The sequence below is a fragment of the Meleagris gallopavo genome, chromosome 5, assembly GCF_905368555.1.
Source record: "Meleagris gallopavo chromosome 5, MGAL_WU_HG_1.1, whole genome shotgun sequence".
In the NCBI taxonomy this organism is placed as follows: domain Eukaryota; kingdom Metazoa; phylum Chordata; class Aves; order Galliformes; family Phasianidae; genus Meleagris; species Meleagris gallopavo.
In genome coordinates this window covers 52,195,623-52,339,801 of record NC_139408.1, presented here as the reverse complement: position 1 = coordinate 52,339,801, position 144,179 = coordinate 52,195,623, and the positions used below count along the sequence as shown (strand labels likewise).

The following is a 144,179-nucleotide window of genomic DNA, read 5'->3' as shown; positions in this document are numbered from 1 at the left end:
GTCCAAACACTGCACATCCTAATTCTGTTGACTGGAGACAGCTTTGCAAACAGAATAATAAAACATGAAACCCCAAAGGTTTTATCAGGGGAGTACTTTAGAGGAGTAAAGAGATGTTGTCTTCTTTTGTTTCCGAGGGCACCCTCCAGTCACTGTTATGAAGTAGGGCTTATTAGCTCAATAATTAATTCATTGACTTACAAATAAAGGGTGTAACACACCAGGGTGCGCTTTTTAAATGAGAAAATGCTACATTACAGCTTCCAGATTATTAATGAATTAAATCTATAGAGTCAAGATAGCTTCAGTTTAGTGGGTCAGTAAATAACTTCAAGTAAAGGATGTGGGCAGAAGAAAGGAAAAAGCCCTGAAAGAAAACTTCCTACTGCTTGATCCTCTGCAGATGAGTTGCACTTACAAAAGCCAGAGGAAAACAGTCTGCTCATGGCAGGAGCATCTACCAGGGCTGCTGACAGCCAGGATCGTGAGAAAATAGCAACAGGTTGTTTTAATCAATAGAGAAGGAGGGGTGATTGATTCTGATGGTAGCAAGGGGTTACTCAGCCAATGATTAGCCACCTTATCAAAGTTATCTGATAAAACCCTGGATTATGCTTGACTCAGAGTCCTGGCTCTTTGAGGAGAGCTCAGATCTGGATTTTCCTCTTCCCCCAGTGCTCATTGCTGTTGAAATGCTGTTGCAGTTGGTTCTCTTTGTTTTTCAGAGGGAAACAAACTCTTCTCTGCTGTAGCGTTGGTGCAGAGACTGTGAGAAGAGACACCATCTCAGTGTGGAATGGGGACAGAGCCAGAACTGATCAGGACAATTATTTGCTAGGTTTATTTTATACTCAGCTTCTCCATGTCAAAAGTGAATGGGAGACTACAAGGTAAATGTAGGAAAATTATCAAATGGTTTTAAACTTCGCTATCCTCACCATCTTTATCTGTCTGCAGAGCTCCCAATCCTTCAGGAATGTGTATTGTTAAAAGTGCTGGCACCCCTTCTTCAGGGCAAAAACACCGCGTGGTGCAATGGATGCTGAGGTGCTCAGTGAAATAAAGCAGGTGGGAATACTCCAGCCATCGTTCTGCAGTTCTGGAGCTCTGCCGTTTCTCCTGTGCCTGAATTGAGCTTTTTCTTTAATGACTTAGCCAACTAGCTCCAAGTACAAATAATTTGTGGGATACACTTTCTTTTGAATTTCTGGCCACAGCCATTTGTAGCTTATTAGTGTGTCTAAGCATGAGATTGTCTTTAGAAGTATTGCATGTGTCTTAAGGTAATGAGCCTATTCCATTGATGCTCTGAATGAGATTACTCTGTGCTGTACCAGGATTACAATTTGTTTGTGCTACAGCATTGTGCAGACACCACAGAAAAGACCAAGACCCTTTCACACTTTGATAAACCCACATAATGAGGAAGTTCCTTCTCTGTTTAGGGCTGGCTGAACATTTTTGAGCTGTATCTTTTCAGCAGAAAGTATTTTTGCCAAAATGAATACGTATGTGGAAAAATCTACTGAAGCGACAGAAAGATGCTTTGCATTTGCAAGAAATAAAACGTATTTAATCTTGTTTTACAGCTGGTGACCTCAAATATGATAGGGCTAAATGAACCATTCAGTATCTTTTAGTGAGCCTGTGGCACAGCTAGAATCTCAGTTTTGCTGCTTTAAGCCCTATTTCAGGAGGTTTGGACACAGAATCGTCTTGTTCCTCCTTTATGCCTTTTAAACTTGGAGCTGTGTTTTTTGTGGCCCCTGTGACAAAGGAATGGGCAGGAGAGGAAGTGAGCAGTCACAAAAACGGCAGGTGCATCCCTGCCTTTCTTGTTATTGATGAAGATCACTCAAACTTCGTGCCTTGATTTCTTTAAGGTAATGTTGCTGTTTCAGTTTTTGTATGGTTCTGAATGTGCAACCCGCTGTTTTTTTTACTTGCTGAACAGTCCGGGCCAAACCAGTGCTTGTTACTTGTCACCACTGAGAGCAGTGGGTGGTTTGCATGCTAATGCATTACACTTGGGGGTTTAAGGCAGTGCTATCTGTAAATACCTCCAGGAGATGTGGACAGGTCCTGACCTAGCACAGTCCTTACACACTGCTCCTGCTGCCTTCATTAGCGACATTGAGCAACTCATTAGTTACCTTCTATTTGGCACGCACCAAAGTATCTAGATGAATTGGAAGATAAGAACACTGGCTGACATGCCAACTCTTTGCTGCATGAAGGTTGCTTGAGAAATCATGGGCAACTGCATGAAAATACAGGGAAGATCTGTTTTGAATTCTAATTTTCCTGTTTATGCTCAGACAAGTCAAACTATTCTCAAGGTATTTCAGAGTGTAGCATAAAAACTGCTAATTAAATAGATAAATTGAGCACGTACTGAAGTATTTTCTGCTGCTTGATGCAAAGAGTATTTATGTGAGGTATCAAAAAGCAAAAGGTCTTGTAGAAGTCTCAGGTGCTGCAGATCACAATTGAAATGCTGAAAGTTTACAGGGCAGTTGATGAAAATAAACTTGTACGTGTTTTTCTTTTTATGATAAGAGTGGTGAGGCACTGGCACAGATTGCCCAGATAGGTGATGGATGACCCATCCCTGGAGAAATTCAAGGTCAGGCTGGATGGGGCTCTGAGCATCTGGTGGAGCTGTGGATGTCCCTGTTCACTAGCGGGGAGCTGGACTAGATATCTTTTAGAATACCTTTCAGGTCAAACAATTCTGTGATTCAATTGGTGATTCTGGTCACAGATGCATCTTTACATAGTGCTTACATACGTGTGTCTTAGCATAATATAAGGAAGAGCACCTTTATATCAGGTAGCTCCTTAATTATTAGGTATTCTTTTGGTTGAAAGAAAAACACATCAAACTGATATCTAGAAGTAACCGATGTCAATCAAACAAAGGAGGAGGAGGAATCGGACTAAACTATCTCAGTGTGAGTGTAATCCCCGACTGTCTTCCTTGACTCAGCCTGAAATACAGGCTGTCAGTTCTGTTATACTGTATTAAAACATTTTCTTGGAGATCAGACTAGAAGCCGAGCAGGGACTAAGCAGTCCTTGTGGATGGAGCATAAGCCTGTTACTATCAGTTCTATTTTGCATTTGAAAGAGACGACACTGCAGCCAGGTCTGGCTGTATTTCCCTGAGCGGTTCCTTATAGCACTAATTACTGTCCCCGGAGCCCATGTCCAACATGCCCAGAAGGATCAGACCAATATCTTATGTTCAATTAATGTATTTTTTCTTTTTTCTTTCTTTCTTTTTTTTTTTTTTTTTTTTTAAATATAAACCAAGGCATTTGACCTGCTGGTTTGTGGGTCCTGTTGCTAGGAGTAAATCTGACCTTCGGTAATTAGTGCTGGACAGCTGCTTTTGGCCTCAGCTCTGGGATGAAAGGTTAAAGCGCGCTGCAGTGCTGTTCCAAATCCATTAACCAACAGAGTCTTAAGGAGCCTTTGGACTCCACGACCTTACCCAATCTCTAGTAAACAAATTCTTTAAGCTAATCAATGCAATGGAATAACTTTGAGGCCTTTACGTCTACTACTCTGTAGTGCTTTTAATCCAGTGCTGTACGGGGAGTGATGTTCTCCTGCTCTTAACTGATAACGCTCCGAGCTGTGTTTCCTGCTTCTTGCTAGGAGGCAGCTCTCCCACAACGTTGTTTTTCAGACTGCAGCGATGTGCAGTTCTGCTATTAGGCACCTCTCGAGCTGACAAACACACTCAGCCCTTTGAAGCCTAAAAGTACGTGACTAGCCCTGTGCAGGAGGTGAGATTTTTGCACGCACAGCTGCAGCAATGTGAAAACGCTCTGTGAGCAGCCTGCGCCATCTTCCTGTCAATGCAAAAGCAAAAGGGATGGGAGCAATGTGTAAACACGGAGAGATGTGAAGCCCAAGAGAATGGATGACTGAGTCACATCTCTGTGATAGATGCAGACATAATGAAAAATCTCAGGTTTCTTGGGGACACGCAGAAGATCCCACTGGTCCCAGCATTACGAGAGGCCCATCAAACAGCATTAGCAGCCTAATTAAGTGTGCAGCTTAAACTTAATTTTCCTGGTGGCATTAAGGCGGATTAAACATGATTCATTTTGTGATGTCCTTGGTTCTTATTTGGTGTTTTTCATTCGCCTTCCCACCTTGTCATTTTGTCTCAATCAGTGATATTACTGTTTTTAAGTCTAAAAAATGCACCTGAGTAGTATTTAAAAATAGGGTTTTCTGAGCGAATCTTTGAAATTTACAGCACCTGGGTTCCTGTCTCTCAAGGAAGCACTCCTTCTTTTAATGAATAGGTTAATTATGTAAAGCATGAACATGGCAGGTAAATGGTGGAAGATTTGCTGATCTCTAAATGAGGAGGAGGATCTGTTTTATGAGAACATTCTGTATCGTTCTGCTTCTTTTTCTGCCATGCAAGCCAGGTGAGGCTGTGCACCAGCACCAATATGAAACCATAGGTATCCAAGTATGTTAATTCCCATTTCTGTTTTGTTTTCTTATCTATGCGTCCATTTCTAGTGCAGTCATATAGTACAGTCTTATATAGAAGGAGAGCGACAAAACAGTACCCTAGGCGTGAGTGCTTCTCTTTGTGGCTCTCTACAGAAATCTGGAAATAAGTGAAAGATTCAGATTCCTGAGGGTAAGAGGTTAATCTTTCCTGTTTTTTTCTTTTTTCTTCCTTTTTTTTTTTTTTTTTCCTCTTCCCCTGGGAAGATATCATCTGCTTTTTATAATTATTTAAGTAGTTTTGAAGTGCTAAATCTTGCTCTGGAGGTAAACCCCAATTCAGTGATGCCCAGAGGTTGATTGTACACGTGGCAGGATTTTGATTGGCATGCAAATTAGTAGGCTGTATGGGAGCTGTTCTTTAGGGCTGAAATATTTGGTCGTCTCTTCAGTCTGTTAGGAGTTAAAACTCATGGAAATGACACTAAAACTTGTGTTTGGTGGCAGAAATAGTGGCTATTGAAAATTGACTTTCAGGGATCTGCATGCTGATGTGATTTTTAATTAGGTGATCACACTCTGCTTTTCTGTCTGAGTCTCTAGGTAGATTAACAACCATAGAGTGTCTGAAAGGGAAGAAACTACAGGATGACTTGAAATAAACCACAACCCTCTTTTTCATTTTGTGAAAGGAATGCTCTGAAAGGCAGTCAGGTCCTCCAACCTAAACAAACAGGCTACCTCTTAATTCCTTGGATGTGTCCTTGAGATCCGCAATTAGCCCTTACTGTACTGGGAACCTCCAAATATGTCATTCTCAGACAGAATTGAATATAACCAGAAAAACCTTCTGAAGTAGGATGCTATCATAGGATTTTTTTCATTGCTTGTGTTTTTTTTTTTTTATGCCTGCTGTTAAATTATTTTTTCCAAGTGGATGCTTATTTTATTTTCAATATCCCACTGGGCTTACAGAGCCTGGAAGGTTGCTCTCTTGCTTCTGCTGCTTCTTTATTGCTGTAATCTCACTGTAATGCAGAGGGATTTGGTCAAGAGAAGCGTCAGAATTTCTGTGATGAATGCTTTTCCCTGATGCATTGAATTATGATTTCTTAGTAGGAGTGCTCAGTAGTGCTTTTTGATTTCTAATTGTAGCATAAAGGACAGTTTCTGCTTGAAGAAGCACGCGTCCTGTAAGCTGAGCCAGGGAAAGGGAACAACCTGAATGATTTCTCTTTCTAAATCAGCAAAATTCATAAAGGCCATCAGAACACGTCAGGGGCGTGTTAAGAGGTGCTTCAGCACAGAGAAGGCGCGATCTCATGGTTGAGGTCACACAAGAAGGAGGGAGTAATTAGAGATGGTTATCTAAGGCCTTCTCCTTCAGGTCTGGTTACAGCAGACTCTTTGGCCACCTTATTCCTGCATTCATTTGATATTTTACTCTGTAACTCAAGGACCAGGAAAACGAGCTTAATGCTTACAAAGCGGTGATGACTGATGCTGGGGTGGGGCTGGGCCCACATTGGTCACCTGGAGCCTATGGACTGCTTTTACCTTTAAAATGTTGTTCCTGTAATGACAGCGTGAAAAATGAAAGCTGCCCCAGTCCCCCTGCTTCTTAATGTTCACAGATGCTATTCACAAGCCTGAAAGTAGTAAGGTAATATATCTGATTTCAAAGAGACAGACAACTTAATTGGTGTATAAATTTAGAGCTAATAACACATACTTTTTTTTTTTTTTTTTTTGGTAATATATTCTGTATACTTTGTATGTTAGCTGGGTAATTTGTTTTTGCTTGCTACCTTAGGAAGCTGTGGGATGGTGCTATTTATCTTATTTCTTGTTGGAGATTTTTGTGAAGTGTATGCTGTGTTGCTGGAAGAGTACATAACAAAACAACCATTGCAATTTTTACTAATCTGAAGCCATTTTCTATAAGAAGCACAGAATGAGCCTTGAGCAGAAAAAGTGCATTTAGTTTGGGGCTGGTGCATGAATTTTCCAAACAGAATACCTAATCAGAGAGTGAAGTTTATGTAATAACAATGTGGTCGGAAGTGGCTCCTTTATTAACTGATATAAGTCATGTGGAAAACAGAATGTTGAGAAGCAAATTGTCTGCCAGTGACATTCCCTCTCAGCAGTGCCAGAGTATTAACTTATATACCGAGTAGTCTCTGTTTTATGGGCTCTTGAGGGTTGGATATTCGGAAAAACTTCTCTGGAGGAGTGGTGATGCAGTGGCACAGCTGCATAGGGAGGTGGTGGAGTCACTGTCCCTGGAGGTGTTCAGGAACTGTGGAGATGTGGCACTGAGAGATGTGGTAGGTGGACAGTCAGACTAGATCATCCTGTTGGTCTTTTCCAACCTTAATGCTTCTATGGCTTATCAGGTGAAAAACCTCCTGGGTGGCTCTTCAGATGGAGAAGATTGTGCTCCCTCCCACAGTCCTATCTCTACTCCCTCCCTGTAGGGGCTGCTGGGAGGTTGTGGTTTGTGCCACTCTCCTTTCCTCTAAAACAAAGGGACCACTGTGAAACACTTCCTTCCCATTCCAAGTGCCAAGCATGTTTCTTTGGTTTTGCCTCCTCAAGCATACACATGCACTTGCATATGTAAGTGTAAATAAAAGCAAAATGCCTATCACTGAAAGACTCCCTGCTCTGCCTGCTGAGAGAACAGATTATGAGCATGACAGCTGTGATCATGTCACTTGAAGTACTGCTGGAACATGCTTGTTTCCTTCAACATGAAGCAAGGTATAAAAGATGCTTATTTATTTATTTATTTTAAAAAAGGAACAAAAACTTCATGCTTTCTCAGAGAGATGACTTTCCCTGCTATGCTAGTTGCTAAGTTAAGTAGCAGCCAGATTCTGTCTCCCCGAGTGCCTCCAGTTCAGCAGAGGACCACAGATGCCTGATGGAAGACAGGATTGTGTCTGACCCAGCTTTGCTGCTTCTAAACAGTAGTGTGCTTTTTTTTTATTATTTTTATTTTTTCCTTCAGAAACAAAAACAAAATGAGGGAAGCAATAGAATAGTCTAATTCTGCTTTTGCTGAGCCATGGTTCTGTGAAGAAAACTCATGGTCTGTAAAACATGGCCAAAAAATATGCAAGCAAGGCAATCCTCCTCCCGTTTTTTTTCTTCTTTTTAATGCAAAACATCACTGTGGCACATAGTTCAGTTCCCTCTTACACTCCATAGTAACTCTGGGGGTGGTGACCATCACTATAGGGTGGAACTGTGAGCCTAACTTCAACGCTCCTCAAGAGCAATCCAGTCTCTTGAAGGTCTGATACCAATTGATGCTGAGGTTTGCACTGAAGCACAGTGCTTTGTACCCACAGTAATTCACCGTGTCCAGCACCATCACCTCTCTACTTGGAGTAACAGAGTTCCTCAAAGCTCTTTATAAAGAAGGGAGAGACTCTTCTGATCATAGAGTAGCTTAGATTGCAGAGGACCTTAAGGATCACTGAGTTCCATCCCCTGCTGTGGGCAGGGCTGCCATCTGCTAGGTCAAGTGGCCCAGAGCCCCATCCAACCTGGTCTTGATGCCTCCAGGGTTGTGGCATCCACAACTTCTCTGAGCAACCTGTTGGCAGCCTCAATCCTGCTTTGTAATATCCATCTGATATATGTTCCATTTTTGTGCCCCAGCTGTGACAGGAGATCAGCCTTAAGGGAAGCCTGTCTTTGGTTTGCATGACTACTTCCTGTAGTACGTATGCATCGTGACTTGGGACTTCTGTTACACAAGTTTCTCTCTGGATAGCATTTATCCATGGTTGACTTTCTCCTAAATGCTGAGAATGTGACCAGCCTTAGAAACTGGAGGTCAATGCAGTGTGAAATGAGGGCTGTGAGAAAACTGGCTGTAGAGCCTTGGGCATCCAAGCAATTCCTGTACCAAGAGCTCAGACAAAGCTTAAAGTAGTTTTAGAGACTATAATGTTTCACACTTATAATGGTAGAGTCTTAAGAAAATACATGGCATAGATAAAGCACTGTTCTCTGCTCAACCTGCCTGACACTTTGACAGAGCTGGAGCACCCCCTTGTTTGTGAGAATCTGCAGGATTTACTCCATGTTTGATAGCAGAGGCTGGATGCAGCCGAACTGTTCATATACAAAGTGTGTGCACTTTAGGTTGCTGAACAAAGAAAAAGTTGTGGTATTGTTATGATTGCATTTTACTTCATTTAGCGGATTCCTGCCATCTTCCTCTGTGCATCATAGCCTATCTGTGTCAGCACATTAAACTATTACTTGTTGTTTATTATTTGTTATGCGCTAAATGCTGACAATGTGACACAGAAAGGATATAGGCTGAAAGAGAAGCATTTATGCAGATGTGATTTATGCTTCTTGCAAGCTGTCTTTGTAAGAATTTTGAGCTTTCATATTTGCACATTTCAGGTTGGGGGGTTTTACAGGCTATTCAACTAATTCAGTCCCATCTTTCAAACATCTGTCGCCTCTGAAAAGTTCTGAGTGTAAAGAGGAAACTGTTATTTATAAGAAGAAGCTGTCAAAGATCAGCTCTGCTCAACAATCTAAAGCATTGCTTACGTACATCAGCACTAAACTATGCTCATTTGGATAGCATGAATGGCTAATTTTAGCTTAGAATTGGAAGCAATTATGGGTTCAGGAAAAAAAGTAGGGCTGTATGTCATTAGTAATTGATTTCTTTTGTGGAAGAGCTTGGAATGAGCAGTTAAGAAAAACATTGTTAAGTGATGCAACCTGTCGCATGCAATATGCAGATGTTTCCCAGATTTCTGTGTATGTGCCTCAGGTGGATGGATACTTCTGGTGCTGTTCCCCCTCCTTTTTCTGATTCCTTAAAAACCTCTATTGTTTTTCCTTATGTCTTTCAACTTCTTCTGTAAAGCTTACAAGCCAAAGATTGATCACATTGGCAGCATTGTGCTATTCCTGCACAACGTGGACAATGGTATGTCATAGTGTAGGAAGCCGTGAGTCACCTGGTAAGACGCTGTTGCCAGCTTTAAACATTTCAGTGTCTTACAAATGAATAAATGTCCTACCTGTGCATCTCATGGTGAGCTACGGTGGACTAACCCAACAAAACAAAGATGTCCTGTGTAGTGATAAAAAATACTTGGAAGTGCATATGCAACATCAGACCTCTGTTTCTTCTTCCCTTTCTACTTCTTGGAAGAATTTGTGATCTTTCAAGGGACCATTTCTTGATCATGTAGGGAACAGCTACTGGGTTGGTTGGGGATCCTGACTTCTCACAACCATAGAATGACTGGGGATGGAAGGGACCTTAGAGACCTTCCAGCTCAAACCCTCAAATGTGTCAGGTTAAAGAAATTACCTTGCATTCATTTTCACTGACACTCACATACACAAGGAGTTACCAGAAATAACAGACAAGTTGCTGGGACTGAGATGTCATCCTTTCTGCTGCCAGTACTATATACTGTCCTTAGGGTATTTAGGGTCCAGCAAAAGGAGGAAGAACTGCTGCTTACGAGGATCATGATATAAAGGATCAGTTCACTATAACCACTGGCTCTGGGAATGCTTTGAACTAAGAGAATACATTAGTCTCAGTGAAGATAGCAAGTAGGGAGAGAAATGATGAAATGATTGTTCTGTGTCTGGAAACCAGAATTTCAAGACTGTATTGGAGAAGCATTTCTTTTCTGGGAAGGGTTATGTTTACGAGGTCTTTTGCAAGCAGACACGAACTGTGAATCTGGGTTGATTAGCTTAAGCTCAGTTATACTAATATGATGATGTGGCTTTTGGATGAGAGCTAGCTTGAGTCTAGTTAGTTCAGCGTGTGGGCAGGGTGAGTGCGCATCTGTCTACACAAGATCCTCTTGACCTGCCAGGTGGGATCCAGTTCTACAGCATTGTGTAAGGTCATGTGAGACATGAGAGAATATCTGATGTGTCCTGTAAGGGGCTGGCAATGACTCCTACAATAGGACCTACATCTGACTTATGCTTTTCTGGAAAGGTAGCTAGCAGCCAAACTGGATTCCCAGCAGCATCTAAAAACAGCTGAACACCTATGTGAACCATATGTTTGCTTTGCAGATCTACGACGCGTGCCTGTTTTTTACACAGATGTCTGGCAGAGATGGCCTCCTCTGCATGGGAGTAGGCTGAAATGGGATTTGATATCACTTTTGATATGAGAAGTACATTTAGGAAATGTTGGTTTTACCAGGCTAGGAAGCTTGAAGATTGAGAAATTCTGATTTACAAAGACAAATACGTGCTGAAAAGTTGGCTGAAGAATAAATATTTCCAGTTTGCTAAGGACATTTTTAATTTGATTTGGGTTCGAAGATGATGAGATCGCTAATTTCATGAGCAACTGTGGGGTCAAAGGGCTCTTACTTCAGGTCTTGGAGAATATCTGCCAAGTACCTCTGCTCTGGGAGTAGCACACCTTGCTAGCCAAGGCAGCAGAGCTGTAAGGAATCCAGGGTTCACTCAGGAGCCTGTTGTGGATTAGGTCAACTTTTGTCATGACTTTTTTTTTCCCCAATAACATTTTCCAGCTCAGTAAACCATTTTTGATGCTCTTGTTTCAGCCAAAAATTTCCAAGAATCTCTACTCGCAGTGTCTGAACCACACACTGGAGATATTTGGCATGAGTACTTTCTTTCCTTAAGACTCTTTATAGTGAGAAATATTGCACAAAGCCTTCATTTATTTCATTTTTGAAATTCATATGTAAGGTTTATGTATACATAATCTCTGACAGATTGTAGGCTGCGCTCCCATCACTAATCCTCCTGTGTTCCAAAAGACAGAAAAAATCTGTGCAAAATTTGTATGCGAGAGCAAAATATACATTTGTATTTTTGCACTCAATAACTTTCTCTTACTATGTTAAAACTGAGTCTTAACATTCAGTTATATCAAACTTTATTGAGTTTGTCTCAGTTTCTCTCAACTTTCTTTCTTAGATTCCTACACAGTATTCAGTGTGCTTTTGTAGAGTTTAACTTCTGACTATGTCTTATTAGGCCAAAGTTTTAGATTTAGTTTAATAAGTAATATTTTAAATATCAAAGATATCATTGCAAAATACTGAATGTCCTATAAAGTTGAAAAATCTGAGAAATAACATTTCTGCTCTGATTGTTTTTACCCGGAACCTTGTGGTTCCGGGTGGTCTCACAGTTGAATAGTAGATGTTTCTTGTTTTCATTGTATCTGGATTAAAGAAAACAAACAAACAAAATCATTCTCTTTTATTCTGATTTCCTAAGGGATGAGGCTTAAGATTATTTTCTGCCTGCCAGTTGGTCTCTTAATAACTTCTGAATCCACTGGCTGGCTGCAGCCACCTTTGACATAGGATAGCCTGCTCTCATATATTGCAATCCTGCCTGTTTTGTGCAAATCAACAGCTGGGTCAAGGGGAAAGGCTTTATTAGAATTCCCCCTGAGGGAATGGCAGGGATTCCTGCACACTACCAGTCAGCGCAGCATGTTGGTATGGGGTTCAGTTCCCAGTTGGTCTCTGCATGGGGATATGGGGGCACCTGGAAAATGATGAGACCAGAGTGGGTATAGGTAAATCTGGAGATGTGGAAAGGAGAGAGGGATATGTGAGGGTTAGGAAACATGGGGAAGGATGGTATGTTGCAATGTGTGTGAAGAAGGGGACACAGTGAGGAAGATGGGCTTGTTGATGTGCATGAGATGGGAATGTTAAAGAAAAATCAGTAAGGAATGGAGACATATCCAGTGCCTAGGAAATATGTTTTTAGGCTTGATTTCAACAGATACACTGTATTTCAGCATTTTTCTTTTTGAACTCCAGTCCTATGTAGTCCTCAAGGCAGAGAGAGAAAGGTGAGATATATTTGCAGTTCTGTTTGTGCGTTTGTATCCCAGCTACTGCTGGGTGACAATGAGGAGTTAGACAACTGATTATTGAGTGTTTGCTGATGATCTGTCTAATCTGAGTCCAGAGTGAATGTATTTAGCGTCTTGATTTCTCTATTGAATAATATTGTGGCATTAGTTGCACACAGTACTTTCTAACATCTTATTAACTAAACAAAATCACAGAGTACTTTTAACAATAAGTGGTTTGTTTGTCTGCATCAGTGTGAATTCAAACCATTTTTACTGTCACTGCATACATATAAACTGAAAATGAGATTTGTTCTATGTGAGAAAAATCTTAATAGAAGCTCCCATTACCCAGCATGTCCCTGTACATGGGAGTTCTTCTAAATTTCACCAAGTTTTGCAGTAAACAAATGCAGCTCTTGGAGGATTTCATCGTATGCTATGGAACGAACTTGTCAGATTTTCAAACCCTCTGCAACGATACAAAGAAATGATTCAGTGTTTTGCTTCCGTTCTTAGTGCTTCAGGAAAGGAATATTTGCAAAGATGTACTGTAAGAGAGCACCAAACTGGGTGTCGTTTTCGTTTGGAAGATGATATCATTATGCTCTGTGCATTTCTGTTTTGCAGCGTGATGTGTTTTGATCAAGAGGAGATCAATGTAGGCAGAATAAAATGGGCAATGTGAGACCAGCAGCTGCTTTTTGACATGCTCTGTCCACTGTTCCATTTTATTAAACCTATGGGGAAAGATCTTGAGCATTAGTGATGAATGTGAGCTCTTGGGTTTTGCTTGGTAGTCACTATTGTTTTTCGTATGAAATTGGTGGAGTAGCTCATTAAACAAAAGGCATTTTATATGTATTAGCAATAATGATAGAATCATATGGGGAAAAAAAATCACAACACATAACATTCCCCTTCCTCCCTCCCCCACTCCCAATGTAATTTTAGAAGCATATTATGCAAGGGGTTAATTTGAGAGCTGTTTTTTTCTTTCACGTTTTGAAAGCTTTGCTGTAATTTTCTATGAAATTTGAGATCAGTGAGTCTATAATATCTTATGAATAATTTACAACACCAACAGTCTTTCTGTGGAAGAATACTAAATTAATTAAGGCCTGGAGGAATTTCCATGTGTTTAAGCCACATTATATCTTCAAGGTTTTACTGCTTCAAAGACACTGAGATGAACTTCTGGATTTTCAGGTGTTAACAGTCTCAGGAAAACAAGATTGGTGCCCTTGTTTTAGCCTAGAAGAACTAAAGGGCTTGAGAGCGTGTTTTCTGTGAATCTATTAAAATGGTAGTAACTTACACTCCATTTGTTCCTTCACTTACCTTTCTGGGATGTTGCATTCAAAGGCATTGCCATACTGTCTCCCACATCACAGGTGGCTCAAGGAGTGGCACACTCTGCAGTCCCAGAGCCACTTGTTAGGGTGACTCATTTCTCAGGGTTGAAGGAGATGGGAGCCATCTTCTGATGATAGGATCAGGCCATAACTTAGCTATCCCTGCTCTGAAAAGCACAAAGTGTACTTTTAACTGCACCACCCTGTGCAGGAAAGCGTTTTTTGGACCTGTTGGTCAATGTGCAGGTTGATTGATCAGTCAGAAACCAAAATTTCACAAGTACTGAGCCACAAGTACTGAGCCACAAGCATCTCCCACAGCTGGTATTACAGCAAAGGCTGAATATGGGGCGATTCTTCTATACACATGCTGTTCATTTAAACAGAACAAAATAGCTGCTCTCCAGCTGCTCTCGATGCCCTTGAGTTGAAATGCAAATACAGAAAAAGCATGCACCACTGTAACCAGCTGACAGCCGTTCCCCTTCCCTGAAAGCCATTCAAGTAAAGCGAAGAGGAAGTAAATCCCTCTCTCCCACTGTCAGCATCCTCTTCCTTCCCACTGCTGACCAACCACCATGAGCAGAGTGAATTTGGTCTTGAGGAGAACCCCTTCATTTAAGTTCCCATTCAGTAGTACATTTATTGAACCAACCTAGTACATTCCTCCAGCTAGGGACTCAGAGTCTCTGAGTACCTCACTGCCACTATATCCTTCTCCTTACAACATTTCTATACTATACCCACTTCAAGGAGAGTGAAATTACTTTGATGAAGCTTCACAGGGGCATTTGTGACAAATGAGAGCGCTGAATTTATGTGGTCATTTTGGTATATTCCCCATTTCACACCCCTTCTACTTTTCATTCTGTTTGCATTACATTGTGCCTGTTTCCTGTGCTGGGGCAAAGTAAATAGTTTTCCAGCTGGGAAAACCTAGTTCTGGGTTTTTTTATGATTTAGGATAGCTCACACTAAAATGTAGTCCCATCAGCCAGCAGTAGCTGTTGCCTTAACCAGTTTCTTTGCACTTTTTCTCGATTTATTTGAGTCCTACCTTGTCTATGTTATAGAGCGTGGATGGTTTAAAGACAGCTCTCTGTAGTTAGGACTTCCTGAAGTTTCTGGCAGAGCAGGAATATGTAGAAGATGTGGATGAAAGGAGACTGTGTCATTATGGCTTCCAGGACATCAGAGATTCAGCTTTTGCACAGTATATGTGGGTAGAGGAGTTGGAGACGGTAAAGCCAATGCTGTCAAGGCTTACCATGGAGATTTCATGTTATGGAATGAACTTGATCAGACGCTGTTACACACGATGTGCCTGTCCCATGAGCTACAGCCCAAAGGTCTCCCAGCATTGTCTCCCAGCCACAGATCTACAAGGTACTTGGGAAGTCTGGTCCTTCCTCAGCGTAGAGCTCTGCTCCTTGCAGGCATGCGCTCAAACACTTTGCTGAAAGAGGCTTGCTCTGGCACCACAACCAATCTGTATGTACACTAACTCAGAAAGGAACCAAGGCACAGGCATAGGGTACAGAAAGCCGCAGTGTCCTGCTATAGTCAAATTAGTGACTGTACATGTTCAGGCTATTGAACAAATTAAAAGTGAGGGTGGAGGAAAGACGGTCAATGAAGCCTGTATGACTGTAGACGTTGGGGGGAAGTCAGGCTAGGGGCCCTGAGCAATACCCAAATTGTCCTGTTTGCCAACATCCATGGAGAATTTACACATCAAAAGGAGGGAGCGGAAATGGACATGAAAAGTGACTGCAGTTGCCAAGTTAAATAAAAGCCCCTCAGTGAACATGAAGAGCAGTAAGAGCTGTTTGGAAAGTTGGCTGCAGAAGAAGAGGTTATGTGAGAGCTTATACCCCACCGCCTTCTTGGCCCCTTGGGAACCAATACAGACATGGAATTCATTTGACCCGCAGGGCTGCACAAAATATGGCCACACATCAGTAAAGCCTGCTGCTGAAGTCATAGGAAACAAAAGCAGGACTGTGCCAGATGCCAGACAAGTGGGATCAGGTAGCAGGAACCACAGCCTGACTTCAAAACGCTGGAGTAATTCAGGGCTGCTGAATTTCCACTGGACTGAATCTGAAGAAAATAAAGTGGGAGAAAGGGGCTCCTTTTTTTCCTTTTATGTTTTGTTTTTTTTCCTCCTAGTGGCTGAATGTAGGTTGAGTTTGAATAAGCAAGAAGCAATATTTCTAAGAAAGGTTTCTTTTTAAAATATGAGATTTCATAGCCTTGATATTAAAGCAATTTCTTGTTGTGAATGAGTGAAGGTCAGGGAGTGTGTTTAGGTTGGTTACAAACATCCAAATCTTTCCTTGCCACTTTGCTTAGAGCAAATTTATAGATAATCTTGATTTTCTCCGTCCCATTCCAGTCTCCCTTCTGCTACTGATTAAGACACATTGTCAAACAATGTCATTCCTGCTTGAGTGTGTAAGATGTCTTGAAAATGATCTGGGGTTTCCAATGCAAGCACTGAGAGCAAAACTAATTGTCGCCTTGAGCAAGAAGCTTCCGATGAGATGCTGATCCCTTTTTTTTCACAAGCTCAAACCTGAAAGACTTCTATGGACACCAGTGCAATCTCTATGGATGTGCAGGAGAGGTGAATCTGCCCTCAAGTCTTCCCTCTCATGTCCCAGGGCTCAGAGAAGGAGGTTGAGTGGAGGATCTGCAAGAATTGCTGCCTCTTTATGCAGTCAGCCTCAACTTTGTGATCAAAGGCTGCAAGTGACCGGAACGAGCAGAGTCCTGGGCTTTCCCATTCACTAGGCACAGCAGGCTTAACCCAACACCGCAGTTGTGAACTTTGATGCCCGTCATGTCTGTGTCTACCTTTGTTCCAGCTCCAGGAGGCATGCAGTGGTGTGCATATGTAGTTGGGTGGTGCTGAGGGGAGCAGAGGGTGCTTAAAGACTCTTTGGATCAATTAGGGCTCAAGTCAGGGAGAGACGAGCCAAATACCTCGGGGGTGGCTCTATCTTTGGATGCAGTATGGTGCGGATGAGATTACAAGCAGCTTCCTGCTGGCAAAGCTTTGGAGGAATAATAATAACTATGGAATACTATGGAATTTGGGAATAATAATATTGGGGGGGGGGGGATAATAACACCCTCTAGGGAATAAGGCTGTCTCTCTATTTCATACGACCATGACACAGAGCAGCTGTAGCTTCTTATACGTAGCAGGAATCAGCAGCTTCTTCAAGGTCTACGTGCCAGTTCCAGTTGAAATGTTCTCAGCATGTGTTCTGGCACTGCAGATGGGAAGGGGATCTCCCTGCAAAATAAAACAAGGGGAGCTTCCAGATCTGCTGGAAATCTCTCTCTTTCCTGTGCCTGGGAGTAAATAGCACTCAGAGATTTCACCTTGCCATCTGCTCTTCCTCGTTCCAATCACTTAAGGGCAGGTAGGGTTTTGCTGCATTATTTTCTCTTTAAGAGCCAGATTTCTGTTTACTGTGCATGTGCATAGCTTCATCACTTCAGAGAGGCTTTGCTACTTTAATTAAGCCGAGACTATAATACTCCTAAAAGATGGTTTAGGATAGTGAACCCTGAATTCAGGACAATGTTGCTAGAAATAAATAACCTGATCTACATTTTTCTACGAGAATATGAGCCAGTTGTGATGTAATTGATTTACTTTGCCACCACAAAACCTCTTTGCTGGATTTAATACCTGAGGCTAAAGGGGCTAACCTTTTGGTTAGTTTTAATAGTGAGAGGACATTGCAGGAACATGCCTGGGGGGTGTAGTTTTCTAAGACTGTCTCACTAGATGAGGAAAGTCCCCAGGATGAAAATCTTGTTTTGTACAGAAAAAGTACGTGTGTGTTTCAGTGTTGTTTCCTGGCTGGCAAACCCTCCAGGATGAGGGAGAGTTGACCAGTGTGCCAGCCCTTCGGCAGCATGAGAACAGTGACTGCATTCGTGCTGTGCAGCCAAAGAGCTGCGTCCCGGTGGGGCTGAGCCCTGGGATGTGTTGCTGTTACTGATCTGCTGTTTGTCCGCCGGCTGCTGACCTTGCCTGCCAGCTGCAGACATGGAGATGGCATCGATTCCAAAGGGACAAAACTGGGCGAAGCATAACACGGCTCTTCCTTGGCTGGCCCTGCACAACAGCAGGGGGATTTGCTCCTTAATTTAAAGGGATCAGCAGGCTCAGAGAGCTCAGGGCTAGCTAAAGGAAGAGCAGAACAGACAGGCAGAGCGCGTCTGAGCTCTTAGCAGCAGCATGCAGGCTGCTTTGCTGTTTCAGCACTGCTTTCTGGAGTCTCCTCCATTGGAGCCAGCAGTGCCACAGAAGCAGCTGCCTGCCTCCTCCTCTGATACCCAGCAAGGTGCCATGGTGGCAGCTGCGCCCGTAAGGAGAGCTGCTGAGGATGAGTGACTGAATCCAGGGGGATTTGCTGCAGGTAGGGCTGGCCTTGGGCTGTGTGCATGCTGGTCTGCACAGGCAAAGCACCATCTGGTGAGAGGTGAGTGCTGCAGGAGGCAGCAAGGGCAGGGAGTGCTTTTCCGAGCCAGCCATGCAGAGGCACTCACGTGTATGTGTGTGTATTTATATACACATTGCAGCAGGAGTGCTAGGAAAATAAGAAAGGTTGGTGTGAAATCACATCTCTATCAAGCACAGATGTGATCACCTAATACATAAAGCAGACAGCAATGATGGCTAAAGTTGCTAGAAAACCCTCTGAGCTGTAGAAAAAGAAACAATCCCTAGAGTGAGGAATCAAGCTGCACTGCCTGGATCTGTTTGCTGTGAGGCTCAGAAAAGGGGAGAGAAATCAAGTCAAACTTGGTGGGTTTTTGATTGGAAGAAGTTCCACCTAGTGCAAGAGCCACAGCCATGGCAGGTGCTCAGAGATGCCCTTAAGATGATAACAGTGGTTGTGGCATCAGGTGTGCAAAGGAGACATCTGACAATTATGCCTTTCATTTTCTTTCCCATGCTTGACAGCAAGGTGCCTTTTTGATTTGCAGTGCACACAAGTGCATGCATTTGTATTTATACACACTCCTAGCTCTATCGCTTCAGTACAGCCACGAATGGCTTAGCTGAGCATTTAAACAAACGTGGGGCTGATGTACACACTCCAGCATCCAATGCAACTGTTCCATTTTGGCATTTGTAGTTCCCTGCAGCTGTACAAAACATGTTCTTTCTTGTGGCACTGTGGAATTATAAAGCTGCCATGTGGATTTTGCTTAAGAAAAGCCATTCCTGTGGTTTATTTCCCAAACATTGATGAGTTATGTGGCAAAGCAGCTGGGTTGAGGGGTTTGGCACCTCACAGGACCCAGGGTGGCTGGATGCGTGTGATGCATGATGCCTGCCCAGAAATGAGCCCTGGTTCTGGAGCTGAGTGATGGAAAAATAAAAGACCCAGCAAAGTTATAGAGGTGGATATCCTTCTGATGCTTGATGCAGAGCTTGGACAAGCCAAGAAATTCCTACTAACACTGTGTTACAGCCAGAGCCAGAATTGTAAATAAAATGGTTGCATTAGTTCAGATATGAAGAATGTTATTTCCTGCCAGTGAAGAGTTAAAAAATCAGAAACCCCATGCTTTCTCTTCCCTGCGTGTTTACTACTGGCCACTGCGGGAGATGGAGTATTGGCTTGGAAGGCCTCTTATTGACCTTATTACATTCTTATAAAAAGCAAGCTGTTTTCTGGTTTAGAGCAGAAATTTTCTGCTCACAGAAAAATCTTTCCTGGTTATTTCTGGCGCTGGAGCCAACCTCGCTGCAGGAGCTCCGAGGCCTCCCAGGTAATGGCACGGTCTGCAGGAGACCATTAAGTGGTATTCTGTGAGATGAAGAGGGCACTTCCAGGCTTGAGTTATGTGAGAGTAGTTTAAAACCATCGTGCTCGCTGTAGTACTCACAGCCTGCCATCAGAACTGCTTGAGAATAAGGCAGCAAAAGCATTTGAGCAACCAGTTGTTGAGATCAAGAGAAACTCTGACCTAAGAGAGGGATTGGACTCGTTATTGTGTGACCTTATGGCTCAAGGAAAGAGCAAAACTTGCACAAGCTGCAAGATTGTGGTCTGTCATTATATGCACCAGGACTTGTTCCAGCAATTCCTTCTCTTTCCAGAGCCTTCTGGCTGGAAAATAAGGGCCTGGAGTGAAAAACACATTTTTTTCTTGGACTGATATGGGGGGAGGAATGCAAAAAGGATCATTATTACTATTTTTTTTTTTTTTTTACTACTGTAGATTTGATGTGTTGGAGGGAAAAATTTGTAATGTGCTGTCTCTGACAATGATTTTTAAGTCCTAGATGCTTTTGAGAGTGCATTGGTACCAAGCTCTTCTGGTAAGAAAACGTGTGAGGAGACCTGATTTTATTGAGGAGCCAAAGAGAAAGGCAGGAGGACTGTATTTCTTGATGCTCTTTAGAACTGAACTACACAAGGAGGAAAATAAGGCTGGCAGGACTCTCCAAAGGCCCAGGGTGCAATCCATCCCTGCTCACAGTCATGAGTCTGCCTCTGCAGCTTGTATAGTATGTGATCTGGGAGATAATATATATCTTGTTTAATATGTGATCTGGGAGATAACGTGGCAGAAAGTTGTGGGTACAGGACTTGTGCTCTCCAACGAAGAGCTGTCTGATGTTCCTTGCTACCTGTACTGTGATTGTACAAAGTTTCTCCTCGCATATTTATTACAGTCACAATTCATAGCAGATCAGTGCAGGTTGTAACTCTAACAGTAACTGACTCTGTAAACCATCTGATCAAATCTTGGGTTAAGATGATACGGCATATGCAAATCACATGCAATGCTCATGCACAGTTCACATACAAAGATCACACTGTACCACAAGCTGGCCTTCCCTGACTTCAATTAAAGCTTTGCAACTTGAGCTTTGTACACATAGTTCTGTGTGGGCTTTGCACATGATTTGCATATGTCATGTAATGTGGTATTGTATACTAGCTGTCTCTTCCTAATTAATACATGATAAAAAACTCGTAGAGAATAATTATTAAGAAAAATTTGTGCATAAGGAAATTGCTTGCAAATGACCACACTGGCAAAATAACAACCCAGTAATATTGCAGTCCCATTTATTTTCTGTTAGGTTTAATCACCACTAATAATTCAGTCGAGGGTAATTAATCTTTGCTGATCAAAGTACAGGAAAGGGCTGAAGTACTGTAGCTGCATCATAATGACATGTAATGCTGATGGTGCACAATTGCCTATTTGCAGAGAGATGTGAAGATGTCCTCATCGGCATACAATCAATGAGCGTGAGTTCATTATCTCTCAGTAGTGGATAGAGGCTCAAATAATGAAGTAAAAGAGCCCCCAAATACATAGGCAGATGCTTGCAACTAATTCTGAGCTCATTCCCTGAATTGTAGGGAAACGGAGGTAGAAACCATTGATGAAAAGGACATTTAATATTTTTATTACTCTTTTTTCTTTCTTATTGGGCTTTCAGGATGAAGCTCAGCTTATGCCAAACAGAAGAAGCAGAAACCTTAACTCCCAGACCGCTGAGATTCCATAGCAGAGTCATGTTCCCAGGTTCCTTGTATTCCTTGGGTCAGTATCAAGATGGAAGTTTGTTGCCTACTTGGGATCAGTGAGTACTCTGTTGAAAAAGATTGTTTCTCTGGATGTCTCGATGCCTTATAGCTGTTGGCTCGGCCATCTTCCCCTGGGACAGGTGGTTTGGTGAACCATGGACTGCGGGCAAGAGACTGTGCAGTCAGAGCAGAGTGTGGCTGAGAGCTCAAGATAGTAAGCAAGTGATGTGTCCATTTTAGCTCCTCCTCTATCATTTTGTGAAGGGAAGTTTCAGAGCCTGACGTCTGGAACTAGGCACAAACCCAGCTGGATCATTTCCATCCCTATGGCCAGGGAAATGGACAGGGATGTGTTTCCTTCTGATTTACTTCAGCTAAGTATTAGATAGATAATATGCTTGAACTTACAAGGCTTGAAGTCAATGCTGTGCTGCTCTGTTTTGCAGATGACATTAAAAAAAAAATCTCAACACCTAATTTATTTAGTCAGAGTTCACTTATTTTAATCTTTCAGCTAAGTCCTTGTTTGGGAACTTTGATCTGAAAGTGATGTTTGTTTTCAAAGGACCAAGAAACATTCTTTCCATGTCTGAATAATTTGATTAAAATTCTTCTGATATTCCCTTCTACTGATAATGCCACCAAGTATCAGTGGTATTAAAAACCAGCAACACCTACTACTAAAAGACAGACAGTATTTAGAGCTATAATGGTTCCGGTGAATCAGGACTGGAAATCCATCGGTTTTTTGGCTGCTAAATCATTTCCATGCTGGGCAGGCATTTATCTTCCAGAATAGAGAAGCCTTTCAGAGAACAGCAAATATCTGGCAGGAGGCCAGAGGCCTTGGATATAAGACAATTAGCACAACAGGGGGATAGATGGGCTTCCGGAATTAGACATGAATAAGAAATATTTGTAACGTGCACTTTAAATTATTGGTTTGATCACAGTAAATGTTTGTCACATTTCTCTTGATGGGAAGCATGGTGCTGTATTAGTTATCTGGTTTTGCTTTCTTCTGCAATTAGTTTCACCACTGAATGGTAGGACTGGTACATACCGCACTTGTTGTCCTGCTCTTCATCTTTAAAAGGCGACTGTATTTGGTTCAAAACAGATAAAATGGCAACTCGCTGGTTGTTGCAAAGACAGACTAATCCCCCTTAATCTGCTGCCTCTCTCTTCATACATAGCTTTAATTAGACATGAGGATTTAAGCCTTTGCATTCTGAGGCATGTTACAGTCAAACTAATAATTAAGAGGATATATTTAGATGGTTTAAAAAACCCACTGTACTTCTAAGTAAATCTTGATGTTTCAAAGTGCCAAAGGGTTTCAGGCTCCTCACAGCGTCACAAGCTGTAAATTTGCTCTTATAACTCTCAAAAGGAAATATCCCAATCCTAGAACATAAACAATCTGTCAAGTCTTGAATATTAAAAGGTTTCAACCGTCTTGTGGTACTCTGTTAGGAAGACAAGGCACAGTTTCATTGATTAGGATCGCACGAGCAGAATTCTGGAATATCTTTAAGATTTACCTTATGAAGAATTAATGAGGGCTCATAGTTTTGGCTAATGTTAGGGAATGAAACTAACAGAGTCGAGATATGTGGAAGCATCCTTCTGCTTTATGTGGCTGTGTTTAAACCCCAGCAGGGACATAATTTCTGCTTTTGGACACTGCCTTCCATGAAAAACATAGGTAAAATGAGAGGCAGCAGTTCAGGAGGGAACTGAAAACATGAATCTGAAAAACAGTAGGTTTTATTTGTCTAGAGAAGAGCAGACTGTGTGATTTGGTGATCTTCAGATGTGCAACAAGCAGCTGCAGAGCAGAAGAAGCAATCTGGTCTCCACAGTGGATAGAAGAAGTAGTAATGGGCTTAAAGTTCAGAAAGGGAAATTCCATTAAATCATTAAGGAATTTCCTGATGAAAAGGTAGTTAAAAACTGGGTGATACTGTCTGGGTCAGTTGTGGAAGCTCACTGAAGGTTTCCTATAACAGGCTAAAGCAGTATCTGTTAAAGGTTGTTTAAAACAATGACTTCATTGGCTTGAATAGTTTCTTGAAGTTGTTTTCAGCCTCATTTCTACAGTTTTCCCTAAGCATTCTCTCCTTTCACACATGATCATCATTTATGGCTTGGACAGTTGACAAATAGCCTCCAGAAGGATGCAATATATTCAGGTATATGGACAACCTTGAGGAATTCTCCCCTAAGCTGTAGTTCCCATGGGATGCAGCAATTGTTTGAGATGGGCTATTCACTTTTCTGAACTACAAAATATTTCACTTTTAAATGCCAGAATATATTGAAAGTTACCCTTTTCATCCAAAGTCTACCTCTCTTTACTGGTTTTTGGGAGATTGTTTTGGAGGTAAAAGTAGTTATCTTCATTGAGAAGTGTCATTTTTTACTTGTTCTAGAAAATGCATGGAAAGAGAATGTTCCACAGAAGATTTAACTTACAGGGAAAACAAGGAAACAAACAATCCTTCCTTGCTCTTTCGATCTCATTCTTACATGGTGAATTCTTAGAACTGACAATGGTATACACTGCAAAATGAAGCAAGGAAGCCAGGAGCTGCAATGACATTCACTTCTTTATGATTTCACCCTTGAGAGACATATTCCAAACTTATGAGTGTACAGTGCTAGCAAGAAAAAACCCTGTTTTATGATCTATAACATCTGGTTATGATCACTTCACCTCTGGTAACGTTGGGGAGAACAGGGCAAAGGCAAAAGACTTTCCTGAAAGCAACTGCACCACAGCAAACCTAAGAGGGAGGTCTCTCAGCTTGCCTTGGTTGAGATATTATCAGGTATTCCTGAATTGTTCCACAAGGTGAGTGAGTCAGGTTTCCCTCCATCAGGGTCCACCTTCTCCATGGTAATCATGTCCCTTATTTCTTGCAGTTTTTCTAATCTGTTCCAAGGGCAGAGTTCCTAGAGCAGGCTACCTCCTTGGGCTTCATTCCTAGCTGCATTACTTTTGCACCATTTAACTTCAATCCTAGCTCTCTCTCTCTCCCTCTGTCTTCAGTCTAGCCTGTTTCAATTGTTCAAATGACATCCAAGGTATTTTGAAACTGGCTTAAAAGGTATTCATACCTGCACTGACAGTAGTCCAGAATAACTTCACCATAGGAATCTCAATCTCTCCATCTTCCATGTCAGGAAAAATAAAATGGCTCAAAACTTTGCAGGAAACATCTTCCTCCTTTTACCACGTTAGTATTTCTCTTGGCTATTTCCAGCCACCTTACAGTTGCCACATGGGAATTATCTGCAGTGCCAGAGTTCCAGTCCCTGGATTTGCATTGTAATAAAGCCTTCTAAACATCAACACAGAAGCTAAAGCGTAAGTGCAGCCTTTTAACTGCAGTTTCCTTTGTACAGGGTCAGGTATTTAGGAGGGCCAACTATCTGATTATTAGTAAATGTAAAGCTACATGTACAGAAACCAGCTCTATGTGTACAAATGTATAAAAAACTTCATGAGGAAGACAAGCTGGCTTTGGAATTGTCTTTCCTTGAGTGAGCAGACATCCTGTCCCAGAGCCTTGAGGTGACCATGGTAATGGGCCACAGTTCCCAGAGACTCATTCAGATCTTTCAAGACTTGCTTCTTTCCGCTTTGCCTAATTTCACTGAAAGCTGCTGGAGAGAAGGGACAACTTCATGGTTAACTTCAGTGAGCCTTGTATTCTGAATGCAGTTAAACCAACCCTGTGTTTTAGTGCAGACTGTGCCTGGCTCCATGAGAGCTACCTGATAAATTAACAATCACCAGGATGTTCTTTAGCAATGTTGGGTTTGTTAGGTGAGGCCAACCAGCCCAGCATATGGGGTAATTTCAGTGAGTTGCACTCTCAGGCATGACTCAGTCTGTTGCTCTGTGTTGCAGTTCTGGGGAAGTTTTGTCATGTCAGAACCTGCAGGGTAGTGACATCCTTGTAATTCCTCTGGAAAAACAACAAATACAAGTCAGAGGCTTTAACATACCTTCATACTGATTGCGCTGTGTATAAGCACAATTTCAAGTTAAGCAACTGAGAAAAGAATGACTCGAACTCAATTAATGACAAAATAAAAATAGTTTCATGCCAGGAAGTAGGAGGAATATTTTTGTAGCTGTAAGCCTTCATCAACCAGAGTGCCTGTAAGTCCCCTTGTTGAGTACAACTCCATCCATGTGCCCTCCTCCTGCTCCTTCTCCTCCCTCCACTCCTTAGCTCTGGTATTAGAATTACACTCTGATGCCACAATTCAGTATGGGAAAAGGGTTTTGAGAAATTGACTTTGTACCTTTGATCTTGGGCACACTGCATGCATGTTCTGGCTGCCAGCATTTGTGTAACAGGTTCTCTGCAGACATGGCACCTGGGGGTCTGTAGTGCCCCTTGCACTGGGCATGGCACCGCACTGTTCCTATACAACATAGGCAGAGCTCCAAAGAAGATATCTACTTGGATTAGGAGTTTCCCAGTGACAGTCTTAGTAATATGCAGTCCTGCCATTCTTGTGCTTCTTGTCATTCAAACCAGTTGACTGTGTTTCAGCAGTGGAATACTTTACTTACTGCAGATGATCAGACCTGCTGCTGAAATCATACTTCAGTGACTGTAAATCAAATGTTCTCCATCTCTCAATATCATTTTAACTATGTGTGGGATATTAATTATAGGTTGTCTTTTTCAGATCTATACTTCTGAATTACTTGTTGCTTTAGGAGCTGAAAAAACACCCACAGGAAGACAAAGGCTCAGCAGTGGCTTTTAGCCTCCCAGGACAAATCCCTGAGCTGACATCATCTACAATTATGGTGCAGAAATCCAACCACTCTGACATAAAGGTGGTAAATTATTCATGGTTTGGCAGCCACCATAAATGAAGAGCGTGCTTTAAGAAACCTCAGAATTGCAAGACTTGTTTTGTCACCACAGACCTATTCGGCCAGTAGCCTATCTCTGAAAACAGTGCTTTGAATTACAGTGACAGAGCTCTAGGGTAGATGTATGTGGAATAAATTATTTCCCCTTGATTTCATGGGATTTTCTTGGCTGATATCTGTAGGCTCAAGGATTAAAATCCTTCTCAGATGGGACTGTGTAGTTTCTGTACCAAAGACCTTACATTTCATACTGAACCAAAGCTAAATGCCAGGTGATTGCAGCAGAAGATTTGGTGGATCAGTGCAATATGGGAGGAAGGTGAACTAATACCTTGGACAAAGAAATTTCCTGTCTTGCTCTAACAAACCAGTGCTTGCTTCAGTGTGGGCCAGTGTTGGACTGAGTGGGGCAATAACATGATAAATACAAGTCAGGATTGTAATTGAGATTTGTGAGCTATTGAGTTTTTAGGAGCCCAGGTGAGCAGTGCAAGTATATATAATTCCAGCGTCAGTTATATTTGGTGTCAAGAGAAAAGGAACAATTCTTTTTCACCTGTTGGCTGATTACATGAGAGGCCCAGTATGAGTTAGAAAGTCAAAGTTACCGTAAACAAGCAGCACAACGCATGTTGGTGATCCTGGGTTGCTTCACAGATAAGGGGGCTTCAGATTGGACTGAGACATTCCTGGGAGACAGAAGATGAAGAAATATTCTTTGTCATCATTGCTTTGTCCTTATGAGGATGAGAGATAAGCTGAGGCTGACAGAAAGGTGACAGAGTCATCAGTCTGGCTGGTTGTTAGGATATGATTATGAGTGGTGAGGAAATCCAGCACTGCGGCCTGCTGTAGCTCTTGTTGGTCATGATTTCTTCCAGGAAACATCAGTTTCTGCCTCACTATTGCACATCCCTAGTGCAAACTGGATATAATTGTTCAATCCTAAAAGGCAATATCAGTTGCGTGTTAAAATGAATTTTCTTCTTGCTGTTGGTCCTATTTCTTATACATCTTTGCCATATACCATTATCGTTACTGTAATGAAAACATATTTATTAACTGAGGAGCCCTGGGGAAAACTGGCCAGGCTATTGTCTCCTTTGTGGGAGGTGTATCTTGTTACTTAGAAAAAAACCCTTTTGCATCAATTACTCTATTGATTTACTTTGTTATTAAAGGTCTTTTTTACTCACAATCAGCTATGTTATCTAGACATAAAGTAGAGTCTGGAATAAATTTTTCAGAAAGTGTGAAATTGCAAATGAACAAATACTCATGGATCTTCACAGCCAGTAGGGACCATTATGAGCTTCTGGCTTGACCTCTTGTGTGGCTGAGGGCAGGGAATATGACCAACTAACTCATCTATATGGTATTAAAGAAATGTGCTCTTTGGAAACTGCATTTTAACTAGTCATTGCTCAGGGGCTATGTGTTTATTAGATTGCCCTTATGCAAGCTGAAAATTTAGTTTCTCTTCCTCTTTTCCAGTTTCAGCCCTTAAATTTATTCCAGATCCATTTACCTGGCTGTGCTGATGGCTCTGGGTAATGCCAGAGAGACTCCAGCAAGACGTGATGGTGTGTGCTCAGGCATCTGTTTGGATTGAACCCAACTTCTTGTCATGAGGAAGCTGGGGAACAGAGGAAGGAATTGCATGGTAAAGAATTAAATGGCCCTTGCTGAAATGAATACTGACAAAAGAGTTCGTTGAAATTATTTCTTCCTGCTAGTGAAGATGATGAAGTGTGCAGTGATTGCCCACAAAAAATATCATTTGATATTTCAGAGGCGATGTTGAGTCCTGTTCCTAATCCAAAGGGGATAATGGAGGGTCTGTTAGTGTTTGCAAGACATCATCCGGACTGAGATGAGTGTGGTCTGCCCAGGATCCTTGTCACTGAAGCCATATGAATGTGATGCTGAGCTGGAACTAATAGGCTTCACTGGGAGGACAGGATATATCAGCACTAGCCAAATTTGCCAACGCTGTCCACATAGCTTCCCTTGGCTCTGAGCAGAGCCTCAGTCTGCTTGCAAACTACTGAACACTGCATTGCCAAAAATTCTTCTTGAGACTGGAATGTTCTTCTTCCATCTGTGACCTGCCTACCTAGTAGCATATTTTAAGATTTTGCACAATGGCTGAGTACAATGGGGAAACTTTTCAAGGAAGAGGGCAATGCTTCTAAAGCAGAAGGGGTCTTGGAAAGGGCTGAGAAAGGATCAATGAAGCCATTTTCATTAATGCACCCTGGCACTTTTTTTTGAAACTCTTTTCCATAGATAATCAGCCTAATGAATCCTAGGAACAAGTTTTTTTTAGGAGTTCCAGAAGTTCTAGAAGTGAAAACTAACCAGGTAAGATTTAACTTTTCTGTTTGGCACCATGAAATGCCCCCCGCAGCTATTCTTGAAATGCAATAGACTGACTTCAAAAGGAATCATACAATAATCAATATTTTCTGAGAGGAGTATCCACCAAAGGATAGATATTGACTTGAGAGAATGAGATTTATGCATATTAAAATACATCTGGGTGATGTATATTAGGAGTTGGCTTAAAAAGGCCAAATATTAGTTTTTCTTCCAATTAAACAGTGAACCTATGTAAATGAGATGCATCTGCAAACTGAAAAGAAAGCTCTTTTCAGAGAGGTTTTTAAAATTTCTGCACCTTCACAAAAATGTCATGCAAAGAATGATAAGTACATTGCCTCCTAGCAGCTGTCCAGGAGACCCAAAGCACGAAAGCACCACCAGCTACAGCCTGGCAATTCCAACTTCCCCTGCAGAACAAAATCCCAATAAAACACTGAATTACAGGAAGTCAATAATTTTATCCAATTAGCCAGGATAAGTGGGCTGGTGCCAATCTGGTATCTCACACTCGAGTGGGATAGACACAGCTGCAGTGGGATGCCGATGACAATTTTTTCTCTAGCAATCTGGGATAAACATAAATCAGCTCATAAGCATCATGTTTCCAGGGAAATTGGTAGTCCCTTCCCATGCAATTCAAAAGAAATGATTTTGAATCTTTCTCCATCTGCTCGTATTTGAGTTGGAGTGATTGTTCAAAGGTGGAAAGCTTGGAGATGAAGCACTCAGATTCCTCTTCACTTTCTGGAGCTGTCAGTCAGCATTAGCACATTGCTAGCATAACCCTGTGGCCCAGAGTCTGTACTTTGCCTCCATCTTCATCATCAGTGGATGTGGGAGGAAGGCCTGCAGTTGGGGTAGTTTTCCTCCAGGACTTTGTCACCAGCATGCTGCCGGAAGACGGCCATCAAAGGAGCCCCGCTTCCTGCAGTTCACAGCCTCTCTTGGAGAGCAGAAATGTGTTCAGTCCTGAACACTGCGGGAGGGAAACACATTTTCTGAACGTGCTGGTGAGCTGATGGAAATGCATACATGAATACTTCATCTGAGGTAGGACTGGAGGGATTCACCCCTGCATGCCTACGGATTGTTTCAATGGTGCTTGCACTTCTGTGGGCTATTTTGCATTAAAACATAACAAAACACTCCAGAATTCTAAAAAGAAAAGACTAAGTCAGATGTTCAGTAGATATTACTACTATATTTATAGCTACCCAGTGCCATGGACTGCCAGCTATTGAGGGAGAAATTGTACCTGTAGAAAAAAAATTGTGAAGAGGCATTTGCAGTGATGCCCATCACTGTTAAATGGTCTGAATTAAAGGAGAGGGGCACAAGTTTTTGTGGAGGGAACTGTGTGGTAAGGCAAACAGAGGAGATGTGGAGAATCCAGCAATGCTTAGCAGTGCATCTTTAAAGACAAAAATACCTAACAGCATCAATAAATGTGAAAAAATTGATAACCCCCATCACTTTTTTCACCTTGCTCCTAGTGTGTCCAACAGCCAGCACACCCTGCAGTATCTGCTGTAAGGGGCACAAGAGTGGGCCTTGGTGAGCATTGGAGTGGTGATGGCAGTAATGTGTGCTGCTGGAATGACATCTGCTTCTTGGCCTTACTTACAGTAAGAGGGATGCCTGAATCAGTTTATATCCCAGATTATTTTAAGCCTGACATTCTTGCCCTGTGTCTTACTATCTGCAAAAGGTTTGGCAAGCTCAACATACTGTGAAAAAGACACGTCACTGAACCGTAATCACTGCAGCAGTTGTTGCGTATTAAGCATGTATATAAAAGAAAAACATGTATCATGTTAGTGCTGTCATTACATAGATGCATATGCTACAAACATAGCAGCTTCAAAGCTTTTGGTATTTGTTTTCAGCACCTAAAATTCAGCTTCGAAACATGGAAGGATAACGTGGATAAGACAAGGTGCCTTAGAGCGCTGAAAGTTGGATCTGGGAGGTATTGTGGGCACATGATGTAAAGTAAGGTGATTTTTTTTGTTCTCAATAGTTTTATGTTGTGCATGGATAGAGTAAGTCAGTTCCTAGTACAGCTACTGCTTCTCCTTCGCTTCCAAGAAATCCAATTTTTGTTTTAAAAATGTACATCTAATTAAAGGACATGTAATTCAGCAGAAAGTCTTTTAAATGCATAACTGATTATCTACTTCCTGTAATTGCTGGTTTGTATATTGAAACTTAGATTGAGTTGGCAGACAATAAAAGATTATTTTTTAATTAGATATACTCATCCCTATCATTTGGGAATAGAGGATATTTTCCACCACTGCTATTCTTCCTATCCAGCAACACACGCTAATCTCTTGCTTGCTATCAATGTCATTTTTTCCAAATGAGAGAGAAACAGAAGCCTGCCTCTCTTGCAGCATGGCTGGGCTGTATTTGTCATTTCCATAATGTGTTGATAGCAGAATGTATATGCATGCATTCAATGGTGCAGAGTAAGCCTAAGTACCAGGGCTAGTTTAAAGTACTGAGATTCACTTGCAATCCCGAAGTATTTTTCTTGTTCATTCTTCATTAGAAATTCTGCTTTTACATCACCAGAATGTAAACACAGAATTATGACCCCCAAACTATTTTTTTATGAACTCTCTAAATCATTTTTCTTTCCTTGTGACAAATGAAGCAACTTTTCTCTGTCTTAAAAGGCATCTCCTGCAACCTCTTGCCCTGCAAACTCCATCTGAAATGACAGCATCTCTGGAGAGCTTTCTCTGCGTGATGAACTGAGTTGCAGCCTACGTTTGGTTTAACACACGCTGTCACAGGTATCAGAGTGTTTGGAACTCTCTGGTAGTACCATGGCTGCAAAATAGGGCATCTAACTAGTGGCTTGGGAGTAAGCTGTATCCAGAGCAAGGGCTCTCAATTTGCAATTCCTTTCTCATGTGGGGACCACATTTCAAAGCCAGAGATAGGGTCCCCACATCTCTCTAACTCAGTTTGTTCTCTTCCACCCACAGCTGCTCTGCGGTCATGTGGGAGCCAGAGCAGCTCATTTCATGGCAGCATAAGGGGTGATTCTATGTGTATTTTTAGCTGTACTTTTCAAGTCATTCAGAAGAGGAGGTGGCAGAAGCACTGGCCTCCCTTATCAGGTCCTCTTAAGAAACTGGTGTGACCCCGTGTGTGTTAGCATCACCATTCTTGCTTCACATCTCTAGTCAGAAATGGAAGCCTTGAGATCCGAGGCAAGGCTGTATCCAACTAGAACTACATTGAATTTTGTTTGCCCCTTATTCTACTTTGCCTTCTCCTTCCACCACCTGCAGTCTCTTCAGCTTCCTCCTTCAGACTCCGCTGGTTCAGTGCCTGCTTATATCATCCATCATTGCTTTCCTCTTGACTATTGTAAATCTCCTTCTATTGCATTTTTTCCCCATGGGTCCCTCTCTAAACAAAAGGGATGTGATTCTTCTCTCCGTCCCACTGGCTTTGACCTGTTGTAGTTTGCCATGACATTATTCATGATTTAAACGAGGCTAAGCAAGAGAATAGTGCACTGAGATTTTCATTATGCTGAAGTTGTGCTATTCTCTTCATGCAGTCTATGGTATTATATCACCCTGTCCCTTCACCGCTTTCAAAGGCTTCCTTTCTTCACCGTCAAGCTCAGCAGAATATGACGGACTTTCAGAGCTTGTTTTTGAACTCTCCTCACCCTGCTTCTCTGATCTCACGCCCACTCCCACACACATTTATTTGCCTGTTCTAATCTGGATATCTCCTGTGGCTGCCCAGCTCTGAGCATCTGGGTGTCTGTTCTCATTTATGCCTCCCATTCCTAATGCATCGAGCTCCTGAGTCATTTCCCCTCTCCTAGTCTCACCTTTGTGGCTCCCTTCATCCCCCCAGCTGGTGAGCAGGCTGTCCCACCGCAATGCCTTCCTCCTCTTCAGGACAGGGATGGTGGGGGTGGGTCCATGTCTCTCTTGCTCTGTGTTAAGTAGAAGCCTCTTTTTCTTATGATTGGAGGTTTTACTTTTTTCTTTTTTTTTTCTTCTTCTTTTTTTTTTTTTTTGGTAGACTAGCTCTGTGAAATGGGATTTGGGTGTTCTGGTTGACAGCAAGTTGTATCTGAGTCAGCAGTGTGCCCTGACAGCCAAAAGGGCCAATGGTACTGAGCTGCTGGAGCTCAGGGAGTGTTGGGACACTGCTCTCAGACATAGGATTTGGATTTTGGATGGTGCTGTTTGGAGCCAGGGATCGAACTTGATCCTTGCAAGTTCCTTTCCAACAGTCCTGTGATGTCCTGTGATTCTGTGATTTTCTGACTGTGTGTGTGGGTGAGCCCAGCCCTGGTCTCCTCCATTGGTCTCTTTCTTCAGAACTGCTGCTGTGCTGCTGCATTATGTAGGCTCTGTAGCAGGACTCCCCACTCCAGTATCCTCTATCCAGGGCTGCTTTCCTCCTTCTTGCAACTTGGCAGGGTGCCTGAAGGTGGTTATGAGGTGTCTGCTGAAGGCTATCTATGTGTGGCTATCTGCTCCTGGACATGTCGTGACCTTGGGGTGCCTCTGCTGGCAGGTTTTGCTCTACCTGCTGTGCCCCGTGGAGTAGTTTAGCTATTGCTGGCAGCACGTGGGTATTCCAGGATCAGCTGGCAACTAGGGACCCTTCTGTGATTAAACACTGCTAATAAAGCTTTGTCAAAGCTGATGTTTTTCAGGCTGCATTTTAATGCCATTGATTTGGGATTTATGCTCCTGTGACGTGATCCTCACGTGTGCAGGCGGAGGCGGCTCGTTTCTTTCCTTCAGTAATTGCTCAGCTGCCCTTTATGTGGAGAAGGGAAAGTGAGAGGTGGTGAGCAGCTGAGTAACCTCTAGCTGCTACTGCATCTTCAGGAGGCCTTCCCATCTGGCAGGTGTAACCTTTGGAGAAGACTTATGCTATCATCACTCTTCCTTTCCACCCACCAAGCTACAACTGAGATGGTGTGTGATTGGATGGTTTGCAGAGGAACCTCAGGGCAGGGCTGCTTGAAATATCTGGGTATCAGATATACCGATCAGCTGTATAAAGCTTCCTTTCTATCAGGGAACATATACATCCCTAATGCTGGAGTAGATTCTGTGCAACGTTTTGCCTTTGCAATTGGTCCTTGTAATGCCTTGCAGCTTGACATGATACTCGTAAGTTTATGATTACCTAGATAGTAAGACTAATTTTATTTTTTTTTAGAGATGTGCCATCCTTCCAGAAGTTTGGATAGTGCTTACTTAGAATGACCTGAGAGAAGCTGTGCCTTATTCTGAACTTTGATAGTTTGTGTGAGGCTGATAGGTGAGGGGAGAGCACACTCTGACCACATACCACTCACTTGTCCCTGGTGTGCTCTTTACAACACCTTTGTGGGAAGGTTTGTCTGCAGAACATGATCAGAGGGGAAATGGTCAGAGCTTTATGCCCATTTAGACAAAGAATACTGACTTTGGGATACGTGTGACTGCAGACCCAGTTGTCTTCTATGGGAGTGAGTGTGGCTATTGTACACTGTGGACAAGCACACTCTTCCACCAAAGAGTTTGAAATTAAGAAATTTGTTATCTCTCTCTGGGATTTCAGAGGCTCTGTCTGCTCAGACAGAGTAAAAATTTCAGGCACATTCCCTGCATATGCTTGTTTAAGCTGCAGAACACAAGGTATGCCCAGCACTTCCAGAAGCCGTGAGCCTTTGGTCTGTACACTGGACAGATTGTCTGTATGTGCACAATAAATGCCACGTGTTTCCATCCACAGACCATCTGTGAAACGTAGGCACAGCATGTCAGATGCTTCCGGAAAACCTGGGACAGAAATATGGCATCCCTATGGCTGATGCTCTGCTATGTATCAGAGACCAGAAATTCCAAAGGACTTTGGGCTTTCAGCTGCTGCTGATTTCAGCACATCTTCCAGAGAAGCTGCTGTGCAGCACTTGGCCTCTGTGACTGGGACATTTGGTAAGACAGATGTTGCATGTGAAGGTCATAAGGTGACAAAGTTCTTCATAGGGAGGCTCTTTGAAGACAGGGGTGCAACTTGGAAGTCTACACAGCGCAGCTGGGGTCAGGGGGAAATTTTATTATGATTTCAATGTGATGAAAGGGCTGTGTGATGCTTAATGGGACTCTCCAGAGGAAAAAAAAAATGCACTTACTGGCATTGATGGCTGTTTTATTTTCTCACTTATTAACCACCCTTGAAATAACAGACTATTGTAAAAGTATCACTATTTTCCTCTCCGATGAATACCTGATTCATATTTTGTAAGCTGTGCATGCCCTGCCAAATGAGAGTGATGTGTTTCCCAGCTGATAGCTAAATAACTCTTCAAGTGACTTACTGTCTCGCTTAGTAACTCTGGTAGACTAGATCTCCACCCAATGAGTGCTCCCCATGCGGAACAAAATTTACTTAATTTTGCTCTAATTTAGAAAGGTATTTGCATAGAACTTCAGCAATGAGAAATTGCCCAGAGGCTTTTCTCTTGCATTTTCCCTATGGGAAGATTCACATTTTAAGCTCTCCCAAACTAAAAGGTCATCCCATTTATTCCAGGCCTTTCTGGAGACTAACCTATAGCCAATATTTATACAGGAGAACATTCTCATTAGCTGTTTCTCAAGACTATTCGGAAGATTTTTCAAATGTGCAATTCTCCCATATGAAAGAATGAATTGAAGGGAGATTTTTGGAGAGGAGCTAAGCACAGGTATAAAAAGGTGACAGTGTCCATTGTCCCACTTTACTGCCTCTGGAATTGGGATAGGTGTGTGGGAACAATTCAATAGTACTTCATATCTAGTTCACCTTAAACTCCTTTCTTAGTTTGCCTAATTCTCCTCATCTCCCTTTCTGTTTCCTTTTCTCTGGACTCTCCTACCTGCCAACTCTGATCGTTACGCTGGCTCACAGTAGTTGCAATCCCAAGAATCCAGAGACACTACTGAAGGCATTAAGCTATCCGTGCTTAGCTTCCTCTCTCAGATGTGGTCCTTCTCATCCTTTTGTTATCATCAGCCATCCTGCCATTCCTTGTCACTGATATCTTTGCTGAAAAATCATTGTAAGATGTCAATTTAATTTTGAGGCAGGAATCTTTGTGTGTCTTTAAGCTCTTGCTTACCTGCCCCACATTTTTCCCTACTGTTTATTTTATTCATAGGTCTTAACTGCACGTTTCTGTTTAAATTTGTATCCCTTGCAAGACCTCACTCTGTTCTGGCATTTCTCATTTTGGTCTCGAGCCTCTTGACCTCTAAAGTACTGTTCCCTTTGCTGAGCTGTCTTTTTTTCCATTCTTTGCTGGCTCTTGGTTGATTGCTATTATCCTTTGTTGAGGTAGCTTACTCACTCTATAAAATTTAGAGTAATTTTTACAGGCTTTGGTTTTCCCGCCTTGGGAGTTGTGCTGGAGGTAGTTTCTATACTTTTGGCTGAAATCTCAGGTTTTTCCCACATTCAGGACTTGCTGTTCTTTAGTCCAGTGGAGTTCACTAATTATTTCCCTTAATTTCTCAAATTTTGCCCATTTGAAATGTAGAACTTTAATTACAGACCTCTTTTTGTTTACTGTTCCATTTAAATTAAACTGAATTAAACTTGTGATCGCTCAGTCAAAGGTTATTTTCTTTGATCACTTCTCCTGTAATGTGCTTGCTATTTACCAAAATGAAACCTTAAATAGCCTTGGTGGTTCAGCGCACTTTGGTGGATTAATTTGTTGGCAATTACATCTAAGACTGTCTGGGTCATGCTGCAAATGGTAGCTTCTGTATCTGTGTGAAACTGTATTTATTTATCTCAAATTTAGTTCCTTAATGACGTGGTACATCATCTGTGATGTTGATAAAGAAGCAAATCAGATGTTAAAAAGCCTGGAGAGGAACAGAGAACAGAATATAGAGCGTTTTTTATGTGACTTTGTAACTCTTTAGTGTTATGGGCATTTCTGGTACACCTCATCTCTTAAAAGATACAGCATAAGTGGAAAATGATCAGAGATGGGCAGCAGGAATGGAATGTGGAAGAGCTCTTTTTTGAGGAAAAACCGGTGAGAATAAAAGTTGTCAAGCTGTAGAAGGGATAAATGAAGGTGGGCAGGATAACATAAAGATGGTAAATAAGGAAGAGTCGTTCACAGGAAGAACGGATTATGGTGTTTCCAAAATGCTTCCCACGTCACAAGCAGAGATAACACAGGAAGATTAATAGCAATTTATATTTGGTTTTCCTTTCTTTGGATACTTGTCCAGGCCAGGGCAGCATTCAGCTCTGCATGCTATGTGCGTGCCATTTTGCTTAATTTCCAGGCACCTTTTCAGATGGAAGCTTTTCAGTGCTTTCTCTATGCTCTGGTAAGCAGCAGGTCGTGATGAAATGCCATAGAAGCATACACCTCTGCCAGTGTTGTCTAAGAAATAAAGGTAGGTAAGGTCAACCAATTAAGGAAGGAAGTGTGACTGGCTCATAAATATGTCCGAAGTAATGGTCTCGCATATGGTATAGCTGTGCAACTGTGTTCTTAGGGGGCAGAAATTCTGTGACAAGACCACTGGGCTCTGCTACCAAACTTCATCCAGTTCTGTCTACCTCTCTGTTCACAGAAGGTGCTGCCAAAGCTGAGTTCACAACATGCAAACCTCCAACAGCTGCCTGATGTTCTTTTAATCTTTCACATATGCTGCATTCAACCTCCTCACAGTTACAAAAAATACACACTACAGTTTTTTAAATCCTGAAGCTTCCCACGAGGTCTCTGTTTTGATTTATGTACCCCCTCCCCCCAAAAGAAAGGTAACAGGCACTTTGCCACTGCCAGATGTGTTCAAGCAATGGGTGTGAGTTTGAATGACTGGAGTCTTCTACCCTGCTCTTGGTAGCTAGATGGTAAAAGATACAGATCTGTACTGGTGCATGTGGGGAGAACACTCCATTTTCCCTGGGTTGTTTCATTCCTCAACCTTTTGTCTTTTCTGCTAAAGTTCTGAGTTCCTCAGGCAAACTTTCTCTTCACTGTTTGTTCTGAGCCAACAAGAATGAGATCATAGTTTGGCCCCTAAGCACCGCCGTAAGGCTGGGATGAATGATCCTATTTTTAACTGCACAGGTCATGCTGGTGCACTCTCACTTTGACGCTTCCAGACCAGTCACATGCGCATCATTCTGATGATCGATTTTCTTGTGGTTGATGTGAAAGGCATCAGTTTACTATGAGTTTAATATGAAGAGGAATATAAAGAAGCAGTGTTCCTATTTTGTCTCTCATGCAATATTCTCCTTTGGATATTTTCCAAGCTTCCTTCTTCCCTAGGATTTGGTATTGGAGTTTTTGTCCCTAGAAATCTTTGATTGTTGCCCCTCCATTAGTCTGCCTTCAGAGCATCTTCAGTTAAAGCTCATCAAAAGTTAATACTTTTTTTTTTTTTTTAAACTCGTGGATACATTTACTTTAACAAATACTTTTAAGTTTCTTTGTGTTTCTTCACTACTCAGACTTCATATTATTTCATTAATACATTCTATATTAAATCTTTATAATCTTCTGATACTGTCTCCCACGACATCCTTATAACAAAGCTGAGGAAGTGTGGGATAGACGAGTGGACAGTGAGGTGGGTTGAGAACTGGCTGACTGGCAGAGCGCAGAGGGTCGTCGTTGGTGGTGCAGAGTCTGGCTGGAGACCTGTAACCAGTGGTGTCCCCCAGGGGTCTGTGCTGGGTCCGGTCTTGTTCAACATCTTCATCAATGACCTTGATGAGGGGATAGTGGCCACCCTCAGCAAGTTTGCTGATGATACGAAGTTGGGAGGATTGGCTGACACGCCTGAAGGCTGTGCTGCCATTCAGCGAGACCTGGACAGGCTGGAGAGCTGGGCAGTAAGAAACCGGATGAGGTTCAACAAAAGCAAGTGTAGGGTCTTACACCTAAGGAGGAATAATTGCATGCACCAATACAGGCTGGGGGATGAGCTGCTGGAGAGGAGCTCTGCAGAGAGGGACCTGGGCGTCCTGGTGGACGACAGGTTGGCCATGAGCCAGCAGTGTGCCCTCGTGGCCAAAAAGGTCAATGGCATTCTGGGGTGCATTAAGAAGAGCGTGTCCAGCAGGTCGAGGGAGGTGATCCTCCCTCTCTACTCTGCCCTGGTAAGGCCCCATCTGGAGTACTGTGTCCAGTTCTGGGCTCCCCAGTACAAAAAAGACAGGGATCTCTTGGAAAGCGTCCAGCGGAGGGCCACAAAGATGGTGAAGGGCCTGGAGCATCTCCCCTATGAAGAAAGGCTAAGTGAACTGGGTCTGTTTAGCCTTGAGAAAAGACAACTGAGAGGGGACCTGATCCAGGTTTATAAATATCTGAGGTGTGGCGGCCATAGTGGTGAGGCCAGTCTCTTTTCAGTGATACGTGGAGACAGGACGAGGGGAAACGGACATCAGCTGCAGCATAGGAAGTTTCGCACGAATGTGCGTAAGAACTTCTTCATGGTGAGGTGACGGAGCACTGGAACAGGCTGCCCAGGGAGGTTGTGGAGTCTCCTTCTCTGGAGATATTCAAGTCTCGCCTGGACGCCTACCTGTGCGACCTGGTGTAGGGAACCTGCTTTGGCAGGGGAGTTGGTCTCGATGATCTCTAGAGCTCCCTTCCAACCCCTACGATTCTGTGATTCTGTGATTCTTCACCTTCATTCTGTGCCAGTTTATGACTGATTGTTTCAAAGCCAGAACTGGAATTCTTCATGTTTTCTCCAGCATGTCAGACTACTTTTCATGGGCTGCCATCTTTGTCCTTTTCTTTGTCCTTGCAATCTCAGGAAATAGTCCCTTGATTTTTCCCCATGAGAGAGTCACCAGCAGCTTGTTGTCTCCTTGCAGCTTACCAATTCCTGACTCATTTAATGATCCTGAGCCTGGTTAATAGAGTGACTCACCAAAATATTTCACATCTCTTTGTATCGGTTGAAAGCGCTCTTTTGCATCAGCATGCATTTATACATAAATATGTATGTGCCATCCTGCTAACTTAGGGCTCTATTTACCTGCTCATGTGTCTGTCTGTCACTGTTCTCAATGGAAATTACATCAATGTCTTTCCTTTACTTTGAAGCGATTTCTAGACAGCTACTTATCAAAGAATATTAACATTGATAGCAGATCTATTTCTCCATTCCTGCAATCAGCAATTCTACCCATTGAAGCTGTTTTAATAGACCCGTGACTGATGCAACAAAAAGAGAAAACTGTATCTGGGAATGTGGTCATACTTCATGTAACATAGGGCAGTAGAACCAAGTACAAGGGACTAAACAGCTGTGGTATTCCACTATGCATGCAGGGAGAGAAGAATTTAACTCCATCAAATTTAGTTAGCTATTAACTTCAGCAAGGCAGAGAGCCTTGCAGGATTCTCCCGTAAGCAGATATCCTGAGAGCTGATCCTGACAAAAACTGCTATGTAAGCTGCGGTAGTTTTAAATGCAGAGCTTTTTTCTTTCTGTTTCCCTCTTTACTTTGGCATGTCTTTGCTTTATACCTTCTGAAATTTAGCATCTGTCAGAATTTTTGGACTGGACGTTTTTATCGTTGTTGATCAGCAGAATTATTGTGCACTGTAAGTTACAATTATTTCACAAGTGCTACTTGTGCTATCTGGTTTTGGGCATCTAACACAGATGGCTAAAGTGTCTAGGATCCCTGTTCCTTCACAGAGATTAATCTGTCATGTTCCATGAAAAAGCTCACCCAAATATCATTCTTGAGATATTGTAGGAAAGCTCTGTGCTGAGCCTCCTGGAAAACGGGATTGAGTTTGTGTGGGGGAAATAGTACTGTATTCTTGCCTTCTCTCATGGTCCTGGAATGGGCAGGCACTAAATCAAGCTCAGCAGCAGAGGTGCTCCGCACTCCAGTGCTCAGTGCTGCAGTTGCTATCAGTACAACCGTCACTGTGCTCTCCCTATAGCAATCCTTTCGTATGATACATGAGATGTTCCTGGCCTGGATTCAAAGGGCAAAGGGGAGAAGGATAACAGTACACACTCTGGCTTTTGAGCATTTTGTTTACTGGAAGATCCTTTTAACCATTCAGCAGTGTATGCTGCTGGGTTAAGGGAAAGTCATTAGTGTTGTCCTTGGTAAGTGGATCAAGTAATAGTGCCATATGTTCTGATGCAGTGAAATGCAGTCACTGTCTAGAAGCCTTTTCTTATGGAAAATCCTGAAGTGGGGTCAAATTTATGTGCTTTGCTTTACCCTGGGGATATGCACCATTGCTTCTTTGTCAATATCACTAAAGTACCTAAGTTTACCGTTTGCATCTGTACATATCAGAGACATAGGAGATCACACTTCCTACTAAAATAAGTATCTTCACTGCCTGAGTTTGTTTTAAAGCAAAGTCTGTATATTCCCTTCCTCGTGGAGTCAGAGCTGTGTGCCACCTCTCCTTGTTCTGAGGATTTCCTTATTGTGACTTCACCTCCACAGCCTCAGATATCCCCCAAAGAGCACTGCTGTGCCCCCACATCCAGCTGGTGAGGCACAGAGCTCACTGAGAGGTGTGAAGCCCTGCCAGCTCTGTGAAGCCATCATCAAGACAGCAAAAATTAAACAAATGGCAAATTAGTAGCATTGGACCCTGGTGTGTTCTTCAGAAGAGGCTCAATTCTGTGTTGGCTCACATCTTAATCCACCCCAGCTGACACGCATCAAGCATAAATCAGCAGAGGGCCTGGCCCCTGTACTGTGCAAACATTAACTAATTAATCCGCCTTATAGCCATTGGAGGCTGCAAAGGAGTTATTATTGTACTTCTCTTCACAGACTGTGCAACTGAAGCAGAGAGGATAAATGATTAAAGGACACAGATATGATTATCTAAACTTGGGTGCAGAAGGACTGTTGGATATTTATAGAGCACACTTAACCTGTATTTTTTCTTTCTTTTTTTTTTTTTTTTCTTTTTTAAAGCAGTCTCAACTGAGGAATAAGCAGGAAGAGCTTGGAGACAAGATCCGGGCCTGTCCTCATCTCTGTCACACTTATAAATTTGGAGAAATTCCACTTGTTCCTTGAGGACATGCAAGGATTTTATTACAGCAGTGTTGAAAACTGGAATCCGGCACATCAGATTAACATAAAATGCAAGGGAAAAGTACCCAGCAACAAGCAAAGGGCAATACAGAAAATAGGTTTGTTACAAGCAAATTGGATGTGTTTGTTTTCTTCTTTTTTTCCCTCTACATTAATGCCATCCAGGCCTCTCTCGTATATTCTTGAGAAAATGACTTCGTTATATCAGAGAAATATATTGAAAATGAAATCAGTGGAAGCACCAAATGTGCCCAGACATGACAAGACTTCTAAGTAACAACAGCAGAATTCTATCTCCTTTCCTGTTTGTTCCATGTTAACTTATGGAGATTGGTGCTGACTTTCTGGAATGGCTGCAGCAAGCTGTAAATGATGTATGAAAATGAAATGAAAATTCTCTGCCCAAGCCACTGTGCACAGCAATTGCTGCTGAGCCGAATTAATAGCTATTTGCTCCTGTGTGCTCTGACACGGGACGGAGCCAGAGAAGCCAGTAGTAAAGAAATTGGAATATCTATCCACAGGTATCCTGGACAGAACTCCTGCAGATCCTTTACTGCTTCTTCAGCGGTGGAGTCCCATCAGAGAGGTGAAAAGGAGGAGGCTTAAATGTTTTCAGCCCTTCCTGGAAAAGACCCAGGGGTTCGCTTCCAGAATCAGAGAATATCCCCAGTTGGAAGAGACCCCTAAGGATCATCAAGTCCAACTCCTGGCTCCACACAGGACCACCCAAAAATCAGGCTGTACGTCTGAGAGCTTTGTTCACATGCTTCTTGAACTTTGGCAAGATTGGTGCCATGACTGCTGCCCTGGGGAGCCTGTTCCAGTGCCTGACCACCTGAAGTAACAGTTAGGTAGCAGAGACACATACTCAGGCCCTCCTTTTCCAATCTGTGTTTCCTGTCTTTGTTTACTTACCTCTTCCCCATTTTTATCCAACTGTATCTGTGTTGCAACATCACCACCCCTGGGCATTAGGGCTGTGCAGGTGGAAGAGGGTAATGGGTGTAATTAAGGGAGCACATGTGTGTGGGTACAATTAGCACCTGGTGATTATCTCGGTAAGGTGATGGGCATGGTGACGAAGGACATTTCTGGTGACCTAGTTACTAAATGCTCTCATGCTACAGTGCAAAACTGCAAACAGTGATTATTAATACCATTAAAAATTCATGCAAGCTCAGGTTCTGCAAATGCTTTGCCATGTGAGTGCTCTCTGTGGAGGTAAAGAGGGCACTACAGCAAGCATGGGAAACCACTGTCCAGGTTAACAGTGCACTTGCTGCAAGGTGCCCCTCGGAGTTTTGGGCTTGACCCACCCCTGTGCTGAATCCAGCAGCATTCCATCTCAGCATCCCTGGATATTCTCTATGTAGCTAGCCCTCTGATCCTTCCCATGTTCATTTTTGCATGGGTAACGTGTGCAAGTGCAAACTAAACCCAACAGAAATTAAAAAATAATACAAATTAAGCAAATGCCCCTTTGTGTGATACTCCTTCACAGTGAGAAGCAAAGGGAGATGGGATTTAATTTAGGCCAGTCCTCTGCTGCATTTCAGATAAAGCATTTTAATCTAGTTGTAGGTTGATAAAAATACCCCTCTCTGATCCTGCAGGCAACTTTTTCTGCCAATTTTCTTTCCAGGGAGGAAGAGAGGAGGAAATATAATTGAAAGAACACTGCAGCATAGAAAATGACACTGATGGAGTAATGCACTTTGGAACGGTGTGCTCTGCCAGCTCCTTGTTTTCTACTATTTTTTTCCCCTCTTTTTACTTCAGAAATTTCAAGCTATTGGTAATCATCAGTATGATTAGCTCCCCCCCCCCCCCCTTTTTTTTTTCTCCTTTCCCCGGAGCTTCAGCCAGGTAGAAGTCTTTTAAATACAGAATGATGTCTCTTTTCGAGAGTCTCATTCCAACTTTCACAGTACAGCTTGTTCTCTTTCACCCCAAGCTGAGATTTTTCAGGGTTAATTTATTCATCTAATTGTTGGATGCACACGTGGTATTGCAGTCCACAGTGATTTTATGGACTTAAGGCTATGGTAATGACTTAATAAACATGCGTGTGTACATGATTTGAAGGCAATTTATTCTCTTGAATGTAATATTTCAGAAAAGACAGAATGAAAAATAAAAGGGTGGCCAGAGGCATATCTCAGTAGAGGTGTGAAATGCTGAGCTTTTAGTATTTTTTCCAAATTAAGGACTCTGTTTAGAAAAGGCACTACCTGTCCAGTTTCCTGACAATCTGTGAACATTTGAATAATCAAACAGCAGCAGCAACAAGACTTTTTGGGGTCCCTTTGCCTCCATGCTCTTCTTTTGAGCCCTTCTCTAGCTTCTTAGTGTTGGCATGTGCATATCCACAGGAAAGCATGGCTGAACTGAATGAAGAAAAGGAATGGGATAAGTTTGATGGACAGAGTTCAGAAGATGCATGTTAAAAATCTCTGATGCTGCCTCTGAGAGAGTGAAGGGGGTGGGGTGGAAAGGACAAGTTTCCGGGGCTGGTGAACTAAGCTACACCAGCTTAAACAAAACCCAACACAAAAGCAGCTCTGTTGACATGCACTCATTTAACACTAAGAGGAGGGCAGATTGGACTTTGTACCTGATGGGCAAGCTGTTACTCTTGAAAGTTAAAATGATTTTTCATTGTCCCTTTGACAGTTGTTAAGTCTGATGGTCTGGATGCAACTTCCCCTTTGGGAAATGCTCAAATGGCACTGCCCCTATATTTTTGTATTTTTCCTGCAGCTGGATGGGAGGCAAAGTTTTTGAACTTAGACATTTAGAATTAGATTTTCATCTCAATTTGGAAAAAAACTTGGCTCAGGTTTGAAGCAGGACCTCAGTCTGGATATGGGAGGCAGAGCTGCACACTGAGGGTTCACCTGTGCTTTGTGTCTCTTCTTCCTTCAAGCTGTAACCTGAAAATGGTACACTGCATAATCCGGCCATCACTTGAGATGTAAAAATCCTCTTTGATCAGCCATGGTTAAGCAAGCTTCTGCCCAGAGGCTGTTTTTGGCCTTTCCTAGACATGTCCCCCAGTGGGATGCCTGTGAATCCCTCAACAGGCTTTGGGTTTGATGTTTATTGCTCCTCAGCCCGCTCAGGGGCTGTTCTGGGAGATAGGCCAGTGTGGGCTGTGAAGTAGATGTGAGGAAGTCTTGGGATGTTCAGGAAAACTCATGGTTCATGGGAAGGACCATCCCAGGGTCCTGCTGCCCTTGACTTTGCTGTATGCATTTCTCCACCCAACTCCATCCTTGAAAGTTCACTGTGCTGAAGGAGCAGGTTTTGTCTTTGTTCTTCCTTCTGCCCAAACGATGCCATTTTCTCTCCAAAAAGATGATGCTTTTTAAAGGAAGGGCTGATGAAAGACAGCTCATGAATTTTTCTCTTATTCTGCCACGACTTTGAAGCACTGATGAGATATTCCTCACTGCCCCATTCACTTCCATTTACTGTTAGCAAAATAAGCCAAGTTTAACAAATCTTTCCTTTAAAACAAGGAGCTAGAATTGAAAGTTCAGATGCCAAGTTGTGACCCCTTTGAAACCTGTGTAGGTTATGGCTGTTGGCTGCCTTAGCAAGGGCAGCACCACTCTCCCAGCTGCTTGATCCAGAGGCAGTAGTGATGTTATCATGGCTTTCAGTTGGTTTTATTTGGTCTGTCAGAAGGTGTGATGTAGTAGTCTCCCACTTTTGCATTTGCTGCCCTGCATACTTAATGAGCAGGAGCAGTGTCTGTGCTGTCCCTGCAGACCAGCCATAAGTCTTACTTAAAAGGTGCTCAGCAGTGCTGGCAGCTTAAGGGTAATATCCAACAGGCATTGCCCTTGGCGTGCAGCACCATGCCTTCATTCAGACTGTAGTGCCTGTGCTTCCTGCTGCTTCCTAGCCTCATTATTTTTCATTTTGCTGCTGCTAGTTTTGCTAGTAAGATCCCATTTGTCAAAACTGCTTTATCGAAACAGGGAAAAGATTAGGTTAGGGGATTGTGGTGCACAGTTTCTCGAAGGATGAAGTTACTTCCATAGCACAAGATCACATCAGCAAAGAACTGAAGGTGACTGCAAGCACATTCAGGTGAATGCCATTCATTATTTGTACGTACAAACAAGATGAAGCTATTGCCCTCTTGGGAGGTGCTATTTAAATGAGGAAAAGGCAGATCTTTCTTCAAAGAGCGTACAAGCTAACCAAACAAGGCAAGGACAGGAGAAAATAAATATTGCCCTGACTCCTGAGATCAAATGAAGGCTGGAAGATGCTTAGTGATTTGCCGGAGGTGATGTAAGTAGTCCACAGAAGAGTGGAGGTAGGAACTGAACCTGGAGCCTCTTACCTGATGAGCAATGTCCTCTGAGATGGTGTGTGGTCAGGAAAATGGCAACATCAGCAAACTGGAGCTTTTGCCTATGATACTTGAGAAAAAGTGACAGCATAAAAAAATCTTTTTCCTGACAATATTTTCCTCATGTTACCTCTATTATTCCCCCTCTCCCCCCCCCACACACAATTTCTTGTATTTGTTATTGTTACTGTATTTAATAGCTAATCTAATGGCTATCTTTGATAGCAAAATATCTCAAAATATCACTTCCTCTCTCTAAAACTTCCTGAGGAGGGTGAATGGAGAGGAGATGCAGGGCTCCTCTTTTTGGTAACTGATGATAGGACACATGGGAACGGCACAGAGCTGTGCCAGGGCAGGTTCAGACTGGACGTAAGGAAAACATTCTTTACTGCAGAGCTGGTCAAACACTGGAACAGGCTTCTGAACGAGGATGTTGGTGCTTACTGCCTCTCAGTGTTCAAGAGGCATTTGCTCAGTGCCTTCAGTCATATGCTTTAACTTCTGATTAGCAATGAAGTGGTCAGGTACTTGGACAAGATGATCTTTGAAAGTCCTTTCCAGCTAAACTATTCTTCCTACCCTGTCCTGTCCTATCCTATTCTGAATTTTAGGAGGAAGTTTTCCACACAGAGGGTGGTGACACACTGGAACAGGTTGCCCAAGGAGGTTGTGGATGCCCCATCCCTGCAGGCATTCAAGGCCAGGCTGGATGTGGCTCTGGGCAGCCTGGTCTGGTGGTTGGCAACCCTGCACATAGCAGGGGAGTTGAAACTGGATGATCGTTGTGGTCCTTTTCAACCCAGGCCATTCTATGATTCTATGATGATTTTATAACTCTATGAATTTCCTCAGTGTTCCAGAATTCTGGATCTCAGAAACATCTTCAAGTTAAGAAATGGGAATATGCTGGCATTTTTTACAGGACATTCTTCTGGTGAAGAATGAGGAGCTTTGTGCTTTGTACAATATTTTTAAGATTGCCCCTTCCTTCATTATCATACTTTATAGAGTTAAAAATAGGAATTATATTCATTGCATTGGAATATAAGCTTGCAATACACTGTGTAGTTATCAGAAAGACTGTTCTTAATTACCTGCAAAAAACATTTATTGTCTGATGTACTCCATGGATATTATCCCTTAATTAGCTGCCTTATTTCAGCTAAATTAAGGAAAGAAAGAACATTCACCACAAACACTTTTTTTTTTTTTCTTCTCAATTATTATTATTAGCACCAACTCTATCCTCTGCAATGGAAAAGAGAAATGAAAGTACTTTATTCTTTCACTGAATTGAAGTGTAAAGTTTTGTTTTTTGATGAGCGAAGAGAACTTTGCTCTTAACTCTCTGCTTTTCTAGGAGCCACTCAAAGTGGAGCACAGGCTGTATTTTTTCCCCATGGTTGTGAAGGCAGCTCCATTTCGAAGAAGGAAGTTCAGTAATTGCTGCCTGACAGACCTCCCTGTCAACTCTCTGGGATATCAGTGCTGGATTGTTTGCTGGGAAACTGTCTAAAGTCAAGAGAAGGAGGTACTGGAAATAGCATTCAGATGGGCAGGGGAAATCTAGTGGGTCAGATGGAAGCACATGAAAAAGTCGTGCTGAAGTTGGGTAAGGAACCATTTAACAGCTGTGTAACTGTGCCTCTTTTTTGGCTATCAGAGTTTCCCTGGAGCTTTGGCCTTCTAGCCAGCAGTCAGCATGCCTGCTGCTGGTAGAAGCAAAGGTTTTTCTATTGACTTACCCTTGGCTTAGGCGTGAAAACCTTGCCTTGAGGTTGAGGGTAATTACTACTGCGTAGCAGAGACATGTGGGGCTGATTAGTTTCGGGCTACATAGGGAGAGAGGGTAGATGGTTCTCAGTTGGAAATGAAAATAGGAGGGATGCTTTGTTCTGGGAAAGTGGGTGCTTAGGCTGAGGCTTTTTCCAGACAAGGATTTTGGTACCCAGAGCACAACAGAGGTAAAATTAGATCCTGTAGGCCAAAACTGTAACGCCAACCTGCTGCGACCTAACTCTGTGGGTGTCTGGGTTCAGTATCTGTCTTTGATCTCTCGGGTCTCTAAATATTTGGTTCAGTGCTTCTGTGTACCCTGTGCTGCCCTGCCTCAGTGATAAGTAGGATTGCTAGTTCCCTAGCAATGCTAAGTGCTGGACAGCAGCTCACATGTATGAATGAAACACTAGCCAAGTTGAAACTGAATCTCGCCCCATAAGAAGTGACTAAATACATTTTTTTGTCATTGTCCTCTTTTTTCTTTTTCATTTTGGTTTAAAGAGCTTTGTTTTTATACTTCCCCGTAACACTTTATTTTTACCTTTTTTTTCCTCAGTAATCCTATGAGAATGGCCATGGCTGTCTTCACTGATGTGGAAGGAGGGCAGAAGGAATGACTTCTGCGCTGCTTTAATTACAGATCTCCCTAACTGCCCTCCAAACCAGCAGGGTTTTGCTCGGAGCTGTTTCTATAAGCCAGAATGCCCTTATGTAACTGATTTACACCTGAAAGGGTAATTGCTTCCTGACTCTGCGCTTAAGTATTTCTAAAACCCAACGGCATCTCATGCAGTTTCACCACACACCTCTTCCTCACTACAAAGCTGGGCTTTCCCCACTTAGGAAAGTTCCTTCATTAGCTCTGTCTTAAAACACCTCCCTGATAGCAACACAGGCACAGCCTTTAGCTGGAATTGCTTGCCAACCTGATCTAATCAGAACCAGAATGTCCATCCTTCTTGAAATAACTGGCAAAATCCATGCAAGCAGGCTTAAAATGGCAGGACTGCATGAGCAAACACTCACATGGGAGTTGCTCCTGTTGAACTGGTTAGTGCTGTTATGACCCACATTTACATGGTGTGGTGCCAAAGAAACAATCATAAAAGAAAAAAAAAAACAAACAACTAATGCACCAGAAAGCCACTTTCCTCTGGCGGTCTCCAAGCAAATTTGGCTCTGGCAAGGATAGAAGATAAAAACGAACCCCTGTTTGTGGGTGCACTATTGCGGAGGTGCTGGTGCTCTATAGGCACTTTATGAGTGATGTGACAGCTTCCCTGACTGAAGTAATTCCGAGTATTGTAACATGAGGTGTCAAGGCAGACAGCAGAAAACATTTCAATCCTTTTCATTAGAACAAAGTGCTATTCTCTTGACGGTTTTCAAATGCATATTGTTTAGCCATTATGTGCTAACCTTGACTACTATATTCCAAGCACAATAGCAGTGGGAGCTTTTTGCTTTTTTGTTTGGCTAGTGATCACGCTAAGAGGATTTCTCTTTTGCAGGGTCAGTAAAATATTCTGTTACAAAGGAAAAAAAAAAAAAAAGAAAATTGAAAGGATGTATTTATGTTACAGTAGGAGTGTCTGAGGTCTCCCCTTGTGTTTCATATGTCAGGTGGCTCTGATGGTTCCCCAGTATGGATTTTTACCCCAGTGGAACTTGTACTTCTGGTAACAGAAATCAAAGACTGTAAGTGTATCCTGCCTGGACTGCTCATATTGCTGGTGACAAGTGATGCTAAAGTGACTGCACTGTCAGCTACTGGAAGCCGCAGGCAACATGCAGCAGGTAAATGGTTAATTAAAACAGTCCTTTGAGGATACCTTGAAGGGAACCTCGGTGGGAAGTTACTGATGGAAATGGCTGCTTCCTGTTTTCTCTCAGGGCTACATACAGGGCTGCTAACGGCTTTTGACATTTCTTCTCTCGGACCATGAGGTTGCTGAGATGGGAAGATTAAGTTGCTCGTGGAAGAATGAGACCTGACACAGGTGAAAACCACAGGTAAAGATTCAGAAGTGTGTGAGCAATGCTTGAAATTTGACAAAGCTTGGGCTCTTTTTTAGAATCAGCCACATATCCTGGAGGACAGACATTGTCACCTTTCTAAGCCTATGCTTGCACAAAGGCCCGATTGACTTTTTTCCCCGTTCTCCTGAGCTGTCGATTTCCATATCTCATCTTTTCCTCATCTTTTTTTTTTTCTTCCCATCATTTAATTCTGCATTTTTGATTAGCAACCTCACTGTGTTTCTCTTAATAAGTAGCAATTCCCATCCCCTTCCAAACCATTCTTCATGACCTATCTTTTCCCATCCATTCATATATTTTCCCTTGCCCAGCTCCCACTCCCATTTCTTCCTGTCACAAACTCCAGCTCTGAGATTACCCTCACCCTCTGCCATCCCTTCCTCTCCAGTGCCTTCAGCTTTTCTCTCTCCACAGTTTGATTTTCCTTCTTCCTCAGTGCCAGCACCTGACAGAGAAGGAGTTGCTGATTATATGTCTTCATTGTAATTAAACTGGGCCAGAGCCCATTCTCTGGCACTAAGAGCAAGTGGCACAACCTGGCTCATGTCCATACAGCTAAACTCTCTTCCTCCCATAACAGGATGACTTTATCCTTTCTGCCTATTGGGAACAGCCCTTGGCAAGTGCTGCTCCCTGAACCCTGCCCAAACACAGTCTCTGAGAGTACTCCCTAAGACAAGCCAAAACTGTGCCAGGGAGCATGCTAATAATTAAACACTATACACTGTGCTACAGGACTTGGTGCTGCTTTAATTTACTCATAAAAATGCAGCTGAAAGATTGAGGGGGAAATGTCCTTGCTTTCAGCCCATGCCACAGCTATGGGGGTCAGGGAAAAGCTGACTCACACCCATTTTGCAAGGAGGGCAGGCTCTGAAATGTGAATGTGAGCCTCTTGAGCTGGTTATCTTTCAAGCATAAACTTGGCTAAATATGGGCAAAGTTTTTTAATCTGGTGGGGGTGTGAGAAGCATGTCTTTGATTAAATTCCTGCCCTCCGGCTGCTGCTGCCAAGCTCCTGCCCCCAAATATGAGCTTCCAAACAAGGGTTTCCTAAGGATTTTTAAATCTGAGTGAAAAACAAACATCTTTTTTCCTGCCTTTCCCCCCTCCCCCCCCCAGGTGTGGATTGCAGAATTCAGCTGAAAGAGAACACCCACGTGGGAAACTTTGGCTCCTTCAGTTAGCATTTAACAGAATCTCAAGCAGTTGAGAGCAGGGTCATCCTGCATGTGGGCAGTGTAAAGAGTTTCAGCAGTAAGTGGTAACACCTCTTTCTGTCACATGTATGTGTGGGTACATGTGCAGACCTGAGGACTGATATTTGGCATAGCTCCATTGGCAAATAGTATTTATCTGAGGCCAAACCTCCATCCAAAGAAAGGTTCTAAGCTTCTGGGATGTGTTTGGGAATGATGCTTTGAACTGGATTACGATGTATGAAAGGAGGATTAGTGCTGGTCCACTGGCTGGGTAAATGCAAGGTGAGAATCCTGTGTAACCAGTGACTCTGATATACACACCCCCTCCCATTTTTCTTTAATATCCTGAATGGATTTGGGATGAAAAGTGCATATACATCCTGGTGTGCAGCACACCTAGCAGTGTATATATAGCTTCCCAAATCCCAGCAGCACTATGTATTGAAATGATCAAAGTAGTAAAGTTTGTTTCCACAACTTTGGAATTGCTGTATACAGCCAACAATAAAACTAATAAAGACTGTATTACTTAATTCTTACGTTATTTCTAAAATAAACATATGTATTTTCTGAAGATTTTGCTTGTCATTTAAGCATGAAATAATGGGGAACCTCTATTTCTAAATCATTCGTTGAGGGATTGTATTTTTTTGTTTGTTTGTTTTTTGGATACATAAATCTGTAGATTGGCGCATTGGCTCTCTGCCAAGAAAAGTCTTGAAAGCTTTTTGATCAGTGAGTGTTACCTGGAACTTGTCTTGGACGAAGGTTTCAGATTTGACCCTGCAGATGGTGGTTTGTTCATCCTACTTTATGTAACCATTCCTTATGCATATTGTGAGCAAGGATTATTTAAACATGGAGATGGCCATAGTCTTCCACATTACATTTTGTTCCTTATTCCCCTTACTTCCTTAACTCAAGCTGCTGCTCTGGGATTTTGTCCTTGGGCAGTAATCGCTGTGTAGGAGGCCGGAGTTGGTTTCCTCAACCCCTTGTCCGGCTCTGTGATCCGCAGACATCTGCTGCAATACAGCTGCACACCTTAGCCTGGAGTGAAGGTTGTCCTCAGTCATTCTGGTGAGTGCAAGGATGCTTGCTTCTGTGGTTTCCTTTTTGTCCTCCAATCAAAATCCTATTGTCTTTGTGTGAAGTCAAAGCAGATGTTCAAATTACTTGTGTATTAGCACACAGTAAGCCCATCCAAGGCAATGGAAAAATCTGGATGGCCCTATCTTGTGTTAGAGGCATAAGTAATTGTGCCTTTGTGCACTCTGTGGGGACTGACAAGGCTGTTTCACTGGGGAGAGATTGGCAGCAGAAGACCATTAATGTGCAGATAAAGGAAGAGCGTTATCTCCTGATGTTGTTTAAATCATTGGCAAACTTCTCTTTGACTCCAGCAGAGATGGAAGCTGAGCTGAGATGTTTGTCTTTTTATGGACAGATTTTTCATTGCAGCTCAGAGATAAAGATTTTTTTGGAGAAGGAAGTCAGTGACTGTCAAGACAGAAAATGGCTGTGAGACCAGCAATTGCATTGGCAGATCTGAGTGCTGTGGGACCCATACATAAAGGCTTGAGCAGGCAAGAAGAGATTTTCAAGTGGGGAAAACAAATAGTACAGAGCGATGGGAGTGAAAGCTAGACCACTTGAGGAGAGGTGGTTGGTGTTAGGAGTGGTCCACAGGGCTCAGCACAGTGCAGAGAGCACACAGATCTCAATGTCTGAACTCTGCTTGATGTGTCACTTATGTGGCTCAGCAGGCTCATAGTGGAAAGGTTATCAAAAGAGTGCCAGCCTCTGTGAGAGAGGATGAAAACAGCAGAATCTATAAACAAATACAGACTCAACTGCAGTCTAAAACTTGTTCAAATAAATCTAATGCCTGCTGTTGATTTGCTACCCTTCACATCTTTCCAAGTTCCCCACACAAATTCTACAGCAGTTTGCTCTGAGAGGCTGTTTTCTTCAGCCTGTGAACTGCTCCGGGCTTTGCAGCTTTGCAGTTTTTGGCACAAATATTCCCACTTTCTTTCTCCTCCTGCCCTGTGTAGGTGGAAGCCCTGTAGAGAGAACAGCAAGGTAAATAGAGCCGAGCGGAAGATGTTCAGGGCAGCTTTCCACTGGGGAAATCAAGGCCTTGTGCTGAAAGCCAAGTGTCCTCGGCTAGACCTCATTTCAGTTCAGTCTGCCCTCATCCACAATCAGGAGGGATTTCAACCTTTCCAGAGCAAGCCTGGAGTAATAGCTGAAAGAGCTTTTGGATTTTTATGGATTTTGGCTCAGAACAGGCTTCTTTCCACTCCACAAGGAAAGTACACTGATAGCCTGATTTATGCACCTTCATTTTTTGGTAGGGCTTTATGAAGAATTTCATGAGAGAGTGTTGGCCTCCCTGCCTGGCTGATGTGTACGGCCATGGGCCATACTGCTGATGACAAAAGGTGTGATGACAGGAGTGACTCTGTGTTTCTCTCTCTTTTGCTCTTCCTCCCAGCTTCTCCCAGCTACACGGTGCTTCTGGTACTGGCATGGTGCTGATGTAGATCTTCTGTGAATTAGAGCTTTTACTGACTGAGCATTGTTCTTACATTTTAGCGAGGTATGTCAATCACAAGAGGATCTCATAGAGGAGTTAACACAAAGCTAGGACCACAGTGGGTGAAGGTGGAGAGTGTACATGGAGGAACACCTCAATTTGGTCGCTGTTAAATCAGTTTACAATGTCTCATGTGACTGCAATGTCCCCAAGGCTTCTGTCTAACACGTAAACAAAGTAAGAGAGTGAAAAAATGCAGCATTTTCTCTTTCTTCCCCTTTTCAAGTACTTTTCTCAAGTGTTTGCCAAGAACTGGGTTCTGTGTGTTTATGTAAATAACCACAGTACAGCACCACGGTTAGAAAGCCTTTAATACAGTTCTTAATCTTACTAGCTTCTTCATGTAAGCTTTGCTAGTGCTGGTGAATCTGCTCTCTGCTGTGCCCTGCTGAAAGGCTTTAAGAGATATTTATTGCCTGTGTGACTGCTTCTACCTGAGGGAGATGCTATTCCGGTGGGAGCACCAGGGAGGCGTGACGCACTGTGCCTGGCACTGCTGATCTTCCTGGCGTACTGCTGGCTTGAAGCCCCTCTCTGTGCAAAGGATTGTTGGGCCAGAATCTATCACAGGTCTCGGAAGTAATTTGTGAACTGATCTAATTAAGGGATGGGACTGTTGTATAGGGAAGGGCTTTGCTGCGGCGGGGAACACTTTATCTTGGATACACTCTTGCAGCCAGTCCCAGCTAATCAAGTGGAAATCCCCATTGGTTTTTAATAATTTGTCTGTCAAATTCTGCATTTTAAAGAAGGCACAAACTGAAATAATTTTCTGAAGAGTTATTTCTCTTCCAACCAAGGATTGCCTCAGCCTGGGACATGGTGGGCTGAGCTGGATGGTGGCAACAGCATCAACAGTCCCAGATTGGGTGAGAGGTAAACTGAATCCAGGGTCCAGGCACGGTGCCCAACCACAGGAGCAAACTGAGACTAAGTGAGAGCTGGAGGCAAGGCCAAGCATAGATCCAAAGTCTATTTAGAAGACATAGCCAAAGACAGGATAGGAGATGATCTACAAGGTAGTGCTACGCCTAGACCAGCCAAGAATTTGCTGTTGCTTCTTTATTAATCAAGATGCTGTGTAATTATGATACTTCCAAGTCTCTGCTTTATATCCAGAAAGTTTTAGATTCTAGATGTCAGGAAAACAATGTGAACCAATAAGAACAGTGCTGTATAGTCCCTAAAAATCAGTTATGACAAAAATATTTGTTACTTTCAGTGAAATATTTCTTGGATTGTCTTCTTTTCAAATGGAATTTCACAGGGCTTTTTGGATATCTCTGACCTAATTTAGAATAATCAATAAGCATGCTAGAAATAGTGGCTTTTGAAATTTATAGGCTTTATGACTATAGATTGTATGATTTTTTTTAATGAATGATGTTAAGAGAGCAAATTTGCTATCTGTCTAGAGGTGAACTGTTTGAAATATTCTCCAATATTTATGAGAGAAAAGCTGATCTTTTTGTTGCCACGTGTATTTTCCCAAGAACTCAGACTTGTCCAGTATAAGAGGTCAACTTGCAATAAATTGTGGTCTGATTTCTGGATGGTCCTGTGTAGAGCCAAGAGTTGGACTCAATGATCCCTATGGGTCCCTTCCAACTCGGACTATTCTGTGATTCTATGAAATTGTCTCAAGACCGAAGCAAGTACATTTTGTTTTTATAGTGTCATCGTCATGATGTCAGATAGTTGTCTGGTGTTCAGAAGAACATGTGCCATGTAGAATTTGAGGGTGCTGTTGGGTACAGCAAGATCAGAATCAAAAAGCAGCTATTCACAAAGCTCAGCAGATTACCATTATTACAGGTAGCTTTCTTCTTTTTGTAAAGCACTTAAAAGGCCAGCTTTGTAAAAGCAAGGCATGGTTATTACTGTTTATTCCTGCGTTATTATCTCTGTTCCACACCACTGATTTTGTTTCATTTATCAGTCAAATTTTACATTATTAATGGAGAATAAAATTCAAGGCTTAATTTCAGAAGAACAAAGCCTCTGCTCTTAGCATGACCATTAGATTATCCCTATAACTGTCTCAGACACCTTTCTCCTTTGCATGGTACATCACCTCTTCTAATGTGGTAAGGCAGGAATTTTCCTCATAAATGTATGTGTTTTTTGTTTTTGAAGGGACAAAATGACCTCAGAATGGACTTACTGTCATCTTTCTAGCTTCTGTGAGAGCAGTGAGAATGGTTAACTCCTGGAGTCAGCAATAGAGAGGGATGGAGTCCCATTGGTGCAAGACACATAAGGAACTTAGCTGCAAATCCAAGAGGACCTGAGAGTGGAAAGTGGGACAGTCCAGTGGGTGCAAATCGGGATCCCTGAGGAGAATCCTGTGAGTTAATTACTAAGAAGCTTTGGGCTTTGCCTTCCGACTCTGGGACCTTCTGACCATCACTTCCTTGCCTTCCCTCTTCTCTTGCACACACCTACCCATATCAGCTTCCTTGTCCTCCCTAAGCTTTGATCTACAGCTTTTCACCCGCATCTCTTCTGCTTTGCTGGGTCTTACACAGAATTAAATTGCTTGCTCCCCACTTCCTCATCTCTTCATTGTACAGACTTCCCATGCAGACAAGGCAGAGATCTCTGGAAGACATCCTTGGAGAAAGAGTAAAAAAAAAAAAAAAAAAAAAAAAAAAAAAGGAAAATGTAAGTAGTTATATCCTCTACAGTGCTATGCAGATTCCCTGTCGACTTTGGGAGTTCAGGCTTGAGAAATTAGGACGTTTAACCAGATGTCAGGGATGGATCGATGACTTCAAATGTCTTAATATTGCAGTGCCTAAAATTGCTGTAAAAGGGAATAGGAGAGATTAGATACAGCACTGAATGGAAATCAAACAGCTTTGACATGTCTTTGGGCACCTGACATGGGAGCAGCCAAAACCTCTAATTACCTGGAATTTTGGCTTCACTTAGTACACTGGAAAGCTGAGCACCAGGCTTTCCTTTAAAAGGGAGTTAAACATGCAGTATTTCAACTGTATTTATATTAAAAAAGAAAGAGAGAAAAAATCCATCTGCTTTTTTGTTTTGCACACAGAGAAACTTCAAAGACTTCCTCATTGTTTATTTTTATAAATGGAGTTATAAAAACATATATACAACTGTACAAATACACAGCATTGAACAACAGAGGGGCGTGTGTATGTGTACATATACACTCACACTAAATTATAGATTCATGGTGGATCCCAAACCGCTTATTTATGTAAACAAGCCCTGAGTGCAGGGCATGATCCCTCAGAAAGTACCGCCCTGATAAGAAATCGCGCTTTTGGATGAGCAGGTTGGGGAGCTGCACGTTGGAAAGGACAGGAAGGGTCACCTCCTGCTGGACGCATGGTGATGGAACATCCCTGGTCTTGCTGGGGCTGCAGCTCTGGTCCTGCAAACCTCGCTATTTGAATCTGATGGCAGCAGCTTTCCCCTTCCAAGTGCCATATCACTCCCTGGCACACTGTGTGCCTTGGCTGAATCCTTCAGTGCCCTGGTGGCTGTGTGTGAAGCTGTGCAAAGCTTGGCTGAGCATGGCAGCGGCTGCATCTTGTACCTCTTGTGTGCAGGATGAACCAAGGCAAATCCTAAGTCGTCGCGTTGCATTTGGAGTAGTGACAACTCTTCAACATATGGAAAGGGGCCAGCTACCAGACCAGCTCAGTTTTCCTTGTTTAATCTCTTAAGCACATTTTCAGGCTTAACTGCTTGAGTGGCAGAACCCCCATCAGCAATTTAAAAAAGCAATTATTGTGAATCTGTTCAGAAAATACTTTTATCTGCGAGATCCTGCCCAGCTGCCGCATAATGGAAATGGTATGTATCACCCTGAAATATTAATTGATAAGATTTATGACCTTAAAAATATTATGAAGAACAGAGTATAAGACATGCGCAGTTTGGCTCTGTCCAGGGGGGACACAGCATTTTAATGAAAGAGTGCTAATTATCACAAAAAAATGGTGGAAAATTCTTTAGTGGAGAAGAAAAGTTCTGCGTGTGATCAGTTGCGCATTATGCCCTTCGTGTAACACAAAAGAAAACACACCAGATAGGTTACAGCTCTGCAAATCCCTACTGGAAAAGCTGCACTTGCAGAGCATTTTTCAGAGCTGTGTGCTCTTCTGAGCCTCCATTGCAGAGGCGTGCACGGCAGCTCTGCTCCCTCTCATCTTCCTGCTGCTAGCTGCTCAGTTTTCATAAGAACGAGCTATTGTCTGTAGTTATTGAATGACATTTCAGAGAATTTCCATCTGTATTTTATTGTGCATGCCGTGAAACTTCCACCACCCTCCACCGGTTATCGCGGTGTCGGAGATTAAAGAGAGCCACTGGCTCGCCTAATTCACCACCTCGCTCCTGCTCAAGCTTGTCCTATTTTCAGAAGTGTTTACCTGATTAGCACATGCAATTACTGATGTGTGCATAAGGCTCAGCTTGGGTTTTGAATGTTCCCTGAACCTTTCCTTCTAGATCAAAGCTCCCACGTCCTCCCGCGCTCCATCAGCCTCCCGCTGCAGTCAGTGCGACTTTGGCTGTTAACTTTGGCCCGTGAGCACATTCCTGCAGCGCAGGATTAGGTGTGGGCTCCAGCACTGTGCTGCACCACGACCTTTGTTAGACACGGCATCTGAGCCGCGGTGTTTTTACATTATCAGTCAGTGGTGAATTCCTTACCCGTTTTTTTAATGACTTTTGCAGAGAGCGGTCAGATGCTATTAAAGTTTTACTGAATTAAATTGAAGAAACTAATTTTGCTCTTAGTATTTTATTTCAGTGTGTAACTTGATTTTTAAGAAGCACTTTGTATGGCGTGGCCATTTGCATTTGCTTTATAAGCATAACATAAAGGTTTCCCTGGAGTCATGGATAAATTGCCTTCTACGTCCCCATCCTAATTAACACCATGTATGTTGCCTATCTCCTTATAATTCACCCCCGTGCACAGTATATAGAACATGATTGGAAAAATAATTTGAAGCAATGAGAAAAAAAAAAAACTTTTGTCATATGTAGGATACAGCCAAGTACATTCCCAATCAAATTAGATTAAAAAAGAAAGGACAGCGGCACCGAGACATCCGGCATTGAAAATAGACACCGAAGGCTTAATTAAAATGTGTGGCTGTGTTTTTAAAGGAGACTGCAGCAAAGGGCAGACACAAAACCCTTCCTACTGAACAGTGCGGGGACCTGGCCATGTCTCTCTGACCAGGTTGAGGCTGCTCCAGTCCTGGGGAGAGTTCCCAACCCTACAGCTCATTCTGCAGCTCCAGTAATTGCAGGGCTGGGGTCTGCCATGCAGACTGATGAGCTGCTGCAGCTGAGTAAGTCCACATCTTGCCTTGCAGCAGAGGGGGGCAAGTCTCTGAATGCTTCTAACTAGATTGTAAGTGCTGTCTGAGCAGGCTGTGGGGATTTCTCATTCTTCTTCCTTTTTTCCCCTCCTTTTTCCCTGTGGAGCCTGGAAGACTAATGCGATTTGGAGAGAGAGCAAGTGTCAGAGGGCTCAGTTCTCTAGTGCACCAGCAGTGGGACCAAACTCCAACTGGAGAGGTTAACCCCTTACCCCCTGCTCGTTCACACAAGTTAATCAGATCATGTGTGTGTGATCCAGGACATTGCTGCAGGACATTGCTGCACCCTGCATCAATTACACACAGAGGCAGGCAAAGAACTGAAGCAGCCCAAAGCCACTCGACAGCAGCACTTGTCACCTCAGCCAAAACAGCTGTCACATTGTCTGGGAACTGTCCCACCCCTGGAGGTGTCCAAGGCTAGGTTGGATGGGGCCCTGGGCAGCCTGGGCTGGTGCCTGATGTTGTGGCTGGCAACCCTACCTATGGCAGGGGGGTGGAACTAGATGGTCTTTGAGGTCCCTTCCAACCCAAACCAGTCTATGATTCTGTGATCCACCACCCTTGTGCTCCTTTCAAGCAACTCTCCATCTTTTCCATGGGATCAGCAAGCTTGGGACCCCATGAACCTTCAGACTCTTCCTGCTGCTGGGCTCTCCTCTGTAGGAATTGTCATGAGAGACTTTTAAAGTCGTGTTGCACTTACCAGAGGAAGAAAAGAGAAAAATATAAATATACGGTCATTGTTTCTACCCTTGCACTGAAAAAATAAACATTGCCTTTTGATGCTTCAGAGAAGAGGTGGTGTCATTTCCTGAAGGAGAAGGAGGGGGCAAGAGGACTGAGAAGAAAGGCAAGTGGGAAAACAAATGCTTTTGATTTAAAATAAAATAAATAAATGTATGTGTTTGTATTGTCCAGGAAGAGAAAAAAAGAAAGAAAGAAAACCGTCCACCCTTTTCAAAAACCACTGATTTTCCATTGTAAAGAAAGAATTAAAAAACAAACACAAGTTCCTTACTTGCTGATTGATTTGGGTAAGTAAATGCAATACAAATTTTCCTCCCTGTGTTGTTTGGTAACAGCCAGCCCTCTGTCCTTGTGCAGGTGTTCAGGGAACAGGGTTCACCCTGAGCCTCCTCAAGCTCAGAGTGGAGACCAGAAGACACCTCTTTGCCCTGAGTGAGAGCTGGGGCTCCATGTCCCAGCATCACCCATATGCGTGTGTTTATGCTCATCCTTCCACTGACACTGAAGCAGGACCTGGTACAAATCCACATCTTGCTGACCTCAGCTTGCATCAGCTTGCTCGGCCCGACCTGGGGAAAGGGATGCTCCCACACATTGAAATGGGTGGGATTGCTCCACACTGATCCTTGTGTGGAACAGGTTGGGATTGCTCCACACTGATCCTCATTGGAACAGGTTGCCCAAGGAGGTTGTGGATGCCCCATCCCTGGAGGCATTCAAGGCCAGGCTGGATGTGGCTCTGGGCAGCCTGGTCTGCTGGTTGGCGACCCTGCACTCAAGAGGGGGGTTGAAACTAGATTATTGTTGTGGTCCTTTTCAACCCAGGCCATTCTGGCTGTGATGATTCTATGTACCAGAGACTGGGAAAGAACACTAGTCTGTTCAGCTTCTAATTTTACTTGGAGAGAGGACTGTGTCTAATATAGGCTAAAGGAAGAAGACAGTATCAACTAATTGGTTACAGCTTCACAAAACAGCGCAAAAGATACATTGGTGGCATAGCCATGGTGGTATAAGGGATGAAACTAAAGCATTCAAAAGCATTTTGTACCAGAAATGACTAAATTAGCTTCAGCTAAAGGCAGCTGAAAGAAATGTGCCTATCTGAGCAAAGCCTGCCAAAATGAGCGAGCTGGATCAACCCCATACACATAGAGGCAATCTTCTCTGCAGCCCCACATATTTTACAGGTATGGTTTAGTGTGACTTGAGAGCAAACTTAATGTACTTCTGCCTTCTCATGAATTCTGACTTTTCTTCCCTTCCCTTCCCTTCCCTTCCCTTCCCTTCCCTTCCCTCTTCCCTTCCCTTCCCTTCCCTTCCCTTCCCTTCCCTTCCCTTCCCTTCCCTTCCCTTCCCTTCCCTTCCCTTCCCTTCCCTTCCCTTCCCTTCCCTTCCTTCCTTCCCTTCCCTTCCCTTCCCTTCCCTTCCCTTCCCTTCCCTTCTTTCCTTTCCTTTCCTTTCCCTTTTCTCCTTTTCTTTTTTTCCCTTCAGAAGGAAGAAAATCTGCCCTGAGCATCCATTGCTCCTGCGTGGGTAATGAAGCATTTGCTCTGGGAGCTTTGGTCACTCTGCTACTCACTTGCAAGGTGCTGGGAAGCTGCTCTGCATTCAGCAATGCTGCAGGTATTTGAAATGCCAAAAAAGTCAAGCATGAGATGTTTACTAATTGGGAAATGCATATCTTGTAGGCTGAAATGGAGCATAGAGAGGAACTGATTCAGGGTGCTGAAACACAAGCTGAAGCTTATTCGCCTCTTATGAAGGGAAAGGATAGTCACAAACCAAATTCTTCCCTGCATTAACCAAACTGCCAATTGCTGGGTACAGCTCTCGTTAAATCAAATCTTTCCTGCTCTAAACTGCAGCTGTCAGTTCTTTAACTGAATATATTGACTATGAAACCTATCACTGGAGAAATCACATCCATATTCTATTCCAAACATACAGTGGTTGTTTACCAATCTGTGAACTCATAAATAAGGTACAAAAGAAGAGTACGATTTGGAATTACATAAAATGCTCCAAAAACTCCCCTAGGAAATTGAGATCTGCTTTCCTGGTCACTGCAGATGAAGCTTTGTGCCTTCCAGCTTTGTGCTTTTCCTTCCAGCTTCTCCTTTAGGATACAAAATCATGTAGTATGGTACTAACACTTTTTAAATAAGCTTTGCTCATCAATACAGTACTAATGGGCTGATGGGCAAAGCTAGCTAGAAATGCAGATGAGATTATGTAAGGAAGAATACGTATTATTATGAAATGCAACAAAGTCATATTTCAGGATTTCCCACAGATTGGGAGTGGGAAGTAAATGAGTGGAATTGGTCAGCGTGAAAATCAGACAACTTTAGATTTTCATCTTTTGAATATTTTTTTGAGACCTGTGCAGTCTGTGACTGCATTTATTATATTCTGAGAGTATCCCACAGTGCTGGTTTTCTAATTTTCTAGCTCAGGTATGCATCATGGCCTTGGACACCTACAAGGATGGGGCACCCACAGCTCTGGGCAGCAGTGCCAGGGCTTCACCACCAGTGAAGGTTTTCCCCTCACATCTTATCTGTATCTTCCCTCTTTTAGTTTAAAGCCATTTTCCCATGTCCTATCACCATCTACCCATGTAAAAAGTTGATTTTCCTCTGTTTATAATCTCCCTTTAAATACTGAAAGGCCACGGTGGGGTTTCCCTGAGTCTTCTCCAGCCATCCTGCTTTTTAGCACCCTGAGCTTCAGTGGGAAAGCTCTGCTTTTTGAAAATAGCTTTTCAAAGCTCCTCTCTTTGTCTCTGGAAGGGTTAAAAACCAAAAGCCCACATTCAGATAACCAAGAGAGTGGTTCCAAATATTTTGTCTCGAGCCCCTTTCTGGTAAGGATCCGCAGACAGCTTTTGAGCTGTGCACGCTTAGCACGAAGCAGTGCTGCGGTCACAGTCAGGAGCTGGGCTCAAGCACACTGTCGGGCTGGGGCTCAGCAGAGTGGGGCTTAATTCCTGGAGCTGACATGGCTTTCCTGTGTGATTTTTGGCCAGTCACCAAATCTCTCTGGGCCTCGTTCCCTGTCTGCAAAATCACACCTCTCCGACCTGCTGCCCCTCAAGGGAGTGAGGAGAGGCCGCCTGTGAGCATGTGTGTGCAAGTGGGGGGCTTGCCTCTCGGACAGGGCCCCCAGACAATCTCACAACTCCAATCATGAGATAAAGCAAGGAGATTATCCTAAACGGTCTGGCAGATGTTGGAGAGACTCCAGGCCTGGTGCGGTCGGGAGGTGCTGTGAAGGCTGCTTGTGCAACGCTGAGGAGCCGTGCTGTCCTTTTGCAGCTCGCTCCGGTGAACAATCCGTGATTTATTTATTGCGGAGCAGTTTCTGAGTCACCTTTTTCTCCATGTAAAACAGTGAGAAAGTGAGTCATTTGGAGAAACACAGCCTGCAGCACTCGGCTCTCACCCTGCTTCCAGGGGAGGGGAGAGCCCTGCAGGTGGGCTTGGAGGGAAAGCAGGAGAAGCAGCTTGCTTCTCCCCGAGGATTTTCGTCTGACCTTGGAAAAGTCACGTAGCCTCGTTAGGATTTAGGCCATGAACTGGGAATAGAAACCTGGCCTTGCATGGAAGGGTGTTTTTTTATAGGATGACACTGTAAGAGCTGTGAGACTGTTGGCTTCCGTGCTAACAGGGTCTTTCCAGGAGCCTTGGGCAGGGAGGGTGATGAAAGCACAGATGTAATAATTGGCTGGAAATATGTAAAAGGTGGATGCAAAGATAGAAAGGGCATGGCATTCCCCATGGATAGAGGATAGGAAAAGAAGTACTATCCTGAAATTACAGAAAGGAAAGAAATAGGGTAATTGTTAGGAAAAACCTTCTGAAAGTGCAGTACTGCATGCTGGAATGGATTGTCTGGGGAGAGGGAGGACTCCTCGGCCTTGGGATTTTAACCCTGGTTAGATGCACATCTGCTTGGGGTGTCCAGGTGGGGCTGCTTCAGTCTGGTTTTTTTGTTTTTTTTGCTTTTTGGCTGCATGCAGAGAGGAGCTAACTGCATTCCTTGAGCAGGGTGGCTTTTAGCAGGTCCCTCTATGACTAATAGTTTCAGCATATCTGAGTGCAAAGATGACAAATATTTAACTTGCCTAATTATTTGCTTCACTCAGTCTGTCCTAATGTTCTTTGATATTTTTCCTTCTCCCAGTGGCACGGATAAGTAAACTCAGTGCTTTCTTTTGTCTGTGTAAAATTTACCTCTCTGTTCATCAAACCCCTCCTTTCATACTGCCATCATTCCTTGCTGCCTTCTGGTCCATCTCCATTTGTGAGACTACCTCCATCCTGCAGGCATCATATACCTGTTTCTGGCTGCACACATTTGCTAATCAAGGCATTTTATAATGGTTGGCCTTTGGTCTCCTTCTCCTGCTGGTTCATTGAAGTGTTCAAGCTTTCTGGATGCTGCTGCCCAGAGTTCAGAAGGAACATCAGCAAGGCTGGAACTGTAGAGCCTTCCTGAGGTGTTCATCTAAGAAATGGGAGAGTGGATGAAACTCAGGGATGCATAAAGATTGGGATAGGAAGAACTTGGTGTATAACCTCCAGAATGTTTCATTATTTCACAAATCATTGCTAGTGACATTTCTATCTGAACAAGGGGATGAAGGAAGGTGTCTTTCGGGAAGAGAGGAGAAAAGCATCTCCTTCAGCTCAAGTAGAATCATAAAATCACAGAGTGGTTTGGGTTGGAAAGGACCATTAAGATTACCTAGTTCCAACCCCCTGCTATTGGCAGGGACACCTCCCTCTAGACCACGTTGCTCACAGCCCCATCCAACCAGGCCTTGAATGCTTCCAGGGAGGAGACATCCACACCCTCTCTGGGCAACCTGTTCCAGTGTCTCACCACCCTCACAGTAAAGAATTTCTTCTTAATATCTAATCTAAACCTGCCTTCTTTCAGTTTAAAGCCCCTCATCCTGATGTAGATGCCTTTATAAAAAGTCCCTCCCCAAGTAGACAATGTGAGGGATGTTGGGTGCCCTCTACAACAGCCATAGATGGAAATGGTGGGTAAGAAAACTCAAGTGACAAGGACAAAAAGCTGTGAGCTGGGCCAAGTGAATGGTCTCTGCATCAGCATGTGGGCGTTTACAGCCATCAGAGCTGTGAGCTTCTACGGAAATGAATCAGGTTGAATATTAACAACTTCTCAGAAAGAGTGGTGATGCAGTGGCACAGCTGCCCAGGGAGGTGGTGGAGTCACTGTCTCTGGAAGTGTTCAAGAACCATGGAGATGTAGCACTGGGGGACGTGGTCAGTGGACATGGTGGGGTTGTGTTGATGGTTAGACTTGATGATCTTAGAGATCTTTTCCAACTTAATGATTCTAATGAGAGGTCAAGAATCTCGGAATAGTTTTAAGAAGGAGCTTGACAGATTTTCAACAGTCTCCTGAGTCCTTCCAGTCCTACGTTTCTAAAAAGATGCTGGAGAAAAAGAAGAGCTAGAGATAGGATAGCAGAAACATCAAGACAGCTCTCTGAAAAGAGACAGCAACGAATTAGAAATGTGTGAAGGGAGAAGTGGAAGCCGATGAGATAAAAGTTGAAAAAAAAGAGCAAAAAATTCTGAAAAGCACACCCACCCTCTATCAAACAGTGCAGGGAATGCAAATCAAGCTTTGCACCACCCCCTCCTCATCAGATAGGGACTTCCAGTAACACTGAAAGGCACATCTATCCCTCGTTGATGCAGTGTGCAGGGAACCTGTGGGAAGCAGCTGCCATTAGGCATCACTGAGCCAGGGCATCTAGCAGGAAGGATTAGAGCTGGAGAGGGGTAGTGAGAGCATCTGTGGTTATGTATGTATGGATAAAAATAAGTATTATAAATGCACAGGCTTCCAGGCACAGACAACCTCAAACTCCTCAGGGCTAAGAAACCTCCCTTACAAGTAGGTTATTCCATAACTCTCCATGGCATTAGCTACTGTCAGAGACAGGATACCGGACTAGATGGGCCCCTGGCAATTCCTCTACAGAAACTGTATTTCCAAAATAAAGATCCTGAAAAAAAAAAATCCCTGTAACAAAGAAGAAATTATTGAGTTGTTTATTAAATAAATTCATTTGAATAGGGAGAACAGCAGATCCTTTGTTCTCCCTCTCAGTTTGAACTGTGGGGCTCGGAAGGGAAAATGAAACCACTGCTCCAGGAAGCAGAATAAGGTCCTCAGTGCTTGCTTCTAGTAGAATAAAAGGCCTATATTTAGAGGATTCCAAGTATTTGAGATATACTGAGCTGGTGGCTGTTTTGGGCAAATTTCCAAACCCATCTGATTTTCCACATAAGTGAAACATTTCAGTAACATAAGAAGTTGCAAAAAAGAGCTGAAAATGGTGGTTTGCTATCTTTGCAAGGGCTGAAAATGGTGTTTTGCTATCTTTACAACCCAATCTGCCATATTTAATGCAGTTTTGAGAGAACGCGTATGATGGAATTTGATGCAATTGATATTAAACTGCATCTGATTTTAGAACGCTCTGAATGAGCATGTATAGATATACACTGGGTAACGTATCCAGGCTTTTCTCCTGTTCATTGCTTGCTTAATTATTCATTCACCCATTGTCTTGAGACACCTGTCTGTCTATCTAGCCATATATCTACCTATCTATCATGGGATGGCTTGGGTGTATTACAGCATAAGATCTCTAACTTTGTGCAGAATGTAGTGCCTTTGGTTTAATAGCTCTAATAACTCTATTTTAAAGGAGAAATACAGATGCATGAGACTCTGATAAAGGATGGCAATCGCAGTGCCTCAGTGAATCACTGTAACAGGTACGGAGTCCTCTTGTCAGTAGTTTGCAGATACCTTAGGCTGATACAACAACCATGCCAGATACAAATTGCATCTTACTTTAAGAGAAGTAAGTGGTTTTTATAGCTACCTTTGGAGTATCACAGTGGAAATAACAGCAATTTCTGTTGTGAGCCTTCCATCACCCCATGCAGATCTCGCTTCCTTCCCTCCTTTTTTGATTGATCATACATTTTGCATAGACCATTTGGATTTGTGATTCCTATGCTTGTTCTCTATCTCACAGTAAATCTTCACACAGAGGAAAATTACAGTGTGAGTCTTTGATTTCTGCATCAGTTTTGTGTGGCCCAAAGGCACTTGTCCTAGCTCTTCAGCTCTTTTAGTGCTGCCTTTATTATGACGTGATCTTTCAAGTGAGAGCTGAAGACAGCTTCACGCTTCAGATTTGCCTCTGTGCCTCGAGTTTTGTAATAGCTGGCCACAACTAAAGGCTTCAAATCAGCAGTGGACAACTTTAAAGTTTTTTCTATAAACAGAAACTTAAGTGGAGTTTAGATGGTGTGACATAAGGATAAGTCAGACAGACTGTCATCAGATGCAATGTCATGAATGCCTGCAAGTCACTCACTCCTGAGAGGCAGGATGTGCTGTCAGTCCTTGCTGCTCTGACTGCTCACAGCCTTGCATACACGGCGTGTTTCCGCACAGGTGCCTCAAACACTCATCTGCTCTAGGAGCTGCTTAGAGAAGACCCAGCTTGTGAAACTCAAGGAAATTCAGAAAATTCTGTGATGCTAACAAACCCAGGCATCACAGAGCTAAAAGAGAGAGAGTGGGAACACATCTGAGATAAATGGGTTTCTCCTGTGTGACCCATGAGCACCAGCGAACATCATGGAACGACTTCTAAGGGATTGTGAAAAGGAAATGCCCAGGAAAGGAAATCTGCTAACAGTGGTACATATGTCATGGAGTTATTTTTATTAATGCACATGTGACAAAGATTTTATCCTCTCCTTAGTTAGGAACTGTTATGGGGTCACCACTAGCTAAATATTATCCTTATTTTATAATCCTCCAGGATTGACATTTCCAAAATATTCATTACTTTTGGTGCAGTGAAAAAACCTAGCATAGGAAAGGAAGAAATGTTTCTTTTCTCCAAGCATTACTAAAATGACTTGTTTCAACCTATTTTTAAATGTTTTGGTAGTGCTTTTTTCAATATTATATAAATAGAAAACCCGACAAATTGCTACAAACAGCAGCTTAGATCAAATCTGTATTGCTGACTGATTTGAGGAAAAATATACATGGAAGCTCTCTATTTTAGACACATTGGAGAGATTAAGATGTGACCTCCAGTGCTGTTCAGTGGCAACCAGTTCTGCAGATTCAGAGCGTTTAAGCTAAGCAATTACCTGTACGTTAACTTCTACTGAAAAGAGATGGATAGAAGTCAGGATAACTCCACCTCCTGGAAATCACTTCTTTGTGAATTCCTTGCCCTATTCATCCTTGTCAAGGTTTGTTCCATTGAGCATGTTCTTCTGAAGTTTGGCCTTTTAGACTCAGGAGAGGACCCCCCTGATAGACCCATCTGCAACATGTAATGCTTTTAGAGCCTTTCATGCTGCTCCATTTTCCTAATGTTGCCTTCATTATCTTCTATTTCTTGTCCTATTATTTTTCTTAGGAAGGATGTTCTGATTCTAATACTTCACAACCTTTTAAAAGCCATGAACATCTATTTGAAGGCCTGACTCTGTCCTCTGATGCCACTTTGTGATGATGATTTTGCATGGCCTGCTTGCCATTGAATCATATCTGAAACAAATCTCACTGGCAGGCACTATGCTCAAGCCTAAAATGGCACCTTCCAGAAAGCACTCTGGTGCTGCTCTCATCCAGCAGCCACTTTGCAGCCATTTCTCACAGAAAGAGAGGTGTCAGCATTGACCTTGTACTGATGAAATCCTTGGCTGATCTCGACAAGGTTCACCTCCCTCAATATTAGTGCTGAAGCTGACATCCTCTGGACTCCACAGAGCATGACTGGGAACAGCACGACCTGCGGAGCCCAGCAGAAGGAAACACATCAAAATAAATACCCTTTTTCTCGTGTGCAAGGGCAGAATTGATACCCTGGTCAAAAAGCCAAGTGCTGCCACAGCAGTTCTTGTTGTAGGCATGTGTTTATTGGCTTTAACAAGGTGTCGGAGAGTATGCCTATCCAGACTTGTGGAACAGATATTAAAACATCCCTTAAAAAGATTCGTTATGTGTGGTCAATGTGGTGTGAAGAGTCCAGGGTCTTAACTACTAGATGGGAGCAAAGATACAGAATGCCTTGCGTTGAGGTTTCATATCACACCTGATAAATTCGCTTCCTGAAAAGGAGGGTGTAATCACTGGGCAGATCTGAAAGATCCTGATGAGGCACTGTAGGCTGCATCCTTACAGGAGGCAAGCTGTTCCACCTGGGTACATCCAACCCTTTAATTTGACAAGTGCTCCAAACTTTGCCTGTGTGCATCTCAGATCTCCAAAGGAAACTATTGGATCTGGTTGATGAATGAGTCTACACAGCACAAGCCTAGAGTGAACCCAACTAGTGTAAGTTATCTTGGGACCTGCTTCATCTGGCTTTCTCCTGCCCACTGCAGGAATAGCCTTCTTGTGACAAAGTGAGAGCCCTTGTGACTGCAACACGAGACCGTGTGCTTGAACTCAGAGTGAAAAAGGGAAGGAAGGAGTGATGGAAAGCATCACCTGTGCTGCCCTTATGGAAGTGTATTTGATGGAGCCATACTGTACTCTTTGTACAGTACTGCTTTGTAGAGCTGCTACAAAGATTTAGTGGAAACAGCAAGTGTGGAAAATATTTTCTATTGACAGAACAGCTAAGCTAACTTTACAGTGGAGACCTTACCTCTCGCATTATCTGGCTGCTGGGATTTAAGCCCTAATCCTTTTCATTTTTTTTACTTCCAGTACCTTGTGGCTCGAGGTGTGCTTGATGAACAGAGTTGAACTGGAATCTTTGAGCAGGAATCCTCCTAAGTCTGAACACTGGAAAACTGGTGAAGAGTGAAGTGGGAAATACATACTTGTGGGCTCCCAGGCTCCTGTGCCTGGCGGACACTGCAACAAGATCCAGCACAGGTGAGATCTCTCCTGGCTGGTTGAATCTGGTCTAAATCTGCACAACTGCTGAAGGTCTACTCCTACTCCATACCCTTACACTCATCTCCGCTTCAGCATGATTTCATGCCACCTAACAAACCCTACAGAAACAATAGAGTGGTTTCTTTTCAGGTGGCTTAGGTCTGCAAGCTAGGCAAGATAGCTGAGTGCAGGGAGGAGGCAGTGATGTCTAGTGAAGGTAGCTCGTATCTCTCAGCACAAGTCCACTGCTCTGCAGCTTGGGACGAAGAGCTGCTGCTTGTTCCTGAGCCAACAGATTCTGACTAGCTTCACTCACTGCTAAAGAGCAGCATTTTGCTGCACAAGCCATCATGTCAGCTTTACAGTCATGGTAATTTCTCCACGGCAGGCAGAGGAGCTAGCCCTCACTGAGGCATGCAGTCATGTTATGCTTTGAACATAAGCTGATTTTGCTTTGGAAGTAAGATACCACATTTCCTGGCACCCACACACTGAGCATTCTCTCCTCTCACACACATGCAGCCAGTTTTCGGCTTTGAATCCTCTGTGTTGAGAATAGTGATAGCCCGTTTCCACCCCCCCCCAGATTTGTTCACCGTGGGTGATCAGCCATTTCCAGCTTCTTCAGAGACAAAACCTTTCTTTGCTTTAATCTTTGAGGGCTGCAGAAGTGACAGAGCAATGAAAGATGGGAATGAAATTCTCTGCCAGCCTTCATGCAATTATTAAGCACTACATTCAGAAGCTTTACTTCTACAATATATGAATAAAGGCAGAAACAGCATTTCACTGCAGATTATCCATCCCACCTGGGTCAGGACAGGATGCCACGATGTACAGTGCCAAAAAGAGCATGGTCTGACTTTGAGCCAGGCTGGAGTTTCAGAGTTGGCAGCTGAAATCTCATTTCATCACAGGTGGGAGAAAGTTTCATGGGAAGAGAGGAGACCTGATGCACACTGAATGTGAGTGTTCACCTCACAGCCGTGTGGCAGCTCTGCCCACAGCAGGGAGTTGCAGCTCAATGATCTTTAAGGTCCCTTCCAGCCTAAGCCATTCCATCTATGATTCTGTCGAGAATATTTATTTGCATTGCCTGAGCAGGTAACACTTGCAGAATAGAGGCCCTTTTTACAATGGTGGATGTAGGCTAGCAAGGTGACTGCTTCAGGAAGATGCTGTTGCTGGACCATTTTGCAGTTATAGACTGATTTGGGCTGGTATTTGACTTAGAAGGCAGGAGAATGGTGGAAAGTAGGGGCACCTCTTTGATGCTTATGCTGAACTGAAGGGATCCCTGTGTCATATCCTTCACAGTGTATGTATAATAGTGGTGGCTATTCTTATTCAGCTCTATAGGAGCAGTTCTCTTCTGGCTAATTCACCAGCTGTGTGCTAACTGGCAGCTTCTGGGGCTCACATAAACAATGGTACATAGTGCACATATACCATAGGATTAAAAAAAAATAATAATCCTGCTTTGTCTTAGGCATAACTAGTAATTTGACCTTGTTTTTCTTCCGTATTGTAGTACTATACAGTATCTGAATACTATTCTAAAACTCTGCTCTTTATTGGAAACTTGTAGAGATGTCCCTGCCTATAGCAGGGGGTTGAAACTAAAAGATGTTAAAGGTCCCTTCCAACCCAAACCAGTCTATGATTCTATGATTCTAAGCTAAATGTTTAAAGGCATCCCCTGCCCAGCCATCATCCTGAGTCAGTATTGAAAGACAGAAGTAATTCAATGAAATACTGTTCATTAATTAGACTGTGGCCTGGATCAGAACAGTGTGGGTTCTGAACACAGAAGCTTATTTCTGTTTGGTTACTGAAGGATTTGTGAAAAGGCTAGAGACAAGTTTAGAAGATGGTTCAAGAGGAAAGCTGCTTGCTGGTGTAAATGCATTAATTATTGAGACAAATTTAGCTGGGTGGAACACTGCATAAATCAGCACATGGTCTGAAACTTTTATGGAAATAATTGCATGTGCCTTTGCAGATGTCGAATTTCTAAGCGCCAGAGCTTTGGAGCTTGCAAACACGAAGGCAGACGTAAGAGGACCCGGCTGCTTTCAGGTTCCTGCTCAGCCAGACAGCCGAAAGAGATCTAATTTCTCCTGCAAAAAGTGAGACTGAGTGTCACTGTTGAAATTCCATACACTTCCCATTTATTACTCTTATGTGAAGATGTATTGTAGATAGTCACAGAACCAGAACAGACAAGTTTACACTAACTCAGACTATATGACAAGCTTGCCAAAAACTTGAAATCATTGTGGGATATCTGATAACACATTATTAGCACTGCAAAGTAGCTGAATATCCCATGATCTTTCCTTCCTTGCCTTTCTCAGAATCTAAGTAGAGCGCTCCTGTTTCAGGAGATTTTCAGAGGCTCCTTCACATTGTTATAGATGAAATCTACCTTTTTTTAGAAAAACTTTTTTTTTTTTTTTTTTTTTTTTTTGTGATGGACTTTCTTGCAAAATAGTAGGCAGTGGTAGCAAAATGATGGTTCATATATATGGTCTGACTCTGAAATGGAAGATGTAGCAAAATGCCTGATGAGAAAGGCCCATCCTTTTGTATTGGTGTGAAGATGACATTAGGTAATGCTGTATGTGTGCTTACCCCCACACTGATGTAGGAAATCAAGTACAGGGATCAACTTACCATGACTGATTGCTATCCCATTTAAGGTTTCCTTGCTGTCCAAATTCCTTAACCAATATTGCTTCAGCTGCTTAAGGAAAAGAAACATGAACGTTTGGTCTTGATTCAGCAAAGTACTTTAGCATTCATCTAACACCAAGCACACAGGAAAACTGATTTTCAGGGGTCACGACCAAAAAGCCACACGAATAGGAGAAGGATAGCTCTGTTTTCATCTGAATAGCTACCTCCTTCATAGACAGTTTTTAAGTCAGACTCTTGCTCAGAGTTTCCTTATTCACAGAATTCCTGAGAGTTCTGCTAAAGAGGTACCCACATAACCCATGGGGGAATATGCTTGCCTGGCAGGAGATGTGGGTTAGGCTGCCTCAGCCAGTGGAGCCCTTTAGCAGAAGCAAGCAGCTAATGCTTTGGTTGAGAAAGTGCTCAATTACATCGAGATTGCCTGGGGAGGACAGGGAGTCTGCCATTGGAGGTCCGTAAGGATGATCTCCAGGAACAGTGCAGTCAAGCTGATCCTTTGTGAGAGCAGGATGATGGAGCAGATGACTGCCAGAGGTCCCTGGGGGACTTCATGGTCCCAACAGAACTGTAATAACATGAATAAAAGGTCAGATGTTTTACACCTCTTTTGTGTGCCCTGTAATGGAAGAGTGATAGGTAACTGTTAAATCAGTTTTTATTGATAAAATGCCAACTATCACTTAATATTTTAATCTGTAGGTATGGATTTCACCATAAGATGGAAACCACTAGATCCTAAATCACTATTTTTTTCAAGCATGTTTTCATTTTTATTTGTTCATAACCTGAACAATTTGATCTTTAGGATATGATTGTAAAACACAGTTTCCTGTAACCGTAAATTTTGTGAAAAACACAGATCTGATAAAACAGCTTTTATTTCTTTGTTGGATTGACAGCATGTTCCCTCACACTAGCTGATATTTTCAAATTGCTAGGAGCAAGTTATACATTAAAGGAAGAAAAAAGAAAGAAAAGAACCTGGAGAGACTGATACCACATGTCACGTCACTGATACACAATATGGCATTGCCAGGATAGACTGACTGAGCAAATCACCAATTTAATTTGGAATTAAATGCACCAAGGTGGATATTTTTTACAATTAGTGATGATGTGGCTCAAGAAATAATTTATTCCTTCTTTCTGGGATAACTGATGAATTATGTGCTTGTGATGCATGCTGACACGGTGTAGTCATACTTCTCAGAACAGATGAATGGCTGAGAAAACCCTCCCTGCTACACAGTTATTACTCAGCTTGCATCACATGGGAAATAGGTCTGAGAAGAGTGACTACAGCTTTACTGCATGGAGAGAGCTTGAAAGCCTGCTGCTGGCTGCAAAAGAAGCAAAACTCCCTAAAACTCCTCACTGTCTTTTGGAAGCATTGAGCTACCAGCATAAAATTTGTCTGGTATAGGAAGCAGTGAGTTTAGTCTTAACTCTGGGAAGAGGCACTGCAACCACAAAGAGTGGTTTCTCCCCTCCCAGCATCCTGGGTGGATCTTGCACCCAGGTAGGCTGGGCCCAGAAAACCTGTTGAGTCTTTTAGCATGTCCTGGAAGGCACAAAGGGACACGAAGGGCAGAAAATTTGTCTCTGAGGATGAGGAAGATGCCTCAGCTCAGCTTGCTTGCTGAACTATTGTGACATATCACCAACAGACACATGGAGTTTATCTCAGTTGCATGCCTGCCATCTTCCTAGTTATTTCGGAACACATCTTGATAGGTGAGGTCATTTGGTGAGTCAGGGAAAGGCTATGATTGAGTGTATGCAATGTGTGAACATCACTGTCTGTGACTGGCCAGCTTCCTTTTTTCCTTAGAATAGCATCTGGGAGCTGAATGAACCTCCTCACTTCTGGTGGGCTGACCTTTGGAGGAAGCGGTAGAAAATCAGCTGGGAGTAACCAGCTATTCAAAACAGATCAGAATTCTAACCAAAAAACTTCCTGAAAGGGTGGCAGGGGAGAGGATGTGGAAACACCCAGGACATTCAGAACCTCCTAGCCAGCAAACTTTTGAAAAGAAACAACAAAGCAAGGCGGCCTCTCCTCCACTAATTGAGAGAAATAAAGAGTTGAAATACCCCCTGGAACTGATGGAAAATCAGGTCAGAAACAGAAATACTCATGCATTCACTCTACTGGAGGGTAAAGAATTTCCAAACCCAATTTCTTTTGTGGAAACCTGGCTTCCCCAGGCTCGGAACGAGATGCTGAGAATGTTCCACTGCATGTGGTGTGCTGGTTCAGGATCCCTGCCAGGGCCATCTCTCCCAATAAGAAGCAAAACAAAATCGAGCTGCCAAGTTTCAAATGTTCATGGGAAAGGCAGGCTCATGACTGTAGAGAGTGCAATGAGGAAGCACAGGTTCATTTACTTCCAATTCAATCTGACTGTCCTCACTTGTTTTGCCGTGGCCTCAAATAACATGGTTTCTTGTACTGACAGAGCCCAGTGAAAGCACATCCGCAATTTAAGATAAGAGATGAAACTCATGGAAACAAGAAACCATCTGGGGCATCGTGTGCTGTGATGCCTCTGCTTGAGAAGTCCAGAAGCAGATGTGAGACCCTTCTGTGGAGGACAGCCTTCAAGTCTATGCAGTGCATGTCCTTTCCCTTATACTAAATGCTCTCTCTTATTCCTCCCGGGGCTTTCTTCCCCTATCCTTTCTTTTTCATGATTGTAGTTTTCCTGCCAGTATGCTGACTGATGATCTCTTGTGGGCTATTGCCCTGGTTCAAGTGTGTGGTTGCTCTTGAGACTTCCAGTCACTGCCAGGAAGCATCAGTGTGATACGGGGCAGCTCCCAGGTCTGCACAGCCCCAAAGCTGCCCCATAGAGGCGTGATCTTATGATTTCAGTGATTTTCTTCAGTGACACCTCACTGCCATTAACCAGCTCACTGCAACACTTTGAGCACCCAGACAGCCTCTTTCGAAATATTTTTGATGCTGTCTTGATATAATGTTGTCTCTTCCTCAGCATTTTAACTTTTGATACTATGTCAAGTACATGGAAAGAAAAGAGAAGAAAACTCTCGTAATTGTCTGGACAGGTGAGTCTAGGACCATTTATAAAATTGTAAAAGGTACTCCAAAAATATTGAGGTTAATCATCTGTATTTTAATTTAAAAATATTTTTAAAACAATACCTAACAAAAATAAAACAAAGGATAAAGAAAAAAATATACTTGTTGTTCAGTTATTTGCAGGCTTTCTTCTAAAGATACTCTGTGTGAGGGACCCCTGAGCTGCTAGGGCAGCTGGAGAGGTGTCTATATTTTGACAGAATGGAAATATACTAGTGCTCATTAAACCTGATTGGGTTTTTATTTTATCAGCCAAGCCCCTTCAGATTTTGCCGCATCAACAACTGTTCGAGTTCCCCCTCCAACACAAGCCTCTCTTTGTCTTAATGTCTTCCTCCTGATGTGATGAATCACTCTGTGAAGCTGCTGGCCTCTCTCCATTGCGTATAGGGTGCTCAGGCCATCTCGGAGGTTGTGAACTGGGAGGGGAGAATTTAGGAGTGCATATGCACATGATCTTCTGTGCCCCAGGAAATGAAAAAAGGGCTGGCAGCAAACCCTGAGCAGCACTGCTGTCACCAGCACCTGGCAAAACCCTTGTTTTCAGCTCAGGAGCTCACGTACTGCATGTTCCAAGGCGGCAGGTCCAGGCAGGAGCAGGGAGAGGTCTCACGGCCCCAATGCACTTAGGGCAGACCAAGCTGTGACTCAGTGAGCAAACACAGATGAGCAGTAAAGCATCGGCTGGCCTTGCTGCTGATCTCTGATGTCTCTGTTTGCTTCCCAAAGGATTGAGCAGTGAGGGAATAACCAGATAAGGCAAAAGAAAGGCAGAAAATATTTGCTTCCTTTTGATATAAATGTATTTCCAGAACAACATCCCTCAGTGATGACATTCTTATAAGAAAGAAATAGTAAACAGAAATAGTAAACAAACCAAATTCATATAAGTCACTAAATAACAACAGTAATAATATGAGTATTTTCAACTAATACTTCATATTCTTTTGCAAACAAGAGGAGAGTATGCACTAGGGAATGGTGCTGCATCATCTAAGAAATAGGAACTCCTCTGTTTCCCTAATTCTTCCTAAGTTGTGCCGGGGGATGTTCAGGTTGGATACTAGGAAAAATTTCTTCTCAGAAAGACTGGTGATGCATTGGAACAGACTGCCCACGAAGGTGGTGGACTCAGTCTCTGGAGGTATTTAAGAGAAGAGAAGATGTTGCCAAGGCATGCTTAGTGATACAGGGGGGATGGGATGATCATTGGACTAGATGATCTTAGTGCTCTTTCCAACCTTAATGATCCTATGATTCTTTCTCTCTGGTGTCCCATCAGTATCTTATTAGGCCATCACACATGGGAGAGAGGCTCTGAAGAAATCCCACTGATCTCATGGTACAACTTATCATTTTGCAAGTAAATCCAGCCCTTGGGAACTGAGGGTGCTTTCTTGAAAAACAGTTCTTCCTACTTTGTTGTTTGGGACATGCTGTATAAACTTTGGTAGAGGCTGCATAACGTGTTGGTAAAGGCACACAGAACTGACACTGTGCTCCAGCTTACATCAGCATTGCCATGCAGTAGAAAATACTTCCTCACCTCCAAAAAGGTTGTTCACAGACATTCTGCTGACCCAAGGAGAATGTTCTTTGGCATCTTTCATGTCTACCAGCAGCGAGGTTGTTGTGAAAATTACCTCAGCTGAAACAGTTTACAAGCAAGAGATTAGCTGGAAATAAGGTCACCTGGGAAGAACACCCCACCTCCAAGTTTTCTATGAGACTTCAAACCTGTGGCTGTAAGGGAGGCCCTAGTGGTGGGTGCAAACAGGAAAAGGTTCAGAAGACAAAGTTCATGTTTCTGTTAGCAATATTGTACCAAATCATTCCCAAATGGTATAGACTGCTGAGGATTGCTTTTCTTCAAGCTGAGCTTGGTGTTTCCTCTTTGTGTCCCCAGGATGATGGGCTCATGTTGAAGGTGAGTGAAGGGTAGAATCTGTGGGGCTGTTTTCTCCTCCTTGCTAGTCAGTGGGATGTAGTGCTTTGTAGGAGAGGTATTTCTGAAGAGCTGAGAGGAAGGTAAGGGCTACAAGTGGTGTTCATATAGGCAAAGCAGTTCCCCATCTCGCAACGCTCAATGCACAATCTGCCTTTTGTGGTGAGAGAGCTAGAGGAAGGCTGGTGAGAATAAAAGTCATAGGGTTGTTAAACTGGAAAGAAGACAATCTTTTTTTACTGCTTGTGTCACTGTTCTTCTAATGATAACAAGAGAGAAAGCTAGAGGAAGCCTTATCTTTTGGTCACAAAAGAAGTATTGACAGAGCCTCAAATAAGCCTAGAGAAAATCTCTTCTGGTAAGAGTTAGCATGGTAGAGAGCAGTGAAAATTAAAGAATTCATAGAGTCTCTAATTCAGTCAGGAGCTAGTGTTCCCTGAGAGCCCAGAGCCTATCTGAATTAGCCTAACAAAGGATGTGCTGTTGGCATCTATCATCCACCTGTGTATGAGCCCAGCATCTTTCCAGGAGAGTGAGCTCGGAGCACCAAGCAGTTAACAGAAAACCCTGTTACAAGTGATCAGGGTTCTGCCCAGAGCTCCTACTAGTGGATGCATGATCAGTCTTCATAAAACCAAGATCTATACTATAAAAAAAAAAAAAAAAAAAAAAAAAAAAAAAAGCTAGCTGCTTTAGCCCATTAACAATTTCATAAATGCACGTGTCTGAGTAATGATTCCCTGTGTTATGCCTTCCTCCCACTTGTATTAAGCCATCATGCATGGCTAATCTAAAACTTTGCATTAAGTCCTCCTGGTTTACCCATTCTGTGCCGAGAAATTGTGCTGGTGTTCAGCAAATCACTGACCCCTATCAAGTCCTTACAAGTACGAAATCATTCATTTTATTTATATAAGTCATCCCACAGGCTAGATTTATAGGCCAGAGAAAGTAAGTGCACCTGTACTGGTCCAGTGGTAATTTCATCGTGTTATGTCCGGGGGGAGTCTGCTTATGGGCAGCTTTGAATGAAGTTTGGCTGGAATGACACAGCTGGCCAGCAAGAAGGGGTGAGCAGGAACAAGGCTCCAAATGAAATTGGCTTTTGTGGCTCTTCTATTTCTAATAACCTATATTAAAGAAAAAATAATAATCCTTCTTGAACAAGAGGGGAGGAAAAAAAGCACTCATTGGCTGCATGAGGATTAACAAGGCAGTTTACTTTAATGGAAGGGAGGAAGCCTATTTTTTGAAAGTACAGTGGAGGAGGTGACTGTTTTTTTTTTTTTTTTCTTCTTGCAGTTGTTTGCCTTGCCTCCCTGTTGTTCTTTTCTTCATTTCTCTGAAACAGACTTAGAAAGTGGTACAAATCATGTCATTTAGTGATATGCCAGCCTGGTGAGGGGAGAAGTTTAGAGGCCTGTGAAGAGAATGAGCACAAATCCTGTGATTTGTTAATTGCTTCTGCGTGCGTAACTTTCAATGACTGTTTTAAATATTTACCTTATTCTCCAAGGATTTCTGTTTGTTACTTTTAATTCCTTCCTGAGCCCAAACCTAGAGGGGTGGAGGGGGGGGGGGAGGGGTATATAGGAGATAACACTCACAAGGAATGATTTATAGTCTTCAACTTTCCACTTGGAATCTGGAAAAGCATCTCAAGTTCTCCATCATGGTGAAAGAAATAGTTTTGTTTGAGTAAGAAGCTTCAAACAGCCTCACGTCTTTGCATTACTTTGAGGAAGTGTCACTCCGTGGCAAGTTACAACAGTGCTATCTGCAAGAGAATGGATCAGTCATAGAATTAGCCCTGGCTTGTCACAAACTTCTGATGAACCAATAAATGGCCAGTCACAGTACACTTTTTTGCAGTTATTATGCAAATTTATCAATAAATAGACCATTCAGCTTACTTGACTTTTAGTCACCTTGTGTGTCTGCCCAGGAAATAGGAAACGACTTAATGAAGTTAACTACAGTCAGACTTTAATTTCTTTTTTCTTTTTCTTTCCTTCTTGATATTAACTATGCTTGCTTGTGATATCGTAGAGTTCCTTTCAGTTTTTATGTGGTGCGATGGACCATTAATTGAGACATTCTGTGTAGGTCTTACACAGCACTGTGTCAGAGATTTCGGGTCCCATTGGACCCCAAGTAGAAATGCCTGGGTGGGGTACCATTACATGGAGATGTTTCTGTGTGGTGTGAATCATAAGAAAACGTTCAAATATCAGAACAATTCTTTGTTTTTCAGTGAAAGTACTTCTTTCAGCTTGATTAAATTGGAGTTGTAAATTAGTTACTCTTCTCTGTTTAAACTGCTTTGGTTATTTGCGGTGATATTTGAGTGTCCTCGGTGTCCCACAGGTGTTATCTGGGAGTAGAAGCTTTCATTTATCATTTGGGAAAGCATCATTTTAAAAATGCCTATCATCCAGTCAGGAAGGATAAGCCTTCTGAGTGAAGACACCAATTATAAAATCTGTATACTGAATGCCTAAAGGTTACAACTTGCAAACAGCCAGATGATGAGAAAATATTGTGCAATGCTAGTCACTAATCATATCTGCTTAACAACGACATTTCCAGGAATCAAGATCAATTTGCCAATGATTCATGAACCATAGAAAGCATGAAATTTGTAACATAAGTTATTTGAAGTGAGTGTTTTGATCAGTTCAGTAAGTGTCAAGAGCTGCTTCTCACTAGTTGCAGGGGAGGAAGAAATCCACGCCAGATATGTTTTTCATGTAACTTTTTTTTTTTCTTTTTTTTTTCTTTTTTTTTTCCAGTTAAATACTGACATCAAAAGTTTGTCAGGCTAAGATGGAGTCTTTCTTCTTCAAAACTAAAACAAGTCAGTCTGTATCATCCCTATCCACGTTATGTACAGCAAAATGCTGGCCCCACTGAAACCAGTGACAAAATTCTAATTCATTTAGCCTCATGTCCAAGGATGGATTTTTACTGACACTCTTTGGAGCAGTTATTTACTCATTGTCCTGAGAGAGCATTTCAAAAGGATCTATTTAAGGTGCTCTTCTGTAAGAATTAACTTGTGGCATGTGATACCTTATATAGTCCACTGTGTTTAAATACTTTCTTCAATAGCTCATGTTTTTATTCAAGAGAGGAGATGGATAGGTCTCTTCTGCTGGCAGTGCTTTCAGAGTGTGTCAGGGCAAAGGGAACCTAATTAGAGAGAAGAAAGAAAAATGTGGAAATGACTGTTTGCAGAGGGCACTGTGGAGAGGAAGCTTCATCGTGTCTCTCTCCCATTACACATGCTGAGGCTGTATTCCTCTGACCATAAGATTAATGATGCCAAGCCAGACATTATACTCATGTCTCAAGGGTCACAAGCAAACTTCTTCTTTTATCATCTGTTTCTCATTTTACTGGCCACTATGGTATTTACTTAGGAATTAATATATATCCAGGTTAAAGTAGATTAAACTGAAAACATGCCACTGTTTACTGGATACATCTGCTCTCATTAGTGTAACTTGCTGTTGGCATGAAATAGTTTAATTAAAACAGCACCATAGGAATCAGAGCCTGGTCCCAGTGAGACTCCTCAGGCAGATATGAAGAACTGGTACGCATCATGCAGGCTGTAGAGAGAAGCCAGGGCTCTCCTTCCCTGTCACCCCTTCAGGTGGTCCCTCCTGGGAAGGAGAAAGAAGTGGAAGTGCTGAATTTTGAGATCTCTCTTTTCTATTTCCCCCAGTTATACCTTATGTAGTCTGGTCCAGCTTGTATCATTAATGCCCGTGAATGCTACGTATTTATTGGTGACTTAGTTGTGGGGTGCATTGGTTTGTGAGTTAGCTAAAGAAAGTAGAAGCCCTGGAATAACGATGCAGCAACCAACTACGTAAGCACTAAAGTAGCACCTGCTTAATGTTGAAGTGTGGAGGCACCATCTTCCCTGTTGCCCTGGTGACTGTCTCAAAGCAGTTTCCCAGTACTGGTGGTGCCTCAGAACTGAAATGGGTTCCAGAAAATCCAGTGATTCCCTTGGAAGTAATGAAAAAAGTGAATCAGCAGTTTCATTTGCTGCCTTTTTCCTGAGTTTTGAGGCGATACCTGGCAACTGCATTTAGAGACTTTTTTTTTTCAATTATGTAGGTTAGAAATTGGGCTCAGTTGGGAAACTGTGCTGACTTGTGAAAGACACAGAAATTTTCAAAGTGTGTTATTAGTGCATATTCTTCCTTAAATATGTTAAAATCTGGTAGCCAGGGAACTTCTTTGGGATTTTGAGCAGAGAACCAGATTTCAGACATGCCTATCTTAAGCAGCTTCCCTGTCCTTGGAAACAGTTTTCCTATTTTTCAGGGATAATTCACCCCAATACCTAAACATAAGCACCTGAATGCCTCTATTAAAGCATAGAGGCCCAAAGCTCTATGAGACAGTAGAGGAGGGAAAGGCTTAATCAGAGAGTGGCTGAAAAAGAATCATAGGATCGTTAAGGTTGGAAATGACCAATAACATCATCTAGTCCAAACACTCTACCATCACCACCATACCCATAAAGCACATCCCTCAGAGAAGGCCTTGGTAATTGCCCCTATGACATATTTTCTTGTTATAGTAATACTAAGCAATACTGATATTTCACCTTAAAGAAAAGGTGACTCAGTTTTCTGGTGGTGTGGGAGGCAGTAGACAATCTGAGTCCCACCACATCTGACTGACAGTGAAGTTTCTGTACCTTTCTCAGTTCTATCTTGTCTAATCACTTGGTGAAATGGCTGTGTTTTTGAGGAAAAGATGACATCACCTACTTCCTCATACAGCAAGCAGAGTAGTGGGTTAAGTCATTTGATAACAGAAGGCTTGTGCAATCTGAGACCCCTGCTGTCCATTCTTTCTGCAGCAATAAGTGCAATGAGTGCTTTCTGAGGCAGTTCCAGAAAAATGTCCATCCTGCCAGGACTCACCAGTACCTGGTGTATGAGGACTGAGACTGTATGCACAGGTTTTTTCCCCATGGTACTGCACATCTGAGATGGAGAAACTATTGCATTCATGGTGGCCAGGCAGCTTTTGAAGGACTTTTGGCTAGCTGGACATGACAGTGCCGTAGGGGTTGACCTTGAAAGAGCAGAAATATGTCTCAATGGTGATGGGGTATATGAAGAAGTGGGTTGCAGGTGCCTTCTTCCCATCTAAACAGGCAAAAAGCCAGAAAAGAGAGATGATGGCAGACAAATGGACCTCAGAATGGAGTCTCAGAGTAAACCACTAGACATCTAGGGGAAAAATTAATAGCTCCTAATGGTCTCAGAGGTTTGGAGGTCATAGGACCCCACGTTGCCTGTTTGAGCCAAAGCTTTGTTTTACCTACTCTTTTCTTCCTAAGAATCTTATTATTTTCCCCTTGGCTAGCTGCAAGGATAAGCTGCAATGTGGAGCCAGGGAGCAGAACCTGGAATGAGGATGTGCTTGTTTGGATGAACACAGTTTCCACGTATAAATGCAATAAAGGGAAAACACTACATAAGTTCACTTGCTGACTGTTTTGTTCCAGTGTCAAGGCCCAAGAACAATCACCCAAACTCATCCATGTGTGGAAATTGTAATATTGGAAAAGGTCTCTATGTTTGCTCTCCGTGGTATTTCTTTACAATGACATTCCTCTGTAAGTGGATACAGAAATAACTTCAGATTACAAATCAGAGCAGGCAGTTGTATTTGTTTAGTGGTGTAGCTGCACTGATTGGCATTCTCCCATTCAGGAGAGATGTTTTTAACCAGCCAGAACAACAAATACCACTGCAAAATCTACATGGGTTACACTGAGAACATTCAAATATAAAAGCATCTAGGTGTTTCAGGAGCCAAAATAGGACTATTTTTAAATGGCAGTGGTTAAGAATAGTTATTTATTGTTTGAACATAGCAGCACCTACTGGTTCCAGCTAGAAATCAAGACTTCATCATAATAGGTGTAAAATGTAGGAAAAAGAGGTTTCCTCCCTCCTTGGTGGTTTTAGTTTGGTTAGGAGGCAACAGGTAAAGTGTTTGGACACCTCCAAGAAAAGGAAGGAGCAGGAAGGAGTGGTAAGACTGGTCTAGCCATGATATGATGGCTGTTTTGTGTTGGGCAGGCTGAGGAGCTAGGAAGGTGGTGTTTCCCTAGGTAGCTTTCTGTAAAAACAAAAGCTAAGCTATTTGGCTTGGAAGCTACCAGGCTGATATGGCTGTACTCATTTTACATCCTATCTGAAGGAAACAAGATACCTTGGAAGTGTCCTTTTCCACCCAGCCCCATCAACCAGCAAAAGCCACGCAGCGAACTTACGAATTAGTGTTCCTCCTCTTCCTTCCCTAGCCTTGCTCCCCAAAATCCAGGCCTCTACTTCTGTGTCTGTGCTACCAACTTTTGAGCAGATATCTGGACTGAAAGGTAAATAGAAAACATCTATGTTTTCTCCTGAATCTGTTTGCAAATCCTTTCTATTTTTTTTTTTTTTGAAACTAGTGACCAGTCATCTTCTCTCCTCCTAGTGAATAACATCAAAAATTTCAGAGTACTTTAATGTATTTTTTTCATGATAGAGAATGCTTTCTGCACAAATTTTAATTTTTTTCCATTATTCTCATGGATAACTTTCTTGTCTCAGTGGTAAAAGCGAAGTCAAGAAAATGTTTGTTTTTCTTTTTTTCCACCAATAGTTTAAATAGATAAGATCAAGAAGAGTTTTGCCTAGGCCAGGAATCATAGAAAACAAAGAATAGTTAAAATCTGAATTCAGTTCCATTTTAAGATCTCTCTTTTAGAAGTATCTCTGCATAATGTCTCAGAAATGTCCAGGGAAGTTCTGTCATTTCTGCTTTCCATCTCAGAATGAAACGAAAAGAAGCAAAGAGAATTACAAGAAGACTTGTTCTTAGACAAGATTTTCAGTTTCCTATGTTTTCATCCTCATGAGGCTTACATACAGCATCCAGATTTTTTTTCTTTTTTAAACTGAAGCCAGAGTCAAAACCTGCTGAGGTTTCCCCATCATTAATTAGAGCGTGCATGTGAAATTATTTGCTGTGAAGGTGAAGCGTACTGTTAAATTAAAATCAAATGCACCAAGAACAACTCTCTCCTACTTTAGCAAGTGATGGCGTTGGTCCTTTGGTAGGTAGTTCTCATTTTGTCACACTGCTTTCCTAAATGATCCAAAAGGATGCAAGTGAACTCTCTTCTTGTTTCGTTGTTGTTGTTGTGTTTTTTTTTCTTTTTTCTTTTTTTTTTTTTTGAAATAATGTTAATCCCAGTTTGGGGGAAAAAAAGTGCTAATTTTCTGTTTCTGCAGTTAATTTTGTTCACCCTACACATATAGGAAAAGCCATGCTGCTTTTCCATTCTCCTGCAGAGACAGGTGCCAGGTGAGAGCAGCTCTTATTTTCTCATGTTGCTGGCAGGATGCAGTGTGGTGTGGGGCATGACTGTTGGCCAGGCAGTGGTTTGTGTGTGCATGCTGGGCTCAGACCCTAACACCATGGCCAGTCTTCTGTAGGCAGCAATAAGCATTTCTTGGCTGAAATGAGAGCCCCGGTGCTTTGCTCAGTTGAAATTTACCATTCTTGCTTTAACCAAATGTATTTTGCTTGCAGCATATGCAAGCAAAGATTTGTATCGGAGAGAGAAGATGCTCCAGAGATTAAATTCCATGATCATCTCTTGGTAGCCACCCCTATTTTGTTAAAAACAAAGCAAAACAAAAAACGCATTACAATATTCATTTACTGCATGTATGGTTCACCTGAGGGACAGTTCATCTCCAAAGCAGTATGCCCACCCTGATAACAGCCACATCCAAACAATGTAGGCACCTTGCTCTCTATCAGTTGCCTGCAAGCTGTACATATATTGCACAAGCAATATTGCTGAACTCCTCCTAAAACAGAATGGCAGCTTTCCATATTAAGAATTAAATTGCCTGATCCTTGGCCTATGGTTTAATAAACCTTAAGTTTACTAAACTTAAGGTTTAGTAACATACAACAGAATATCTTCAAAGTTATGGCTGACAATTTGCTGTCTTGGTGATTGTTTTAACGCAACTTTGCAGCAAGTGTTTTTTCATTGTTTACTTCTGAAGGCCAGGAAATCTTCTGAAGTAACAAGATCCATTTGCTGTGAGTTGATACTAAGATACTTCAAATTAAGAATAAGTAAGAATTTTAAGCACAGGAAAATCTTACAACTGTAACAATTTTCCATCCCTCAACTTTTTAAAATTGCTATTGAATAGGACCAGATAAGATTCCCAAAGTTTGTCTTGAATAAGCAAATACAAAATTTTGGAAGGCTGAAGGGTTTGTACTTTTAAAAGCTACAAATGCTATATAGGAAAAGCTTCTTGGCTTTTCTATGTACTACTAACATCACCAGCCTCTGAAAATGGCAAAATAAATCCAATTCCCTGGGTTCAGTCTAAAAATGTCAAAGACTCATAGACTCAAATCACTTAGTGATTATTATTTTCTCTCTAGTAATTAAAAAAAAAAAATCAACAATAAATTAAAAATACTCCCAAATCAAATCAACAAACCTCAAACCACCTAACTGTAAGCTAAATTCCCCTGAAACTGGCAGATGTTTGATCCCAGTGACACAAGTCAATGTAAGCTTGGAATTATATCAATTACTCTCCATTAATACCTGAGGGCTTGCTGCTATGATGGTTAATAAGCCAAATCCTATGGTACCCTTTCCATTTGTGGGGAAGGTCAAGTGCAATTAAGGAGTGGAAGATCTGTGGTGGAAGCAGCTCAAATGCAATACAGGAATGTCTGTAAATCAGGGTCAGGTTGTTCAAGCACTGCTGGATTTGATCAGAAGGTGGGCTCTGCTCCATGCCATCCAGGCTGAGAGGTCTATCTATTGCTCCGCTTTGATCCTCTCTATACTCTGTACCTATAACTTACAGCTGCAGCTCAGCAAGGTGCACAGGGTGGTAAGCACATCTGGGGTCAAGGTAAAGCAAGTAAATGCAGAGAGAAGCCAAATGACCTCATAACTTTTTAAATTTTGAGTCAATCTTCTATAAGAGAAATTAGCAGATATCTGGACAAACTATTCTGATGCTCAATTACCCACCCCCTATTGCTGACGTTATCTTTAGTTTCAGTGCAGATTCCATCATTCAGGGTAAACTGCACACATCTGATTGAAGACCTCAACTCCTCAATGGGTTGAGGACAAGTCATCTCTTACTGTGACCCAATCTTCTTGGACCTCTTGGTCAACTTGGTCAACCTTGTCATTTCTTCCTAAACGTCTGTTAATAGAATCTCCCAGGCTTTATGACTCCTCTAACTTTCCAAGAGCTGTTACAAATTCAGATCAGTGACTCAGAAAGCTGGTCCACATAATTTTTAAGAAAGCTGTGTGTGATCTCTGTGGTCCTGGCCTTCAGACGTGCTTGGGGACTCTCAGCAACCAGCTTTGGCTGTCTACAAGCCAACATTCAGCCTAAGCTTGTCAGATTTGCTCTCTCCTAAGTCAGTAGTGGATAGCAGAAAACACTAACAGAGAAGATTCATAACATCCAAGAGTAGCACAGCCCTCTGCGGATGCCTATCTATATCTGGTGATGTAAGAAGAAGTCCAATAGACTAAATATGTGGCTAATTGTTGAGTTTTTCTTGTGGGCTGGAGAAAACTCATGTCTTGACCTAGTGTTCCACATCCCGTAAGTTGCACCCAGAGGAGCTCTCTGGATTTGTTTCCCACTCAGTGAAAGAGGCAGTCACCAGGTCACGACCCTTTCTTAGAGATTTCTTTCTCAGATGTGTTCTTACATGAGTCACTGTGCCTTGAAAGCTATCTCAAGCAATAGCCACTTATATCTTAATGCCTTCCAGACTCATTTCATTTCTTCCCAAGCCATCCTTTGCTTCACTGCCATTTTTCTTTATTTCTGCTACAAGCCCAGTTTGCTTCAGACCAGGCCTTCCCAGCCTGCCGAGACTTCCGTATACACTCTTCTATCTCTTAATACACACAGAAGCACGTAAGTAACTGTGAGTCTGAGAAGTTTATTTTAAGAGATAGCAGAAACCAGTGATTCCTGGAATGTTTAATATGAGCAGGGTATCATTGCCTTGTAAATAAACACATGAAGCAGGCTGCATTGTGTTGACAGAGGTTTCCCTCACCCATCCCAGCCTGTCATTGCAGGTTCTGAAGGAAGTTCTCCAGAGAAAGAGCTCTTTTGTTTCCTCTGGACTGTGTAGTTTGCATAATCTGGTTAAATACAACGAATACACACATGCACAGAGGATTGGGGGGAAAATGGCTATATAAGTAAAGGCTGAATGTTCTGCCTAATCTGACAACAATATAATCAATCGTTTATTTGTGTACACTGGAACAACTTCTTGGGACTGCAGCCTATTCCTGTTTCCCAACAACGCTGTCATTAAAACAATGGGGACTGTAATTACTGTGATAAAAAAGGCATTATTTCTCCAGTTCTTCATCTGGCCCATGTGCAGAAGGAAGAGGTTTTCTTTATAATCTCTGGGACCAGAAGGCTCCTTCTCCCGCCGGCTCCACGGGCACAAAAGATTTCTCCGCACCGGAGGCCACAGTGTGAGAGCCTTTGTCTGAAATGAAAGGGCACAGCCCAGGCCTTCTGCCAGCACCGGCCGTGCATGAAAGCAGCGCCTTTATGTCCCCACGAGCTGCTGAACGGCACACAGGGCTGTAAAATCTGTCCTCTCCTATCACCTCAGCTGCCATCGTGCTGCTGCAGTGCCACCGGGCCCTTGAAAAAGGCGAGTCTATGCTTCACACCCTTGCCAAGCTGGGGATGGAGAGCAGGAAATCTTGCTAGGCCCAGTAAGGAGGGTGGGTTAGGGAAGACCTCTCAAACAGTCAATCCAACTATTTCTGCAGCTGGGCAGTTTTGTCCCAGCAAATTTTAGCTCTGATTCAGTTCAATTTCTTGTAAAGCCTGCTAGTAGGGCAGATCACTTGTTTGCCTGAGCTTGCTGTGCAAGTGTGTTTTTCTTCTGATCTTTGTGGAGAAATGCTTTAAATGAGACACGTAGCTCATAGAAAATCTGAGGACACAGCCTAGAGAGCCAAACTGCCAGCTAGTTGCGGTCAGCATCTCTCCATTGCTGTCAGCAGAGCTGCACTGACTGGCACCCCTGAAAATTTGGGCTGACTCTAGCAGGGGCAAATGAAACTGCAGTGGCCAGAGAGAAGGCGGCACACCGACAGCAAATATTTCCCTGCTATCTGATGTGAGTGGCTGCTGGGGGAGCATTCATCTCCCCACTGATGAGAATGCAAAAGCGTATCAATAAGTGCTGACATGACCAGTGCTGTTGTTAACACCCTCTTTTAGAAAAATGTTTACCCCATTGCAAGCATAACTGATGTAAATTGAATGTGTCAGGCCGAGCAGAAACCTACCACCTCCCTGGAGCTGCTCGCCCCTCGTTTGACAATGTTCAAACAGCAAGCCTGCTCACGTGTGAGTGGAGACTACCAAAAACATTGCATCAAAAAGCAGAAGCCATCCTGTTACAATCTGCAGCTTGTCAGGATTTGACAGTGTTGTGAAATATAAATGATCTCTGAGATAGCAACGCCTGCCTAAGTCACCGGTAAACAGCTCCCTCATTAAAGAGATGCTTTAGAAATGACAGCACCAAATTACACTAATATTTTGAAGAACTGCTCTTCAGACAGAGATCCTAAAGCAAGATTTGCCATTCATTTGCCAAAAAGACAATTCTTTGCTAGCAGAGGCAATGTGGCCTTGCTGTTGAAAAACAGACACTGTTAAGCAGGATTTAATTGAGACAAAAATGGACCTCTTTGATTGTAAGAAAAAGGATGATGAAAGGGGAGATAGATTTTTTTCTAATGCTCCTTTTTTTGTCTTCATAAAATCATCTGTAACCTTGTGTGACCCATAGATTGTCTTTGGTTCTAAGTTTGTTCAATGCCTAATTCAATATCCTTAGCCATGACAGTAACTCATAGGTTCTAACACACAATACAATCTTGCAAATGGTTATAAATGGCTAGATCTGAAACTTGCTTGATCTGAAAGTATATTCTACTGTTCAGTGCCCTCTGTAACCTCTTTGGAGAAGATATTCAGAAACAACCCTTGGGAAACAACCCTGAGTCATCCTCCCTTTCTTTTTAGCATTTGGATTTTCCTTGGAGACTTTTTGGTTGGATTGTACCTTGATTTTGCTTATCTTTGAGATCTGTTGAGATTAGAGACCAAGATAGACTGCCTGCAAATGAAATCATTAGAAATTTCACCTGCATTGTGCATTGAGTCAGACAGCAGGATAATACAGGCTGCTTGTATTTCTCAAGTGAGGAATCACTGAGATCAGCCTGTGTCAGGAAAACCACTCATAAGGACAGGCTATAGGCAGGGATAGAAAGCATTTCTAAAGATTTCCAAACTTCTCTGGGGGATGAAAATATTTGATGCTTGTCAGCAGGCTCTGTCTGAGCTTCTTTTATAGTAACATTAACCACTAGAGGATCAGTTTGCAGCAGGCTGTCTGCTCCTTCCCTTCAACAAAGATCTGGGCTCTTCTTTAGCACAGCTCCCTTGTACCTGCCATTGTGCAGCAGTGAGACCCTCCACCCATCACCATCCATAACAGGAACTCAGCACAGGAAATTCTTCTGTGTCCTTAATGTGTCAGTGAAAGTTATTTCTACTACAGACAGGTCCCATCAGTCCTGGATGTCATATTTTCATTACATTGTTCAGTTGCTCCTTTAGGAGACTTTTTTCATTTTCTGAAGATTTTTAGCACATCCATCCAGCAGCTGGTTAAGGCGATAATCTCTTCCTTTCCTCTTCTTTTTTTTTCCACACAATCTCATATAGAGGCCCATATAGCTGGCTGCAGGCATGTTAATAGGCATTAAAAATGACTGTAACATCTAGTGATGCATCTGAAAACAAATGTAGGCATTTGAAAACATACATGGTCACTCCTCTTTTTTCTTTTTTCTTTTTTTTTTGCACTTTTAAGTTAGACATGAGACTACAAGCAAAAACTTCAGATTAACTCTATCACCTAGATTTTACCTTTAATATCCTTACAATACAAATATCCCAAATACCCCTGCTTTTGTCTTTCAAGCATAGCATATATATGCTGAGAATAAGAGAAACACATTACTATAAAGGAAAATTTTGTTTTGATACTAAGTCCACCAGATTCTAATATATAACAGTTTCATCCACTCTAACACAACATTTGGAAATATTTGGTTAATATAATGCCCAGGATTTTTGAAGAGCTAATAGTATATTATACTAACTGTAGAGTAGGTATTGTGTTAAACAGATCTCAGTTTATGAAGATTTTGGTCTCCACCAAACAGATGGTGAGATGGGAGCATCTCCTTCGCAACAGTGGAGACTTAAGCAAGTTTCTGATAGCTCATTAGGTTTGTTCCAAGATTTTCATTGCTTCTGTCAAATGGAAACAACACTTAATCCTTGCTGTGTCACTGAGCAGTAAGAGTGCTCTGCTGCACAGCTCCGTTAGTCAGCTTCAAAGCCAGACATGCAAGGCTGGGAGAGGTGTCATCATCTACTGGTGCTAGCTGGGATAGCCTTACTTTGTCACAGGCTGAGAAGAGGGGCCTCACATCTTCTGCATCTTCCCATAGGCTTCAGGTTTGAATTTCTTGCAGAGTGAACAACCTCTGAGTGTTTAGAAAGTACTGAGATTGTATTAGACACTGCCACAAAGAAGTACCATAAAAACTATTAGCTACATATGACTTAAGAAGTTACTGCATTCCTAGAGCACATGACTACTTGTATTGGTCTGTGTTCATGATTCCCCACACTCCCACCTTTGCATGTTTTTAATAAGATTTTCTTTCTTACTTGGTTTGAAATTAGATGCAGAGGCCTGATACATTTAATCTGACAAGGAAGCCGCAGCTGTCAAGAGCTGTAGTAAGGTGTGAATGAAAAGCTTATGCTGACAGAGGAATCCATACTCATAGCTCTGATTTCCTTGGGCAGGTTCAACTGTAGTGTGCTGAAAACACTTAGACGTTACACAAGAGCACAAGATACCGTGATTCCTTGCCAGGTTGTTTTTCTTAACACTGTGTGATTGTTCTTTTCTTTCCTCTACATCTGAAGTGAGGGAAAGAACCTGACGTTCATTGTGATTCCCATTGAAAGTTTTGTTCAGCCAATGTAAAAGGTATAATTTATAATGTCTTCCTCGCAATAGCTTCTTTAAATTACTTCACCTTGATCAATTCATGCTTTTAATGGGGATTTGGCTTGTTATAAAGTGGAAGTTACTTATTCTGGTAAGAAAAAGACAATAGCAGAGCAGCTGGCAAGATGTGGGCTGGAAAGTTATATAGTTTCAACAGTGGTATAGATCCCTCTTGAAACCACAAGGTCAAGAAGATGGAAGATGCAGTGCTGCTATGTCTGATGAAATTACAAATTCATAGAATAACCCAAGTTGCAAGGGACCATAAGGATATTTGAGTCCAGCTCCAGGTTTTCCTTTTGATTCTGCATCACTGATTGTCTCATGGAGACTACACTTACAGGTGGCTGAGAGTCAGAGGGTTGCTAATGCTTCATGCAGCCTGGAGCCAGAAAGATCTCTTAAAATGGGAATGAGGGACATTCAGTAAAAACTGTTGAAAACTAGTTGAAGCCTGGCTTGTTCAGAAATGGTTAAAAACTTCCCTGCAACTGCCCAGACTATAATCAACAGCACAAATACTGATATTCTGGTTGGCTTGTTACATCTGTGTAAAAGTAATATTGTGCATATTTTTTATATATACAAATGCTGTTTATACACATAACAGAAAATAATAAATACATGTAAGGTTAATTCTACAGCAGACTTTTAGTACACCAGCAATTGAGTGCATAAAAATACACCCACATTCTATAGTTGTTCCTCTAAAATAACATTATTTTTTCTACAAAGCCCAATTAAACCAACAAGAATTCCACCAAGAATAGAAAGTTCTCTGTCCTCAGACAGCTAATATATCTCACTTAGGCTTTTGAGAGCCCTAAAAGCAAAATTTAGTAGCTTGTTTTCAGCAACGCTTTTCTACAAGGAAGAAAAAGGAATAATTTATTTTTGATTCGTAGGAAAAGTGACTATGCAGGGGATCGTGAGCTGCTATTTTGATGACTGTCTTTGTTGGATATATTATGGGCTCTAATTAAGTAAACCCTCTCACATGTCTATAAAGTGCACTGTTTGGCAGTGGAACAACCACTTGCCTATGACTGGACTTAGATCAAGCCTGTAGCAAAGACAACTATGTGTGTAATAATTCTATCCAGAGTTCTAACAGTATATCTCAGATAAGGCTTCAAAGCATGTAACGTGTTGAAAGGAGGAATTTCAGAGGCATCCATACTTTTCTGTTTTGTTTAGTATGGTTTTACAGTAATATGCAATAATACTTGACTAACTATAGTTATCAAAAACAGCAAAACATTGGAACAAGTAATGCACCCACAGAGGTGCCACGGGACTTGTCAGAACTGGAGAGAAAAAGCTGTTCTGGAGAGAAAAGGTTTAATTCCCCTGCAGAAGCTTAGCATGAAGCCAAGGAGCACAGGAGAGATGAGGAGTCCTTCTTGATGTGAATGTGATGGAGAGTGAGGGCACGGCCCAGAGAAATGTCTCAGGGAAGCTACTCATAGTGAGACACTATTGGTGCAGTGATGGTTTAGTGGTGCAGTCCTCAGCTAGTTCCTTCATTTGTTCCTTCCTTCCTTCTTTCTTTCCTCCATTCCTAATTTCCTGCTTTCTACCTTCCTTCCCTTTCTCTCTCCCCTTTTCCCTTCTTCCCTCCCTTCCTCACTCTTTCCATTCCTTCCCTTCCCCCAGTGGACCATCTCCCATACCTTCCATGAAAATATTCAGAAAACAGAAAAACAAAACAAAGAAATATCATTGTGTGTCACAGACTACTTGTCCAAAGTGTCACAGCTGTCTGGGATTTTGATGCATAATGAAACAAAAATCCTGTAACCTTCCTTTAGCTTTTAGGTTTTGGTCAGGGCAACCTTGAAATAATGTTTAGCTGCATTGAAATAGTACATTTGGACTATCAGCATAAAGAAGATGCACTATACATGTCAAAACAAGTTCTTATGTAATACAGACCTCTGTGGTTTCACTTACTAGTAACACCCTTCATAAGTCATAACAAGGAATGAAGCAATCTCTGTGATATGGAAATTTCTTCTCAAGTGCATAAATTATGTCTTAATGCTTCAATTGCTTGAAAAGTGGGACAGTCCCACAGGTCACCGTTTCCATTCCAGTGATAAGATTTGCAAATATTAACAATGATTTCTGTTTTATGGGGAGAATTATCTTTACAGGCATGATGGGTTCAGTTTAGTTGAGTGGGGTGAGGGAGTGGAGGAACCTTAATTGTATTAAATTAGCAAAATCAAGTAATGTTGAATGCTTTAGTTAAGGTGTGTCAGCATCTCTTGCTGTTTAAAAGTGTGCAGTTCCTCATGAAGACTTCCAAGCCTCCAAAAGTACACGTGGTTTTGCTTTAGCGTACTGAATTCTCCTTGTTTGAGCACTAAAAATGCATTCAGGCAGCCTCTTCAACTCGTACAAATGACATATATTGAAATGGAAAGCAGCAAAATGATGAATATTGTATAATTTTATGTTAAATTACAAATAAACATCTGGGACCAGATGTTGCCATTGGATTCTGTATGGAAACGCCATTCCTTTCTGCAGTTTTGTGTGCAGACTTCTGAAAGCAGAGTTTAGCCCTTGATGTAGTGAAACAGTGTTTTTAATGTAATATTAATGGAAGATGATTTCTCTGTTAAAAACAAGGCAAGGTGGTAGATGGAGAGATTAGCATATTTTATAAAAACAGCTGAGGGTGTCTCTACAACAACCTTTCATAACAGTGATTTTTTAAAAAGGTTAAAAGGATGTAAAAACAACAGTGAAAGCAACTGGAAGAAACTTCTACAAAGTACCTGCAGTGAGAAAGGGAGCAGGCCTTGTAAGAAACAGCTCAAACATCGCTCAGGAGCTTCAAAAGATAAAAGACCAGTGATAATAAGTAGATGAGGATAAAGTCATCTCAAAACGTCCAAATTTGGGTGGATTTGCCAAGTACGCAGCTCTCTTTTTTTTCCCTAGTTGTCAGCCTGCTGAATCTTTTCATCAGTGCAGAATTTAGCAATACCCTGGGGTAGTAACAGCAGCCTCCAGCCATTTATTCAGAGAAGAAATTCCCCTTCACAGAGGTATGCAGTGCTTGTCTGCAGACGGCCTTGAAGGATTTGATCTTCAGTAGGATCTAAAAGATCCTTTCTCACCATGGCTGATTTCTCAGTGGAGTCAAGGACAGTGCACAGTAATGCTTGTGGCAGCAGACACTGCTTTGCGACCGCTTTGTCACCCAGCTGCCACCTCCTGCTCCCCTCTGCTTCACCTACAGGGGCTTGTCTGCTGTGTGCTCTTTCAGGGTGGAGAGAAAGCCTTTGAGAATGGGGTGGATAAATCTGGAAGCCTTTGAGATGCTAGTGTTTGTTTTGAAATGTCTTTTAGGGGTTAAGCTTTTGAGATACACATCTCCTTTTCCCAGAAGGGCCCTGGGGGTCACCACTGCAGCCTTGCTCCAGTGGAGTGCAGCTCATCCAGGCTCAGCATGGGTGGTGGACTTCATGGATGACCTTTTCTACAAAAACTTTTAGCCACGCAGGCAACCCTCTGAAAGGAATTAAAGAGCCAGGCAGTAATTCACTGCTTTCTGCATATATTTTTTTTTGAGCTAAGGTGTCCTTCTTGCTTTTGCTGATTCCTTTCCCCACAAGCCAGGGTGGTGCCATGTTGAGGAATAGCTCTGACCCATGTCCCCTCCTCCCCCTCCCCCCATGTTGAGTTTAGGGCAACCATTACATGACATTTGTAAGCCAAAGGGCTTCTGTAGAGCTACATTGGTGCAAAGGTCAATGCTGTCAGGTGTTCATCTTACACCATCCAGCCCCTGGGCTGTGCCAGCAGCTTGGAACCCAGGGCTCCAGTCCAGCTGTTGGAATGGCAGCTCCAGGCATCTTGGGAACTCCCAAAATTCAAAATACAGGCTCAAGTGTACTAAACAGCATTGTGGAAGCAATAGTAGGTGTCTGCTCCCAGGCAGCTGTCAGCAGTCTGTGCCTTCAAAAAGGTGGCGAAGGAAAGATGCATAAATAGCATCTACCTTTGCTACAGGTTATTTATTGAACCAGAACACAAGCAACTCGTGAGGGAGACTAGAGAGTATTTTATTTATTGGTGACAGAAAGACTAACTTTTTGTCAGTGTCCTTAAAGTTTTACAGCACTATCCTCCTCCTACTTCTTATTCTTCTCTCTTCCTTGACCCCTACCAGCTTGTACAAACTCAGTCTTATGCCCAAAGTCATCTGTCTGCAAAGTGCTTAAAGCTGAATGTCCTTGGCCTGTGGTTCTTAACTTTTCTCTGACCCTGCCTATGGCAGTTTCCCCTGATCAGGGTAATAAGCCTTCCCTTCCAAATGGGGTGGATAAATCTGGAAAACTGCTCTGTAGCAAAGCATAGGGCAGGCATTTGCTATTTGCTGACCTGTGTTTCCTTGAAATGGAGGAAGAGCTACTAGAGAAAAAACAACTGTTAACATGGACTTGGTCAGCACTGTGTGGAATGACATCAGCAACAACCCAGCCAGATGGGACTGAGCACAGTGTCTGTGAAAATGTTCATAGCAGTAGTGAGCACCTTCAGACAGACGCTTTCCATTAGACTAAACACAGATATTCCTTTAAATGTGTGCAAGGAAATGGAGCTGGAGACTGAAGCCAACAGTTAAACACAGCTGTTCCTTTGCCTTGCTTTGGAAATTTCCTTCCTCCCTACCTCTCTCCCCCCAATTATTTTTCTTTTCCTGGCATGAGCTCAAACTGATGGAAGGAAAAATGCCTGAGAAATCCTGTGTACGTTTTCTGCATCTTGGGCTTTTCAGAGCAAGCCTGCAGTTTCCCTTCCAGTTTCACTCATCCAAATGTTAAGTCCAAGTTTTAAAACTGAAAGGGAAAAATGGAGTATGCCACTCTTCAGGTGTAAAAAAATATTGTGCCTGAGCTTTTACAGAGCCTTTTAAAATGGTGTCTCTGAATAACACCTGCACTATACATTTTATATGCCAGCGTTCCAATTTATGATGTTTCCTTTGGCTATTGCTTTGTGCTATCCCGTTTTTCATATCTGACAAGAGCCCCTCCACCACATCTCTTGGGGTTTTGTACTTTGGGGTGTTAATAATGAACATCTTGTGCTTGTTGCAGTGCCCATGTCTGACAAGGATGAAGCTGGCTTTTAAAAAATCCTCATCTGAGCTGAGTGGAAAATGATGTTCTCACACCATGGGACTTTTTTGAGGCTTCAGTATTTTCTCCTCCTATGCAGAAATAAAATTCATGATAGGTTTGTGATGGATCTCAGTGCTGCAGCATAATCTTGGTCTTCATCAGTTAGATTGGGCTCCATCAATCTTTATGGCTAGCAGTGATATCTGCTCCTTCAGAAAGAGTTAACCGGTCAAAATGGAGTAAAAAAATACCTTCTTAAATGGGTGCTGTGATGGCTGAGAACTATGGCCACACAGATGTGGGAACAGCAAGTGCCTGTCCTTGTGCTCATTTCTCTTTTTGGGTCTCTGTGCAAGATCACAGGCATTTTCCAGCAGGACTCTCCAATGGGTTCCTCTCAAAAGGAGTTTGAGTCCTTGAATCAGCATTTTCTGACTGGAAAGAAGAAATCCCAATCGTTTCTTCTCATGATAAATGGGTTGACCAAGAGTCCCTGGCAGAAAGACTTTGCCCATCACTTGTGATTCAGCATGGATCTAAAAAATATAGGCAGCCAATTGGCCTAATGGAAGATCTCCCAGCATTGCAGTGTGGAATAGAGTTAATCATTTTTAAACAACTGCATGTCTAAAAATGCATGTTTCAGTCATCTCCAGGAGCCTCATGCTAACAGCATACAGTTGTTCCAGCACCATCAGAAAGAGAAGGTTGCATTATCAAAGACTTCAGCTATTTCCCCTGGCTGATCTAGACAGAGAATCCCAAACTCACTGAAGTGCCCTGGGCAGACATTTAATGGCAGTTACAGGCTATTTCTTTGCTGGAAGCAAGTCTATAATAGCTTTTTAAGCATCATTCAGTCTGCTCAAGACATGTATATAAATCATGCTGTATTACACAATATTCTTTTCTTGCCCCCATTCTTGACTATTACTTCAGCAGTGTAAGTTCTAGAAATGAAGCAAATTTTATTTCCTTTAGTTACTCATCACAGCTAGTGGGATGACTGAGTTATGCCAGGAATTTTTGCCCAGTTTGTCATATTCAGAGGAGTGAAATTCTATCTAATTAAGTGGGAGAGGTGTTACAGAGAGAGGAGGCAGTAGCATACTTATTATTATTCATTGTTTCACTCCTGCTTGATTTTCTGTCATTTAACTAGCTGCATATGCTCTACACTGTTATAGTGTCTGAAAGATCCATCAACTGAGAGAGGGTCATTTCCTAATGCTGGGGCTATCGACAAAAAGATTTGCACAACCTAAATTAATTCCAGCTCTAATTTTCAGTTATTTTATATAGGCAACCTATCAATATTATCTTTTTCAGCGGGTATCTGTAGGATTAAATCTCATTTTACCTGCTTGTTGCTGTTCAACAGTCTCAGAGTTGCCTGGTTGGAGAGGAGATGGTCCTGCAAGATACTGGTATATCATGTCCAGCCCATTGTTTCTTCAGGGATGGCCAAGCACCTGGTGACACTGAGCAAGCTGAACAGCCTCATTGTGAACAGCCTCATCTACCATTGTGCTCTTGCTGAGCTGGAGCAGGAGCCATCTACATCTACATGAACGTAGACAGAGCTAGTCATAAAATGACTTGCATTGGAAGGGATCTTAAAGATCATCTCATTCCAGCCCTTCTGCTGTGCACTGGTTGCCCTCCACCAAATCCGGCTGGGGCCCCAGGGCCCCATCCAACCTGGCCTCAAATGCCTGCAGGGATGGGGCATCCACAGCTTTTCTGGGCAGCTGTGCTAGGGCCTTACCACCCTACACCAGCTTTGGTGTAAGGAAGTCTGCTGAATCTATTTCTAGCTGATCATGAAGTATGGAAAGGGATATGTAGAGTAATTTTGGCAATGAGTGGTTAAAATGTAGCGATACTTTTTCTCTGAAACTGGCGCCTGGTGGTAGGACCATGATATTCCCTATCCATTTCAGGACAAAACTCCTATATTTTAGCAGGAGTGAGTAGAAGGAGAATAAAGTTTGTTGCATGCCTGTTGAGCTATGGACCTGACTATTAGCTAACTGGGACACAGCAGGCTAAATGGGTCAGTGTCCTACACAAAGGCCCAGGTGAACATAATGGGTCTGCAACCCCATCTCCACCTATTGCCCCTTAGTGTGCTGATTAGAGAATTAACCTTCCTGCCTGAAGTCAGTGTCCTTGAAGTGTGTCCAAGTGACATCTCTGGAGTGTGAATATCACTAAGGTTGCCCTGCAGTGTTAACATCAGTGGGATGTGCTCTTCAGTGATCTACCAGCACTATCACTGGAGGAAAATTCTGATCAGTGATTCACCCCTTTCTCTTAGAACTGAAAAGAAGTGTTTCCTGCTAGGAAAAAGACAAGTTTGTTTCCACAAATGGTTGAGCTGGTTTTCTGAAGCTGCCAACAAAACTACCAGGCAAACGGTGGTCATGTTTACACAGTGCTGACACTCGCCTACTGGGACCACTGCTGTCTCCACCACCTCACTTCACAGAGGCCATAGACAGCTGTCAGATAATAACAGCTTTGGATAATTAGTGTCCTCAAGGGCTTGAACTGAGGGCTCAAAAATGAAAGGCTGTATTAGAGAATAGCTATTCCCTCCTCACCCCTTGAGACCAGTTGTGTTTGTCAAGCTCAACAATAACATTATAAAAAGTAGGACTGAGAAAAAGCAATATTACAAACTAAATTGCATTTACTACATCTTGAGCTAACATTTCATTAGAAATCCCTCCTTACTCAGGATACAGTCTTTTTAAGTCGCTGACATAAATCCTGAAGTCCTTTCTCAATTTTCACTCATACCTTGGATGCTTTCTCATTAACTTCAGCGGATGCCTCTTTGTCTGATTGAAAACTAAAAGGAGGCCTTGAGATTTGAACTAGTGAGAATTTTGCTTGAGTAAGCAGCAAGAAATGTGGCCATGATAATAACCTTTTCTTTTTTTCTTTCCCCCCCTTTTTCCTATTGCTTTTCAGACAGCTCTGAAAGAGTAGGAGGAAAGCAGTCAGGACTCCCTGCCTTTTTGGTTTGTTTTTGAGGATTTGTAAAGTGTTTTTCTTTTAAATTTCTAAGCAGAAGGTCATTTCAACTGAAAAGCCATCATTTTTCACTTACTAAGTGTCAATTAAAAATGTTAGAGGTTTCTTTTTCCTACTAAAACACAAAGAAATCGAGATAATTACCCAAATGCCTAGGTCAGCAAAAATCCAGCCATTTATTGGATTGGAAAGGCCCCAAAGTCTGAACTGAATTTTGTCCTTTTTAATGTAAAAGTCTGGCTGAATCATTCCTCTGGAGACGGTGTGCAAACAGGGACACGTTGACAAATCTGTCTCTGATCATACAAGATAGTGCCGGATTAAGGGCTACTCTGGCTTGTAGTCCCAGAGATCAGTGTATGTCCTGTCTCTGACCATAAACGTGGACTACTTAGATAACAGCAACTTCACTCTTTTCCTGACCTCCTAAAAAAGCTCTTCTTTTCAAGGCAAAAATGAGAACAAAGGCAAAATTGTATTTCAGCACTTTTGAACAGAGCAGAGAAATTACCCCACCTTCATTAGTGGACAGTGATGGGTTGTATGGGGAAACCTCATTCTCAGAGGGAGCTTACTTTAATCTATTTTGAAATTGGCTTAGAAAGTATTTTAAAAACTAATCAGAGAATTATCATAAAATCATTAAGGTTTGAAGCCAAAACTACTGAGATGATCTAGTCCAACCCCAACCCACCCCCACCATGCTCACTGACCATGTCCCTCAGTGCCACATCTCCACAGCTCTTGAACACCTCCAGGGAGGTGACCCCACCACCTCCCTGGGCAGCTGTGCCTCACCTCTCCTTGAACCTCCCCTGGCACAACTCAAGGCTGTTTCTTGTCCTATCAAATGTTGCTAAGGGTGACTTGGTCCTAGGCAATCTGCTCTAGGTGTTCTTGCTTGACCATGGAAATTGGGCCAGGTGACCTCCAAGAGGTCCAATTTCAGCCATTCTGTGATTCTTTGACTAAAACCGCGAGCAGATTTCTCAAAAACAAAATCAAGAACACATTGGGGGACACAGCCTTCAGCTGGAGGATGACAAAAAGCAGCTGCAGGACAGTAACAGCTTGAACTGCCACAGACACTTCTGCAATTAGCATCTGAATGCACTTAGCATTTCCTGTCTTCACCTGTGGTTTTAACCTCAAACCTCCTTTGCTCTATTTAGTGCAGCTGTGCTGCTGCTTCACAGCTCCCTGCTCTGCCAGAGAAGTTCAGGAGAAGCCGTGGCAGAAATGACTGAGGAAGCTGAGAGTATGCCCATGCCAATCTCCACAAAATGAGTCTTTTTTTTTTCATGCACCACAATGTAATAATGGACACTGGCCCTTGCTCAGCCTCATTTAATGACCCATAACTGAGTGAATAATTCATTCAGTGCCTGGAGATCTTGTGCGGAGACTTGTTTTACCACAGGGCCCTGGGGAATGAAAACAGCAATAAAGTTTCAGCTCTTAACCCATCCATTTACAAAGCCCAGTGATATTATTGCTTCCATGATCAATTTAAATGAACATGTTGGAGTTTTACTAGCAGCCTCCTGTATTTCATGCCCCACTATGTATTTTTTCTTTCAGAGCATTTATAGCTTATACTCCTTGTGGGTTTGAAGAGAATAGGAAATTCCCAACTGCAAAGTCACACTTTTATTTAAAGCTTTAATTGTTTTAAAGAAGAGCCTTTCTGAAATTTAGCCCCTTTGGAGTTACTGGCGCTGTTTATTATCCTGTAAACTCTTTTAAGCTTTGGGACAGGTTAATGCTATTCAGCATTGGTGTAATTTTTCTTAGGCTGTGCTACCGTGTTTATACGAGGATCTTCATTTTGCTTTGGCAGCAGAGTTTCTTTTCTGCTTCTGCAAATTACAAAAAAAAAAAAAAATAATAATAATAAAAAAACCTTCCTAAGCTGGATTGCTTTGCAGCTGTGAAAACCTTTAATAACTTCAGTAGGATTACAACTACATCAAAGGTATTATATATCCCTGAGTAACATATTTACTGGGCTTTTCAACAGCTGTATAATTAGCTCTGAATGACTACTTTTTTCCTCCACATCTTTAAATATCCATCTTTCAAAATTCACAGAAATTCAGAGGATGGTTTTCCCTTTCACAGGAGGTGCAGCCTACCAGCTTTTTTTTTTTCTTCCTTTTTTCCCCTGAACATTCTTTTTTCCCTTTTACTAAAGAAAAAATAAGAAAGTTATCCCCTCCATGTCCCCTGGTAACCAGAGGCAAGGTGTCAGCCGCCCCCCGGGCTCACCGTGCCCCTCTGATTGATGGGAGTGACTCAGGCAGGGGACATGGGGACAGGGCCCTTTGTGGCATCCCCCAAGGAGGCAGCTTTGAGGCAGCAGCTGTCCCCGGAGCCTCTCACAGCCCCTTGCACAATGGGAGGATGGCAGAAGGTGGGGAAAGCACTCGTGCCTCCACAAGGAGGAATAAAAGCTCCATATGTCCAAGGCTTCAACAGATGCTCTTGTGGGGCCAGCTCCTTGATCGTTGCTCCCTAAAAAGCACCTCCATCACCGGTGCTGACAGCCCCTATTGATGGGGATGTGCTCCTACCAGGGTCCCACCATGGCCCTCAATGCGTTTTGAGAAGAGCAGAGCTTGGGGCCAACTTGGAACAGCACGTGGCCAAAGCCCCTCTCCCACGCTGACCCTGCACATGTCCACTGTGTCCCTCTGTGGAGCTTTTGTCATATAATCACCTTTATTCTGGGACCAGGGGGGCAAAGAGGCTTTAAAATCCTCCTTAGCTCTGCCTGAGTTTTCTTTTCCTATTTTTTTTCCCTATGCTGAAGAGCAGAAGGGAGTGCTGCAGTGCCTACCTGACTGGGAGGCTTGTTGGTTTATGCCTGCTGGTTTATGCTGTGCTGGTTCATCCCTTGGCAGGATGGCAGAGGAAGGTGAAGGGAAAGCTGTTACACAGCCTCTGTGGAAATGCTGATTTCTTCTTTTCATTTATTTTCAGACCACAGGACTTTGAACTCAGTTTTCTCTTTGAAACAGCCTCCCAAGATGAACTCTGAACCCAGATTTGATGCTCCACACATGGTTTTGGCACGGCCCTGCACTGTGTTGCCTGAGTGGCACCAATGTGCAGTAAAGACCCAGCTGGCTGAGCACTTTCAGGACAAACAGAGAAGACAATTTACTATCTGATTTTATGAGAGCCATTTGCACTTTGCAGAATTTTTTAAGCAGCAAAACCCTTAAGAAGCACGTTCTGAGCCTGGTACCTCGGAGAATTGCACACACATTTCCTGTCAGCAGCCAAAGAATGGTGTCTCACACCTGCTATGAAGAGATTGAAATACATTCTTAATGGCTTGATTGCTTTGCATTTCCCCGGAGATGGGATGACACACAGTGGCGCGGTTTCTTTTCCACAAGGAGTATCCTGAACAGCGTGGCAGAGCTGATGCTTGCTCGTACTGATGCTCCCTGGGATTTAACCTGTGCTTAAGATCTAGCTATGCTCATAGGGATGCTCTGGGCCTGAGAGGCAGCAGACATGGATCATAGGCAGTTGCAGGCAGGATCCTGCACTAGGACTGGTTTAAAGGTCAGCTGATGGCTGGGATTAACACCCAGAGGAAAACGTTCCTAAAACAGATGCTTTGTTGCATGCATCATCCTGGGCAGCACTCTGAAAACCAGCAGCGAAAGAAGTTAAAACACATTCCTCAGTTTCCTAGCTCCATTTGGTTTGTCAGAGCATCCCACCACTGCCATGTGAGTGCTGCAGTGAGGTCAGGAGGATACCTTCCCACCTTGGCCAGGTAGATCCAGCACATACCGAGGAATGGCAGAACAAGTCTTCCCCTGCATCCGCCCTGCTGTGATGCTCCACCCAAAGGCTGTCCCTGTCAGTGATGAACCTGTTATCACACAGCAAATATTCAGCACCCAATTACCATCCATTTCCAAGAGGCTTGAGCCCCAACCTGATGCATGGGAAAGAGGTGCACTAAGGATGACTAAGGCACTTCTGTAGGGTACCCTTCTATTTCAGCATCTTGAACAGCTGCATGTCGCCAGCCATTATCCTGCAGACCTCTGGACCAGCCCACCCCACCATGCACCCAACCCGTGGAATGATTTTTAATTTTGGCAGAAGACACTGTGACTTGTGCTGAATGCAGTGGAAGCTGGGAGCTTTCACCCCATGGGAATGCAGTGCAGTCCTATATCAGACTGATATGAAAAGGAAACAGCGGTGCTTTTCTGCCTCAGAATGTTTCTGTTTTTCAGGCACCTGAATATAAACTCTGTAAAAAGGGATTGTATTAGATATGTAAATATTAATATTTATGAAATAAATCCCAAAGTTTCAACTCTTCTTTGGTTGTGGATATGTCGAAGCTTATTCCATGGAGGATGTTCTTTTGCTCACAGGTAAAAATGGTGGAAAAATCAGGACAGGTGAAACCTGTTTTGCATTCCAATTAATGGAGGGAAAGCCCTGGAATTTGAGTAGCAGTTTTTTTGTAATTTTCAATGAATATTTTCAAAGCTTTCTCAAATAATGTAATTTTCTTTGAACTTCAGTTGCTGGAATATGCCCAGGAATTTCTCACAAAGATAACCAGCTTTTCTTCTCGCTGCCACTCCTTCACCTGCAAGATTCTTCAGTTGTGATTCCTCTTTCAGGTTGGCTAAAAACAGGCTCTTCATCAGGGGGTGGTGGAGCACTGAACAGGTTTCCCACAGCAGTGGTCATTGTGCCAAGGTTGCAAGATTTCAAGAAGCATCTGGGCAACATTCTTAGTCATATGGTGGTCCTGTGTGCAGCCAGGAGTTGGACTCAATAAACCTCAATTGTTCCCTTCCAACTCAGGATATCCTATGACTATGATTCTCTGTTCACATTCCCTGTGCTTCTGTGTGGACCCTTCACTCCTTGCAAAGGCAGCAGGACCTGGCCTTTGCAGTCAGGCTGCTTGTGGGGGTGGCTGGATGTGGTGCAAGACCAACTAACTCAGGCCTTAGTGGACCAAGTATAAGGGTGTATTCTTGGGTCAGCTTTGGAGATTTTGTGTATTTTTTGGTGTGAGGAAGAGTAAAGAATGATCTTTGAAAATATCTTTGCAAAATGGAATTGAGATAAAGTGTCCATTTTCAATTTTTTTTTTTTTTTTAACCTAGGTCTCTGTGTAGCAGCAGGAGGAAAATCCATCCCATTTCTGTCAAAATCTTCAGGAGAAAACCCTGTCAAACATATGGGAATAAAATAGCACATGCCAATTTTACCCACCCTCCCCAGTCAAATCTAGTTCATTTTGTTGTCCCTGTGCCAAATTTCCAAGTGTTGAGGAACAAAATAACCTCCTCTGTGAAGTCAAATGGAAAAAGCCAGCCTGGGAACCAGCTCAGGTTGACCATGGAGAATCATGCCTGCTGTCAGATTTGCCTGACCACACTGCGTTGTGCTCATGCCCATCATTCCTGTGCATCAGGGCTGGGCAGAAAGGAGGCAGCCAGTGTAATTCAATGCCCCATAATGTTTTATTTACAGCCGTAAGTAACTGCACACGCACCCTCAGTTTTCCTAAGCTATCCTGTTAACTGCTGAAGAATAGGATGTTTCCAGGGTGGTACAAAGCCAGCTGTGTCACAGCCGAGCACAGCACTCAGCCCCGGGAAACCAGCCCTCCCTCCCCGTATCGAGAGCATTGTGAACTTCAAAAGCTCCACAGCCCTGAGCTGCCTGTAGCTAATTCTGAGACTGGGAAGCCACATCTGTTTTGAAGGAAGGGTCTGATTTTAAGTGTTTAAACTAATGGTCAGCTGCTCTGTTGTGGTTTGGCAGGCAGGGGATAGGAATGGGGCTGTCCCTTCCTGCACATGAAATCCTACCCCCAGGAAGAGATCCCCTATATCAAAAGGGCTCTCTTACACAGAAAGCTGCTGGGATGCAATGGCACATCTCTGGAGGGAGGGCTGGCTGCGGTCTCACTGCCACATGCTCCTCTGTACCATGCACAGCATGTACATGCAGCATCTGCTGTGCATCTCCCACAGCACATGCACCGTAGCCCATCACACTGCTCTGAAGCAATGAAACAGGAGATTCAGTGTTAAGGGTGGCTCCACGATCACAGCCTATGTTAGAATCACTGAGTTACATGAAGTCTCCTGGTTTGTTCAGCCCAAAGAGAAGGCTGAAGGGAGGTTGAGTATTAAGGAAAAGTTCTTCACCAGAGGGCAGTGGGCATGGAACAGGCTCCCCAGAGCTGTGGGCATGCCCCTGAGCTGCTGGTATTCAAAGAGCATTCGGACAATGCTCTCAGACACAGGGTTTGGATTTTGGGTGGTCCTCTGTGGAGCTAGAAGTTGGAATCAATCCTTGTGAGTCCCTCTCAGCTTGGGATATTCTGTGATTCCATGATTTCCATCAACTAGTCTTCTGTGTCAGTTACACTTCAAGCTGTGAGCTTGTGTAGGGTGAGGCAGTGTGGTGAATGCCCCATCTCTGGAGACACACAAGGTCAGGCTGGACGGGGCTCTGAACACCTGATGGAGCTGTGGGTGTCCCTGTTCCCTGCAGGGAAGTTGGACCAGATGGCCTTTAAGCGTCCCTTCCAACTCAACTTTATGATGATTCTGTGATCATGGAGGTTCCAGTTACTCGCAGACTACCTTCCTTTTAATGGAGTCATACTGTATCTCTCAGTAAGGGATTTGACCTCATTGTTGTCATGAAAATATAGTTGCCCATAGTGAAAGGGCAGGCATGTGAATCACATTTCTGCAAGATGTTTGAGAGGAAAGGCATTGAGCTTTGGGTAAAAATAAAAATAAATGATAATGTCATACAGTCGATAAAGAAAAAAAGAAAGAAAAAGGAGGAAATGGAAACAAATAACATACTCTACATGGTGGTTTGTAATGGATCTGACAAGTCTTGAGGCTACCTCAGTAGCATAAGCACACATTCCAGGATGCATTATGTTTTATATTGTACATGTTAAAATATTTAGTAAGTACATTGCTATAAACATTGTTTTGATCTCAAAGTGCACTGTGTTTTAAAGCCTGTTGTACTCCAGGAAGAATTACATTCTCCAGCCTCCTTAATAAAAGCCACAATCTATGATGCTCTTGATGTGCACAGGCCCAGACTACACAGTATGATGACATTCTTCAAGAGGCCTTTAATGAATTAATGCCTCTCCAAATGGTTTTAAGCTTACAAAAAGAAGATGTGTGCATGATCCTAAATCATTTGGAGCCATTTTATTCAGTGCCTATTGATTTTAGTGCCAGTAAACCTCACTACTGCCTGCCTCTGATGAGTATTACATTATATCCTCCATAGCACACAGTGGGATTTAACGGCGCCAAAAATGTAATTTCAGCACAAAATTCAGAAGTCATTATGACATCAACTCTTCTATTCTTCCAAACTGAAGGTACCTGAGGATCAAGCTTCCGAAGGAATTGGAACTGTTTCTCCGAAATGAGTTCAGAGAACTTGCTCCTCCATCTTTGTACTAGTCATTGGAGCTGGAAGGGATTTAAAAATAAGAAATGCCAAAGTTGGTGGTTTTTTTTTTCTAATGATGTATGCTTTTGTTTTTGAATGGCCAAATTATTTTAATACCAGTAATGACAGATGATGATTGCTGTTCCTGTGCTTGGTACCCATCTGCAGAAAGAAGCCCTCTCTCTTCTCCTCAGTGCCGCCACCTGAAGGGAGGTCACAGAGGGAAGGTGCTCCAGACAATCTAGGGGCTTATATCCATGCAGCCTGTGCAGAAGTGCTGATATTCACTTGTAGTCCTCACACAGAACAACCCATGGGGTGATGTGAACTATTTCTGCCCCAGGTTGTGTGTGTTTCATAGTTTTTCCTTCCTCCTTCCCTTTTTCTTTTGCCCTTTTCCCTTTTCTTGTAGTTTCATTCTTTTCTTCCTTTGCTCAGAGCTCCCAGCAGTAATGTTCCCAACCCACACAGGTATTTAAGCTTTTCTAGAGTCTCACGGATGTATGCCAGCAGGAGAAACCTGTTCTCTTCGCAGTTCTCAGGGAGCTGCTGCTGAAGATGAGATATATTCTCATTTCCCCATTTAAGGATGCATCTTTTTCAGTTGTGCCCTTCAGCCTAGCTCTGCAAGCCCAATGCAGCTGGTTAAGCAGGGCACAGCCAGTGTCTGATCCACCAAAGCGTAATGCCATAGGGCTGGGAGGTCTTCAGCTCTTAAGTACCATGGGACTTCACTTGTGTCAGTTCTCATGGAAACAATTTTGATCATTTCCAGCAAGTGAAGAGACAGAAAAAAAAAGAGGAATGTTGGGAAAGAAAACCATGAGCAAAGCAATTCTGCACCTTGGGAACAGTTATGGATACAATATTGTGGAGGTAATGGGTCTACAGCAAAATGGGATGGAATATCATCAAGTCGACCAGGTCCCCTTCTGTAGTGCCCAACCAAGGAGGAGAGCTGGCTGTTTTCACCAGTCTCTGAAGGGATAGATTGGTCTCTTGGGAAGGGTCTCATCCACACTCAGCATCCCAGGATGGTGTGCAGGGGGGGGAGGTTACCCACCACCTGCCTCACTGGGCTTCTGCCTTCCGGTTAAGTACTGCTGCAGAGCTGAGACAGAATGCAAGAGCCTTTCAGCAGGCAATTAAAAGCAGAATGTTTTCTGTAATATATAAACAAGCCCATTAAGCCTGACTTTAATGGGCTTAGATTCTGTGATAAATAATTGAAAAGAAAGCTGAAAGTGAATTTCAAAGATTTCCCCCCCCCCAGCCCTTTTAAAATGTATTTACAATACTTCAGTACTTTATATAGCTTGAATGTTTAATCAATTGTCATTTAAAAAGAGTTTGGTTCCTGGAGCTTTGTGATGCTTACGTGCTAAACAAGACACTTGACTGTCAAAGACACATGGAGAAGCAGATCATGGTTTGAGGCACATTTGAGAGAGATTGTGGTGGATGGGAAGAGCTCACTGTTGAAGTGTGGCTTCTCTCTATAGACAAGTAGATGAACAGCCAGCTTGAACATCTGTTGTAGCACAGATAGGGCAATGTGATGGCAGAGAGGGCATGGGAGGGGACCTGCAGGTTGCTTGCTGGGTCCTGATGTTTCCTTCATCACCTCCAAGGCAAAATCCTAGCCTCAAACAGGCTAGAGGGATGGGAGTGCAATTTGAAAGTAACAGCAGGTGGAACAGGTTATCCAGAGAGGTGGTGGATGCCTCACCCCTGCAGACACCCAAGGTCAGGCTGGATGGGGCTCTGAGCACCTGATGGAGCTGTGAGTGTCCCTGCAGGGGCGTTGGACCAGATGGCCTTTAAGAGCCCCTTCCAACTCCAGCGATTTCATGATTCTGTTTTCTGTACAGTACATGTACATGTGATGTGCCTTGCTGCCAGTATTTTTGCTGGGTTGTGTTTGATTAAGGACATCAGCGTGATGCTCTATTCCCTTCTTGATGAGTGCGCATTTATCGAGCTTCCATTAACACGAGGTTTGATGAGCTGAGAATGTCCCTCAGTGCCTTTCAGCACACGCATTTGAAATATCTGGTACATTAGCTAAGGCTTACCTTGCTTTAGTTTTCCCATCAACTGCAGATTCATGCGCTAGGGCTGAATGCAGGACATCTCTGGAGTTTCACAGCATCCGCTCCCAGACCCTCTTGGTCTCTCTTGCTCCTCCCTGGCGTAGGTTTAGGCCAGAATGATGCTGACATTTATTCGCAGAGGAAGCGCAGGAGATCTCTAAACTTCAGAAGCTGAGCATGGATATATGCTTTTTTAATAGAAGATGGTATGTGAAAGCTCTCATACATGTTTTAAGGCACTGAAGTGCTCTGGGATCTACAGAAACAGGACTCAGTGGGGAACTTTTCTTTCTTTAAGAATTTTCCCCTTGTATTGCTCTAAATGACTCAGTTTCTGTGTCTCGGTGTTTCCATGGGCTGAGAGGCTGCTTGCTTGCTGCCTTTGCTGGGATGACAGCAGCGGTGACTGCCCACAGCTCTTGGGGATCAAGCTGGCACCAAAAGAGCTAATTGGAAAGAGAAGCTCTGCAGTGCGAGCAGACTGGCACAGTAACATCCCTGCTAAGCAACCCAGAAATAATTGTCCAGATGGCTTTAAAAATAATAACTATATATATTTTTTAAATGATAAAAACAAGCAAAGGAGTATGCAAATGATTAGAAACTCATAGCAGAGGGAACAAATCCTGCTCAGAGCAGCTGTGCTGGAAGCGACACAGTGTCATATCGGCTTTGCACCAGCATGCCTGAAATCACAGCTCATTCCAGCAGAATCCCCTAATCACCGTTCCATTAACTCATATAACTGTGTGGGACTAGAGGAGATTTCTCAATAAAAATGATGGATAAGTAAATTGGGAGAAGCACTCTACCACTTAGCAGGTGTGAAATGATTGACAGCCCCAGTGCTGTTGAGGGAGAGCTGTGTGCACTGACTCCAGCATCGCTGTGTGTCGTCTGTGTCTCCAAGGGTGCATGAGATGGTGATGTTGGAGCAGGGTTAGGGCCTTATTAATAAAGCATTTCCATAAAAGCCACAATGCCAAGATGTGGTGTCTCACACCGCCCGATGATGTCAGGATGCTTCTCGCCAAGAATGGTGTGTCCTCCTGCTGCTTTGGGGGCTGAAATGTGTCCAGGAATGCAAGGAGCACCCCACGGACCTATGTCCAGGATGGGAACAGGAAGGCTGGGGTGAAGGCGGTGCAGCAGAATGAAAAATGGTGTCTTTGAGGATACACTTGTTTGGGACCTTTTGGGGAACCATCAGCAATTATGCAGCAGTAGGCTAGATGGTATGGAAAATGCAGTAATTTAATGGGAAAACATTGTGGAACTGCACCTCTATTCTGATTAAAACTCAGCCTGAGTTCATGTCCTCTCCTCAAAGTGGGAGTTAGGGACAAGGCAGAGGTTGTTGCTGTCCCCTTTCCCTCCAGGTGCCGACAAGATGATATAATGAAGGAGGCTCCTGAGTCCCATGGGTACAGAGGCACTTGGCTCTGCCCTGACATGATGCTCCTAACTCCTGCCAAGAGCCTGGTCTGCCAGAAATATCCTGGTGGCCAGCAGGAGCATCTCACCCTGCTGTCACATCTTACAGCATCTTTTTAGGCTCCTCTGAGATGAGCCAGGAATTTCTCCTTGCTCTGAAATTCTCACCACAGCTGCTATGTCCAGCCAGAAGGCATTTCTGAGCTATTAGAACATGCTCAGCAGCTAATTAGCAAAGAGCCATCAATGACACCACTTGGAGATGAAAGCAGCCTCCCCATTGTCTTGCTGCACCCAGGGAGACAAAAACAGTGCGGAGTCCTGGGTCTCTGCTGAGATGTATCTGGGTACACTGGAGGGGCACGGTCCCTGTCCCCTTCCCAGTCTCCTTCTATTTCCACCAGCCCACCTGCACACCTTGGAGTATCAGTGCTATGTCTGGGGGGATCAATGTAGGGAAACATCCTAGCCTGAGAAAAAAGAAGGAAGGGAGGGATCAGGATTAATTTTTCTACACAGTGCCTGGAAATTAGGTATTTGTTGTAGAGATTTATTAAGGGAGAAACAATGCTTTGCCTAATCCCTTGGCAGGAGGTGCTGCTCTGGCTAAAGACTGTGTGATAATTAGCGTTGGGAAACCCCCTGCCTCCTCCTCTGCTCTGCCTCACAGGCACCTCAAGATCTATGGAATCCAGTGTTAAATTGCACCCTGGTGTGGTAAGCAGGTCCAGAGGTAAGATGGGAGGGTTGGCTTCTGTTGGCCACCCCTACAGCATGAGCTGCCCCAGGACACACTGAGGCCCTCCATGGTGCTGCAATGCCAGAAGGCTTCCCCGAGCACTTTTTTCCTTGCTGAGTTGCTTTTGCTGGGCTTTGCTGCCCAGTGATGCTTGTTTTGTTGTTTGAAGCCCAAAGGTTGGGTTTGGGATAGGCATCCCCATGGAATTCTTTCTCCCAAAGAGTAGTAGAAGAAAAAGTTTTTCCTGAGTCTAAGCACTGAAAAAATGACAAATAACTGCTTGCTTATGAAACAGGGAGGGTCCCAGAGTGGGTGTCCACAGCATCACTGCAGCCACCTCTGTTGGGAGGGAGGTGATGCTCCAGTCCCAAGTCCATGTTGAGCATCCTGACATATGAGGAAAGCCTGAAAATGGACAGGCAGAAGAACTGAAATCTCCAGGCAAAGCAGGCTACTGGAAATCACTGCAATCACACCCTATCAACTGCCTGCTCTCCTTGCTCATCTGTTACAGCGAGCAGTTCCCTTACAGATCTGGAGGCAAGTGGCAGCAGTGAAACCCAAGATGTGCTCTGAGGTTGTGAAAGAAGCAATCAGAGTCCTGCTGGAAAAAGCCCCGAGGCTGGCTTCATTGAACAGCTGATGTTCAGCAGCGCACAGCAGCGGTGGCCATATGGTGTGCCACTGCTTCCCCTCTGCAGGTGGCTGGGAACTGGCAGGCAGGAAGGTGGGGAAAGGAAAATGACGTTTGCAGAATAATTGTCCAGTGTTGGTGATGAGTGAGATGTACCAATTAGTTACAGGAGTGGAGGTTATACTTGACCTACCCTCCACCAGTTGTTGTTTTTTTTCTTTCTTTTTTTCTTTTAGCACTGCCCTTAATGCTTCTTCAGATTGGATATTAGGAAAAGATTCTTCACCAAAGGGTGGTGGGCATGGAACAGGCTGCCCAGAGCACTGAGTAATGCCCCGAGCTCAGGGTGTGCTGGGACACCGCTTTCAGACATAGAGTTTGGGTGGTGCTATAGAGCCAGGGCTTGTATTCAGTGATCCTTATGGGTCCCTTCCAATGTAAAACTCTGACAAAGCCATCTATGCAAGCCAAGTTTTTCACATGTGACTAATGGTTTTGGATGGCACCATTTGGGTCATCTTATGAGACTGAGCTGTGTCACACTTGCTCACCTGAAAGGCCTTGCCATGATCTCAAGTTTACATTGTTTTACAAACCACACAGCTCACATAGATACAGAACCCTGCACTCTTTTATAAGGGGTGAAGGAAGCTTGGAAAGATCCAGGAGACGAGAGGCTTGAGACAAACTCCACAAGCTCCTAGAATCCTACCATCCAAACTTGGCAATATGAGAATGCTGGGTCGAAACATTTTCAGTGCATTTCCCAGCATTGCTGGCGAAGTTTTCAGTTCACTTGATATATTGTTAACAGTAGCTACGAAACTAATTAACTGAGGAAAATGATATTTAACTGTCAATACACTTTTGGAACTCTGCCCTCTTTCCTGTAAATTTAGACATCCATTCTGCAAAACCTCCTCCTTCCCAGTTCCATGGCTCCTTGGCAGCTCCTGTTTGCTTCCTCAGGCCCAAGCTGTGAGAACTGTGTTCAAGCAAAGGCTGGTGCATCTCTGCTCCCGGTCCCAGTTTGGCAGGACACCAGGTCCCACTGCTGCTGGGCCTGCTCTACCCTGTTGTCATGGTTCTTATGGGCTTTCTCCCAGGTTGGAGCTTGTCCCTGCTGCATCCTTTGGGGCTTTGTCCCTGCTGTGTTTGTGGAGGAGCCCTGAGAGCTGCACAGCTTCCTTGCATGGTGCAGTGCAGACTCCTGGCACCAAAACAAGGCCTGCTGCTCCACACAATGGCCCTATGCATGCAGTGGCCTTGCAGGGAACAACAGAAGACTGTGTCTTAAGAGCAGATGTGCACGTTGCTCATGTGGGTTTTCTGAAGGAAATCTTTGGGGGTTGGTGGGGGAGGGGGAGTGGGGTTGGTCTTTTGCAAGAAAATATGATGGATGAGATTAAAAAAACACAATGCAGGAGAAAATCAGCTGTAATACCTTCACATGTGGTGGGCTTGGAGGACCTTGCTGATTTTGGGTGGTCTGAAGTGTATGATCCCAGAGCATAGGCCTTTCTGTTTTTGAAAGAAAGACGCAGGGCTAAATTTAGGTCACAAATTTGTTCCTGGATTTACAATGGTGTCCCTTTACAAGCTCAGCATAAGGAATGGTCTCTACTGACGACTGGAGAAGGCGGCAAGGTCTCTGATCCCTCCACAGCTCCTCAAGGCTGGACACTGAGATAGTGCCCTGAACTCCACATAGCTCCTTTGGTTGAGTTATGCGGAAACCACATTATATTATAGAATCATAGGATCATTTGAGTTGGAAGTTACCCTTAAAGACCCTCTGATCCAACCCCCCTGCAATGCACAGGGACATCCATAACTCCGTCATGTGCTCAGAGACCCATCCAGCCTGACTTTGGGTGTCTCCAGGGACAGAGCATCCATTACCTCTCTGGGTAACAAAAACAACAACAAAAAAGACCCTGCAGATCTAGTCTGTCCTGAATAACACTAACCAAAGTGGGATCTCTGGCCATATAATTTTTTACCACTTAAATGCTGTTCTGGTATCTCCCTGCTAGGTCTTTGCTTGAGTTTGGTACAGCTGAGTTTAGGATCAATAGCCCAGCTTTCCTGAACATGCTGCAGAAGACAATATGGAAAAAGCAGCAGCCAAAATAGCAACAACAGAAGTTGCAGCAGGCAGATTAGTGGCAGCAGCAGGCTCTGATCAAGCTGCTCTCCTTCTGTCACCATTCTGAGTGCTTATTGTATAATGCTCCAAACTGCTGCTGGGTATAGGGCTTTACTAGCAAGAAGGGATAAAGGACAGTACAAAGTCTCCATAGGAATGTATGAACCCACCTGGCTGCTCTTGCTGGATGCCCTCCCTCTCATTTGTTCACAGTGTGATCAGGCCCACCTGACTCCTGTCCAAGTCACACATCCTGGGGAAATGGTTGAGTTTTCTCTTTGGTAATTTGGTTCTAAGCCTGAGGGCTAAAGACAACGAAGCTTTGGTCGCCTGCCTGCACCCCCTGCCCGTCCCCATGGCTTCTCAAAGTGTTGGCCAACATCAACAACATTTATCAGGAGGCTAAAGGTTTTCAAGTTATGAAATTTCTGCAAGTTCTGTAAAAATAGGAGACTGTGTCGAAGGGAGAGGGTTGAATCCATGACCAAGCAGCTCCATAAAGCTCCTAACTGCTACCTGTCCTGTGCTTAGCTGCAAAAGTAGAGATAGAGAACATGGCACAGGCTGGTAGTACAACCATGGTGTGCCCAAGGTAAAAGCGCATGGAGGAGATGGAGATGGTCAGAAGAGACCCTAGGGAAGGAGTGAGTTCTACACTGAAGATTGCTGTAGAAGGGGATCTGTTGGCATTGTGAGGGAGACTTGCACAGAAGTTCAGAAGCAAACCTGTAGGAATCTAGTTTTAATTGCTTTTCTCTGCTGATAGAACCACTTAATAATGCACCAAGGGTCTCATTTTGCTTGGTCTCCCCATGCAAGCCTGATAAAGAGGAGCACAGCTGAATGCCCTTTAGCTCCTTGGTTATCTCCAGGCTGATTTCACTCTGATCTGCTGATAGAGGATTTTGGGGAGGAGCTGCCATTCCTGTTCAGGGACTATTGTAATCCAAAGCAGCCTTAAGGAAGCTGGGGGTGTGCACAGCAAATCATGTCAGCTGTGCCAGAGCACTGTGAGCTCCTCCAAGTGCAGAAGAAGAGGAAGGAGACACCTACTGTCCACTCACTATTGGAGCAACCATGGCCAAGAGTGCTGTTTTGTCATTTTAAACAAAAATCTGCATTATGAGAGCTTATGTAATCTAGCCAGGGTCTAGATCAGGGCTCTGAATAGACTGTGCAGCCCTAATTTCAGTATGGATGAGAGCCATGTTGGGCTCGGCCCATGTGCCCACCTCTGTCTTTCAGGAATAGTCCTGCAGGTTTTGCAGTGATTCAGATGAGCTGGAAATGGAGAGCAGGTCTGAAAAGGATGAGTTTTTTCTTTCCTTCAACATTGGAAAACAAAATAGGAGAATAAAATGCTGTGAAACATCAAGTCTGTCACCAAATTGCTTTTTAGAATGTCTCCAACTTCACTAAAGTTGCACATGTTATCATTAGACATCGCTTTTTCTGTTTCCTGCTTACACCTCTTCAAAGCTGAATGCAAAAATTAATGCTGAACCTCCTTCCCCTCATAATCAAACCTTGTAACGCTGAGAAATTCAGAGCGAAGATTACATGGAACAGTCATTTCATAACAATACAATTATGATGAAATCATTTTAGCATCTGTGGCCTGAGATGAGATTAAATCTATTTTAACGAGACGTTAGATGGGCATTTTTCTCCCATATTTTTTCCTCATGGTGCCATTATATGCAGAGTTAGCTTTTTTTTTTTCAGTTGCCTCACATTCTGATTTTTCCTTTACAATAAATCCAAATTCTATGTGGGGAATTAAACTGAGAGCTTCTTCCATTTTTACCATTTGTTTTTGTTCTTAAATTGCTGATATACTCCCTCTATTTTAGTTCCACTTCTTTTTCCTCAGAATTACCGTATTGTTTTTCTTCCGCCCCCAATTCCTTCACATTTCCCACACCATTTCAAGACAAGCTCACCAGGCAGCACCATGATGATGTGGCACTGAGAGACGCAGTTTAGTGGGATGGTGGTGATGGTTGAGGGTTGGACTTGATGACCTGAGTGGTCTTTTCCAGCCTTCATGGTTCCATGATTGTATCATTTTCTGGTTTACTCCATAGCATCACCCATCTGTAGGCTGTCTGTTCTGCAGGACCTGGACATAATATTCACAAATTATTGACTCTCATGTACATTAGAAGCTTTATTGCTTTTCTTTATATATATATAAATATATATATATAAATATATATATATATATACACACACACACATATATATATATATACACACACACACACATATATATATACATATATATATATATATATATTTCCTTTGGAGCCTTATTTTGATGGTAAAATCTGGACTGATCTCAGATTTCAAAGTGAACCCAGAGCTCTTTGGGGATTGATATAGTTTGAAAAGGCATGGGCTGTTTCCATCTCGGCTGGGGAGTTTTTTCTTCTCTGCTTCAGTTACCACAGCTTCTTCCCAAAGGCACCTTCTTCCTTTGAAGGGAAACTGTCCACTTGTGGATCACCTTCTGTGGTGTTGGTGAGCTATCCAGCCAGCTTCACCCGCAGCCAGACAGCTGCTTGCTCATCTCTCTTTTGTTTTGAAGAATCAGGTGGACAGATGGTTGTGATCTTCTCAGAGAGCAAATCAATTCCTTTGTCAGTGCAATCGGCTATGAGGGCAGCCAGAGGCTTTAATTTAGGTACGTCTGCAAGAGATGGCTTCAGACACCCATCATCTGTTAGACCTACCAAGATGAGAGTGTTACTAAGTCACCACATTTATTGAAACCTGCCTCCCCATAGAAAAAAAAAAAAAAAAGTGGAGAAAAAAAAGAGCTTCATCTATTGATCCAAGGGGAGGAAAAGGAGATGGAACTGATGTTACAGATCACAGGCAAAGTGAATATGGTGGAAAAGTAGATGTCATATTTTTTGTCTTCAAAGCTGGAAGGTCTAATCAAGCATGTGTTGAAGAAAGGGAAAATACTGGACTCCATTTGATGCAGAAAAGAGTTATGCTGCATCTCTTGGAGCCCTTGAATTAAATACATGTTAAGAGGAACTTGATAAAGATAAAACAGTAATGGAAACTCATCTCAGAAAGAGCAGATAGGTCCCAACTGTCAACAATAATCTGAACCTATAACAAGTGCTCTTGTTTGAAAATGAATCCAACTGAAAATGAAAGATTAAACAAGTACAACAACGTAAGAATAAATTACACATAAATCTCTCTGGTATTCAGGATCAAAGGGAGATTAAAGAACAAGCTATGGAAATGCAAGAGAGGCAAAGAGAACCTATTAAGTGATATCATTTAGCAAGTCTCTGAGTAATAGAGAGTTCACATCTAAGTTTAGAGGAAAAGGAATAAACCTGTAGCTGCTAAGAGGGACGTCAAATGATATGTGGCATTAATGAAAACATGACAAAGAAGATTTTTATAGGCCAAACCTATCAAATAATATCACCCAGAAGCAGAGCTCTGCAAGTGCTGGTATGAGAAAACTGCTTTCAGTTGAGTTTCAAGGGTGAAGGAAGAGGAACGAGCTCTTCCACTACTGCCTGCAATGCTGGTACACCTGCTACATGAATCTGGGTTAAGGGCACCCAAGCAAGGGTGGAGGCTGCTCCTCAGACAAAGGGGTCCTGGAAGCCATGAAGCCCACCTGCCACCTCCAGCACAGGGCTGTTCAGGTCACAGCCTGTTCTCCACTGAAAATGTTTAGCAGAGTCTGATCTTCCCTTGGGGAATTAAAAAACCCAAAGTAAAATACCTCTCTGTGCAAAACCATATATGTGCTTATGCAGGTGAGTTCATTTTCATTCTAGTGTTCATTCACTGTAAGATGATATCATGTACGTCAGATCTTTTGTTCTCTTATTTCATGACCTTCTGGCTCTTATGAACTAAATAAATCAGAATGGCAAAAAATGTTAATGCAAGTAAAATTGTTTAGAGGGAACAAGTACCTTAGTTCACCTGGAGAGTCTCAGCAAAAGCAACCCTTGAACTCATCAGCCCAGAGCCTGTGTCTCAACTGAGCTCTGCTGTGTCCTCTGACAGAGTGACTGCATGGCAGTAAGTAGTAGCTACTTCTCAGCCTCCTAGGGTAATAAACTGCTTTTATCTGTCACAGCTGATCCTGGCCCAGGAGGAGCTTTCACAGGGAGATGTGTAAGAAGCAAGAGTGTGACAGGACAGAAAACAGCACAGTGATGCTTTGTCACAGAGATTGTATGAATTCATACTCCCCTTCCAGGTGGGAATGCATGGAAATTTCTGGCACCTGGTGATAAGCTATGGGGTTTTTCCCATGGAGAAACACAGCCTGACTCTCTTTGGGTAAATAGGAAGCCATACTCAGAATGCAAGGCAAGAAGTTCCTGGATCATCTGGGAGGGTTGGGGAGCTTCATCTTATGCCAGTGGCACACAAAGGCTGAAATCCCAGCTACCCACTCTATAGAGCCAGTGTGTGTATGGATTCCACTCCACCTTAACCACCACCTCAATGAGAGGAGATCTGGAGTCTGCCCGATGGTCTCCCACAGATGAAGCAATAAAAGTGCTGATATCCTTAACAGTGGTGGCAAGTGTAACCATTTTCCTGCAGCCTACACTCTTCTTTCAAGATTTTGTGATGTGGCACTGAGTGACATGGCTCAGTGGGCATGGTGCAGATGGGGTGACAGTTGGACTAGATGATCTTGGTAGTCTCTTCCAACCTTAATGATTCTATGATTTATCCTTTCTCAGTGAGAACTAGGCAAGAATGTTTAGGGAAGGAAGAAAATTTAACAAGCTGTTTCCAATATTTTCCTGCAGTGAAAGCAGCTGGAAATTGACTGAGAACAAGGTGGGGAACACAAGGTGTATTTGCATGTGCAAAAGATGATATAGGAACAGCTGAGATTATATCAAAATGAAGACACTACAAGGCAGTTAGAAGGAAGTTTTGGCCTTCATTTGGCCTCCCAACCCAAGGAAATATTAGTCTTTGATAGCTTTGAAAGTTCCTTCTTGCTCACACCTCAGATGGGTGTATATTTGTTAAGTGCATTGCCTGCAGGCAGTTTGATTTATGTTGAAATGTTTGTGGTACATGAGGTGCACACAAATCTATTTATATATACATATATATATTTAGTATCATAAAAAGCAGAGATTTTCAGTGTACATTACACAGAGCAGCTCAAAGCTGTGCCTGGCAGCAAAAAGCCTTGTGGAGGTCCTGACCCTAGTCATTGGATGAGTTTCTCTGTATAAGCACTTATCCACGCAGCAAATACCAGTACACAGGTGCTCACATCAGTGTTATCTCTGAGTCGGAGGAGGGGATCAGGAATTGGGCAAGGTCCAAATGTGGAAGCATGTGCAAAGTGTGAGTATCCCATATAGGGGATGAGGAGACACTGTCCCAGCACAGAGCTATTGCTGTGCCATCACTGCTACTGGGACCTGGCTGTACTTAGACCTCTCTGCTTGCTCTCAGAGAGGAAAACAGCCATTTTAATGGACCTAGAATTTGCCTCCTGCAACAAACTCCCTTGCAGGGGCCATCTCTTTGTCCTTGCTTGGAGCCGCATTGTTCTGCCTGCTATATAGTCAAGCTGCATAAATAAAATATCTCCTGCATCTTTCATCATTAACTGAGTTCTCATAGCACTTTTCATTTTTAGACACTTCACCTTTTCAAAATCACTGATTAAATATTAATAAATTAATCTCTCACACATTCATGTGATGCATTCTAGACATTTTCATGATGATTGTCTTATGTTCTGCTTTTTTATTTGAATAGCAAATAAATCAAGTAGATGTATCACTCAGTACAATTAGCTGGCAGTTATGAGCGGTGCCAGAAATCAAGGCTGGCAAGCTGATTTCTGCTACACGTGTTCAACTTGTGCTTAAACACAGGAGATAAAAAATGAAGAGCTAGTGGCATGAATGATTTAAAAAACGTTTGTGTTCTTCAGAAGATTGTTTACTTGTTTGCTTTTAGGATTAATGAGTCCTTTTTAATGGAAGTTATTAAAACCATCATTAATCATCAAGGCCCTGTGGCCATAGCAGCATCTCTGGGGGAAGTGAGAACCTGTGTGACACTGCCCTGGAGCAAGGGACTGTGCCATCCCACCAGCACAGCAGTGAATTTGGGAGCAGAGCTTCTGAATAAGAGAGCTCGTTCAGACCTGGTCATTGTGGGTGCATGGTACTTGTAATGCTCAGTGTGGAAAGCTGTATTGTCCAGAGTCATTTCAGGAGCTGGACTTGATGGTCCTTGTGGATTCCTCCCAGCTTGCATATGCTGTGATTCTATGATTTCTAGGAGGAATGGAGAAAGTGTACTTCCAGCCCATTGATTCTGCTCCCTGGACTGGTGGCTAAGGTCTGGCTGCTGAGAAGGTGAGGACATTGCTGGCCCCAGAACTGAGCACACTTTACCAGCAGCCAGTGCTCTGCACTCAGAAGACTGTCTTCAGTAATGATGGGCTTCCATGTGAGTCTGATATAATTAATGTAAATTAATTGATGACTTGATGACTAAAAAGTGTGTCATTAATTACGAAAAGTTACCTCATTTTGAGAGCCAGGGTGTTCTCCAGGGATTCAAATCAGTTGAAGAATCACAGAATTGTTAAGGTTGGAAAAGACCACTAAGATCATCTACTCCAACCATCATCCCATCAAACCCCGCCCACACCAAACACAGTCTTCCCTAATGGTCTCACTCTCAAATAATGATGACACCAACTTATGGAGCCTGGCTTCTTCTAAGTGCTGAACACATGGAGCGACAGGGAGGGAACTGTCACCACCACACCCCATCCAGTCCTGCAGACCTGTACAGCAGCCGTAGACTCATGATTCGGCTCAAAGCAAAGTCTGTTTCTTCATTTTCTCCAAGAGACCTTTACGCACTGGTTTCTGCCACACCGCTGTGCGGGTGACGTCCCTCTGATGGGCTTGCTAGCAGGCTCCTGGCCCAGTATGATCTCAACAGTGATAAAATTCCCGGATAGCTTTGTGGCAGGATGACTTCATTAATGTTGTGCTGTCACCAGGTAGCCCATGAGCCCTACCACAGCAAGGAGGGGTGGCTCATTGCTTCTGGGCCTTGACGCTTTACTGGAGGATCATTGTCCATTTTCCAAGCTGGACCCCTCCACATTCATGACCCCACCCCTGCCCTGATGGAGACTGCCCAGGAACACTTGCTCAAGGGAAAAGGTCCTGTCAAGAACAGCTAGCACATGCGAATAGGAAATAACAGGATGAACATTGCTTTTTTCATAGGGTCAGGATCCCTGGCTGCTCACAGGAGCATCTGGGCTGACTGCAAGCCTCTCACTGAGATGAGCCATAACATTCCCTTCAAGTTCAGTGAAAATCAGGAATGTCTGAGGTGTGATACAGCTGATCTTCTGACATCTGCTCTGTAGCAAGACAAATCAGACCCTGCTCTTGGCAAACTACTCCAAGTGAGGTGAGCCAAATCCCAACCTAAGTGGGCAGCATCTACACCCTGACATCAGTCTTCCTGCTCTACTGCCTCTCCTAGAGACTGCAGAAAGATAACTCTTCTGGAGGTGGTGGCTGAAAACGAAGAGGCAGCAGAGATTGGATGCAGGTGGGGAGACAAGAGGTGGGGCTGAACAGTGCTGGTAAATCTGCATACAGGTGTTTCTAGTGCCACCCACAGTAATTCTAGGTGTTTCTCTTGCACCCATGGCCACCTTTAATTACCTTCTGGCTGATAATTGCTCTGCTGCAGAATTGCCCCTTCCATCCCCATTCAAAACAACAATTCTGCACCAAAAAAGCTGTTACTATGTCCCTCCAGAACTGGATGTGCAGAGCAAAGCCAAAAGGGAAAGCAGGAGGACATCTGCCAAGCAATGATGTTACAAATAGCTGCTCCACTGGCAGCTCCATTGCCAGAAGGCTTATCACTTCTCTCCCATGTGCTCAGTGCTTCTAGAAAAGGCACTGTTGAAGTAGATTTTGACTTTCTACTTCTGAGAAGCTAGTGGTTTAGGAGAACATTAACAGGAAGTATCTTAAAACCAAACCATATCATAGAGAAAAGATGAGATCTGTGCTTGCCTTGTGCTTCTTGCTCCTTTTTCCTCCTTCAGTTCAATATTTTGACTCTTGGTAATTATTAGAGCCAAATGCTGTTTCCTCACAAAGGGTCTGAATCTGTTTAGCAAAATATTAATTAATTAACCCTGAGCTAGAGAAGTAACGTGAAACATTATCAACCCCTTGGGGTAAATGCTGTTGAGCAGCAGTACTACTAGAGCAGGGGCAGGGCTGGAGACAACAAAGTTTGCAACACAGCTGGAAAAAAAAAAGGTAATTATAATACAATTCAGCTGCTCACAGCAGATGTTGGATCCACCCACAGCGTTAAGGGGAGGCAGGGCTAGAAATGAGCACAATGTTGGCTGCAGAAAATTAACGTGGAGAGCAATGGCCTAGAGCTAAGCCTTTGTGTTGAGATAAATGGAGCAAGGGGTGGTATCCTGCATCCTGTGTTATCCACCCTACAATCCCTACATCTGGGCATACAGGTAGGATGTACCTGACTTTGGCAACGAACTGTTAAGGGAGGGAGTCTAAAAGTATTTGGTGAATTCAGATCAGTGTACTTTGTTTGTTTTTTCCTGCTCCAAAATCACCTTGCTAGGCTCTGACAGTAATTGTCACACCCAGCCCTGGAGAAGTTGGGGGGGGAGGAGGAACTTTTCTTCCATTGCTGTTTGATCTGCAGTGCCCTGCAGGCTTCCACAGTTCACTTTTCTTTCTGGAAGTTACCCAGCTATGGGCATGAGACAAACTGAGCTGCCCTGCAGAGGCTGTGGGTGTGTGGACTGCTGAAGTTTAAAGCTTGACTGAGCAAAGGACGTCAGGTCTATTCTTGTGTAAGGAGGAGATGAGGGAAAGGACATAGACATAAACCTAATTACAGGCATTAGGTCTTTCTGCATTGGAAACACCAGCACCTTTAGAGCTCAGCTCTTCTGAAACTGCAGGATGGGACTTCTAGATCATTATTGTACATCCTCTCACTTATAAGGACAATTAAGTTGCCCAATAGCTATTGCCACAGCAACTTTACATTTCATTTAGCCTCCTCAGATTTTTCCTCCTAAAGCCCAGCAGTTCTGAATTCCCTATATAGCTGTACATATAAACATATATATGTATACTTATGTACACACTGGATAGCTATGAAAGGCAAGGAAGCCTAGGAGCTCACAAGGAGACATGGAAAATTCTACACAAAGGTTGCAATAACACCAGTCATGGCTACAGAGGATGCTCTGTCAAATTTGAGCCAACCATATACTCTCAGATCCAGTCAGTCGTGTACAGAGCTACACTACCTTGAGAGTGGCTACCAGTTCAGAAGAAATTAGCATTTTCCTTTACTTGGCATGACTGAGGCCATATAACGTTCAGATTGGGGTTTCCATGCTCAAGAGGGGTTTAGAGAAGCTGAAGAGGGTGCTGTGGAGGTGGTCTTGTGCCTTATTTTATGGAGGACACTGCAATGAAGGAGCCAAGCTGTTCTCAAATGTGAGGCAGCATTTTTGACTGTGGCTGGGGTTGTTTAGGTTGAACAGATGGAGAAATTGTTTGGAAGGAGGGTGCTGCAGCACTGAAGCAGCCTGCTCCAGCCTCCATCCTTGACGGTTTCACAGCTCAGGCTGCCTGACCTAGCTGCCTAGGTGGAAAGTTGGGTTGGAGACCTTCAAAGGTCCTTCTGGCCAACATCACTTTGAATGCACAGTGTGCTTCCACAACCATGTCACACTGGTTGTGCTTTCCCTGTCTTGTCAGTGGCAGCTGGTAGGAAAAAAAAAAAAATCACCTCCGTTTCCCTTACCATAATCTCATGTGGATGGGGAGGTCTGTGGGACACACACAGGTGTAGCACAGCAGGGATCCATGTGCAAATGTAACAGATTACTCTTGCTAAGGAGCACGTGTGCAGTTACGTTCCAGTGCACAAGCAACTCAGCAAAAACTGAAGTAAGACTTTGACAGGATCTGTTATAACCACCCAACAGCTGTGGTTTTAGGTGTGGTTTCCCTGCAGTGGGGCACCTGCAGCCTTTTCCTCATCAGTGAAAGTCCTTTTCAGCCAACCAATCTTCTTTTTATCTACCAAATGATGGATCTCTTTTAACTCTTTAGTGAATCTGGAACCTCAAATACATTTGAAAAAAGAGTCTAACTAATGTGGGCATGTATGTAAGTGTGAGGATGTGTGTGTCGTGGAAGGGAAGGGAGAGGTCTGACCAGAATCAAACAAAAATAGAATCCTAATCTCTTTTATTCGTACAGCAAATTGGAGCAGATAGTTTCCAACTGAAATCTGAGCTGATGCCAGCTGCCTGCAAACTTAAAAATAAAATCTTCCTGCCTACAAGTCACCCTATATCTTCTTGAGCACAAACTCCTTGCACCCAGAATTGGAACCAGGAATGAGCTAGTATCCATTCACTGTGCCCTAAGAAGTTGATATTAGAAGTCAGCGGTGTGAACTGAATGCAGTTGGTGCCAAGTGCTGACCAGGAAAGGGCTGCAATCCCTTCAGGATCTGCTGCCTTCAAGAGAAATCCCCTCCCTTCTCTGGAGGAGTGCTCTCCTGCAAAGAGAAGTTAAAGAAGGATCAAAGGTCCGATAGTGGTTTTAATCTAAGAGGTCGGGTTTTTAACTAAAAGAGGGTAAATTTAGGTTAGATGTTAAGAAAAAAATCTTTAGTCAGAGGGCAGTGAGGCCCTGGTACTGCTGCCCAGAGAGCTGTGGGTGCCCCATCACTGGAGGTGTCCAAGGTCAGGCTGGATGGGGCCCTGGGCAGCCTGAGCTGATCAGGTGAAACCAGCTCATGGCAGGGGTTGGGGCTGGGTGGGCTTTAAGCTCCCTTCCCACCCAAACCATTTCATGACTATGATTCTATGAGTAAGGAATAACTTTTAAGCATCTTAAGAAGTCCATTTTTGCCACTGGAAAATCGCAAGCAGTGAAACAAGTTCGATGAGCAGTGGAAATGTTAAAGTAACTTTACAGGGACAGTGGAAGAAAGAAGTAACTCATGATGCACAACTGTATTGAATAAACACTTTGCACACTGCTGTGATGGGATTCAGCTGACCAAGGCATTTATGTGGGGAAGAAATCACGGCCTCATTGCAATCAATAGACACACTGCCACAGATTCTAATGGAGCTCTGGTTTCGTGATGTTTACATTGCAACATAAGCTAAGATGCCTGTGAGCTGTCAAAACCCTTTAGAGCGGTTTGTCCCAACAACCCTGCAGTATCATTCCCTAATACTCTATTATGCAAGGAGACTCCTTTTATTTTTATTAGAGTTAATTCACCAGATGGCTGCTCCCCCCTCCTCCATGCTTTGATGTAGAAAATGTGAGCAAATGATTTTGCTGACTACAGATCAAGGCGCAGATCAGCGCTATTTGCCGAGCACAGCACATGAAAGGTGCAGCAGGAACCACTGGGCAGATCTAATGTGTTTGTAAACAGTGACAAAACCTTTACAGGCACATCTGAGGTGAGGTGAGATGTGTTGGGCTGCAGGTACAACTGCTTCCAGAGCTGAATGAAGAGGGGAAGGGGATGAACTTCTACATATTGATGAGAGATTAGGGCTGCTGGTGACACTGAAAGCAAATTAATGAGAAAGCAGAGAGGCTTCAAAAAGGAAGGAGTCAAAATAGTGTGAACGGGTGGCTCTGTTTTAGGAAGATGCTGATGGGCACAGATGGGCAGGCGTGCTCAGAAGTGACCCAGGACCCAGGTTGTGGTACCAGTTTCACGGCTTGCTTTTCACAAAGTGAGGCTGTTAATTGCAAATTTCAACAGAAACAACAACAAAAAGTGTGTAATGGAGCCTGAAAGTTTCAGAGCCAGAAAGAATGTCATTAAGAAATTAAAATTCAAACTCCCTGCAGCCTGCAAACACAGCCTTGCTGCCTGCGAACAGTACTTCTCACAGAAAACCTGTCCTTTCCTGCAAAGTGCTGTTAAAGTTGGAAAAGCAAAACCAACCAAAACTCATCTTCAAGCACGTTGTAACTGGAGAAAGAAAGAAAAAAAAAAAAAAAAGTCCAATTAAATGCAAACAAAACACAACTTTCTCCTGAACTGTGATATACGGGGAATGGGCTGTGCTCCAGTAATTATGTTGCAGCCCCATTTGGAAGAAACTTTACAGGCATGAAAGACAACGGAAAGGGCTGTACTAGCTTGAGATGAGACCTCATCTCACCCAGCTGCCCACAAAAGGTGTAGAACAGCTGTTAGAGAGCAGTGCCTCCCCAGAACTGCTCTCCCTGCCTGCAGCAGTGGGTGGTTGGAGGACCTCTTGGGGCGGTGAATGATGCCAGAAGCATTGCAGCACCTGTAGCCCAAGGTGTATATCCACCTGATGCCACACACAGGCATAAATGCTCTCCTCAAGGATGGGTCTGTATAATTGCAGCATACGATATGAAGTTAAAAATATATCCATTTTTAAACCAAAAGCTTAATTTTATGCAATGCTGAAGCATGTACAAGTAGTTTCCAGAGCAGAATGCAATGGCATCCTGCTGATCTTCACACATCTGCCTCCTGTGTGGACTCTCTAGTGTCTAATAAGTCTAATACAAGTCATGACTGACCTCATTGCGGATTCCCAGTACTTGAAGGGAGCTTATAAGCAGGAAGGGGAGAGACTTTTCTACACTATCTGATATTGATGGGGCAAGGGGGAATGGCTTTAAACCAAAGGAGGGGAGATTTAGGTTAGATAGCATAAAGAAATTCTTTACTCGGAGGGTGGTGATGTCCTGGCACTGTTGCCCAGAGAGCTGTGGGTGCCCCATTCCTGGAAGTGCCCAAAGCCAGACTGGATGGGGCCCTTGGCAACCTGAACTGGTGGGAGGCAACTGGATGGACTTTAAGGTTCCTTCCACTTCAAACCATTCTATGAAGATCTTCCAGCTGTTGGGATGTTTGTCTACACATTTCCCCTTGTCTAATCAAGATCACTGCTCACTCTCCCCCTTGCTGCTGATGCTAACAGATTAGCAGAATCTTCTCCTGCAGTGGCTGCTTTTTTTTTCCATGAGAAATGGAGCATTGTAGTGCTGGGAGCTCTGCTTCTCTGGGAGATCTGAATAAAATGGGTCAATGGGCTTCAGGATTTATTAAGAAGTGGGGGCTGGTTGGTGGGCACATAAGAAAGCCATTGACTTGCTACACACATCCACCTTGCTCCTGTTAGAAACCAGGCAGAAGGGACCCAGGTGCAGTGCAAGTCTGGGAGAGGACCTGGAGCCGATGACACAGCAGAGCATCTTTCTCCTCAGAAAGCAGCTGCCTGCACTCTATTAAGCTATATGCAACTACCTCAATGAACAGAAAGAAGGCCTTGGCTTTAAATAGGGTGAGATCATCCCCAATCATATCTACCTTGTGCTCTGGGACTGTATACAGTGTTTTTTTCCATGAATTCTCCACAGTTTGGATTGCTCACTAATAGTTTCAAGTTCCTATAGAAGAGATGGTGTAAAATACTTCTACACTGCTCTGGAACTTGCCCCTTTAAAACACCCCAAGTTCCTTCCCTCAGTGACACCAACAAATCTGAAAGGGAGTTGCTGGCTTTGCTCTCACAGGCAGAGCAGCACATTTGCACAAACAGTGTTAAACTGCTTGGTTTCCATTAGTAACATGAACAGTAAAAATAGAGGACAGGTGTTTCTTAGGAGGTGTGAAAGATTAACAGGATTTTCTGGAATTGTGGATGACGCTGTCACTGTAGGATATCTACATTTTTTTCACCATAAAGAATACGGGAAGATTTTCAATAACATTCACTGGTGCTTAGTGAAATTCAGACAGGCTTGTGCCTGCTGTTCCTGCCATCCCTGCAGGCAAAGAGGGATTGCAGCAGATAACCCCATCCTTTGCAACTGTGTATCCTGGTTCTTTTTGAGATGTCCTTGCAAACCCTCAGGAGCAATTAGCCAGGACCTCTTCAGAGGGAATTTCACAAGGTGTAGAGGACCACTACGACAGCATCCATTCACTGGTGGAACAAATAAGAAGTCTGAGATTGCTGTGTGGAGTCAGCTCAGCAATTCAGGTGTGGTCATCTTTAGTCATTCCTAAGAAATGGAGATGTTCTGCCAACAAAACATGGCGATGAGAGCAAAGAAGCCCAGGATCCATTCCTCACTGCTCACCTTCCAGCCTCCCCATGTAGGATGTCTTGTAAGGTCTTCCATCTGGCTTCCTCTGAGTGTCTTCTCTCAGTATCTCAAACAACGGGCTTACCACAGTGGTGGAGGTAATGGGTGGGAAGGGTGGGGTCAGAGTGGCCTCACCCCATGTGGCATTAACCTTTCTCCTTCCCTTGCTGAACACCCTTTGCCAAAAGGGCTGTGCCTGTGCACACCATGGGCTCTGCAGAAATGCATTTTCCAGCTTCAGCAAATGCCATTCAATATAACACCAGTATCAAATGAACAAATGCTTGGATGAAACTACTGGACCACATACTCGTCTACAAGTCTGAAATACCTTGCTGAACCAGCTGAATACAGTGCTGCCTATGAAAGCTGGCCAGGCATTTCCCCCTCCTCCCTTGCATTATTTACCTCCTGCTTATGTCAAATGGTGTATTAGGGCTGTAGTGTAATATACAGCATTTGAACTTTTCTTTGTTGTGAACAATGTCAACAGACTGCTTTTCCTGATGAAAAGATCCTGAGCCCATAAATACCACCCCAGCGTGCTGTACGTCGCTCCCATTATATAAATCTCCCCACAGCGCTCACCTCTGATCCTGTATCGCAGTGAGATAAATGGAGTGCTTAAGGCCTGATTTATTTCAGTCAGAGGACAAATAGGTTGATATCAAAAGGGGCTTCGTAACAATTAACATGACAGGCAAGGAGGATTAGCTGTTGCGATTTTCAGCGTGGCGGTGTGGCATAAGCAGGCAGGTGCTGTTATTTGGGCAGCATCCCTCCCCCACATCCCTTTCCATTAAAGAGATAGTTATTGTACTGCTGTGAAAAGAGCAGCTGCTATGCTTGCATTTCCCTATCAGCCACTGTTTCTAGTGTCGGTATGAATTGGGGACACATTGTTGGGCTTTAATTAGCCCTGAGTCCCACCACCACCGCACAGCTCTGCTCTGACACACACCCCAGGATGCTTACGTTGAATGTGCCTTAATCTCCTTCCTGACTGCTGGGAGACAATCTCTGCAAGAAGAAAAAAGTAGAAAGGTACCTTAATAGTATTTGCAAAACGCTCGGTGTTATGCTAAGTGGTCAAATTAAATATAACCTTCTCTCTTGACTCTAATGACCGAGCTACTCTCTGAGTCCCATTACAAAGCTGCTGTTACAGACTCTACAGTGTGGACAGACAAAAACCTACTTTCAAAGAGATAAAATACAGTTTCCAAAACTGGGTTCAATGTTCAAGAAGAGGAAGACTGGGAAGGTAGGATTTGTGCACGTTGGGCTGATACTCGTGGCAGGTTGCCATCTAAGTTAAGCAGGACTGATCCCATATTGTTCCACATTGTGGTCTTTCTGCTATTACTAAAGGTTAACACAAAACACAAAAAAATCCCAGAAAATGTAGACCAGGCAGATCATCAAAGCAGTAGGGACATTTCATGGCAGTATGGGAGCATTTTCTAGCACCTTCCCTGATCATGCTCCTCTTCCCCTATTTGCACAGTCCGTCAAGAAGAGCTTGGTTTTCCCATGCAGTTCCAAGTCTGCTACTTTTTTGCTACAGAATCATAGAATGATAATGGTTGGAAAAGACCTCTGAGGTGATATAGTCCAACCGTCCACCTACCACCACTAATGCTCACAAAACCATGTCCCTAAGCACTACATCTATTCTTTCCATAAATGCCTCCAGGGCCAGTGACCCCACCACCTCCCTGGGCAGCCTATGTCAATGCATCACCACTCTTTCTGGGGATAAATTATTCTTGATAGGCAACCTGAACCTCCTCTGGTGCAACTTGAGGCTGTTCCCTCTTGTTCTTCCACCAGTTACCTGGGAGAAGTATCCTGGTAGCTCTGCTAAATCTGCTAAAAACTTGCACATCTGGCTCAAGTCATGGCCAGGAACATTACTGTAAAGCAATCTATGCCCAGATGAATATCTTAGGGTATTTTCTGAAACCTGATTGTATAAACATTCTTCAGTCTCCTAAATGCACTGTGCCTACTCAAAACACCCAACCAACACTATTTTTTCAGCTTTACCTGATACTGCCCCTGACAGTATAAAGCATCTGAGGAAAATGAATTCAGTGACAAGCTCTGAAGAGTTAATCTCCCTGTGAGCTGCCTGCCAGCTGCTAGGAAGATCTTTGCAGCACAGTGATGTTTTCACCTGCTGTTTCCGTAGCCTGTAGCAAAGACGTGAGCAGGAGTATTTTTGTCTGGAAGTTTGACCAGATCTGACCCTCCTAGAGCGAGGGCTCTGAGTGCTGTGGGTATGGGGAGACCGCAAGTAAAAGCTTGGCTGGGAGTGCTGCAGGATTTCTCAGTTTGAGAAATGCAGGGAGGGTTCAAATGGGCTTGAACTTTACCCAAAATCGTAAGATTTGCTGCTGTTTCTTTCAATCTCCTTTCTCTACATTCCATGCAATCATGAGTAGAGAAATTCGGGTTTATTATCCCCAAAGTTGTCTGCAAGCAGATCTAACGCTATGCTGTTATCGATTGAGTCACGCACATGGGAAGTGAATTTGGGCCAGAGTTAGCAAGTATCAGTTATTGACATTCTGTGAGACTTTGGCTTGAAGATCACAGAATCACAGAATGGTTTGGGTTGGAAGATACTTACAGATTATGTAGTCCAACCCCCTGCCAGGTGCAGGGACACCTTCCACTAGACCTGGTTGCTCAAAGATACAAAGAAAGCATTTTACCCCTTCTTTCAGTGAGATCAGTCCTAAATCTGTGTTTTCCTTTCTACCCAGACTATACCTGCAAAGGCTGTAACAGCAGAACCAGTGTCTGGTGAGTGTTACAACACAACCTCTGCAGCTCTGAAACAGCAGCTGGCACCAGATCACAGCACTTGATTTAAACCCCTCCTTGTTCAACAGACCCAAAATTAAAATAATACTGAGAGATGACTCAAACCTGTTTTTTTTTTTTTTTTTTAGCTCCTTTATCTGAAAGAGCAAAATGTATTTTTTTAGACTAGATGACTTGTCTTTCAAAGAGACGAAAACAATAAGAAGCTGTACCAGGTCCCCCAGGAGCAGATGAGAACAGTGACTTGCTTTGTAACATTTGTCATGTGCACTGAAACATCCACTGAGGTCTTGCTGAGCAGGAGATTATTTTCCCATCCTGCAAATATATTTTTTTTAAGATTAAAAAAAAATCCCAACTTAAAGAGGGTAAAAACATCAAAAGCTAAACACATTGAGAAATGAAAATCTGAAAAAGGCAGTCCGAGTCTCAGAAATATTTCCCTTTGATTCAAAGCATCCCTAGTTTGAAAGAATTTTGCTCTCACTAGTGTAATTAATTTTCTGGGCAGAAAAAGCAAGCAGGATTTTTTGTTTTCAGTACGTTGCAGCTAATTCAAACCCCCTTTCTCTATAGGAAAAAAAAAAAGGGAGGAGAGAATATAAAAGTTGGAAAATGCATCAAAACTGACCATTTCCCACAAAGCCAGTTTTCATTTCTAGGAATCAGCACTTTCGAACAAAACAAGGCACTACACAAGTTTGCTGAGCAGCCCTATTCAGGCAGGAGTGGAGGCCAGCAGGGACACTGCCTTAATGTCATGATGCAGTTGCAGAGAACAAAATGATTCTCTTTCCCCAGCATGTGTATGCATAGCAGAAAAATCCTGAAAGGGGGGAATTACTATGGTAATGACTACATAGCTGCTGCATGCTTATGCAGATTGATGACCAGTGAGCCAAATCCTGCGGTCCTTAAGTCAGTGAGGCTCTGCCTGCTCATGAACCTCTTAAAAACTGCAATCCTACTCCAAAGAGTGAAAATATTTCAGAGGAAAACAAGAATAAGACCCATTCTTCTTACACACAGGGATGGTGTTTTTAACAAGTCAGGATTGATTTCTCCAGCTGTGCAGTGGGTACGGGGAAATGACCCCAGACCCCTGGAAATGGCCACAGCTTAAACTGGATTGAATAATACTCATCCAAGTGTTGGGATCAGTAGGGTTAAACCAATGCAGTAGAAGGGAGCAGAAGAATGTCATCTTGCCCCTTCCCATTCCCAGTAGTGTCTAGGCAAACTGACAGGGAAAATAAAGTTCACTCTTCCCTCCACTTAACTGGTGCTGGGGAGGGATTCACGCCCTGGAGAAAAGAAGACATGGCATCAGTCGTGGCTTCTTGGCTTAAATGAAAGGAAATTTTGACAAGCATAAAAATGTTATTTTCTCATGAAAAGCTGCTGTTTTGCTCTGCGAATGGGGATGCTTCTTGAGAAAGAAAAAGAATGGGGAAAAGAAAAAGAGCCGTCTCGGTCTGGTGCCGGTTTATAATAATTCACAGTATTGCCCATTTCTCACTGCATAATGATCTCCAGCACAGGAAAAGATGAACTCTTATTTCTGGTTTCACATTTTAAATATCAAAATAATTGGGCTGAGGAAAGGTCAGCTCTCCCTCACTGCTGTTAGCCACGCTCCTTCCCTCAGCTCCTGTGAAAGCTTTTAGCACCTCCTAAGGGCTTGTGGCACTGCGGGGACACAGCTGAGGGAAGGGATCGATGCATGCAGGCATTGCTCTGCACAGCAAAGAAATGCTGTGCCCAGGTGGGTTGAAATCATGGTGTGTCTTGCAGGGATGGGGTACATAGGGAAGTATCTCCTTCATGAGGCTCTGCCCCAGAGGGTGGTGGGCATGGAACGGGCTGCCCAGGGCAGTGGGTATGGCCCAAAGCTCCCGAAGTTCATGGAGCATTGGACACTGCTGTCAGACACAGGGTTTGGGTGGTGCTGTGTGCAGCCAGGAGCTGGACTCGATGATCCTTGTGGGTCACTTCCAGCTCAGAATATTCTACGATCCTCAGATTCTGTAATTCACGGCTCCAACCCTTGCACTGCATAGGGCCAAACTCAGGGCTCAGCAAAGCATCTGTATATAGATCAGTCTCAGGAAGAACCTTCAGTGCCTACACTTTTTCAGCATTTATAGTGCATGTGCATGCATGTTTTTTGTATGCACACACATGGAGCATGCACACGCTTTCTATGCTAGTTGATTTTCTTGGTGGTAAACAGCAAATCTACGTCACCTGAGAGGGATGAGGTGAGATTAGCTGTAGGAACTGAGATTTCTTGCTACCTGAGTGGTGCATGTGTTGTCAGGTTGCTGTGTCTTTATTTCTAAGTGAGTCATATTATACAAATCAATTCCTAATTCAATTAATCATGAAAAACATGCAAAAGAACATTTCCAGGAGCTGATTTAGAGTATGTTATGTATGGGTGATTGAGCAAAGAAAGTTAATCTGGGTCAGAAGACTTTGATTTTTAATTCCTAATGTCACAGATTTCCATTCTTTTGAACTCAAATCTGACTTACATTTTATTTTTCTGAGGGTGTAGCTTTATAGCTCCATTGACATTGGCACGTGTGGTCATGCATACAGAGCCTGTTCTCTTATGCCTGAATAACAAGAGCTTTTATGGATGCAGAGATCAATACAAGCTTAAGATCTATAAAGGACTGCCTGGCAGTATTCATACACAGGACACCTCTCATTGCATTTATCTACAAAGTTGTTTACAGGAGGTGAGATTATGATTTTATTGTATTATTTTTTTCTGCTTCTCCATTCTCTGGGAAAAGGAAAAAAAACAAAAAACAAAAAACAAACAAACAAAAAAAACAAGACACAGATGAAAAACTCAATGGAAAATAGTTTCCTTGTGCAAAACAGATGTAATAGGAGTGTAAAGTGACTCAGGGCCAATATGGAGGAAAACTCACAGGTTCATTCCAGAGTCCCAGCCAGGACCTCTCTAGGATGTCAGAACCTCTGTATGCGAATGGTTGTGTCATGGCCTGAACCACTGATTGAGCATCTGAGGAAAAGACCTGGTCAGTCCTGGAAGCACAGGTGAAGGCAGTTTACCTGTGTGACCAGAAGGGGTGGAGCCAGGCCTGCACCTCTCTTAGACTTCATTTAAGGGCTGACTACCAGTGCAGAAGGTTTTCTTTGTCAAGATTCCTCCTTGGTGAGGCTTTTCCCTGTGAACTTGAAATCTATTGATATGGGTGAGCAATCTTCTTCCCTTCTTTTATAGTACCTTTTTATTGTGCTGATCCTTCTGTTGTCACACCTCTGTTCTAACACCTTTCTTACTATATTGATCTGTCCAATTGCTACACTCTTCCATGTGGAATGTGATGTTGAAGACTTTAGTCTAAGCTGACAATATACACATACATGCAAAATAGGATGGTGGGCCTTCTCTGGAAAGGATAGAAATCTGATGTTTCTGTTTTGTTGAGAGCCCAAGGTAAGAGATGGTACTATAAATGGCACATGTGTGTGAATGCACAAAGGTGGAGTGAAAGGTGCAAGAGGTTTCCAGTTATCACTGAAACTATGTGTAATTCTAGTCTCTGCTTGCCTTGGATATGCAGCAATGCCTGATGTAGGGGGGAGCTCTAGAAAGAGTGAAACTGAGGCCTTGTCTCTCCTGTATCAGTTGCTAATTTCTGGAGTACGCCAGCTCAGCCCAGATGAGGTCACCTTGGTCAGGTATTAAGTGTTGCACTCCCAGACATCAGTTGTGGGCATGGTGCATCCATGCCTTGACAAGCTTTTGATCTTAGAGAGCACAGTAACATGGCGTATGGAAGGCAGATGCAAGACTTTTTTCCCTTTTAGGACCACACACCCTTTAGTTTGTCTCAAATAAAAAGCACAGAATCATGGAATTAGAGAATAATTCAACTTGGAAGTGACCTCAGGAAGTTTCTAGTTCAACCTCCTGCTCAAAGCAGGCTCAGCTGTGAGACAAATCTTACCTGTGTCTGAGTAACTAAGACAATATTAGGTCCCAAACCTAGGACAGGGCTTCAAGTCTGGCTAGGCTTTTTTTCAGGAATTTTTTGATGAGTTGCACAGAGATGTGGCTATCCTGGGAAGAAAGTTATTAATTCCAGATGAGGAGAAATCCCTAAAGGACACAGGCTGCCTCTGTGACTTTGAAGAAGGTCAGCAGCAGAGGAGCTGAGCATGGAGGGGGTTTTCAGTTTCAGAATGAGATTTTCTTCCAGCATAATCGAATATACGCTTAATGCAGGGAGAAGGGAATAAATGTCTGAGGGAGGCAAGTGCAACATTATCAACACTTCATAGAGCAGAACTACTCAAGGTACATAAGCAGGTAATGCAGGTAATAGTGATGGATTCTCTTATCACTCACCCAGGTAGAAATGGCTGGGCTCCTATGCTGCTGAGAGCCATGGAAGCACTTAGGCAGATAATCAGAACACAAAGCACAAAGATGACCCCACAAGAAGCGCATTAGCTGCTAACAAGCCTTGCTACGCTTTACAGCCATGCAGCATCCTCAGCAGGAATTTTACAGGCAAAATGTTTTCTCCAGGACTCAACCCAAGTGAGGAGAGAAGGTCTGGATCAAATTCCCTTTCCCAGTGGTTAAACAGCACTGCTCTGATTACATCTTGGATCAGGCAGTGCTTCCTTGTAGCACATCTTCCAAGGGCAGCAAGTATCCTGATCCTCCGAACCCACTGGCAGCATCAAAAGTTTTGGTCAAAGACTAGATGATGCTTACTGGTCAAACTGATGTTGCTAAAGACAGAACTTGAAGAAGCATTAAGAAGCCACTGAGTCCATCTCCCTGTTCCAAGCCATTGGAAGTACATCATTTTCTGGTTAAAGCGTTAGCATGCTTTTTGAGTCCATAAAATTGATTGGTAAGACAATTAACCTAGCTGCCCCTAGAGAGCCTATAAACCAAGATGATGCGAGAAGCCAAGCATTGAGGAAGGCAAGCCTCAAGCTGTAGAGGAATTTTCATCTTTTGCCATTCTGTCACTGCAATGGACTGAATGGATTGCTGTGTTCAGAGTTTCTCCCAGCCCAGTGCAAAAGCTTTAGTGGCTGTTTGTCTGAAGTACCTTACAGGAGGTTTGAAGAGGTGAGCATGTTTCTCTCTCAACCAACCTCTACTTCCAGCAGCAGTGAATTCATTTCAGGTGATTTATTTTGCAATTACCTCTCCTTTTCATTCACTGATGTGACAAGGATGGTTCTTTCTAGATACCTGGGAAGATGAAACTATTTCATGACCTGAAAAAATGTCTACAATATCTCCTCAGTGGAATTGGTGATCTCACCCAATGCCAGTTAAGTTGGTAGCATCTTTTTGGCACATCAGATCTACTTTGTAGTTTGGCCCATGATTGTAATTTACACTGTGTCCCCAGCTGGCAAGTCTGATGTTTCTCCTCAGAAATTACTCTTCTGCAGTGGGTTATAAAGTCCTCAGGTCTCAACTTCCCCTCATCTCCTCCCATTCTCCCCTGGCTGCTCTGTGGTGTGCGGGGCTCTCCACCCTCAGGTCTCTAACTGGCCAAAGGGGACTATTGAAGCAGTGATTGTTACTTGGGCTCCATTGTATTTTGTTAGCTTGCATGCTGGTATGTTCTGTGCATCAATTCTGCAGGATGGCTAAATGTTAATATCCAGATGTTGAATAGGTGTGGCAGTTTCCTCTCAGGCTGCAGTGTGACCATGCTTTGCTCTCATTCTGTTGATGACCAAAAATCAAACCTCTGCCATTTTCCCAGCTGCTTTCTCACATCTCAGCACTCCTTATAGTGGCAAATATCTCCTTCAGCTTCCTGGAGAGGAGCATAATTCTCCCACAATAGGCATTGATCTCTCATTAGACTCCATCCTGTTAGTTAAAAGCCGTTTTTACTCAGGCAATCCAGAACTCATTTCCAACCTTAAAAGGTTACACTGTTGGATACTCACCCAGGGTATAATTTTTAACTGCTTTGTTTACTGAATCTACAAAAGCAGTTATTGGAAGTGTTTGTATACAGTAATTTCTACATCGGCTCCCACGAGCAGGAACGCATGATCCAGGTGGTGCAACTGTGGTCAAGCTTTCTTCTATTCAAAGGATACAATATTATCCCATTTCACAGAAAGTTTTTCTGTGCCACAGTGACCAAAGGTGACTTGGTTAGAATTGCACAGGGCAGACCAGGGCAAGGTTTTGTCCCATGTGCATGGTCTTTGCTCTGCAAGTCATTGCCCTGAATTCAATCAGAACTCCAGCTCAAGTCTGCATGTGTTTCTTACAGATGTACTGCTGTTTAACTGTAGATTATTGAGCTTTTAGAAGAAGCTAGTAGGGACACTGCTAGGGGCTGTACAGTGCATGAAGTCAAGTTGGAATTGCACATCTGGCAACAGGGTGGCATAAACAGGCATAGCCTGTGCTGGCTCTTCCCTCTCCTGCCCTGCGCTGTCTGCACTCTGTGCAGCCATGTCCAGACCCAGGGCCAGGAAATGCTGGGCCTTCAAATTAGCTCAGCAAAAGGGAGAAATGTAATCGTAGACTTGGTCAGGGCTCTGTCTGAGTGTGTGTGTGTGTGTGTGTGTGTGTGTGTGTGTGTGTGTGTGTGTGTGTGTGTGTTTGAGCAAGAGCTGGGTCACATCCTGCAGCATCACCAAGAAAATTCTTTTATTAAAGTGGGCCCTGAGCCGGGGGCAGAGTAGATCTTGGCTGGAAGCTTTTACATAGGCCCAGTGTCAGTGTGCAAGTTTGACTCATCAGTCTCAGTGCACTGTGATCACTGATAATAACTAGGAATCTTTTCCTCCTATCTTAATCAAGTGACAAAGAACTTTTTGAAAACTCTTTTCTTAGCGTGTTTTATCCTACCCTGCTAATTCATTGTGTTTTTTAATAATATCAGCTTCTTCACTTCAAGGATTGGTCTTCTGAAAGTGAAATGCTGCTGATCCTGAAGCATCTCTGGTTGGTGTCCATGATTAATTTCCAGCTAATGATTGTTGCAGTAGCTGTCCCTGACTCCCTTCACCACTTACAGCATTTCTCCTTCAAGTTAATAATAGGCAGCAAAAGACAAGGAGGTACCCACAGACTGGCTCTATAACACAATCGTGCATGCCAGGCACGCTTGATATAATGCATATCATGGCACATCATGGCAGCTCTGGTCTCTCCCTTTTCCCTAGGGAACCATGATAGGTTCTTTAATGTATATTTTACCCAGTAGAATGGCTCAGGATACATTCTCCAGAGACAAAGTGTGAATTTTGCAATTTTGATTGACATGTGACACTCCCTCATAAAGAGGGAACAACCTTCCTTGCAAAGAATATCGCCAGCAGAGTTCCCAAAATAGACAATACTGGGACCTCTGAGACCTCCTCTTTCCTTTTATATCCTCAAGCACTGTGGGCAGCCTCTGCCCAGTTGGCTGAGCACTTCCAGGCTAAAAATATCCCCTCTCAACAGAAGCTCTCACTGCAGATGCTGCAAGAAAGTGACAGCTGCATTTGTCGATTCTTCATGGGAAATCTCCTTGGCAAGGTCTTGCTAATGACTGAGGATGCCATGCAATGTACATCTCCAGGGATGATGGAGGGAGAGCAAGTGGGCAGAGAGGGCTGCCCACAGCTGTGTTGTGGAAGCTTTTAGTTTGTCCTCTCAGTTCAGCAGCTGAAGCAGGGAGGTGGAAACTGAAGAGGAGAAAATATTCTATAGGCTATTAGAAGTGCAAGCAGGGAATTAATGGATGCACATGAGATTATCTACAATTCTGCCCTCTCTATGAATGGTTTTGTTGCTGACTGAGCAAGGAGAACTTTGAATCAGAGACTATGCTATTGGTGCAGGCAACAAAGATCTTCAAGGAGTCAAAGTATGACCTGAACAGGAAGGACTTTTCTTCTCCCAGGCTTGACAAAATCTCACAGACATATCACTGATATTCACCAGTAGGTAGAAATCCCTGTAAATGCTTCTTCTCTTCTGACCTGATGAGGAGAAGAACACTGAGAGATCTTTCATATGGAAGTTGGAATGAAGAAGAGTGGACAAGTGGAATGTAGAGGACCTTGACAGTGTAGGTGCAATTAGCATCAAGCAGTGGGTTTACAGGTTTCTTAATCACAGTCCCCGCTTACTCTAGGAAGCCCAGAAATACACTGGAAATCCCAGAATCAATGCTAGTATTTTTTTTCTAAGAAAATTGTCCAGAATGATGGGGGATAATGTTAATGTCTTTATTTATGGTTTTGAAATGATCTCTGTAATGGGATAACTTCATTTCATGCAATAGTTTCAAAACTTAACATGTTCTTTTCAGCTTAGTTTGTAAGACCGCTCTTTGCAGTGGAAGTCCATTAGTCACACATTCTTCTCACTCTTCTCTTTCCTTCTTCCTCTCTTCCCTTACTTGCTCTGCTCATCCCTTTTATTGCATCACACTGACAATCCTGAGAGGCTGTTTTGCAGAGGGAGAGAACTGGAAACAGATGTACAAAATCATGCAGGCAGTTCAGAACTTGGATAGAAGTGGATCCAGATCTGGGCTCCCATTCCAGTGTCTTTGGCTATAATTTTCCCATCTGTTTAAGCCTCTCTAAATCCACATTGATACGGAAAGAAATGGTTTGTATTCCCCTCTTTCAAGCAGTATCTTGCTTTCTGCCAGCACTAGCATTCATTGGGGCAGGCAAGTGTGCCAGGATGCTGCTTGCCTGAAAACAAATCCTTTGCAGCTAATCACATTAAACATATCTTTCAAAACCAATCCAACTGAATCCAGCAGACTCAAAGTGGGCAATTAATGGACAGCCTGAGTGCTAAGATGAGAGTTTGTGATGCACTTTCGGGATATGGATCATTTGGAGTTAGCTGTAGTTATTAGGAGACCCTGCACTTAGAGGAGAAGTTGCAGTGTATGTTAACCTCTTCATGCGAGTTTTGGGTCAGGAGCTTAGCAAGAGTGAAAGAACAGAATGGATTGCAATATGTACTTGCTGCTGAAGTCCCTGTTGTCTTGGAGGTACTCAGGGCATTAAGAAACCTGCACTGCTTCTTCAGCTTAGCTGGAGGAAGGCGAGTGGGAGCTTCCACCCAGCAGCTCCAATCTCTACTCCTGACTGCAGTGCAGTGCAGATATACCGAGTCATGTGCCTTGCTCTGATTCTTACTTATCTGCTTAGATGTCATTAGTGCGGATTTGGACTCATCAGCAGGAAAGCTTTGTCCTTGTTTCTATCATTTTGTTCTGTTCTTATCTCATGGCTGATCTGTGACACATCCTAATGAAGATCTGAATAAATCTAAAGAATCTTACAGGAAATAATAAATCTGTCTGATGAATCTGAGGTTGTCTGTCAGTGCCTGGGTTGAGCTTCAGGAGGGGTGTGCTGGGACAGCCATGGGGCTGTGCCCTATGGAAGAGGCCTGTTCCTCAATAGGGTTGATTTTATGTTGCTCCAGAGGGCTCTGCTGGTGTCTGATTTTGGGGCATTTGGCCCAAAGCTGGTAGCACATTTCTCCAAAGAAGCTAGAGTGCTCTCTACTAAAAGAAAAGGGCTGATATTAAACATCACAGGAACTGATGCTGCCTCCTAATTAACTTGCATCTTTTTCCAGCTCTTTCTCTTGCTTCTTCTTCCTTGACACCTTCTCCTGCTGATACAGAGATTGTCTGCATGCAGGAGGAAAACAAACCTGCCAGTGCCACGTGAGTCCCCTCAGGATTTCCCACTTTGTCAAAAGCTGCCGAGTTGCAGGTGGGAACAGCGTGTTAGCAACGGCTGCATGGCCGCTCCGCTCATCCCTGCTGATGACTTTGAAAGCAGTGTTTCCACATGAAAAAAGAAACAAATGCAAACCACATGACTGGGGAAGCAGGGATATCAGACAGGGAAACAGAGCTCCTCCTATAGCTGTCTGCAGGAGCCTGCTTCTCTTCTCTCCTGCTTCTTCCTTGGGTTTGCTAGGTTGGAGTCTGGATAGGGTCTGGGTGCGGATGCTGCCTGCCCTATTCCTTCACCCCGTGTGTTTTAGTATGACACGTTCTGCAGCTGCCATCCCATCCTCTCCAAAGGCTTTTCCAATACAAAGAGTGAACAGGAGGGATTTGTCTGGCTTTGAACGTGTGCTGGAGTGGGGTGGCTTTCTCTGTTTGCTGTCAGCAGGCACTTCACCCCATTACCACCTGAACCTCTCCAGGTGACAGCAACAAAGGATCTGGTTTGACTTGAGTGAGCAGGTGGAAGGTGTCCCTGTAGAGGACCCCAGGCAGGGAGAAAGACATCACCATGGAGGAAAGGGCATCATGTTGCCTTCTTGTTTTCAAGACACATAACAAGAAAGAAGGAACAAGAGACTAGATGGGCTTTTGTGAGTCATATTGCCAGTATGAGCATCCCTTACACCAAAATATCTGGTTAAAAATATCTGAGACATTCTGTGTCTGCTTATTTGGGATTCTGCTCTTGGGTTTAGTCAATACTAACATCTTTCTTATCTCTGTGGTTGGTCAACAGTGCCTTTATTGGAAAATGGAGGCAGAAATCTGGGAGCTCTCATATCAAACAATATTTCTTGACAGTGCACTAAAAGGGTTAAATCAGTATTTCAGCAATGAGCTCAGAGCTGAGAGCCCTGACAAGGATGTGAACAGAATCTCTGGTCATTGAATGGTTCCTATTGCTGTTATATGGCTGAAGAGGCACAATCATAAAATCCAGCAGTGAGCACTGAAGATAGATGTAAGATAAATGCTTTTCTGACCAGAGTGTTGGTTAGAGAAAAGGGGTCATGATTTCTTTTTCTTTTCTAACGGAATAGAGCAGGCTGAAGTGATGAACATTCCCTCTCCCAATACAACTGATTTGACGTCTTCCAACCCACAGGTAGCTGTGGTTTCATTTAGATTTGCAATCTCTACTCCAGAACTTTACCCTAGGGGTTGCAACTTTAGCACAAACATGTCGCATGAAATGTCTGGGCAGAACAGAGACTCCAGGCTATCACTGGCATCCATGGCCATAATAACCTTGGGTGAGTAATGTAGAAAAGCCAACAGCTAAGCTGTCTTATCCTTGAACAGCTACAGAGTTCCAATAATTGTTATACCAAATTCTCCTCCAGAGAGAAGGCAAAGTGAGAGAGAGAGAGAGAGAAAGAGAAGTAATTTGTATTATGTCCAGGCTGGCACAGGAGCACAGATATTGTACAGTGCACTATTAATTGTGGGATTCTATTTTTTACCATATAATATTAATTAACCACCAGATAACCAGAAATTGTTAGTTTGATAAATGCCACCACAGCTTGAAATAACTGGCTGGAAAGTTCAAAATGGGGTATTTGTCAGGAAAAGAAGACAAAATACAGCTCAGACTATTTTATTCATACCTGGGAATAGATGGGCCAGAAGGTTTGCAGAAGGTTGAGCTAAATGATGAAGAAAAGAGATGGGAGAGGAGAGCTACACTACACAGCCTGTCTGACATTGGGCCAGTTCAACCTTGCCCAGTGCTGAGTTTATTTTGGTACCAAAACCATAGGTTTTATTCCTAACAAAGGTTGCTGCATTTGCATGGAGAGCTCTGAGTCATGCAGGCTGCCTCAGCCAGAGCTGTGCTCCTGTGCTGCTGGGTGTGGAGGTGGTAGGGTTATGGAGATTCATCTTCTTCAGTTGTTTCAGGGGGAAAAGATGCAGACGTAGAAGCTCCCAGTGGCTGGTCTATGAGTGGGATGATGCTGCGGGAACAAGAACATTGCTTACGGGCTGAGAATGTGCTCTGCCATGCAGAGGGAATCAGCTTGACCCTTCTTAGAAGAAAACTGTAAGCTGCATCAGGAGTCCCACCAAGACCATATTGATTCTATAAGAAACATTGTCTTGGAAAGACATTAGATGAGAAAGTAGTCCTGCAAAGAGGGGCAGGGACAGCACACACTATCTAGTCCCCTGGGTGAGGAGTCTCTGCCATCCGTGAACAGTCTCAGTTCATCAGTACTGCAGTCTAGGAGAGTATATGTGCTGCCTCCTGGGATATGTGGGCAGAAATCAGCCCACTAATTGATACAGTCTGTGAGCTCAAGATTGGAAGTGCTAATGTGTTTAGACTGCTGCAGTCCTTAGGCTCAAAATAGTGGCAGGAGATGCAGTCACTTGATCATCACAGAGCTGAGGAAATGGAGAAAACGATAGAGGTAGCTGTTAAATTTCTTTTGGAAGACTGGAAAGGTTAAGGAGCTCTGTGTGATTGTTAGTCCATGCAGGTGTACAGGACACACATCGGAAGAAGTGATATCAGGAGATAATTGGGCTCTGGAGAAGGAATGGTCACTACATGAGTGGAGAACATCTGCGCAGATCCCTCCAAAGTCTCCCTACTAACTTGTGCTGTCCCAGAAATAGGAGATCCAGCAGGTCTGTTCTCAGGGGATTTGTGGAGTCACCATCCTTTGGAGATGATCAAGAAACATGGGGATGTGGCACTGAGCAACATGGCTTAGTAGGCATGGTGGGGATGGTTTGAGGGTTGGACTAG

General features: G+C 43.2%; 1 protein-coding gene and 1 long non-coding RNA gene across 2 annotated transcripts; one reads left to right on the top strand and one right to left on the bottom strand.

Moving 5' to 3' along the window:
* The first annotated feature begins 41,388 nt into the window (after positions 1 to 41,388).
* On the top strand, positions 41,389 to 75,663 carry LOC146544354 (uncharacterized). The gene is made up of 12 exons (XM_085225766.1): positions 41,389 to 41,786; positions 47,421 to 47,591; positions 48,396 to 48,573; positions 49,463 to 49,636; positions 49,733 to 49,852; positions 51,002 to 52,161; positions 55,820 to 60,089; positions 61,297 to 61,428; positions 66,563 to 66,632; positions 69,610 to 69,780; positions 71,786 to 71,912; positions 74,943 to 75,663. Exons 7-10 carry the CDS (start codon positions 59,951 to 59,953, stop codon positions 69,707 to 69,709), a joined length of 441 nt encoding a protein of 146 aa, XP_085081892.1. The 5' UTR covers positions 41,389 to 41,786; positions 47,421 to 47,591; positions 48,396 to 48,573; positions 49,463 to 49,636; positions 49,733 to 49,852; positions 51,002 to 52,161; positions 55,820 to 59,950; the 3' UTR covers positions 69,710 to 69,780; positions 71,786 to 71,912; positions 74,943 to 75,663.
* Positions 75,664 to 78,775: 3,112 nt separating this feature from the next.
* LOC109367912 (uncharacterized) lies at positions 78,776 to 103,020 on the bottom strand. The gene is made up of 3 exons (XR_014883289.1): positions 102,810 to 103,020; positions 79,139 to 79,308; positions 78,776 to 78,883 (listed from the first exon to the last, which is right to left on the bottom strand). It is a non-coding gene; the product is annotated as an uncharacterized LOC109367912 (long non-coding RNA).
* Positions 103,021 to 144,179: the final 41,159 nt, after the last annotated feature.

Bases quoted from the DNA above. Each gene is read 5' to 3' on its own strand.
- LOC146544354 (XM_085225766.1), top strand. From the start codon at position 59,951: ATGTATGTGTTTGTATTGTCCAGGAAGAGAAAAAAAGAAAGAAAGAAA. The intron at 60,090-61,296 runs GTAAGTAAATGC...TTTTCCCTTCAG, and splicing joins TTACTTGCTGATTGATTTGG to AAGGAAGAAAATCTGCCCTG. The intron at 61,429-66,562 runs GTATTTGAAATG...TCTATTTTAAAG, and splicing joins TGCATTCAGCAATGCTGCAG to GAGAAATACAGATGCATGAG.